The sequence below is a fragment of the Solanum dulcamara genome, chromosome 9 (genome assembly GCF_947179165.1).
Source record: "Solanum dulcamara chromosome 9, daSolDulc1.2, whole genome shotgun sequence".
NCBI classification, from domain to species: Eukaryota; Viridiplantae; Streptophyta; class Magnoliopsida; order Solanales; family Solanaceae; genus Solanum; species Solanum dulcamara.
Genome location: NC_077245.1, coordinates 3,628,436 through 3,746,239, shown reverse-complemented (window position 1 = coordinate 3,746,239; position 117,804 = coordinate 3,628,436). Strand labels below are relative to the sequence as shown.

The window sequence follows — 117,804 nt, the reverse complement described above, 5'->3', positions numbered from 1 at the left end:
GGTAATTTATGACAAAAGTATTATGATGATATACCTTTTAAGGGCTTCCTCATTGGTGCCTCCTTTAAGAATTGGTTCTGTCAAACCTGTTTCCAAATTTACCCTTGAAAGTGGTTTTTTCAATAAATTTTCTCCTATTTCCACTAGCCTCTCCAAATTTTCCTTTGTAGCCACATCCACTGATGCTTCTGTTCCACTCAGTTCATCCTCCTATTAATTAGGTTCAACAACCAAAAAACAATTATTAATCAAAATCCTTTTAATTCCATCTACCTTACTCGTATTACCAAGGTCTTCTAAATAAATATGTAATATGTTTATAAGAAGGATATCACGCTAGATGTTTTTTTTTTAACTTAATTCCCTAACGGAAAAATAAAGATGATGATACTTACTTGAATTCGAAGATAACTATCTTCACTACGAAGAGCTTGAAAATCAACAGAATTATGGTAATCAACCATATCAGCACTTGATTGTGTGAATACTTCCACTAATGGTGTAGAACCTTTGTGAAATAACCACTCGACAATACCCCATTTGGCTGCCATGGATGAATTATATTTTTGTTCACATTTTGCAGCTCCTGTCCCTAATGATATTACAAGGAAACGACGATAGTCCATCGGTTTTATTGGGTAGAAATCTGGGTTGTTCTTCAAAATTTCTTTGCTTACTTCCGATATTGCAATCAAACCCTGAAATATAATATATACTAACAATATGAATTTTATTGTATCGTCAGTGAATATAAGTTAAAGTACTAATAAAGTGTTTTATTACGTACCGGATTATTAGCAGCAACACCACCATCAATTAGATGATGTTCTTTAACATTGCCTTTGCCATCTTCAACTTTGAATGAATGAGCAGGAAGATAAGTAGGAGCTGCTGAAGTACTAATACAAACATCCGACAATTTTGCATCGTAACATGCTGATCGTTTCGTCTGCAGCCAAAAATCAAGATTCAACAACAATAACATACTCTGTATAGTATGGAGTCTCGAAATAGACGTTCGTCAAAATATACTTTGAATGGGAAATCTATACCTCATAAGTGGAGAATATTGTTGGTTGCAACTTCTTGATATCAAAAGTCGGAATAACAACATTAGTAATAGTATTACTAAGACGAGTATCTTTCAATTTTTCCTTGATGACTTCATGTAGGTATTTGCCATCATATTTTGGTCCTATTAGAGTTTGCACAATATTCCCAATTGGAGCAAATAAACCGCTGCATGTTTGTAAATTCAACAAAATTGTAATATTTGTTTGACCTTAATTAGAATAAATAAAAGGAAACACTAGAGAAAGAATTATATAAATAAATAAAATATACCATTTCTTTTGTGGAAAAATCTTTGGACAGTGCTCCAAGTAGAATGGTGTAATATCTTTGGCGGCATAAAGTGGACGATTATTCCGACTTTTATATACCATGATTGCAAATATGAAAGTCGTGAAAGAGGAATATGTATCATTGCAAATATAATATATATACGTATATATAAAAAAGAAAATTGACCTGAAGTTGCGATTCAAGAAAACTAAGGATGGTAGCTGGAATAATTCCTCGAATACCACCTCCATCGATGCTAAGAACAGTGATCAAATCTCCGTAAGTTGGAGGTTGGATTTGAGATGTTTTTCTCTCCATCTCTGATGATTTAATCTTCTAAACAGATATTAATTATAATCAAATGAGGGTAATAGAACTGATCAAATGAAGGAGTTATGAATTGTGTGTATTATGAGAATATTGTTGAACAAGAGGAAACATATTTAATTTATAGGCCTCACCCTTGAGAGACTTGGTCATCATGACTTAATAGGTAAAAGATTTGACTTATCAAAAGAAGGAATTTTCAATTAAATTTTTGAAGAAAATTCTGGGAGATATGTAAGGAATAAGACTAGAAAGTAGGTTTCAATTAAATTGGACTCAGAACAACAAGAAACATTTGAATTTTCTTGTACTCGTAAAGTTTGTGTGGTCATTAATTATATGGACCACTTCCAAAGATTTGAATTTTTCTACCTCGCGTGAGATCTTTTTTTTTCCTTCTCTGTTCAACCAGTTGATATCTAAAACTTACTGATCATCCAATCAATTTAAATTTGGTCATATAGGGCCAATTAAGATAACTATTCCGTTTAATTATACAAAATTTAATAGCGATAATAAAAAAAAAATCAAAAGGTAAGTGTCAAAAACATACCTAAATTATCACTTATTAGTTTGAGAAACACACCTAGAGGTGTGTGTAATACACTTTCTCTAGTCTCTCTATTTTTCATACTTCACCCCCTCCCCACTTCTTCCTAAAAAAATATTATTATTTTTACTTTTTTTTTATAAAAAAATTATACTCGTCTCATCTAACCCTCTGCTCCTAATTTCTTTTTATTTTTTTAAACATTTTTCTTGTTTGAAGTTAGATATTTATAAATATTTTTAGGAAATATAACAGAAATAAAAATTGTATTTTAAGAAAAGTCTTGCGGCAAGTAAAAAATACTTTCCTAAAATCATATGTAAATATCTAACACAAAGTGAGAGGATGCATATTTCAATGAGTTTGATGAAATTGAACATAGAATTGGATTGGATTGGATGGTATGTGATTGAATTGGATCGAATTGTATATGATTGGATTGGATCGGATTGGATTGTATATGATTGGATTGGATCAAATTGTATATGATTGGATTGAATTGGATAGTACATGATTGGATTGGATTGTATATGATTGGTCTCTGTCTAAACTACATTCTTACTTTAGACTTATGACACCTTGATTGAGTCTCTCTTATCTTTTTGATTTGAGATATTTGGACTTATATTATTCTATCTTGATGTATGTTTCATTCTGTCATATTACATACTCGTACGTTCCACGTACTAACGTCCATTTGGACCTGCATCATTTCATGATACAGAGACAGGTTTAAGAGATCATCAATAGGTGCACCGTTGAGGATTTGTTCATACTCAGCTTATTGGTGAGTCCTCCACTACATTCGGAGGATACCACTTATGTTATTCTTGAGTTGAGTTTAGTCTTTTCATTCTGATTTGAGGTAGCCATGAACCTGTCATTGACACCAATTAGATAGTAGTGATAGAGGCTTCATAGGCTAGATAGTGATGGGTCGATTGAGTATTTTATTTCCTTGAATTATTCTTGTCAGACTATTTAACGACATAGATTGGATTTCGATTTTTTGTCCCATGGCCTTTTTTCCTTAAGCTAGATTGTTGATTGAAATTGTTCACTTAATTACCTCTTTATTTTAAGTCTTCCACTGATTGAATGAATGAACGGATGTGTGATCAGGCCAAGTGGTTCGCTTGGGAGCCAATAATAATTTTTGAGTGTCGGCCATGTCTAGGGTACTCTCCCGGGGCGTGACAGATGCTCTTGTGGATAACAACACTTGGGATGTAGTTGGCTTGCCAGCTGGTAAGCTATCCATAGGATGTAAGTAGGTATATAAGATCAAATATAATGTTGATGGCTCCATAGAAAGGTTTAAATCTAGGCTTGTAGCTAAAGGATACACTCAACAGGAAGGGGTGGATTATCATGATACATTTTCTCCTGCTGCTAAAATGGTTACTGTTAGATGTGCTATATCTTTGGCTGCTATGAACAACTGGCATGTATTTCAAATGGATGTCTTCAATGCTTTTTTCAAGGTGATCTTCATGAAGAAGTGTAGATGGTACTACCTCAGGATTTTGGCAGTAAGGGGGAGACCTCAAAGGTATGTAGGCTAAAGAAGTCCTTGTATGGACTTAAGCTTACTATTGCATTGATCAAATCTAGCTTCCAACAAAGCAAACATGATATTCTTTATTCACCAAGAAAGTTGATCAAAAATTTGTGATGATACTCATTTATGTTGATAACTTGTTGATTACTGGGAATGATCTAAGACTTATCAAAGATTCACAAAACATTCTGTAACAGAACTTCAAAATCAAGAATTTAAGTGAGTTAAGATATTTTTTAGGCATAGAATTCCTAAGGTCTAGCAAAGGGATCATAATGACTCAGAGGAAATACATACTAGAATTGATATCAGAACGGGGCTTGGCAGGAGAAAAGCATGTTATGACACCTCCAGAACAACATCGGAAATTTGCTATCACTGAATATGACAAATATTTGAAGAAGGAAGATAATGATCCACAACTGGTGGACAAAAGTGCTTATCAGAGATTGGTAGGAAAATTACTTTATTTAGCAATGACAAGACCAGCCATCTCTTATGCAGTACAAACCTTGAGTCAATACATGTATGATACAAAGCAATCTCATCTAGAAGGAGCACTTCATGTAGTAAGGTACATCAAAGGAAGAACTGATTTAGGCATTTTGCTGAGTAGTGACAAGAATAATACACTGAAGACCTTTTGTGACTCTGACTGGGCATTTTGTGCAGCAATAAAGAAATCAGTGACAGGCTATTATGTAAAGTTCGGCAGGTCTTTGATCTCCTGAAAATCAAAGAAACAGGAAACTATATTAAGAAGCATAGCTAAAGAAGAATATAAAAGTATGGCTTCTGCAGTTCCAGAAATCATTTGGCTAGTAGGATTGTTGGAAGAAATGAGCATGAAAGTAAAGATACCAGTAGAACTATTATGTGACAACAAGGCTGCCATACAAATTGCTGGGAATCCCATATTTCATGAGAGGACTAAACATATAGAGATTAATTGTCATTTTGTGAGGGAAAAAATACAAAAGAAAATAATCAAGACAATGCACATTCGTGGAACTGATCAAGAAGCTGACATCCTGACTAAGGCTATGGGAGGTCAACAACATCACTACATATTAAGTCTGAAGGGAACCACGTGGGTCCTGAATACGTGGAGTCAAGGAAAGGTAACAAGTGAAGAATGTTTAGAAAGGATTGTAAAAAGCTAAATGACTAAAGTGCCCTTTTCGTCTTCCAAAAGATTCACACTTATGTTATATATAAGGAGGATGTCTGTGGAGACCCGAAATCATGTGGGGAAACAAAAAAAAACTTTACATGCACGCTTGATCCGAAAGTATAACAAATGTGATTTTAATTAGATGTGCCGAATGAATGAATTTAGTTGAATTTGAGCGGGTTAAAATAAATTGAGTTAAAATAACAGTTACTTGTACTGAAATGAACTAAAATACGAGTCATAATTAACTCAACCTGCTTAGTTTTTACTAAATTTTAATTTTTTAAATTTGTTTTTTTGTAATTTTTTTAGTACCTTATAAAAATTTTATTTCTTTTTTATGGTCATATACAATGTATCAACTAAAATAAAATTAAAATATTTTGATAAAATTCCTCAATAGTCAATTTGAATTACATATCAGTTCAATTTTTGATGGACTGAAATGGATTGATTAAGCTAATAAATGGACAAATCATTAGCCCATTCAAACGTAAGCACATTATATTTTTATGACTAATTTTACCCCCTCTAATTTTAACATAATTTTTTATTACTGAAGTTTTAATCAAGACAGGATCACTATAATAAAAATAGTTTTTAGCGGTAATAACTATGCACATTAACAAAGAAAGTTAAAATTTTTATTGATATTAGTTAATTGTCATTAAATCCAATGTCGCTATAGGCTTTAGAAATATGTGAATGAATACATGAATCTATACTCTCAACAAAACTCAACTCAAGAACATCATTAATATAAGTAGTACGTAGTGTGTCATGTGGGTATGCCCACAAATATCTTGTAAGTGCTGTCATTTTATCACTATCCTCCAAAAGAGAAAAAAACTGTTGAAGCACGCGTTTGTGTCAGTCAAAAAGATAAAATGCTTTCACTGAAAAGTGTAAATTAAAATGCTTTCAATGAAAAGTGGTTTAGTTTAAAAAATGAGTTTAATTGTTCTTTGTTTAAATAAGATGTAAATCCTACTCAATACTCCCCCTCTTGTTAATTAGTTTCATTATGCTTGTCTACTATGTAAATCCCGAATTTTTCCATTTTTACTCTTACATATATATTACCCTGTTCATCTCTCATTCTGAACCTATGGTCTTAACAACTTCTTCTTTAACCACACCCTGGATATATTTCTGGCAACCAATACGTCCTTTGTTTATGGCGGACTTTCAAGGTCAAGATTCCTAGGAATTTACAGGTTAATCCATTGTTGTTATTAAGAAGTGCTAAAGTTAACCATATACTAGGGGTAAACAGTTATAACTGTACAATAGTTACATATGAAAACCATAAGGGCTTCTTAATTTAATTAATGACATAAATGAGCATTTTCTCAAAATTTAATAGCATATTTGAGCATTTTCCCTTATTATTATTTATGTACGAATTATAATTAAAGACTCCATAATTTTTAAGAACTAGAATCCTGAATTCATAAAAAATTTAATCTTAAATCCACGGTGGACCACATCTAACTATGGAACACTTTTTTTAAGAACTAGAATCCTGAATTCATAAATTTCAACCTTGTGAGATTATTTGAGAGTTAATTAATACCATTTCTTATCGTGAAAGAAATGAGTTAAATTGAGAGAAACGGTCAAATTCAAAAAAAGAATATATATATATATATATATATATATATATATATATATATATATATATATATATATATATATATATATATATATATATTGCAGCGGAATTTTTTAAAATTCATTTTAAGGTAGGATGATCCCACCTTTTATGTTTCGAATATAAAACAAAGTGAGTTGATCAACTATAAAATATTTAGAAAGACTTTATGTCATTTTACATAACTAAAATAAGAAAATAATTAATACACAATATTTAGTTCGTTTTGAAGTCCTAAATATTAGGGAATAATTAAATTATTATTTTATATTTTTAAAAATAGGTGTACTTTTATCTTTTAATTTTAAAAATAATCGTACTAATTTTAAATTATTTGTTTTGAAAAGAAAGTTAATAAAATAACTATAAATCACAATAATTAACAATTTAAAATACAACAATATGTATTTTAATTATAGCAAGAATTTTTTTTCTCCGTCCTATAAAAAAGTTAACGATAATTTTACTTATTTTAAAAAAATAATAATTTTAATTTTAATTGCTGACTTTTTTCGTTGACTTATTCAATATGTCAATAATGTCTGTCATTTTTGTCTAGACCAGAAATGTGAGGGGAAACAAAAACACTTTACATGCAGGCTTGAGTCTTGAGTCTTGACCCAAAAGTATTACAAATGTGATTTTAATTAGACATGTCAGATGAATGGATTTAGATGAATTTGAGCGGATGAAAATATATTGAGTTAAAATAAAAGTTTGTTGTGCTGAAATTAATTAAAATACGGGTCATAATTAACTCAACCTCCTTAATTTTTACTAAATTTTAATTATTTTATTTATTTTTTTATAATTTTTTTAGTAACTTATAAAAATTTTATTTCTTTTTTATGGTTATGTACAACATATCAACTAAAACAAAATTAAAATATTTTGACAAAAATTCTCAATAGTCAATTTAAACTACATATCCATTAAATTTTTGATGGACTAAAATGGATGGACTAAGCTAATAAATGGACAAATCATAAACTTATCCAAACTTGAGCACATTAAACTTTTATGACTAATTTTACCCCCTCTAATTTTAACATAATTTTTTATTACTGAAGTTTTAACCAAGACAGGATCACTACAGTAAAAATAGTTTTTAGCGATAATAAATAAGCATATTAATAAATAATACTAAAGTCTTTATCGGTATTAGTTAATTTTTATTGGATCCAATAGCGCTATACAAGCATTAATTAATTATCATTGAATCCAATATCGCTATACCGGCATTAGTTAACTGTCATTGAGTCCAATTTCGCTATAGGCTTTAGGAACATTTATAAAAAATATTAATTGCCTCTAGAAAAACATATTTAGTAACAATTAATATATTAATATTAATTTTCATTTTTAATTGGGGGGGGGGCGGGGAATTATGAACTTTATAAACGTGTTTCAAACAAACTTTTAGCAGGAAATAAACAATGCTATAAGACATATTAGTTTGTACTAAGAATTACGTCAATATCAAAGAACAGACAAATTACATATATTGTATTATATTGAATGATGATGATACACTTTTACATTGGTACGTACTACTACTACAATTAAATACAACGAATTTCATAAAATACTACCCTATACCTAATATTCCCTCCAAAATTGAAAATTTCATCGGAAATATAGATAAGAAATTTATACTGAGAATATATATTACTTAAACTCGATTTTTATATGTAGGGCATTTTTGACGATTGCATTACTTCGAGGCTTTCTTGATAACAAGTGGCGATCTTGACTCACGAAGTCTTCTTTCGTTGACCAATAATGTTGCAAACCTATCACAAAATGAAAGATTTTCATGAGTTAACTTATGAGTTATGACATGCAAATTTAATGTTAGCTCATGAGTAAAAGAAAAAGACGACAGATAATTTGTGAAAGTACGATCATATACCTCTTAAGGGCTTCTTCATTAGTGCCTCCTTTAGGAATTGATTCTGTCAAACCTGTTTCCAAATTTATCCTTGAAAGTGGCTTTTTCAATAAATTTTTCCCAATTTCCACTAGTCTCTCCAAATTTCCCTTTGTAGCCACATCTACTGAGGCTTCTGTTCCACTCAGTCCATCCTCCTGTTAGGGACGATGTCACATCAGACGTCTTGCTTGAAAGTAACTTTTCTAGTTCCAAAAAAAAAATACTTACTTGAATTCGAAGGTAACTATTTTCACTACGAAGAGCTTGAAAAACAACAGAATTATGGTAATCAACCATATCGGCACTTGATTGAGTGAATATGTCGACTAATGGTGTAGAACCTTTCTGAAATAACCAATGCACAATCCCCCATTTGGCTGCCATGGATGAATTATATTTTTCTTCAAATTTTGCAGCTCCTGTCCCTATTGATATTACAAGAAAACAACCATAGTCCATCGGTTTTATTGGGAAGAAATCCGGGTTATTCTTGAAAATTTCTTTGCTTACTTCTGCTATTGCAATCAAACCCTGAAAAAAAACATGCAAAAATATTGCATTTTATTTATTAATGAATCATCACTACATATAAGTTAAATTCTTAGTACTAATAAAGTGTTTTAGTGTAGGTACCGGATTATTCGCAGCAACGCCACCATCAATGAGATTATGTTCTCTAACATTGCCTTTACCATCTTCAACTTTGAAATAATGAGCAGGAAGATAAGTTGGAGCTGCTGAAGTACTAATACAAATATCGGACAATTTTGCATCAGAACATGTTGATCGTTTCGTCTGCAACCAAGATTCAATAATAACAATATATTCAGTATATTGTTCCGCAAATGGAGTCTGGAAATGATAGGATGTACGATAAAATATAGTTTGCATGGGAAATATATATGTACCTCATAAGTGGAGAAAATGGTTGGTTGCAACTTCTTGATATCAAAAGTTGGAATAACAACGTTAGTAATAGTATTACTAAGGCGAATATTTTTCAATTTTTCCTTGACAACTTTATGTAGGTATTTTCCATCATATTTTGATCCTATTAGAGCTTGTACCATCTTCCTAATTGGAGCAAACAAACCACTGCATATTTGTGAATTCAACAAAAAAAAAATGAAATTTGGTTAGCCATAGTACAATTGAAACTATAGACTATATAGAGTGAACAAAATTAATGAAATTATGTATGTATACCAGTTCTTTTGTGGAAAAATCTTTGGACAGTGCTCCAAATAGAACGGGGTAATATCTTTGGCCGCATAAAGTGGACGATTATTTTCATCTGGAGCCGTTAGCATGGCCGTCACAAGGCCACCAGTGCTAGTTCCAGCAATTACGTCAAAGTAATCTGCAAGTCTTGCATCCTTTCCATCCAACTCCTGCAAATTTTAATATATACCACCAATTTTAATTGTCATGCATGCAAAAATTGGTCATAAGAGAGCGCATGCATGAATAAGCGTGCTAGTAAACAGGTGGTAGCATAGTAATTGTTACACCGATCACACCAAGTCGTGATGGTTTCTATTAACTGGCGAATTATTATATGTATTTATGAAAAAGAAAATTGACCTGAAGTTGTGATTCAAGAAAACTGAGGATGGTAGCTGGAATAATTCCTCGAATGCCACCTCCATCAATACTAAGAACAGTGATGAAATCTCCATAAGTTGGAGGTTGGATTTGAGATGTTTTTCTCTCCATTTGTAATGATTTAATCTTTTAAACTGATATTAATTCTAATCAAAAGAAGGTAACAAAACTGATTCTAAATGAATAATGAAGTGTGTGTATTATGAGAATATACTATTGATGAACTAGTTTATGATATCCTTTGCAATGTACAAGGAGACCTATTTATAGGCCTTGGTAACTTAATGAGTCAAAGATTTGACTCATCAAATGAATGATAGGTTTCTTCGAAACATAAAATAAGGAAAGAGTATCATCAAGTAAAACATTTAACACACTAGAATATAGGTCTTTATACAATTAAAAAAAATATTTGATCTGTCTTGTAGTTAAAATATATCATGTTCATCACGCAAAGTTGAAGCAGCCAGCGAAAAGTAATTTATCAGTACTATAATACTCGTAAAGTTCGGCAGAACTAACACAACTTTGTATTTGTCTTTTAAAAATTATTTAATCTGTACGAGTTGTTGTTTTGCCATGAGTTTTTTTTACTTCGACTATCGACTATAGTAAAGAAGTTCTCTTATTATTTATTATATTTCAATTATAGTATTATTTTATTATAATTAATATTATTTCTTTTTCAGAATGTTTTGTCATGTTTATCCTAGTATTTTGTCATGGCTTCTTTACTTTCATTAATTCTTTTTTTGGACTGCTTTAAATTAATTGTTGTGTTAAAGTGTAGTGTGAATGGGAAATAAGAATTGGAAATGTGGGGGAACTAAGTGAAGAGAAAATGAAAAGTCATTTCTCCCTCATATTCCTTTCGACGGATTCGGAAAAGGACCTGTTTCTTCTAAACTGATATTTCCTTTTCCAAAAGACACCATGCTTGTTCTGAACAAATGGGACTGTTTTGAACATGTGAGTTCGCACCCCTTGTTGGCTATAAATAGAGAGGCTTCCTCTCAGTTTTCGACATCAAAATTTCTCCCTCTTCTGCATATATTTTCTTACAAACAAAGCTGTGTCTTTGTGTAATTTCGTTGCTACTTTCTGAGTTCGTTGAAATTATCGAAGTTTGCGGTACCACTACTTATTTAATATTCTATCCGTTTTATCCTGACAGGAAATAATCTATAACCTCAGGTACAGTGAGGGGATTAAAATAACTTAAGTTAAAATAACAATTACTTGTACTAAAATGGACTAAAATACAGGTCATAATTAACTCAATCTGTTTAGTTTTTACTAAATTTTAATTTTTTTATTTCTTTTTTTGTAATTTTTTTAGTACCTTATAAAATTTTTATTTCTTTATTATGATCATATATATACAACATGTCAACTAAAATAAAATTAAAATATTTTGACAAAATTCCTCAATAGTAAATTTGAATTACATATCAATTCAAATTTTTTTTGAAAACTGTAATTTGTATTATCAGATATTGCAATTTGAACAAAGTGGAACTCAGGATATGGAAAACTCCCAATCTCTGAGCCCAATTTCTTACGTATCGATTACGACTATATTATGGGTAAAAGTTTAGTCTACGCATAGCATCTGCCAACTTAGGAAACAAACCATTCCTACTATGTATATCTTGGATAATTAACTTGATGGTCACCTCCACATTCCTCTCTTTTTGCTGAAAGATTCTGCAGTTCCTTTCTTGCCAAATGTAGTACAATGTTGTTGCCAATGCCACTCTGTAAAATTCTGCATAAGTTGTTTTGTTTGAAGCATGCACTAACGCCCATTCTACCTCTTCATGTCACGCCCCGAGATGGTACCCTAGACGTGGACGGCACTCGAAGACCATTGTTGGTCCCCAAGCGAACCACTTATTCCAATCACACATTCATTAAATCATATTCTATCATCAAAACATAATAGTCAAGAGTAAAGACTCGAATCATACCCGTCACAACGTTTTGGGAGTTCTCTTGATCTTGGAGACTCTCATGGCATAGAGACGGTTTGTACCTATGCTCGTACCTGAAGTAGTGCCCCGTTGATTACCTTTAGCCGGTGGTGCGGTGGTAGAAGATTGGGCTCTGTTGCCTCATGTCGGACACTCCCTCTGAAAATGGCCCACTTGACCACATTTATAACCATTCCTTCCCTCTCTTCACTCTCCCAGATGGAACTTACCGCACTTGCCACAGGGTGGATTTCCCCTCGAACCTTGAGCCACACTAGCCTGGAATTGAGAACCCTGGGCTCTGAAATTCTGGTGACTCTATGTGACACCCCGGAAATTTTTTCGCAAAGACTCAAACATTTCTTTACGTGTGGGTAGACTCGGACCGGAGGACTTGTAATTCTACACATGAGTTAGGATTAATTCGTAAGTATTTGAAGTGTGTTAGATGTGTTTAGGGGTCATAAGGGATCTCTAACACCAAGTCGAGTCCAAAGAACTCCAATCGATTAAGTTTTCGGACGAATTAGTATAAGGGTCAACTTCAAACGACCATATCTACTAGGATATAAAGAACTGAGTGGCCTACGACCTATCAAATTAAAGATCTTTGAGTCTTCTTTCCAACTCCACCAAAATTGTAATTTTTGGAGTTCGAAATCAAAAGTTATGGCCATTCTACTATAGACTAGTACTGCAGGAATTTCAGGCCTGGGCGAGATTTAGGCTTGGCGCTCCAGTGGCGCCCTACGCCACTATAGCGCCAGAAAACAGCCTCAGTAGTTTGGGGCTTGGTGCGACGCACCACTATTAGATGTGCAGGGTTTTAAGCCTATTTTGGCTTGGCGCTGCAGTGGCGCGACGCGCCACTATAGCGCCAGTAAGGTTTTTGCCCAATTTTTTAGTTTTTTGAAGAGGGGCAACTTGGACTTTTCCCTAATTATATATACCCTATCCTTGAACATTTTGGGACTATTTTTCAGTCCTCCCTCTCTCTAAAAAGCCCTAAAATTTTCCCTCTCTTCTTCTTCTTCTTCTTCTTCTCCAAATCCTTCTCCAACAAAGATTGCCTTCAAGAGCTTCAAGAATCCAAGCCTTCCATTGAAGACCTAACATCAAGGTTTCTTCAAATTCTTCAAATAAGGTATGTAAGGATAACCTAAAATATGGATTGAGTTCTTCCATATGCCCATAGATATGTTGGTTAGGAGTTGTGAAAGAGTTGCACCTTCTAGAAAGGTTTTCTTGAAAGATTTTCCTAAACTATGGAATGTTTTTAGATACAAATGGTTGATTGATGATTTTAATGACTTGAGTTACTAAATAGTTATTTTTCATATTATTAACTACAAATGTATCTTTGTAAATAGATTTATAGATATTGACGATATTTTTGAGTTGAGTTTTGTTGAGAGTATGAGTTCATGTTTCATTCACATGAACCCAAGATGAGATTTCTTGTCATAAATATATTGAGGTTGAGATGGATAGTTGTGTGTATATATGAGTTGATTGGAATGAAAAGAATGAATTGGTTAGTTAAGAATGTCCCTTTGCTTCTATAAAATGAACATAGGACAAAAATAAAGATTTTGGAGTAGATGTTTGATGATTGATGTGATGATGATACTTGACAATGATGTGATGATAATGTTTGATGATGATGTAAATGATAATATATGATGATGTGACGATGATGTTTTGATGACGATGTGAGTGATGACGTGAATGGTGCTTATTTAATATGTGTAGAATGATTGATAAAGAGGTATATTGAGGAGGATGTTGTGTGATGAAGTGGATTGGAGTCTAATGTGATTTTGTGGTATGTGATGTGTATAATTTGAGTTGATTGGAGTCTTAGGAATATTTTGAGAATAAATGATCTTTTGAGGAGGAGCTTTAAATAAATTATTTGTGAACCTTTTTGCATAAACTATTTACACGCTATTTTGAGTCTAAGGAATTATTAGTTTCATCTTTGATTTAGAAAGGAGTTTAAGTATGAGTTGAGTATGAGGAGCCTTTAAATGAGTTGAGTATTTTTACATTAAAGTATCTATTTTGAGTTTGAGTTGAGGGGTTGAAATTATGTTTTAATGTACATAATATTTTCTGCATTCTTCGAGTTGAGATTTTACGAGTTTTAAAGAGAAGAGTTTGATGATTTGAGTTGAGTTTTGAAAAGAGTCCAATGAGACTTTCTATTATGACTCGATTGAGTTGAATTGAGGATAGATTTGATGAGTTGGCAAGGTTCTAAATGAAACTAGCCATGAGGGCTTATTTGAGATGATTGGATGGAGTCTTATGAGCATGGAGTCATAGGAGGAGTATCGAGCACCGAAGCGGGTGAGAGTATAGTCCATACTCGAACACCAGGAACTACGTCGCCAACGTAGGTAGGGATGGAACCGTTAAAGTTGGATGCTTCCCGAGGGATAGAATCGTTAAAGTCGGATGCTTCCCGTGGGATCGAACCGTTAAAGTTGGATGTTTCCCATTTTTATTGTCCTGAAATGATAGGACTTGACTAATCGATGGTATCCATGATTAGGGAGACGTTCATGCCCTAGAAAGGTATGGAAGGACGTGGCAACAACGTCTGATTGTTGTACTACCACTGGCTCATAAGTGATGGTTGTCGGATAAGAGAAACTCCTATTTAGGTCTTAAAAGTGCTCTGAGTCAGTTGAGTTAAGTGGCTTATGAGTTAGTCCCATCTAAACTATTTCTTGTTAGACTTAGGACACTTGAGTGAGTTGTTACATATTTATTGAGTTGAGTCCTTTGAGTTGAATTGTAAAACGTTGCATAACTTAATTTGCATATTTACTAAGTTGAGTCCTTTGAGCTGATTATTGAGTTGAATATTGAGTTGATTGTATATGGTCGGATTGGATTAGATGAATTGTGATTGAATTGAATAGAATGGTATGTTACTAGATTGGATTTGATTATTGAGTTGATTATTAAGTTGAGTGTATATAATTGGATTGTACATGATTGAAAGGGATCGAATTGTAAATGATTTGATTGAACTGTATTATACATAATTGGATTGGATTGTATGGTATATTATTGGTCTCTGTCTAAACTGTATCTTTACTTTAGATTTACGATGCCTTATTTGAGTCTCTCTTATCTTTCTGATTTGAGATATGTGGACCGATATTATTCTTCCTTAAGGTATGTTTCATTCTGCCATATTACATACTCGTACATTTCATGTACTAACATCCATTTGGACCTGCATCGTTTCATAATGCAGAGACAGGTTTAAGAGATCATCACTAGGAGCATCATTGGGGATCTATTCGCACTCAGTATATTGGTGAGTCCTCCCCTACTTTCGGAGGACACCGCTTATGAAATCCTGCATTGAGTTAGCCCTTTTCATTTTTATTTGAGGTAGCCATTAACATGTCATTGGCACCAATTAGATAGTAGTGATAGAGGCTTCATAGACTAGATAGTGATGAGTCAATCGAGTATTTCTATCCTTGAGTTATTCTTGTCAAACTATTTTTAAATGACAAATATTTTAGTTGATCTGTCGGCCCATGGCCTTTATTCTTTGAGTTGGATGGGTGATTTGAGTTGCCCGCTAAATTATTCTTTATTTTTAAACTTTCCGCTGAATGAATGAATGAACGGATGTGTGATCAGGCTATATGGTTCGCTTGGGAGCCAGAAATGGTTTCTGAGTGCCAGTTACGTCTAGGGTACCCTCCCGGGGCGTGACACTCTGTCCCTGGTGATCATACCTGTTATGCAGTGAAGGTGCACTTGCCGTAGATGGGGCATAGTTGGAAGACCTCTTCTGATAGAAGGACCTATTGCCCTTGCTCTACCTCTGTTCACTCTCATGTCCAACTGATTTTTCCTTCTTGCTCAAATGCTCCTCCTTGTCTTTCCTCTTCTCATCCTCTACCTGTTGAGCATACACCATAAATCTAGAAATATCCATGTCAAAGATCAACAATGATGTTTTGCACTCCTTCTCCATATTTCTTATCAATCTGGCGACAAATTTCCTCATCTTTGATCTTATATATGAGATCATCTCCAGAGCATATCTGGACAGCTGGATGAACTTCAAACCATACTCCTTAACTGTCACACCCTCTTATTTCAAATTCACAAACTCTTATACTTTCGCTTTCCTCAATTCTTTAGGAAAGAAGTGATCAAGGAATGCTCCCTCAAATTCATCCCAAATAGCAGGCTCCACACCCTTACCTCTACTTTCTCCCCACTAGTTATATCAGACATTTCTGATATCCTTGAGCTAATAAGACACCAAATCAACCCCCTCGATCTTCGTAGTCTGCATCACTTTCAGGATCTTTCACATCTCATCAATAAAATTCTAGGGGTCCTCATTAACCTTAGAACCCGTAAAGACCGGCGAATTCATTCTCAGAAAATCTCTAATCCTCATGGCAGCATACGGCTATTGATAACTAGAGTTAGGAGTTGGTGAACTCTAGTTACCATTTCGGGCAGCCACCAACTGAGTGAGCATAACAATCGCCCTTCGGAAATCAGCCTTTGAATTTGGTGTAGGCTGAGTAATAGGCACTTGAGGTGCCTCTGTATACCTTGCAGGTTGGCCCCTAATCCTCGGTGGGGGAATCTCCGACTGTGGAATCTCTGTACTGTCAGCATTCCTCTGGCTGGCGGTACATTTAGGAGGCATTGTCTGCAATGTGTAAATGTAGGAATTAGAAAAGAGCTTTCATAGAGTTAAACTCTATCGCACGAACTCAAAATATAAAAAGTGAAATAATTCCTAATGTCCTATAGCCTCTTGATTATAAGTGTGGTGCACAACACACCCATAAGCAAAACTCTACTACACATGGCTTCATAGACTCATCAGGACTCTTGAACTTTGTGCTCTAATATCAAGTTTATCACGCCCCGGGAGAATACCCTAGACGTGACCGGCACTTAAAGACCATTGTTGGTCCCCAAATGAACCACTTAGTCCAATCACACATTCATTAAATCATATTCTATCAGCAAACGAAAACTTAGCTGATAGAAATTCCTTGGACTTGGCATCATGTTAGAGATCCTTTATGACCCTAAACCACACCTAATACTCTTAAAATACTTAGGAATTGATACTAACTCATGTATAAAATTAGAAGTGATTTAGTTCGATTTTATACGCCTATGAAGAATGGTTCGAGTCTTGGCGAAAAAAGAAAAAAGAATTGGGGTGTTACATGAAATTTGAAGTGATTTCGTGAAAAAATTGAATAAGTTGAAAATTTTGTGTTGGTGGTGTTCTTCATGTGTTCTTGGTGTTTTTGAAGAAGAAGGAACAAAAAGAGTATATTTGATTCAAAACTCCAATTGAAAAGCGTTAAAAGTTATTTGGGTGATTTTCCAAAATAGGAGTTTAAAAATAATGAAATAGATGAACATTTTCTCAAACGACAATAGAACAGATGAGCTAAACTTTTAACTGGTGGCATAAATGAGCATTTTTCTCAAAATTCGATGCAATATTTGAGCATTTTCCCTTATTATTATTTATGTACGAAATATGATTAGTGAAGTTTTAACCAAGACAGGATCACAACAATAAAAATAGTTTTTAGCGGTAAAAAATATGTACATTAATATAGAATGCTAAAGTCTTTATCGGTATTAGTTAATTTTCATTGGATCCAATGTTGCTATACCGGCATTAGTTAACTGTCATTGGATCCAATATCGCTAAAGGCTTTAGGAACATTTACAAAAAATGTTAATTGCCTCTGAAAAAACATATTTAGTAATAATTAATATATTCATTAAAGATCATTTTTGATTTTGGGGGGTGGGGGGATTATGAACTTTATAAACGTGTTTCAAACAAACTTTTAGCAGGAAATAAACAATGCTATAAGACATATTAGTTTTGTACTAAGAATTACGTCAATATCAAAGAACAGACAAATTACATATATTGTATATATTGAATGATGATGATACACTTTTACATTGGTACGTACTACTACTACAATTAAATACAACGAATTTCATAAAATACTACCCTATACCTAATATTCCTTCCAAAATTGAAAATTTCATCGGAAATATAGATAAGAAATTTATATTGAGAATATATATTACTTAAACTCGATTTTTATATGTAGGATATTTTTTATGACTACATTACTTCGAGGCTTTCTTGATAACAAGTAGCGATCTTGACTCACAAAGTCTTCTTTCGATGACCAATAATGTTGCAAATCTATCACAAAATGAAAGATTTTCATGAGTTAACTTATGAGTTATGACATACAAATTTAATGTTAGCTCATAAGTAAAAGAAAAAGACGACAGATAATTTGTGAAGTACAATCATATACCTCTTAATGGCTTCTTAATTTAATTAATGACATAAATGAGCATTTTCTCAAAATTTAATGGCATATTTGAGCATTTTCCCTTATTATTATTATTTCTTTTTTATGGTTATGTACAACATATCAACTAAAACAAAATTAAAATATTTTGACAAAAATTCTCAATAGTCAATTTAAACTACATATAAATTAAATTTTTGATGGACTAAAATGGATGGACTAAGCTAATAAATGGACAAATCATAAACTTATCCAAACTTGAGCACATTAAACTTTTATGACTAATTTTACCCCCTCTAATTTTAACATAATTTTTTATTACTGAAGTTTTAACCAAGACAGGATCACTACAGTAAAAATAGTTTTTAGCGATAATAAATAATACTAAAGTCTTTATCGGTATTAGTTAATTTTCATTGGATCCAATAGCGCTATACAAACATTAATTAATTATCATTGGATCCAATATCGCTATACCGGCATTAGTTAACTGTCATTGGATCCAATGTCGCTATAGGCTTTAGAAACATTTACAAAAAATATTAATTGCCTCTAGAAAAACATATTTAGTAACAATTAATATATTAATATTAATTTTCATTTTTAATTGGGGGGGGGCGGGGAATTATGAACTTTATAAACGTGTTTCAAACAAACTTTTAGCAGGAAATAAACAATGCTATAAGACATATTAGTTTGTACTAAGAATTACGTCAATATCAAAGAACAGACAAATTACATATATTGTATTATATTGAATGATGATGATACACTTTTACATTGGTACGTACTACTACTACAATTAAATACAACGAATTTCATAAAATACTACCCTATACCTAATATTCCCTCCAAAATTGAAAATTTCATCGGAAATATAGATAAGAAATTTATACTGAGAATATATATTACTTAAACTCGATTTTTATATGTAGGGCATTTTTGACGATTGCATTACTTCGAGGCTTTCTTGATAACAAGTGGCGATCTTGACTCACGAAGTCTTCTTTCGTTGACCAATAATGTTGCAAACCTATCACAAAATGAAAGATTTTCATGAGTTAACTTATGAGTTATGACATGCAAATTTAATGTTAGCTCATGAGTAAAAGAAAAAGACGACAGATAATTTGTGAAAGTACGATCATATACCTCTTAAGGGCTTCTTCATTAGTGCCTCCTTTAGGAATTGATTCTGTCAAACCTGTTTCCAAATTTATCCTTGAAAGTGGCTTTTTCAATAAATTTTTCCCAATTTCCACTAGTCTCTCCAAATTTCCCTTTGTAGCCACATCTACTGAGGCTTCTGTTCCACTCAGTCCATCCTCCTGTTAGGGACGATGTCACATCAGACGTCTTGCTTGAAAGTAACTTTTCTAGTTCCAAAAAAAAAATACTTACTTGAATTCGAAGGTAACTATTTTCACTACGAAGAGCTTGAAAAACAACAGAATTATGGTAATCAACCATATCGGCACTTGATTGAGTGAATATGTCGACTAATGGTGTAGAACCTTTCTGAAATAACCAATGCACAATCCCCCATTTGGCTGCCATGGATGAATTATATTTTTCTTCAAATTTTGCAGCTCCTGTCCCTATTGATATTACAAGAAAACAACCATAGTCCATCGGTTTTATTGGGAAGAAATCCGGGTTATTCTTGAAAATTTCTTTGCTTACTTCTGCTATTGCAATCAAACCCTGAAAAAAAACATGCAAAAATATTGCATTTTATTTATTAATGAATCATCACTACATATAAGTTAAATTCTTAGTACTAATAAAGTGTTTTAGTGTAGGTACCGGATTATTCGCAGCAACGCCACCATCAATGAGATTATGTTCTCTAACATTGCCTTTACCATCTTCAACTTTGAAATAATGAGCAGGAAGATAAGTTGGAGCTGCTGAAGTACTAATACAAATATCGGACAATTTTGCATCAGAACATGTTGATCGTTTCGTCTGCAACCAAGATTCAATAATAACAATATATTCAGTATATTGTTCCGCAAATGGAGTCTGGAAATGATAGGATGTACGATAAAATATAGTTTGCATGGGAAATATATATGTACCTCATAAGTGGAGAAAATGGTTGGTTGCAACTTCTTGATATCAAAAGTTGGAATAACAACGTTAGTAATAGTATTACTAAGGCGAATATTTTTCAATTTTTCCTTGACAACTTTATGTAGGTATTTTCCATCATATTTTGATCCTATTAGAGCTTGTACCATCTTCCTAATTGGAGCAAACAAACCACTGCATATTTGTGAATTCAACAAAAAAAAAATGAAATTTGGTTAGCCATAGTACAATTGAAACTATAGACTATATAGAGTGAACAAAATTAATGAAATTATGTATGTATACCAGTTCTTTTGTGGAAAAATCTTTGGACAGTGCTCCAAATAGAACGGGGTAATATCTTTGGCCGCATAAAGTGGACGATTATTTTCATCTGGAGCCGTTAGCATGGCCGTCACAAGGCCACCAGTGCTAGTTCCAGCAATTACGTCAAAGTAATCTGCAAGTCTTGCATCCTTTCCATCCAACTCCTGCAAATTTTAATATATACCACCAATTTTAATTGTCATGCATGCAAAAATTGGTCATAAGAGAGCGCATGCATGAATAAGCGTGCTAGTAAACAGGTGGTAGCATAGTAATTGTTACACCGATCACACCAAGTCGTGATGGTTTCTATTAACTGGCGAATTATTATATGTATTTATGAAAAAGAAAATTGACCTGAAGTTGTGATTCAAGAAAACTGAGGATGGTAGCTGGAATAATTCCTCGAATGCCACCTCCATCAATACTAAGAACAGTGATGAAATCTCCATAAGTTGGAGGTTGGATTTGAGATGTTTTTCTCTCCATTTGTAATGATTTAATCTTTTAAACTGATATTAATTCTAATCAAAAGAAGGTAACAAAACTGATTCTAAATGAATAATGAAGTGTGTGTATTATGAGAATATACTATTGATGAACTAGTTTATGATATCCTTTGCAATGTACAAGGAGACCTATTTATAGGCCTTGGTAACTTAATGAGTCAAAGATTTGACTCATCAAATGAATGATAGGTTTCTTCGAAACATAAAATAAGGAAAGAGTATCATCAAGTAAAACATTTAACACACTAGAATATAGGTCTTTATACAATTAAAAAAAATATTTGATCTGTCTTGTAGTTAAAATATATCATGTTCATCACGCAAAGTTGAAGCAGCCAGCGAAAAGTAATTTATCAGTACTATAATACTCGTAAAGTTCGGCAGAACTAACACAACTTTGTATTTGTCTTTTAAAAATTATTTAATCTGTACGAGTTGTTGTTTTGCCATGAGTTTTTTTTACTTCGACTATCGACTATAGTAAAGAAGTTCTCTTATTATTTATTATATTTCAATTATAGTATTATTTTATTATAATTAATATTATTTCTTTTTCAGAATGTTTTGTCATGTTTATCCTAGTATTTTGTCATGGCTTCTTTACTTTCATTAATTCTTTTTTTGGACTGCTTTAAATTAATTGTTGTGTTAAAGTGTAGTGTGAATGGGAAATAAGAATTGGAAATGTGGGGGAACTAAGTGAAGAGAAAATGAAAAGTCATTTCTCCCTCATATTCCTTTCGACGGATTCGGAAAAGGACCTGTTTCTTCTAAACTGATATTTCCTTTTCCAAAAGACACCATGCTTGTTCTGAACAAATGGGACTGTTTTGAACATGTGAGTTCGCACCCCTTGTTGGCTATAAATAGAGAGGCTTCCTCTCAGTTTTCGACATCAAAATTTCTCCCTCTTCTGCATATATTTTCTTACAAACAAAGCTGTGTCTTTGTGTAATTTCGTTGCTACTTTCTGAGTTCGTTGAAATTATCGAAGTTTGCGGTACCACTACTTATTTAATATTCTATCCGTTTTATCCTGACAGGAAATAATCTATAACCTCAGGTACAGTGAGGGGATTAAAATAACTTAAGTTAAAATAACAATTACTTGTACTAAAATGGACTAAAATACAGGTCATAATTAACTCAATCTGTTTAGTTTTTACTAAATTTTAATTTTTTTATTTCTTTTTTTGTAATTTTTTTAGTACCTTATAAAATTTTTATTTCTTTATTATGATCATATATATACAACATGTCAACTAAAATAAAATTAAAATATTTTGACAAAATTCCTCAATAGTAAATTTGAATTACATAGCAATTCAAATTTTTTTTGAAAACTGTAATTTGTATTATCAGATATTGCAATTTGAACAAAGTGGAACTCAGGATATGGAAAACTCCCAATCTCTGAGCCCAATTTCTTACGTATCGATTACGACTATATTATGGGTAAAAGTTTAGTCTACGCATAGCATCTGCCAACTTAGGAAACAAACCATTCCTACTATGTATATCTTGGATAATTAACTTGATGGTCACCTCCACATTCCTCTCTTTTTGCTGAAAGATTCTGCAGTTCCTTTCTTGCCAAATGTAGTACAATGTTGTTGCCAATGCCACTCTGTAAAATTCTGCATAAGTTGTTTTGTTTGAAGCATGCACTAACGCCCATTCTACCTCTTCATGTCACGCCCCGAGATGGTACCCTAGACGTGGACGGCACTCGAAGACCATTGTTGGTCCCCAAGCGAACCACTTATTCCAATCACACATTCATTAAATCATATTCTATCATCAAAACATAATAGTCAAGAGTAAAGACTCGAATCATACCCGTCACAACGTTTTGGGAGTTCTCTTGATCTTGGAGACTCTCATGGCATAGAGACGGTTTGTACCTATGCTCGTACCTGAAGTAGTGCCCCGTTGATTACCTTTAGCCGGTGGTGCGGTGGTAGAAGATTGGGCTCTGTTGCCTCATGTCGGACACTCCCTCTGAAAATGGCCCACTTGACCACATTTATAACCATTCCTTCCCTCTCTTCACTCTCCCAGATGGAACTTACCGCACTTGCCATAGGGTGGATTTCCCCTCGAACCTTGAGCCACACTAGCTTGGAATTGAGAACCCTGGGCTCTGAAATTCTGGTGACTCTGTGTGACACCCCGGAAATTTTTTCGCAAAGACTCGAACATTTCTTTACGTGTGGGTAGACTCGGACCGGAGGACTTGTAATTCTACACATGAGTTAGGATTAATTCGTAAGTATTTGAAGTGTGTTAGATGTGTTTAGGGGTCATAAGGGATCTCTAACACCAAGTCGAGTCCAAAGAACTCCAATCGATTAAGTTTTCGGACGAATTAGTATAAGGGTCAACTCCAAACGACCATATCTACTAGGATATAAAGAACTGGGTGGCCTATATTGAGAATATATATTACTTAAACTCGATTTTTATATGTAGGATATTTTTTATGACTACATTACTTCGAGGCTTTCTTGATAACAAGTAGCGATCTTGACTCACAAAGTCTTCTTTCGATGACCAATAATGTTGCAAATCTATCACAAAATGAAAGATTTTCATGAGTTAACTTATGAGTTATGACATACAAATTTAATGTTAGCTCATAAGTAAAAGAAAAAGACGATAGATAATTTGTGAAGTACAATCATATACCTCTTAATGGCTTCTTAATTTAATTAATGACATAAATGAGCATTTTCTCAAAATTTAATGGCATATTTGAGCATTTTCCCTTATTATTATTATTTCTTTTTTATGGTTATGTACAACATATCAACTAAAACAAAATTAAAATATTTTGACAAAAATTCTCAATAGTCAATTTAAACTACATATAAATTAAATTTTTGATGGACTAAAATGGATGGACTAAGCTAATAAATGGACAAATCATAAACTTATCCAAACTTGAGCACATTAAACTTTTATGACTAATTTTACCCCCTCTAATTTTAACATAATTTTTTATTACTGAAGTTTTAACCAAGACAGGATCACTACAGTAAAAATAGTTTTTAGCGATAATAAATAATACTAAAGTCTTTATCGGTATTAGTTAATTTTCATTGGATCCAATAGCGCTATACAAGCATTAATTAATTATCATTGGATCCAATGTTGCTATACCAGCATTAGTTAACTGTCATTGGATCCAATGTCGCTATAGGCTTTAGAAACATTTACAAAAAATATTAATTGCCTCTAGAAAAACATATTTAGTAACAATTAATATATTAATATTAATTTTCATTTTTAATTGGGGGGGGGGGGCGGGGAATTATGAACTTTATAAACGTGTTTCAAACAAACTTTTAGCAGGAAATAAACAATGCTATAAGACATATTAGTTTGTACTAAGAATTACGTCAATATCAAAGAACAGACAAATTACATATATTGTATATATTGAATGATGATGATACACTTTTACATTGGTACGTACTACTACTACAATTAAATACAACGAATTTCATAAAATACTACCCTATACCTAATATTCCCTCCAAAATTGAAAATTTCATCGGAAATATAGATAAGAAATTTATACTGAGAATATATATTACTTAAACTCGATTTTTACATGTAGGGCATTTTTGACGATTGCATTACTTTGAGGCTTTCTTGATAACAAGTGGCGATCTTGACTCACGAAGTCTTCTTTCGTTGACCAATAATGTTGCAAACCTATCACAAAATGAAAGATTTTCATGAGTTAACTTATGAGTTTTGACATGCAAATTTAATGTTAGCTCATGAGTAAAAGAAAAAGACGACAGATAATTTGTGAAAGTACGATTATATACCTCTTAAGGGCTTCTTCATTAGTGCCTCCTTTAGGAATTGGTTCTGTCAAACCTGTTTCCAAATTTATCCTTGAAAGTGGCTTTTTCAATAAATTTTTCCCAATTTCCACTAGTCTCTCCAAATTTCCCTTTGTAGCCACATCTACTGAGGCTTCTGTTCCACTCAGTCCATCCTCCTGTTAGGGACGATGTCACATCAGACGTCTTGCTTGAAAGTAACTTTTCTAGTTCCAAAAAAAAAATACTTACTTGAATTCGAAGGTAACTATTTTCACTACGAAGAGCTTGAAAAACAACAGAATTATGGTAATCAACCATGAAATAATGAGCAGGAAGATAAGTTGGAGCTGCTGAAGTACTAATACAAACATCCGACAATTTTACATCAGAACATGTTGATCGTTTCGTCTGCAACCAAAAGTCAAGAGTCAATAATAACAACACATTCAGTATATTATTCCACAAATAAACTCTGAAAAAGATGGGATGTACGTAAAATATAATAATCGTCATCAAAATATAGTTTGCATGGGAAATATATATGTACCTCATAAGTGGAGAAAATGGTTGGTTGCAACTTCTTGATATCAAAAGTTGGAATAACAACGTTAGTAATAGTATTACTAAGGCGAATATTTTTCAATTTTTCCTTGACAACTTTATGTAGGTATTTTCCATCATATTTTGATCCTATTAGAGCTTGTACCATCTTCCTAATTGGAGCAAACAAACCACTGCATATTTGTGAATTCAACAAAAAAAAAATGAAATTTGGTTAGCCATAGCACAATTGAAACTATAGACTATATAGAGTGAACAAAATTAATGAAATTATGTAATCTTTGGACAATGCTCCAAATAGAACGGGGCAAAATCTTTGGCCGCATAAAGTGGACGATTAATTTCATCTGGAGCCGTTAGCATGGACGTCATGAGGCCATCACAGTGCTAGTTCCAGCAATCACGTCAAAGTAATCTACAAGTCTTGCATCAACTTCTGCAAAAATGGTCATAAGAGAGGGCATGTATTAATAAGCGCACTATGATAAACTTAGAAAACAGGTGGTAGCATATTAATTGTTACACCTACCACACCAGGTTGTGATGGTTTCTATTAACTGACGAATTATTATATGTATATATATAAAAAGAAAAGAAAATTAACCTAAAGTTGCGATTCAAGAAAACTGAGGATGGTAGCTGGAATAATTCCTCGAATGCTACCTCCATCAATACTAAGAACAGTGATGAATTCTAGGTAAGTTGGAGGTTGGATTTGAGATGTTTTGCTCTCCATTTGTAATGATTTAATCTTTTAAACTGATATTAATTCTAATCAAAAGAAGGTAACAAAACTGAATCTAAATGAATAATGAAGTGTGTGTATTATGAGATATATTAGTGATGAACTATTTTATGATACCCTTTGCAATGTACAAGGAGATATATTTAACAAGGAGATATATTTATAGGCCTTGGTGACTTAAAGGAGTCAAAGATTTGACTCATCAAATGAAGGAAAGACTAATAAATGCACAATTTTTGGCCTTTTTGAGCTAGATTTTTTAGGTGTGAATTAGGTCCAAAATTTAATTTAATATGTGAAATTTTCATAAATAGCTTAGTCCTAAAATTTAATAGGCCGAAATAGCTACAGTTTAAGTAATTACATTCTATAACTATATTTCTAGCAGTTATTTGAATAATTTGCATATCCGTTTGTATAATTCGCTGCGAATATACAAATCCGTTTGTATAATTCGCTAGCAATATACAAACAGGGTAAGTATATACAAATTCTGTATTTATACATTTTAGGAATTTTTCAAAACTTATACAAATAAAATGTATCAATATTATAATTATATACATGCTAGGGTAAACATATACAAATTCTGAATTTATTCAATTAGAAAATTTAGAATTTATACAATTGGGTGCTTAATTATACAAATTTTGGATAACTATAGCTATGTATATTAATTACTGGAAAAGGTTAGTGGCGAGTAGGAATTAAATTAAACTATAGCTATGTATATTAATTAACTAATATATATTTGCCAATCCGTGTCATTTTTCCATTTAACATGGTATTTAGAGTCGAATCTGATTAGGCTCCCAGAAAATGGGACAATCGCAGGGGGTGAAAGTACCTTGGTCTATGAATGTCATGAACCTGACCAAGCACTGGAACCCAGAATAAAAATATGTAACGACCCATCAGGTCGTTTTGAGTATTAGGGCTTATTATTTCATAAAAGACTCATTTCATAAATTTTTAATGGGTATTTTGGACTATTCGATAACTACGATTATTTAGTTGAGGGGTAATTTTAGATAACTAATTTAATTGGTAGGACTAAATTGATAATTTATTTAATATCCTATGCCACTTGTCCTATATTTATTAAAATGAAAGAGTGAAATTTATTATTTGTGGTACATAATTATAATTTAATTAGAAAAGAAAAGAGAAAGAGAAGGATTTGAGAAAGAACTTACATGTGCAGCGTCGAACACCAAACGAAGCCACCAATTGCTTCAAGTAAATCATCCAATGCATAAGTCACGCCCCAAAAAGGTACCCTAGACGTGGACAACACTCAGAAACTAATTTTGGCCTCCGAGAGAACCACTTGGTCTCATCACTCATTCGTTCATCAGCGGAAGACTTAAGTGAAAATAAGAATACTTATGTGGGCTCGACATCATCAACATCAAATGAAAGAAATAATCCTTAGAAGAAGTAGTTTCAAAGGAAAACTACTCCAATTACATCATCAAACTCTATCTATGAAGCCTCAAACACTATCAAACGGTGTCATTGTCATGTCCATGGCTATCTCAAAGGAAATATAATACTCAACAATAATAAAAAGATAAAGAGTTCCTCCGAATACAAGAAGAACTAACCAAATAGCTAGAAAGTAATGAACTTTAATAATGCGTCTGTTGAAGATATCTAACACCTGTATCTACATCATAAAATGATACAGGTCGAATGACGCCAGTACATGGAATGTACGAGTATGTAAAATGGAAGGAAAGTAAGGACAGATATCAAGAAACTCCTCTCAGGAAGACTCGGCTCAGAACTCAACATCATCTCAACATCAATATGTAATGCAAGTTTAAAAATAATAATAATAAGCAATACTTACTCAGTTGGGAGTTTCTCTAACGGACAACCATCATTTATGAGTTAGTTATGATACAACGAAGCGATGTTGTTGCCACAGTCATCTAATACCTTGTCAGGGTAAAGGACATCACCATCTTGGATCCAATCATCAAAGTCCTATTTTTGGTACTTAAGATGCATAGCCTCCATCCTACGCTGGCTACGTAGTTCTGGGGTTTGAGACAATTAAACTCCTAGCCAACTCGGTGCTCAATACTACTCCCAAAATATGTGCTCATATTAACCTCATCATATAGTCTTATTGGACTTTTATTTAAAATATCAAACTCATCTCATCACCTCTTCATCAATCATTATACTTCAAAACTTCATTTACATCTCATCAAAACATCTTGCTCAAAACATCATTTAATCCAAAAAATCAAATTCATTTAAACTCAATTCTTTTGCCCTTTCAAACTTAATAAAATACATATATAGTATTAATTCAAATTACTCTCTTTGTCAATGAATATTAAATGTCAACATCTTTACTCAAAACACGCGTAAAAAATATTTATGAACATTAAATCAATTTGGGTTCATGGAAAAGTAGCCACAAACAATAATTCCAATAATTTGATAGATAAAAATAATACAAATCTCAATGCATAAATATATCTAACTCAATAGAAGAAAAATTAATTCATTTAGAATTCAAAATTTAGGTAAAACTCAACTATAACTCAATTACGATGAATTTAAATATTGGCGCATGGACGAACTCAATCCAATGCTATGAATAGCCTTACATACTTGGAATTCAAAGCTTTACTCCGAATTGAAGAACTCAATGACCACTCTTGAACCCCTATCTTTTTCTCCTCGCCGGAACGTATTGTGTACTACCGGGAGTATAAGAATCACCGAAATAGTATTTGTACGCTACTAAAAACTAAAACTATATTTGAGAATGAGTAAAGAAGTGTATAGAGAGAAGAGTTTCTTGAGAAAGCTTGATGATTCAAATGAGGAAATAAGGTTGGTATTTATAGGTGTGGAGGAGAAACCTAACAATAAATAAAAATAATTACAAAGGATGATCTTGAAAATTCAATGGAGGATTGTGATCTCATGGATGATGTCAAATGGAGTACTATTGATGTCATTGGTGATGTAAAATGGATATAGATCTTTCCATGGTTGGTGAGATGAACCTTGTTTTAACGGAATACCTTTTTTTGGAGCTGTGTTTGAACAAGATAACTTCCTAATTAGGATTTGGTGTCTTCATATGAATTGTATATCTAGAAGTATACTTTTATTTCATTCAAGAATCAATTGATTTGGAGAATCCTACCTTGAGATATGATTTTTCTTCTAAAAATACTTAATTTCATCATAGCACCATGTCTTGCAAAAATTAATTTATTTGACCTACGTATCCTCCGAATCTTAAGATATAGTCTTCATGAAAGTTGTATATAATGTCATTGGGGTTATTCAAAAATTTGAATCACCTAATGTAGATTATTCTATGAAAAATTATATCCAAAATACAAAAGTAGTATCATTTTCGTCTAGTATTGAAACACTACATACAATATTTTAGGGGGTGTAACAGCATAAGTCTTTTATTATGAATGTAGATAGTTATATTATTATTATTATTATAGTAACTTGTGAAAGAGGGAGAGAAATTGAATGTGCATATTGATATACACAGTGGCGTCTTGGATTTGGACAAAAAAAAGTGCTTTAGTGGCCAATGATTGGCATGGTGATTAAGTAAAGATTACTTCGCATTAGTTATTAGGAATATAGAGCATTCCACAAATTGCGATCTTCCGTGAACCAACATATAAGTCCATAATTTGATTTTAAAATTTTGCCAGAGTTTTCTTATTATAATTACATTATGATTCAAGTTTTGATATATTGAGATAGGTAATTAACTAATAGGGTATTATATTATAAGAATATTATTAGATTTATGTTATTGAAAGAAATTGAGGCTTAATCCTTGCTTAAGATTTAGGAATATGAGACTTGAGATATTAGTTGGTATCAAAATTTAGGAATTTGATTATAGATGTGGATGAGTTGTTGGGTTTAGATTAAACATATATATAATATTAGTGTTTACGAACTCATTTGCAAAAATAACATAAGTGATATCCTCCGAATGTAGGGAAAGACTCACCAATAAGCTGAGTATGAACAGATCATCAATGGTGCGCCTATTGATGATCTCTTAAACCTATTTCTGCATCATGAAATGATGCAAGTTCAAATGGACGTCAGTACGTGGAATGTATGAGTATGTAATATGGATGAATGAAACATATATCAAGGTAGAATAATATAAGTCCAAATATCTCAAATCAGAAAGATAAGAGAGACTCAATCAAGGTCTCATAAGTCTAAAGTAAGATGTGATTTAGACAGAGACTAATCATATACAATCCAATCTAATCATTTACAATCCAATCATATACAATATGATCCAATTCAATCATATACAATCCGTTCCAATCCAATCATATATAATCTGACTCAATCCAATCAAATACCATCTAATCCAATCCAATCATATACAATTCGATTCAATCCAATCACATACCATCTAATCCAATCCAATCATCAACTCAACGAATAAGGTCAAAGGACTCAACTCAATATACATGTGAATTAGAATTTAAAAATGTTATACCAATCAACTCAATCATCTACAATACCAATCAAACCAATCAACCAAGTATTCAATAATAAACTCAAAGGACTCGACTCAATAGATATGCAAATTAGAATTTACCAATCTTTTACAATCCAACTCAATCATCTACAATCTCAATCAAACCAATCATATCATGCACAATCCACTCAATTTGGGAGTATCTCTAACTGACAACCATCACATATGAGCAAATGATGTGCAAAAAGTCGATGTTATTGCCACGTCCGTCCATACTTTGCCAGGGTATGAACGAATCAACCAATGATGGATTCATCAATCAATCAAGTCCTATCATGACAGGATGAAGAAATAGGAAAACATCCGACTTTAACGTCCAATCCCTTTCTACGTTGGCTACGTAGTTCATGGGATTCGAGTATGGACTATACTCTAACCCAATTTGGTGTTCAATACTCCTCTCAAGACTCAATATGCTCATATCTATCAGGTGAGTAAAATACTCAAAATACTAATTTAGTCTCTTTTGGACTTAGTTCAAATCAACTCATTTAGTCTCATTGTATTCCTTTTGAAACTCAATCAATCTGGTCTCATTGGACCTTCTTTCAAAACTCAATCAATGTAGTAAATATTAAATGCATTTAAAACATAATTTTAACCCCTCAACTCATTCTCAAAATAGATATTTTAATGTAAAAATGCTCAACTCATTTATACTCAAAATACTCATGCTCAAAATAATAATTAAGAGACTTTTCAAACTCAACTCATGCTTAAACTCTTTCTAAATCAAAGATGAAAATAATTATTCTTTAAACTCAAAATAGTGCATAAATAATTTATGCAAAAACGTTCGCAAAACATTTTTTAAAACTCCTTATCAAACAATCATTTATACTCAAAATCCTCATAAGACTCCAATCAAATTGAATTATGCAAATTATATCACGTAGTCACATTAGACTCCAATTCACTCCATCTCAAGACATCATCATCAACATTACCTCTTCATCAATCATTTTACCTTTATAAAGATAGACATCATTTACATCATCATCAAACGTCTTGCTCCAAAATACTCATTTAACTCTATGTTTAATTTCATCAAACTCATTAAAATATGCATCATCTCACTTTGAAAGCAATATTTTTATTTATACATGAAAACCATCAATCTCAACCTCAAGATAAATTATGAAAAAATGAAATCTCATCTTGGGTTCATATGAATGAATACACGAATCCATACTCTCAACAAAATTCAACTCAAGAACATCATTAATACATATGAATTTATATACAAAACTCAATTGAAATTATAGATAACTCAAAAACTCAACTCATGAAATCTCAAAACTCAACTCAACTTGAATCAATGAAGATGTAGGGCACGAGGATGAAATCAATCTAATATTGAGAGTAGCCTACATAACTGAATCTTAGGAGTTATTGGATAAAAGTGTTGGGTTTGGAACCTTGTAGCTTGAAGTTGAGAAACCCATCTATGAACTTGTGAAGGAGATCTTGAACTTGCAGTCTTTAGATCTCCTAATATTTGAGAAATTCCTTTCTTGAAGTTCTTTGATCTTTGGGAGAAGGATAATTTGGAATTTTGAGAGTATCTCTACGTATAAGAATATTATTAGGTTGAAAGATTGAGAAAAATCACCTTTTAATAAATTTCGTCGGCAATTTCGGCGAGCTAAAGGTCTCTTCGCCGACCTATTCGACGAATCGTCAAATGGTGATTTAGCTTGCCCAATCCAACAGTTTCTGAAGGATTTTGGGCACTATTCGATGAGCTAGGTCGTGGTTCGCCGAATTATTCGGCGAGTTGCCAAATTGGCTGGTGAGCTCGCCGAATTATCCTATTCGGATATTCTTCAGTAAAACGATCATAACTTTTTACTCCAAACTCCAAAAATTATAATCTTGGTGGATTTGGAAAGAAGACTCAAAGACTTGTAATTTGATAGGCATAGGACACCCAATTCGTTATATTCTAGGAGATATGATCGTTCGAAGTTGACCCTTATACGAATACATTCGAAAACTTAGCCAATAGAAATTCTTTGGACTTGGCATGGTGTTAGAGATCTCTTATGACCCTAAACCATATCTAATACTCTTAAAATACTTAGGAATTGATCCTAACTCATGTATACAATTAGAAGTCCTTCTGTTTGAATTTATACGCCTATGAATAATGGTTCGAGTCTTGGCGAAAATAGAAAAAAGAATTAGGGTGTTACATTAAATTTGAGGTGATTTCGTGAAAAATTGAATAAGTTGAAAATTTAGTGGTGGTGGTGTTCTTCATGTGTTCTTGGTGTTTTTGAAGAAGAAGGAACAAAAAACGTATATTTGATTCAAAACTCCAATTGAAAAGCATTAAAAGTTGTTTGGGTGGTTTTCCAAAATTGGAGTTTAAAAATAATTACATAGATGAACATTATCTCAAACGACAATGGCATAGATGTCACGCCCTGGGAGAGTACCCTAGACGTGACCGGCACTCGAAGACCATTTTTGGTCCCCAAGCGAACCACTTGGTCCAATCACACATCTATTCAATATCAATCAATCAGTGGAAAGTTTAAAATAAAGAAATAATTTGGCGGGCAATCCAAATCAATGATCTAACTCAAGAAAGAAAGGTCATGAGCCAACAAATCAAACTCCGATCTTTGTCATTAAATTAGTTTGACAAGAATAATTCAAGGAAAAAAAATACTCAATCAACCCATCACTATCTAGTCTATGAAGCCTCTATCACTACTATCTAATTGGTGCCAATGACATATTCATGGCTACCTCAAATCAAAATGAAAAGGGCTAACTCGACGCAAGAATAACATAAGCGGTGTCCTCCGAATGTAAGGGAGGACTCACCAATATGCTGAGTTTGTATAGATCCTCGATGGTGCTCCTACTGACGATCTCTTAAACTTGTCTCTGCATCATGAAATGATGCAGGTCCAAATGAACGTCAGTACATGGAATGTACGAGTATATAATATGGCAGAATGAAAACATACCTCAAGGAAGAGTAACGTTGATTCAAATATCTCAACTCAGAAAGATAAGAGAGACTCAATCAAAGTGTGATAAGTCTAAAGTAAGAATGCATTTTTAGACAAAGACCAATCACATTCCATACAATCTAATCCAATCGTACACTATCCGATCACATATCATTTAATCCAATCCACCACATATCACCTACTCCAATCCTATCATACACAATCCAATCATATATCATCCAATCCAATTCAATCATATACAATCAACTCAACAAACAACTCAACAATTAAGTCAAGGGACTTAACTCAATAAATATGCAAATTAGAACTTAGTAATGTGATATAATCCAACTCAACTATCAACAAGCTCAATCAAACCAATCAAATCAATGTATAATCCACTCAATTTGGGAGTTTTTCTAACCGACAACAATCCCACCACCTATATATAGGTGATGCACAACGAGTCACGTCGTTTCTCCTTCCGTTCATACTTGCCAGAGTATGAACGACTCAAACCAATCATGGATCCGTCAATCAATCAAATCCTATCATTTCAGGACAATGAAATAGGGAAACATCCGACACGGTACAATCCCTTCCTACGTTGGCGGCGTAGTTTATGGGATTTGAGTATGGACTATACTCTTACCCAATTCGGTGCTCAATACTCCTCCCAAGACTCAATACGCACATAGATATTAAGTGAGTAAAATATTTAAAATACTCATTTAGTCTCTTAGGACTTAATTTCAAATCAACTCATTTAGTCTCATTGGACTCTTTTCAAAACTCAATCAGTCTGGTCTCATTGGACCCTCTTTCAAATCGACTCATCTCAATCATCAAACTCTTCTCTTAAAATTTGATACCATCTCAACTCAATGGATGTAGAGAATATTATGCATTTAAATATAATTCCAACTCCTCAACTCAAACTCAAAATAAATATTTTAATGTAAAAAAAAATACTCAACTCATTTATACTCAAAATGTTCATGTTCAAAAGAAATTAAAGGACTTCTCAAACCCAACTCATACTTAAACTCTTTTAAATCATAGATGAAAATAATCATTCTTTAAACTCAAAAATAGTGTATAAATAGTTTATGCAAAAATGCTCACAATCATTTATTTAAAACTCCTTCTCAAAAGATTATTTATTTTCAAAATGCTCATAAGACTCCAATCAAATCAAATTGTGCAAATCACATGTCACATAATCATATTAGACTCCAATCTACTTCATCACCCAACATCCACATCAACATAACCTCTTCATTCACATCATCGTCAAACATCATCATTCATAAACTATTCCAATTCATTCTTTTCATTCCAATCAATACATATACACAAACCATCCATCTCCAACTCAAGACAAATTATGACCAAAAAAAAAGAAATCTCATCTTTGGATCATGTGAATGAATACATGAATCCATACTCTCAACAAAACTCAATTCAAGAACACCATCAATACCTATGAATTTATATACAACAATTCATTTGTAGTCAATAATATGAAATATAACTATTTAGTCATTCAGGTCATGAAAATCATCATTCAATTAATAATATATAAAAAAAAATATTCTATAGTTTAGGAAAATTCAAGAAAATCTTCATAGAAGTTTCAAACCTTTCACAATCTTCATCCAACACATCTATGGAGCATATGGAAGAACTCAATCCATATTTTAGGTTAGACTTACATACCTTAGAGTAGATTTTCAAGAAACCTTGTTGTTGGGTCTTCAATAGAAAGCTTGAATCCTTGAATTTTTGAGGGCAAATCTTGTTGGAGATGATTTGAGAGAAGAGGGTGAAGGTTAGGGTTTCTTTGGAGGTGAGGAGGCTGAAAAAATGAGCCTAAAACGTTCTATGTTACGATATATATGTTTAGGGAAAATGTCCAAGTTGCCCCTCTTCAAAATCTGGAAAACTGGGCAAAAATCTTGTTGGCGCGTTGCGCCACTGCAGCGCCAAGCCAAGATAGGCTTAAAACCCTGCACATCTAATAGTGGCGCATCGCGCCAAGGACCAAACTACTGAGGCTGTTTTCTGGCGCTATAGTGGCGCGTCGCGGCACTGGAGTGCCAAGCCTAAATTTCCTACAGTGGTCGCCCAGGCCTGAAATTCCTGCAGTACTAGTTTATAGTAAAATGTTCATAACTTTTGACTCCGAACTCCAAAAATTACAATCTTAGTGGCGTTGGAAAGAAGACTCAAAGACCTTTAATTTGGTAGGTCGAGGTCCACTCAGTTCATTATATTCTAGGAGATATGGTCGTTTGAAATTGACCCTCATATTAACTCCTCCGAAAACTTAATCGATTGGAATTCTTTAGACTCGATTTGGTGCTAGAGATCCCTTATGACCCCTAAACACATCTAACACACTCCAAATACTTAGAAATTAATCTTAACTCATATATATAATTACAATTCCTTCGGTTCGAGGCTACACACACGTGAAGAAATGTTCGAGTCTTTGCGAAAAAAATTCTGGGGTGTTACAATAGATGAGTCAAACTTTTAACTGGTGGCATAAATGAGCATTTTCTCAAAATTCGATGGCATATTTGAGCATTTTCCCTTATTATTATTTATGTACAAATTATAATTAAAGACTCCATAACTTCTAAGATCTAGAATCCTGAATTCATAATTTTTTTAATCTTAAATCCACGGTGGACCACATCTAACTATGGAACACTTTTTTTATACTTGATTTCAACATTGTGAGATTATTTGAGAGTTAATTAATACCATTTCTTATCGTGAAAGAAATGAGTTAAATTGAGAGATACGGTCAAATTCAAAAAAAGAATATATATATATATATATATTGCAATGGAATTTTTTTAAATTCATTTTAAGGTAGGATGATCCCACCTTTTATGTTTCGAATATAAAACAAAATGAGTTGATCAACTATAAAATATTGTCCTTTATTGTATATTTGCTATTATGTTTTTAATAACTGCTTCCATTACTTTATCAAAAGAGGGCATTGCAAAATGCTTCTAAATCAATAATCTTATGAAGTAGTTTATTAAATTATTTTAGATATGATAACTTTTGCAATGTATTAAGGCAATATATTTATAGGCCACGCTCTCGATCGAGAGACTATTGGTGACTTGGAGAGTCAATGATTGACTTATCAAATGAAGAAAATTTCAATTAAAAAATTTAAACAAAATTCTGGGAAACATGTAGCAAAAACATTTTTTAAGAAAAACAATAAATTTTGGGTTAGGGGAGGGGACATGGGATATATAAGGTGGGAGGATCTAATCCTCACCAACAAAATGAAAAGTCACATCGTACTAAAAAATTAAACAGTTCTTTTTAGTTCAACTAAAAAACTGGAACCATAACACAACTAAAAACATTTCAATCTTCTTGCACTGTAAGTTTTTCATGTTCAGCACGTAAATACTAGTAAAATTAATGCTCAATGGATGTGCAGTTAACTGTAGTGATTCGACAAAATTAGATAACTTTAATTCAAAATTTATATTTACTTAAAAATAATAATTCAATATGTATGAATTATAATTTAAGGACTCAGTAACTTCAGAGGCTATAATCCAAAACTCGTAAACATCAAATCTTGAATCCGACTAATGACTATGATGGACCGCATCCATCTAACTATGGAGCACTTTGTTAGATATGATTTCTACCTTTTGCGATTATTTCAAAGTTAATTAAAGGAGTATTTCTTATCGTGAAAGAAATGAGTAAATTGAGAGAAATGGTCAAATTCAAAAAAAGAAAAATTATTTAATATGTATGAATCACTCCCTTGTTTTAGTTTGTTGATCTTACTTTCTTTTTAGTCTGTTTCAAAATTCTTTAATTTTAACTTTATATGACATGTTTAAAATTATAAAATTAATTAAAAGTCTTCTTTAAATTCTTGATTTTTTGTCAAGTAGAAACCTGATAAACAAAATAAAAAAAAGAATATATATATATATATATATATATATATATATATATATTTATATATATATATAAATTTAAAACTCGATAACTTCAAAGGACTAGATTTAAAATTCATAAACGTCAAATGTTGGATCTTCTTTAAGGAGTGGACCACATTTATCTAACTATGGAGCACTTTGTTAGATTTGATTTCAACCTTGTGATATTATTTGAGGGTTAATTAATATATTTCTTATCGTGAAAGAAATATGTTAAATTGAGAGAAACGTTCAAATTACAAAAAGAAAGTCAAATAATATTTCTTCTTGCATACAACAAGAGAACTAGTCTACTCTATGGTACTCCTAGCTATGCTGTTCAAAATCGAACCGTAGATAAATCGAATCGAAAAAATGTTATTAGTTTATTGGTAATGAGTTATTGATTTAGCAGTTTTGATAATAGTTTAAATTTTATTTTATTATCGAATTATCGGTTCTTAACGGTTTAAAGTTTTTTCTTAACAGGTTAACTGATAATCTGAAAGTAACTTAATAATTTATATTTATTACTATTCGGTATATAAAGTCCTTCACTTATGGTTTAGTTTTCATACTGTTATTTCTTGCTGTCTCAAGTTCTTGGTTATTATACAATGTTTACATTTGCTTTTGAGCAAGACACAATTTATCAACTCATGTGCATGGTTCATTTGGTTTTTCACCATGTTTCTAAGTGATTTTTAATTTTTTTTAAAATTAAATCTTCACGATTAAATCGATAACCGAATAAAAAATGATCAATAACCGATAAGCCAATATCTTAATGGTTCTATAATAATTTGACGTTTATTAACCAATAACAAATAAGACAAATCGATAAACTTCGGTCGATAACGCTGCCCTAGAGATGAATTTTTCAAGATTATTAAATTTTGGGTTAAACAGGAAGTTTGGCATAATTTTACTATTCAACATAGAAAAAAATTGTTGTTGATGTCACGCCTACGCAGCACATTTGACTGTGCTGATGTCAACAAGCAGTCCGTTATATGGACGCCAACTCCAAGTTCCTTCTCTTCTTTCTTTTTTCAAGTAAAGATCAGAATGATGACATCAGGAAGAATATAAATAATACAAGATTTCGACCAGGCACGAATCGATGGAGCAAAGGAGGACGTAGCAATAGCATTAGCAGGAGCAACAGGAAAATTTTTCACGAGTCAATTTAGGCTATGGATATAAATAAGTTAATTAATTATTATGGCTATATATGACATCAAATAAGAAATATATATATATTTTTTAAACATATTTTATCAAGATTTTTCAAGAGTCAATTTAGGCTATGGATATAAATAAGTTAAGCTAATAAATAGACGGGTTATATTTTTAGGGGTACGTTAATTAATTTGTCACCTCTAGTTTTACCATGATTTTTATTTAGGGTATCATTCGACTATTTAGTTTACCAAACATGGACAAAGTATATACTACGTATACACTGAGTTTAACGCATATTCGATTGTACCGGCATGGCCCCACTGATTTGTTTTCGATCGGTGTGTATATGTTTGGTATACGTATGTAGATTATATATATAGATATGTATATTATAGTATATGTACGTATATTATGTGTATATTAATATAAATATATACTACTTATGCATTATGTACATATTTTATAATTAAAATGGCCGAAAATTATTGAACTGTAATTTTCTCTTTTTATTACTGACTTTTTAACCAAGACAAGATCCTTAACTTTATAAACGTGTTTCAAACAAACTTTTAGCAGAAAATAAATAATATTGTGAGTAAGACATATTAGTTTTTGTATTAAAAATTAGTAGATATCAAGGAACAGTTAATATGTATATATTTCTTGAATGATAATGAATAGACTTTTACACTAGTACTACAAACAAATAAATTGAATTTTGTGAATTACTACCCTATATCTAATATTCCCTCCAAAATAGGAAATCTCATCGGGAATATAGGTTAGGAAATTTACACTGACAATATATATTACTTAACCTCAATTTTTATAGATAGGATTTTCTATTTTTCTTGATGATTCATTAATTAGTTCGAGGCTTTCTTGATAATAAGTGGCGACCTCAACTCACGAAGTCTTCTTTCATTGACCAATAATGTTGCAAACCTATCACAGAAAAAAATAATTTTATTAACTTACCACATAACAATGTATATATTACTTCTAACAACTAATTAGACAATATAATAGCAGAGATTAGCTTAAGTATATTGATAATACAAAAATATTTTAAATTGTTATTGTATGTATGTTAAAATCGATTTATGTTACAAACCTCCTAATTAATGTTTATTTGCGTGTAAAAGAAAAATAAGACAGATAATTTATGACGAAAGTATTATGATGATATACCTTTTAAGGGCTTTCTCATTGGTGCCTCCTTTAGGAATTGGTTCTGTCAAACCTGTTTCCAAATTTACCCTTGAAAGTGGTTTTTTCAATAAATTTTCTCCTATTTCCACTAGCCTCTCCAAATTTTCCTTTGTAGCCACATCCACTGATGCTTCTGTTCCACTCAGTTCATCCTCCTATTAATTAGGTTCAACAACCAAAAAATAATTATTAATCAAAATCCTTTTAATGCCATCTACCTTACTCGTATTATCTACGGTCTTCTGAATAAATATGTAATATGTTTATAAGGAGGATGTCACGCTAGATGTTCTGTTTTAACTTAATTCCCTAACGGAAAAATAAAGATGATGATACTTACTTGAATTCGAAGATAACTATCTTCACTGCGAAGAGCTTGAAAAACAACAGAATTATGGTAATCAACCATATCAGCACTTGATTGTGTGAATACTTCCACTAATGGTGTAGAACCTTTGTGAAATAACCACTCGACAATACCCCATTTGGCTGCCATGGATGAATTATATTTTTGTTCACATTTTGCAGCTCCTGTCCCTAATGATATTACAAGGAAACGACGATAGTCCATCGGTTTTATTGGGTAGAAATCTGGGTTGTTCTTCAAAATTTCTTTGCTTACTTCCGATATTGCAATCAAACCCTGAAATGTAATATATACTAACAATATGAATTTTATTGTATCGTCAGTGCATATAAGTTAAAGTACTAATAAAGTTTTTTATTACGTACCGGATTATTAGCAGCAACACCACCATCAATTAGATGATGTTCTTTAACATTGCCTTTGCCATCTTCAACTTTGAATGAATGAGCAGGAAGATAAGTAGGAGCTGCTGAAGTACTAATACAAACATCCGACAATTTTGCATCGTAACATGCTGATCGTTTCGTCTGCAGCCAAAAATCAAGATTCAACAACAATAACATACTCTGTATAGTATGGAGTCTCGAAATAGACGTTCGTCAAAATATACTTTGAATGGGAAATCTATACCTCATAAGTGGAGAATATTGTTGGTTGCAACTTCTTGATATCAAAAGTCGGAATAACAACATTAGTAATAGTATTACTAAGACGAGTATCTTTCAATTTTTCCTTGATGACTTCATGTAGGTATTTGCCATCATATTTTGGTCCTATTAGAGTTTGCACAATATTCCCAATTGGAGCAAATAAACCGCTGCATGTTTGTAAATTCAACAAAATTGTAATATTTGTTTGACCTTAATTAGAATAAATAAAAGGAAACACTAGAGAAAGAATTATATAAATAAATAAAATATACCATTTCTTTTGTGGAAAAATCTTTGGACAGTGCTCCAAGTAGAATGGTGTGATATCTTTGGCGGCATAAAGTGGACGATTATTTTCGTCTGGAGTCGTTAGCATGGCCGTCACAAGGCCACCAGTGCTCGTTCCAGCAATTATGTCAAAGTAATCTGCAAGTCTTGCATCTTTTCCATCCAATTCCTGATAATTTAACAAAAAATATTTTCTAGCTAGTTTTATATACCATGATTGCAAATATGAAAGTCGTGAAAGAGGAATATGTATCAATGCAAATATAATATATATACGTATATATAAAAAAGAAAATTGACCTGAAGTTGCGATTCAAGAAAACTAAGGATGGTAGCTGGAATAATTCCTCGAATACCACCTCCATCGATGCTAAGAACAGTGATCAAATCTCCGTAAGTTGGAGGTTGGATTTGAGATGTTTTTCTCTCCATCTCTGATGATTTAATCTTCTAAACAGATATTAATTATAATCAAATGAGGGTAATAGAACTGATCAAATGAAGGAGTTATGAATTGTGTGTATTATGAGAATATTGTTGAACAAGAGGAAACATATTTAATTTATAGGCCTCACCCTTGAGAGACTTGGTCATCATGACTTAATAGGTAAAAGATTTGACTTATCAAAAGAAGGAATTTTCAATTAAATTTTTGAAGAAAATTCTGGGAGATATGTAAGGAATAAGACTAGAAAGTAGGTTTCAATTAAATTGGACTCAGAACAACAAGAAACATTTGAATTTTCTTGTACTCGTAAAGTTTGTGTGGTCATTAATTATATGGACCACTTCCAAAGATTTGAATTTTTCTACCTCGCGTGAGATCTTTTTTTTTCCTTCTCTGTTCAACCAGTTGATATCTAAAACTTACTGATCATCCAATCAATTTAAATTTGGTCGTATAGGGCCAATTAAGATAACTATTCCGTTTAATTATACAAAATTTAATAGCGATAATAAAAAAAAAATCAAAAGGTAAGTGTCAAAAACATACCTAAATTATCACTTATTAGTTTGAGAAACACACCTAGAGGTGTGTGTAATACACTTTCTCTAGTCTCTCTATTTTTCATACTTCACCCCCTCCCCACTTCTTCCTAAAAAAATATTATTATTTTTACTTTTTTTTTATAAAAAAATTATACTCGTCTCATCTAACCCTCTGCTCCTAATTTCTTTTTATTTTTTTAAACATTTTTCTTGTTTGAAGTTAGATATTTATAAATATTTTTAGGAAATATAACAGAAATAAAAATTGTATTTTAAGAAAAGTCTTGCGGCAAGTAAAAAATACTTTCCTAAAATCATATGTAAATATCTAACACAAAGTGAGAGGATGCATATTTCAATGAGTTTGATGAAATTGAACATAGAATTGGATTGGATTGGATGGTATGTGATTGAATTGGATCGAATTGTATATGATTGGATTGGATCGGATTGGATTGTATATGATTGGATTGGATCAAATTGTATATGATTGGATTGAATTGGATAGTACATGATTGGATTGGATTGTATATGATTGGTCTCTGTCTAAACTACATTCTTACTTTAGACTTATGACACCTTGATTGAGTCTCTCTTATCTTTCTGATTTGAGATATTTGGACTTATATTATTCTATCTTGATGTATGTTTCATTCTGCCATATTACATACTCGTACGTTCCACGTACTAACGTCCATTTGGACCTGCATCATTTCATGATGCAGAGACAGGTTTAAGAGATCATCAATAGGTGCACCATTGAGGATTTGTTCATACTCAGCTTATTGGTGAGTCCTCCACTACATTCGGAGGATACCACTTATGTTATTCTTGAGTTGAGTTTAGTCTTTTCATTCTGATTTGAGGTAGCCATGAACCTGTCATTGGCACCAATTAGATAGTAGTGATAGAGGCTCCATAGGCTAGATAGTAATGGGTCGATTGAGTATTTTATTTCCTTGAATTATTCTTGTCATGCTATTTAATGACATAGATTGGATTTCGATTTGTTGGCCCATGGCCTTTCTTCCTTAAGCTAGATTGTTGATTGAAATTGCTCACTTAATTACCTCTTTCTTTTAAGTCTTCCACTGATTGAATGAATGAACGGATGTGTGTGTCACGCCCCGGGAGGGTACCCTAGACGTGGCCGGCACTCGAAAGCCATTTCTAGCCTTCAAGCGAACCACTTGGTCCAGTCACACTTTCATTCATTCACATTCAATTGGCGGAAGACTATTATAAGAATACTAACCATAATATAGGGCCAAAGGCCAAACAACTATCAAATCAATAATAAGCTAGAATAAAACTAGTCAAACGAACGACTCATCATTCCCACACTCTAGTCTATGAAGTCTCTATCAACAATTCAGGGGGTGCCAATGACAATTCCATGGCTACCAACAATCAAAATAAAGGAAACAAAACAAAGCTATAAAGATAATCTCGGTATTCTCTGGAAATTGGGAGGACTCACCAACTAGCTAGAAGTGGGAAGATCTTTAACGGTGCGTCGGTTGATGATCTCTGGTACCTGTCTCTGCATCATGAAACGATGCAGGCCAAATGGCGTCAATACATGGAATGTACGAGTATGTAAAATGGCCGAATGAAACAACATCAAAAAGAATCAAACCAACTCGGAATCTCAACTCAAAAAGAAGAACAGCTCAATCAAGTGTCCTGAGTCTAAACAAGAATATGATTTAGACGGGATCAATCACATACAATTCAACCCAATTCAACCCAATTCAACTCAGAGTACTATCAAGACCTCTATGGGAGTTTCTCTTATCCGACAACCATCACTTATGAGCCATTGATAGTACAACAAACCGACGTTGTTGCCGCGTCCGTTCATACTTTGCCAGGGTATGAACGAATCAACCAATCATGGATCCAATCCAACCAAGTCCTATAATTTTAGGACAATAATTTTGGGGAAGCATCTGACTTTAACAGTTCCATCCCTTCCTACGTTTGGCGACGTAGTTATTAGATTTGAGTTATTACTTACTCTTACCCAATTCAGTGCTCGATACTCCTCCCAAGACTCAATGCTCATAAGACTCCATCCAATCAATTCAGTCAAATCATATAGACAAGTCTCATTTAGAACCTTGTCAACTCATCAACTCTATCACAATCAAACCTCTCCCAATCATACTATCCGATCATTCCCAATCATATCTTTCAAGAGTAAATTAAATATGCATTTATAACAACATACAAACCTATCCAATAGTGCCTCTATTCATTTAACAAATCTTTTGGGACTCATCACAACTCCAAGGTTTTAAATCAACAATGCAAGATAAGCAACATATTTAAGAAAATTAGCATTCTTTATCATAATCAACATAGTTAAGAAAATTAACAATATATGTTCGACCTCTCATCTCAATCAACTCATACCAACATGTAGTATATCCCTTTCTTGACTCCACAACATCAACATAATAAAAATTAGGTTAATAGATGAAAAGGGCCTATTTGGACCTAACTCTATCAATAAACCTCATTCTTATGAACAATCAATCTCAAAGAATATGTAGGGCACATGGGTGGACTCAACCCATACTTTGAGTAGCCTTACATACCTTGGTGAAGACTTTGAAGAAATCTTGATGTTGGGTCTTCAATGGAAAGCTTGAATCTTTGAAGTTCTTGAAGACAATCTTTATTAGAGATGGATTTGAAGGAGAAGAGAGGGGATTTATAGGGCTTTTAGAGAGAGAGTCGAACTGAAAAATGTTCCAAAAACGTCCAAGGCTAGTATGTATATATAATTTGGGAAATGCCCAATTTGCCCTTTCTTTGAAAATTTGGAAAAAGGGCTAAAACACTCCTGGCGCGATAGTGGTGCGCCGTTCCACTGCGGCGCCAAGTCGAATATAGGCTTAAAACCTGCACATCTGATAGTGGCGCGTCGCGCCAAGGGCCAAACTACTGAGGCTGTTTTATGGCGCTATAGTGGCGCGTCGCGCCCTTACAGCGCCAAGCCTATATTTTCTGGGTTCTGGAAAATAGGCTTAAAAACCCTGCATATCTCATAGTGGCGCACCGCGCCAGGGACCAAACTACAGAAGCTTGTTCCTTGCGCGATAGTGGCGCATCGCGCCACTGCGGCGCCAAGCCCAGGTTTCCAGCAGTTACCACCCAGGCCTGAAATTCCTGCAGTACTAGTCCGTCTTAGAATAGTTATAACTTTTGACTCCAAACTCCAAAAATTATAATCTTGGTGGCGGTGGAAGAAAGACTCGAAGACCTTTAATTTAATAGGTCATGGGCCACCCAGATCATCATATTTCAAAAGATATGGTCGTTAGAAGTCGACCCCTTATACGGACTCATTCTAAAACTTAGCCAAGACAAATTCTTTGGACTTAGCTTGGTCATAGGGACCCTTTGTGACCCCACATTACCTCTAACACTCTTCAATTACTTAGGAACTCATCCTAACTCATGCATAAACTACACAATAGTGTGATCAGGCCAAGTGGTTCGCTTGGAAGCCAATAATAATTTCTGAGTGTCGGACACGTCTAGGGTACTCTCTCGTGGCATGACAGATGCTCTTATGGATAACAACACTTGGGATGTAGTTGGCTTGCCAGCTGGTAAGCTATCCATAGGATGTACGTGGGTATATAAGATCAAATATAATGTTGATGGCTCCATAGAAAGGTTTAAAGTTAGGCTTGTAGCTAAAGGATACACTCAACAGGAAGGGGTGGATTATCATGATACATTTTCTCCTGCTGCTAAAATGGTTACTGTTAGATGTGCTATATTTTTGGCTGCTATGAACAACTGGCATGTGTTTCAAATGAATGTCTTCAATGCTTTTCTTCAAGGTGATCTTCATGAAGAAGTGTATATGGTACTACCTCAGGATTTTGGCAGTAAGGGGGAGACCTCAAAGGTATATAGGCTAAAGAAGTCCTTGTATGGACTTAAGCTTACTATTGCATTGATCAAATCTAGCTTCCAACAAAGCAAACATGATATTCTTTATTCACCAAGAAAGTTGATCAAAAGTTTGTGATGATACTCATTTATGTTGATGACTTGTTGATTACTGGGAATGATCTAAGACTTATCAAGGATTCACAAAACATTCTGTAACAGAACTTCAAAATCAAGGATTTAGGTGAGTTAAGATATTTTCTAGGCATAGAATTCCTAAGATCTAGCAAAGGGATCATAATGACTCAGAGGAAATACGTACTAGAATTGATATCAGAACGGGGCTTGGCAGGAGAAAAGCCTGTTATGACACCTCTAGAACAACACATGAAATTTACTATCACTGAATATGACAAATATTTGAAGAAGGAAGATGATGATCCATAACTGGTGGACAAAAGTGCTTATCAGAGATTGGTAGGAAAATTGCTTTATTTAGACATGACAAGACCAGCTATCTCTTATACAGTACAAACCTTGAGTCAATACATGCATGATACAATGCAATCTCATCTAGAAGGAGCACTTCATGTAGTAAGGTACATCAAAGGAAGAACTGGTTTAGGCATTTTGCTGAGTAGTGACAAGGATGATACACTGAAGGCCTTTTGTGACTCTAACTGGGCATTTTGTGCAGCAATAAAGAAATCAGTGACAGGCTATTATGTAAAGTTTGGCAGGTCTTTGATCTCCTGAAAATCAAAGAAACAGGAAACTATATCAAGAAGCACAGCTGAAGCAGAATATAAAAGTATGGCTTCTGCAGTTGCAGAAATCATTTGGCTAGTAGGATTGTAGGAAGAAATGAGCATGAAAGTAAAGATACCAATAGAACTATTATGTGACAACAAGGCTGCCATACAAATTGCTGGGAATCCCGTATTTCATGAGAGGACTAAACATGTAGAGATTAATTGTCATTTTGTGAGGGAGAAAATACAAAAGAAAATAATCAAGACAATGCACATTCGTGGAACTGATCAAGAAGCTAACATCCTGACTAAGGCTATGGGAGGTCAACAACATCACTACATATTAAGTCTGAAGGGAACCACGTGGGTCTTGAATACGTGGAGTCGAGGAAAGGTAACAAGTGAAGAATGTTTAGAAAGGATTGTAAAAAGCTAAATGACTAAAGTGCCCTTTTCGTCTTCCAAAAGATCCACACTTATGTTATATATAAGGAGGATGTCTGTGGAGACCCGAAATCATGTGGGGAAACAAAAAAAAACTTTACATGCACGCTTGACCCGAAAGTATAACAAATGTGATTTTAATTAAATGTGCCGAATGAATGAATTTAGTTGAATTTGAGCGGGTTAAAATAAATTGAGTTAAAATAACGATTACTTGTACTGAAATGAACTAAAATACGAGTCATAATTAACTCAACCTGCTTAGTTTTTACTAAATTTTAATTTTTTTAATTTGTTTTTTTGTAATTTTTTTAGTACCTTATAAAAATTTTATTTCTTTATTATGGTTATATACAACGTATCAACTAAAATAAAATTAAAATATTTTGACAAAATTCCTCAATAGTCAATTTGAATTACATATCAATTCAATTTTTGATGGACTGAAATGGATTGATTAAGATAATAAATGGACAAATCATTAGCCCATTCAAACTTGAGCACATTATATTTTTATGACTAATTTTACCCCCTCTAATTTTAACATAAATTTTTATTACTGACTTTTTAATCAAGACAGGATCACTACAATAAAAATAGTTTTTAGCGGTAATAACTATGCACATTAACAAAGAAAGTTAAAGTTTTTATCGGTATTAGTTAATTGTCATTAGATTCAATGTGGTTATAGGCTTTACAAACATGTGAATGAATACATGAATCCATACTCTCAACAAAACTCAAGAACATCATTAATATAAGTAGTACATAGTGTGCCATGTGGGTATGCCCACAAATATCTTGTAAGTGTTGTCATTTTATCACTTTCCTCCAAAAGAGGAAAAAACTGTTGAAGCACGCGTTTGTGTCAGTCAGTCCGTGTCAATCAAAAAGATAAAATGCTTTCGATGAAAAGTGTAAATTAAAATGCTTTCAATGAAAAGTGGTTTAGTTTTAAAAATGAGTTTAATTGTTCTTTGTTTAAATAAGATTTAAATTCTACTTAGTACTCCCCCTCTCGTTAATTAGTTTCATTATGCTTGTCTACTATGTAAATCCCGAATTTCTCCATTTTTACTCTTTTATATATATATATATATATTACCCTGTTCATCTCTCCTTCTGAACCTATGGTCTTAACAACTTCTTCTTTAAACACACCCTGGATATATTTCTGGCAACCAATACGTCCTTTGTTTATGGCGGACTTTCAAGGCCAAGATTTCTAGGAATTTACAGGTTAATCCATTGTTGTTATTAAGAAGTGCTAAAGTTAACCATATACTAGGGGTAAACAGTTATAACTGTACAATAGTTACATATGAAAACCATAAAGTAACAACATACTAAACATATTTTTGGGGGGGGGGGAGGGGGGGGATTTTAGGAATAAAACATTGTAAAACTTACATGAATCGACAGACAGAGGTTTCCCTTTCGAGAACCCCGAAGGACTTTAAAAGAAGAACCTTGAGATTATTCAAACACACTTAGTATTATACAAAGCTTTATTACACAACAGAGATGCTTGGGTGTAAGAAAGGAGTGGTATACATTAAATAGGGGAATATGTTAATAGAGGTGGAGTGGTTTTTTCTTGTTTTCTCATTCTGTCTTTCTAAGGAATATAATGCCTAATGGACGATATGTTTGGAGACTACAAAAATTTTGTATTAGTTTATGTAGATAAATATATATATATATATATATATTGCAACTGATTTTTTCAAGATTATTTTATTGGTTGAATAGAAAGTTTGGCCTAATTTTACTGTTCAACGTCGAACAAATACGTTTACAATTCAACGTCGAAAACGAAATATTGTCCTTCCAAGTAGTAACATTAAAGATGTGTCATCTTATATAGTACTTTATAGTGGTAATATTGCAAACACGATGATTTTCCAACTAATAGAGTAAAAATGCCTTTTAGTTTACCTCTCTTGAACCACATTAGAATTTAGAACTTTTGCTATTCCGTTTTACTTTTTAATCGTTGTCAAATATAAATGTCACCACAAACCACATACATCATGAGACGAGTCTCTAGTATCAAAAAAGAGGTACATAAGAGAAAGTAGGAGGAAAAATTAAGAAAATAGATTTTTTTTAATGAGGAAAATGACTTTCTTAATGAACGACATTCCAAGTTCTTTATCTCCTCCCTACCCATCCGCCACTCCCCAGCCCCCACTCCCATAAAATTATGCTAGATTACATATAAATGCTTTTGAGGTATTATTTTCTTGCTTAATTACCAAACACTTAAAAAAAAAAAAAAAAAAAAAAAACTCTTCGACAAAACATTTTCCCTTCATACCAGACGCAACTCTAAATTCAAAGGGTTCGAGTAGATAATCATCATTTCCAAAATCTTCAGAAACAAACTTTGGAAGAACATGCAGAAGGAGCAAAGCTCTATAAGGAGTCCTACAAATAAATCGTAAGCTTGCCCGTTAAGGAAATTGTAATGGTCCTCCGTATTGAGTGAGTCTCTTGATACAAGGGTATAGCACATCAAAAACATCAATTTGAAAGCTGAATTCCTAGAATAAGTGAATCAGCAATAACAAACACGGCAGCGGATTGAAAATCAACGTATCTCATGTATACTAATACTTGCCGCCAATTATTTGCCTGCAACAGTGGATTGAAAAATTGTCCAGAATTTGAAACTGAAGTGCACTTCATGGGGTCGGCTAAATTCGCATCTCAGACAAAACAGAGAAACGGGGGATAAAACTATGTTAATTTTACCAGACGTAAATCATGCCATAAATCAATTCACTGGGAACAGAACCACTGCAATGTTGAGCTTCTAGAAAGACGAGGAGAAGCTGAACTGGACACCAGTCTTCCCTCGGTCATGCTCTTGCTGCCTCAGTATATAGCAGTAATTAACCTGATGATGGAATCAAATAGTTAAAAATGCCCGGGAATCTAGAATGCACTTTCCAAGAAAAAATTACGTCCACTATCATCCTGTATTTCGACTCCTATCAAACTACAGTTACGTGTCTGGACATCTGACACCAATTTCAGATTTTGAAAATCATTGAGCCATAAGTGAACAAATAAAGAGTGTATATGTGAATGTGATGCCAGGAAAAAAACTATTACTACATGGTAAAAAGACAATTAAGAAGCATATATCGCGAAGAAGAAATTTTTGCACCTGAGAATAAATTTTATAGCGAAGAAGAAAAAACCACAAGCAGATTTTTGTCATGGATTACTTACCTCCATTCGGAAGAGCTTGGTCGGTACAATGACACCAAATCCAGCTGAAGCTCGGAATGATTCTTTGAATTTCTGTAAAGATAGATCTTTATATGCATTTTCCGTTAATTTATTCAGGCTTCCGGTACAAGCAAAAGCATGGCCATGAATCCCAGCTTCTCTCAATACCCGCAATGGTAGATCAAAAGAAAGGTCTGCAAAAGCAGTAACTGCAAGGTCTCCTCCCACAAAATCTATTGCAGAAGATGCATCAGAGCTCTCATCAGTGGAATTTTCTGTAACTTGCCTTCTAGGTTCAGCAGGGCCCAATCCCCTGGTCTTGAAGCCCAACAAAGATGATGGGCCCCCAAGTGCACAAACTGGAGAAGAATTACCACCCAGAAAAAATTTCTCAGGTAAATAGGTGGGACGACTTAAGAACCCACATCCCCATGGAACAGTTACACCAGCGGAAATTCCAATGTTGAAAGCAGCATTATAAAATCCCAGAGGTAAAGCATAGCGGAAGTCCAACTCCTGTTCAGAAATCCACAAGTTCTGTTATACTGTGATTTTGATATATCAGAAGCATATAAGGGCAGTCCGGTGCACTAAAGCTCCCGCTATGCGCAGGGTCCGGGGAAGGGCCCGACCACAAGGGTCTATTGTACGCAGCCTTACCTTGCATTTCTGCCAGAGGCTGTTTCCAAGGCTTGAACCCATGACCTCCTGGTCACATGGCAGCAACTTTACCGGTTACTCCAAGGCTCCCCTTCAATATATCAGAAGCATATATAGGTTCAAAATCAGACTGTCATAACGGCGATATATGACTATGGTATGAATAGATACCAGGCAAGATAGCCAGAATGAGTGAGATATAGATTACATCTAAAACAATAAAATAGAACAGGTAGAAGGAAAATTGTAGTTAAATCTAAATGCTCAACATCAATATAAACCTGGATATTACACTACTGACAGAAGTTCAAAAAACAACCTAAAGCGATTTCAGCAACATAGACAGCAAAATCTACTTTTGGTAGAAAAAGAGAGAAAGGGATGAAAGACATAAAATAACAGATGGTGAACTGTAAGAACCTGACGGAGAAAGCGTAACCCCCGATGATCTGGTAGGAGGCCACCAATTTGAGAAGACGAAAGTAAGGCATATCCTCGGGTTGGTCTCAAAGGAGAATTTCTCCTATCAATTTTGAATGTATACTTCAGAGCCGAAATTAAGCTATGTCCAAGCTGTCTCCTCACTGCTCTCGATGACATTTGTGATGGGTCAGCCAAGGTTCGCCAAGCGAGATTGTATGCCAAATCATGGCTTCTGGATGACAGTAGGCCAAGAGAAAGTCCCAAAACTCGTTCTTTATATGAGGAGAACTTCAGCCAATCTTGGGAAAGAAGAGATAATCGAGCTGTCACAGGGGTGATCAATTTTTTGAATCTGGGCAGAGACACACCAGCACTAACCTCTGAAGTCAGGCCCAAGCCATAGGCAAAAGTCCCATCCCATATATCCCCATAACCAAACAAGTTTTTCAGCTTCAATGAACCTTCAAGTGACCAAGCTCTAGCCTACGGAAGCAAATTGAAGTTTTAATCAAAATCCAAGGAAAACAGCAAATAATGTAAGCATGTTGCTTCTATAAACTGAAGCACGTTTACAGCACCACGTGACAGAACCCAATATATTGTTCACCAATAGCAGGGTCACAAAACATGGTCTATGCTAGTTATTATTTACACATGCAAACTGAAGTGAAAAAGACATGACAGCTTAAGAACTTGCAGTTGTCTCTCTGTATAATATTTGACTCCAAGGTGGGGTTGGACACCCTGTTTCACTACACAGTAGAAGGGAAAACCTTTTTTTTTATGAAGTGAGATCTCATTAAGGCATCCAGTAGATGCAAAGATACAAAAGGGAGGGATCTGTCAGCTCAGTAAGAACAAAAAACTTATAGAGCTAAGGAGCTGACAAAATCTTCATAGGAAAAGATTGATTTATCAAAAGAACAGTTAGTCATCTTCATCTATCCTTTTAAGTTCAATGAACATCTTTTCCCCTTTTTCTGAATCACAACAAGCCATGTGGTTAGGACGGTGGGAGGTGATTCAGAGCATTTTCCTGTTGAGGTGGGACTACATTAGGGATCGGTGCTGAGCCCTTTTCTTTTTGCCTTGGTTATGGATGAGCTGGCACGGTCTATTCAGGAGGAGATTACATGGTGTATGCTATTTGCGGACGATATAGTTTTGATTGATGAGACTCGGGACAGAGTTAATGATAGGTTGGAGGTTTGGAGACAAACGTTGGATTCCAAAGGGTTCAGATTGAGCAAGACCAAAACAAAATACTTGGTGTGCAAATTTAGTGTTGCGATGGATGAAGAGGGCAGGGAAGTAAGGCTTTCCACCCAACCTATCCCCAAGACAGAAAGCTTTAAATATCTTGGATCCATCGTCTAAAGTAGTGGGGACATCGATGATGATGTCACACACCACATTGGGACAGCATGGTTGAAATGGAGGCTAGTCTCTGGAGTCCTGTGTGATAAGAAGGTACCGCCGAAACTTAAAGGTAAGTTTTACAGAATGGTTGTTAGACCAGTGTTGTTATATGGAGTGGAGTGTTGGCCAGTAAAGAAGTCTCATGTTCAGAAAATGCATGTTGCAGAGATGAGGATGCTGAGATGGATGTGTAGACACACTAACAGTGATAAGATCAGGAATGAGGTTATTCGGGAGAAGGTGGGAGTGGCATCCGTGGTCGACAAGATGAGATAAGCGAGACTGAGATGGTTTGGGCATGTGCAGAGGAGTGGTGTCGACGCCCCAGTTACGGGGTGCGAGCAGTTGGATTTGGAGGCTATACGGAGGGGTAGGGGTAGACCGAAAAAAAAATTGAGAGAAGTGATTAGACAAGATATGGTGGTACTCCATATCACCGAGGACATGACCTTAGATAGAAAAGAGTGGAGGTCGCGGATTAGGGTAGAAGGCTAGTAGGGGTAGAATGGTGTCTTACTGTGTGTCGGTTTAGGGAGGTCGTAGTTCTAAGCGTGCCTTTATAGTTGTGTTGCTATTGCCTTTGATTATTGCAGTACTTTGCTATAGTTATTGTTCTTGCCTTGTAAATTTTGCATTGCATTTTATTTTTATTTTTATTTTTATTTTTACTTTTTACTTTTTACTTTTTATTTATTTATTTATTTATTTATTTATTTTTTATTTTTTATTTTTTTATTTTTTTTCTTTATGCTATATATATTATTTTTTTCTCTCGTACTTGGAGCTGTGACTTTTGAGCCGAGGTCTTTCAAAAATAGTCTCTCTATCTCCATGAGGTAGTGTTAAGGTCTACGTACATCCTACCCTCCTCAGACCCTACTTGTGGGATTCCACTAGGTATGTTGTTGTTGTTATTGTTTTGTCACACCCAACTATGTCTACACATCCTCAACAGTCGTTGCAATTAGCTAGTCATCTTTACAGCCCCAATGACAATATTGCCAATCTTCTCTTCTTTTCCTAATTTATCTTTAAACACAAGCTCAAGACAAGCTTAAGTGTTCCAGGCGTATTTTCTTTTTCCAACTTAAAGCAGTAACTTTTACTTCTATTTAGATGAAAATTCACATCAAATATCAATATTTTTACCCAATGCTCATGTGTTTTTTCCTGATGTAGCCAGTGCAAGGTGAACTTCAGTACAAGCTTTGCGTTTACTTCACCCCTTTGGAGTCTGTGCTCCTTTCTAACTGTAAATGGATAGTAATCCACATAATTTAACTGTGGACTTAACTATTTTCCATAGCAAACTCTTCTAGATATTTTAGCAATATTTTTTCCAGTGTAATACCACTACACCAGGTGAATGAAATATCTTTAATACACCCCAATTCTTATGAGACTCTCGCTCTTTTTTATTCCTTTTTTTTTGCATGACATACTTCCCATTTTGGATATCCTAAAATAGCTGACTAAACATTTAAATATTGAACTTTTGATGTGATGCTTTGTCTATCATATTAACTCTTCAACTATTACTTGCATTTTTCTTTTCGCTACCACAACTACAAATTATATAAATCAAGTTGTTTATAAAAATATACTAGTCAAGTTATCATCTTACACTCCTTGACCAGTCAAATAGTCATAAAAAAAGGCTTTGGGGGGAATTAAAAAATCAAGAGAGAAAAATATGCAATTACGCACTTCATTTGCTTAGTTAGCGTTTCACTATATGGATCAAGGCTCTAGGTCATGTGCCTAACCGACCATTCGCACTAGCACTGTTTAAATAGGTTGCATCAACCAACCAAAATAACTACCAAGCAATATGTCAATTGTCAAGAAATGGTATAGATGAGTATGTAGTGATTAGGAATAGCTGAATAGAAACTCGGAACTCTAGTTGTTACTCTGAATAAGAACATTAAAATTGTACACTTACTTTTCAATCTGAAATTTTTAATGGTTTTTCAACTAAATAGACATGTTTTTTGTTTCATATATTTCGCTTATTACAATTCCCTGGTTCATATAAATTTTGGCTGTGTCATTTATCAAAATAAGTAAATAAAATTTTGGTTGCATTTACTGTTTGCTGTAATTATTTTGCTTTGTGTGCCTTTCTTCAATAAAGTGTGTGTCTTAATTGCATTTTGGAATTAGTCTTAACAAACACTTGGCATATATGATGTTTTTCGCCTTCGACAACATCAATGGACAGGTGTAAGCAAAGTATTTTGTTCCACTACATCAGCACCCAATTTTGGCGCTAAATAGGGGAAGGATCTATCATCTTACCGGACAAATAAGGTAAAAAGACAAGTCCAAATACACAAACTTGGATCAGTAGTTGAAGTATAATTTCGTTGATGGGAAAATCAATAAAATTAGTAGATATCTTAAAGAGGGGGAGAGAAAATATTGCACATCATAAGGGGTAAGGTTAGAGATAAGCAATACAAAATATAAATCAGAGCTAAAAAAATTTACATTTACATTTATATTTTGCCCTGATTTATATTTTGTAGATTCAGGCTTAAGAAGAAAGTAGTAAATGTAAAACGTATTGGTGATAGGACTAGTTGTTAAAACCCAAATTTTTTCTTGGCCTTTTCTTTCTCAAGAAAATATAGGTGATAGGACTATCTCTAGTGGAAGTAAAGAAAATTAATTGTCTTTACAAGCTAGAGTGCTCTTAATTCATTTTATGTGTTTAAGTTATTAGTATAGAATATTCTTCATGATCCTATCATGTTTTCAGTTTCAAAAATCCTATCATGTTTTCAGTTTCAAAAATCTTATCATGTTAGGATCTCAGTATTTAGGGTGCTGAATAAGAAAGAAGGCAATAAAAAGGAGGAAGCAAAACATGGGAGAAGAAAGTTACAAGACACAATTCAGGTCAAGATCTCTCTTCCTCTTTTTTTACATAATCAGGACCTTTACAATCTAGGTAGACTTTAGTAATTCTTGTGCACACAGGGGGGGGCCTTATGCTGCCAAGATTGAAGTTTTTCTTCAATTCACAAGGACCATTTTTTCGTGACTGTTACAGAAAACATTTTTCAAAATTTCTTTCTATATGTAATCAAAGTTAGTATTGAGTTTTTTGTTTTATCTTTCTCCATTGTATCAAAGTTTGGTTATTGACTCTCTTCTTTAACTATTAGGACTTTGGCAAATCCTGAGAAACTCTTCTTCTATTCTTTGCCATTCATAATATCAGTGTTTGCTATTGAGGCCCTTATCTCAATTTTAATTTCCAATCACAGGCACACAGCTTGCCTCTAAAATATCTTTCCTTATTTTGCTTCACGAAATTACAATTTGTGCAATGAGTCACTCCTCTAAGTGTTTTATTCCTGCTATTTGTTTCAACAACTTCTCTGATTAGTCTTTAACCTCATATTCCAGCAATAATAATGAAGCCCTTGAGATGAATAATAGATACTTCTATCTAGAAATTGGAAAATAGACTTTTTCTCATATGGGGCAAGAAGCACATTCTTCTGTTCTGCATTTACCACCAAATTTCTGAAAGAAAGAATTCCAACACCATTTTTCTTGTTGCTGTTTGTAAAGTATTTCAGAGACACTATTTCAATGGTATTATGCAGATTGCAGATGTTATTCCTTTAACCATCCTTATCAAAAAAATGATGGTTTCTTCAATCAATAACCTTTTCTGACATACTAGACTTATATTTTTTATTTACATACTAAAGTTGCTCACTATCTTGACTTGAATTGAGGAGATGCGATGAAAATCAAGAGATTTAAAGTAGTTATAAGCTAGACTGCTCTAGATTCATCCTAGTTTAGGTCCTTTTTTTTATGAAGTGAGATTTCATTAAGACATCCAGTAGATGCAAAGATACAAAAGGGGGGATCTGTCAGCTTAGTAAGAACAAAAATCTTTTAGAGCTAAGGAGCTGACAAAATCCAGGGAGTGATCTAAGTTATTTACAGGGGATCCTAGTTTAGGCCGTTTTTTGTAAGTGAAATAATCCTAGTTTAGGTTAGTAGTGGAATATTTATTCAATTCTGCCATAGTTCGGAATCGCGGTATTTAGGGTGCCAAAGGAGATGAAAAGACTACAAAAGAAGAGAAAACCCGAGATGAAAGCTTCAACAACCAACTCAAGACAAGTTCCATTCTTTTTCTATTTTCAGAATCCCGTTAAGACTATGGGAAAATTAATATCATTAGTGTCTATGGTCTGCAAATACAATTAGATGATGAGATTTAACTATGGGAACATATGTATACCTACGTTCAGGGAATTCAAATGACCAACAGAATTCTACTGGAAGAGATCTGCGAGGACATATAACTAAATGTAATAACAGCATTGACTAAACACAAGGAGATATAGTTGTGGTACCAGAAATGCAAATGTGACCAACAGAACATTATCAGGAGAGATCTGTGAGGACATATATTATGTAATATAGTAACGGCTTTGACCAAACACATGGAAATATAGTTGTGTTACTAGAAATGAAAAAGTAGAAGGCTATTTCAGAGGATGCTCTAACTAATGATTTTAATTTAACTTGCACTTATTTAGAAGAAAGAAGCACAATTGATAATATTTGAAAATAAAGGTGTGCATAGTCTTAGACTACATCCTTACCAAAACAAGGGATTAGACACACATGGACTACAAAATCATACTAGGCCACGCCCTAGCCACGTGAGGGTCGTAGATGTGAAGCGAAAGAGTTAGAAGAGCTACAAGGAGCCAAAAATTTGGTGGGAGAAGCAAAAATTTAGAAACCAAAAAGAATTCATGACAAGATTGAATACAGGAGGATGAGACTTAGAAGCCAACTTAGGCATCCTAAGGAATGAAATGACAAGTTGCATTAGAAAAAGTGGGGTAAATAAAGTTCTAGGTATTCTAAATGCCTATGATTTCAACCATAAGAATCATGATAATGTAATAAGGAGGTGCAAAGAGTTAAGAGTAAAGTAAGTCACTAACAGCAGAATAGGAAGTCTTCAAGAGTATAAGCTGGCAAAGAGAGAAGCTGAGGGGGTCATTAGTGCAGACAGGAAACACCTTGGACTACATGTACCAAAAGTTAGGCATGTAGAAAATGGAGAAAGAAATGTATTAAAGTCAGTTTTCTGATAGAGAAAAGGGGTAATGATCTGAACCTAGTAAATTTGTTATCACAAAACAATTTTGCAACAAGTTCTGATTGAACATAGGGAGATCAGAGATAGAATTGAGACACTAATCATGAGGATAATTTTGCAAATCTTCATACATCCATGACCGACAAAACCTTTGCAAATTGTTGGTTTGGCAATTCGAATTTGCAAACATTGAATTGGAAATACTGCTAAAAACTTGTAACCTCAAATGCAGAATCTTTTCCTGAATTATTCATAGTAGTGCAGCCAATTAAATGTTCTCAGTTTCAAGAGTTCCTCATTCACACATCAATCAACTGGACGGAGTCTGAGTTAATTTAAATATATAATCAAACATAACGCATCAAACTCATAAAGGCAAGAGTAACTGATAGAATACCTCAGGCTTGGAGAAAACTCCAACACTTCCGGTAAGTGGATTTTCACTCTCGACAATCTCAACAACCACATTACTAGTCCCAGGAAGTTCCGATGGACCAGAATCCAAAGTGATTTTAACGGAATCGAAAATATCAAGCTGTTGCAGTCTCGCATTAGCAATACTTGCAGCCTTTAGCAACTCCTGAAGAGTTGTTGCACTTTTTAGGGCTTCCATCTCAGCCTCGATAAGTGATTCCTTAGTCTTAGTATTCCCTTGGATAATCACATCATGGACTCTTATAGGCACTCTCTCTGACGACAGCCGCCGGAATAAATTCTCCATTTTAGCCCTATCGGAACGCACTCGAGATTCTTCAGTTACTGGCCTTCGCTCTCGCTCTTCTTCTTCTTCTTCTTCATCATCTTCCTCGATTTCTTCGTAATCGTCTTCCTCGTCGTCTTCGTCTTCGGGAATGGGGGGATTGGAGATCGGCTCTTTGCTTGAGGAAGCCATAGGTGTGAGTCGAGTTTAATACAGGGTTGCTAAGGGGAAGCGGTTTTTATATAAAAGAATAGAAGACTTGACGAAAAAGGGGAAATAAATTTAGATGGGTTTTGCAGAATTCTTTGGGTTTTACCCCATAGTTTAAAAAATAATTATTTAATCTTCGAAAATACCATAATAAAATGCTTAATATACCGATAATCATTTAAACCTAGTAATGAATTTATTTAGATAATTAAATTTTAACGTATTGTCTTTCAGAAACAATCTCTCGATCTACCTTTACAGGGTAATAATATATGTAATAAAATATGGGAAATTTACATAAATGTATTACATTAAGAAAATATTTACCATTTATAGCAATAATATTTTTTTCACTGAATACTTATAATACAATTTTAATACATATTAGCGAGAATAATTTATAAAACTCGTATAATACAAGTTTTATTCATGGATAATATATTTACCACATACTTTAATACACTTATAATACATTGTGCCAATTTCTTACCAAACAAGTATAATATATTTTAAAACGCTTATAATACATTTATATTGCATGCATAATTCACTTGTAATACATAGTAGATATATCATAATATTGCTATATATTGCTATAAATGGTAATAAATAAAAAGTATCGCGAAAATCAATAATTATTTTTTAAAATGTGTTTTTCCGAGTAATTTTTCCATTAAATATTTCGTGTTATGTTAGTTGCCCACTAGTATTTTTGTATGGATGTTAGTTGCCCACTAGTATTTTTGTTCACTTGTTTTTAGCTCTCTTTTCACTTATAAATTGTCAATGCTCGGCAATTTTGAAGATATACATAGAAGAAAATTCCTACTACTCTCTCGATATTCCCTTACTCTTCCTCATTTATAAAATTATAAATTTAGTTAATTTATAACACGTTATCAGCACGAGACTTTAGCTATTTTTAGAATGTAACAAAAAGGGTAAGAATTTTCAGAATTTTATTTTCTTAAAAATGTCTAGAATCTCAAAACTTGAATTTGCGGCTTTGGATATTTCTGGAAAAGGCTACTTCTCATGGGCACTAGATGCCGAAATAATCTAGAATTGATGGTCTGGTAGACACCATCAAAGATGACAACACGACATCTAGTCAAGACCATGCCAAAACCATGATATTTCTCCACCACCATCTTGACGAGGGGCTAAAATTACAGTATCTCACATTAAAAGACCCCCTTAAATTGTAAAAAAAATTAAAAGAAAGATATGACCACCTAAAGTTGGTCATGCTTCCACAAGCACGTCATGATTGGCTAAACTTGCGATTAATGGATTTTAAAATTATAACTGAATATAATTTTGTCTTGTTTAAAATTACAGTTCAGTTAAATTTATGCGGAAACGAAATAACTGAGCAAGATAAACTCAAAAAAACATACTCCACATTTTCACCCGCGAATATGCTCCTGCAGCAATATCGCGAAAAGAATTTTAAAAAATATTCTGAATTACTGTCTCACCTTCTTATTACTGAACGTCAAAATGAACTATTAATGAAAAATTATGATAGTTGACTCGTTGATTCTTTACCACTCTCTGAAGTGAATCAGGCAAATTATAATCATGATAGAAATTATCAGCAATATAAAAGGCAGAGTAAAAGGCTAGAAGATTTAGCGAAGAAAAATTCAGAGAGTGTATGTCATAGATGTGGAGGTATGGGGCACTGATCGCGGACTTGCCGGTCATCAATGCTTGATTCAGCTATATTAGGCGTCCTTAAAAAGAGCAGAAAATAATCCAAAGATAAATTTTATCTCTGAGGATAATATTGAGTCTATGCATCTGGATGTAGCTGATTTTTTTAATTTTCCACAAGAAAATATGAATATTGATAAGACTAATAATATTTAAATCATTTTTTTATTTTATCTGTACTAAATATTATGTTTGTATTTTCTTAGTCCATGTAAATAAATAAAATTTATGTAATAAACCATGTATTAATTATAATATTTACTTTATTTCCTTTTTGAAGAAAAATATGGATATGCCTCAAATTTTGTTCGAATCAATGATCAATCACGAGGATATTTGTATAATTGATAGTGGAACAACTCATGCTATTTTTAAACACGAGAAATATTTTTCCAACTTGCTCAGAAGAAAAGCAATGTTACTACAATTTCTGGTAATTCAAAAATGATTGAAGGCTCCCGAAAAGCTACTATAATTCTGCCAAAGGGGACAAAAATTATCATAGAAGATGCACTATTCTCTTCTAAATCCCCAAGAAACTTGTTAAGTTTTAAAGATATCCGCAGAATTGAATATTATGTTGAGACACTAAAGGGCAGCCCGGTGCACTAAAGCTCCCGCTATGCGCGGGATCCGGGGAAGGGCCTGACCACAAGGGTCTATTGTACGCAGCCTTGCCTTGCATTTCTGCCAGAGGCTGTTTCCAAGGCTTGAACCCGTGACCTCCTGGTCACATGGCAGCAACTTTACCAGTTACTCCAAGGCTCCCCTTCAAGACACTAAATGAAATGAATATTGAATATCTTGATATAACCAAGAGTGTTTCAGGCCAGAAATACATTTTGAAAAAATTATCAACTTTGTCGTCTGGTGTATATTGTGCAAAAATTAATGCAATTAAAGCACATTTGATCGTAAATCAGAAATTTACCGATCTAAATACATTTGTGTTATGACATAATCGAATAGGTCATCCTGAATCAATAATGATGAGATGAATCCTTGAAAATTCAACTGGTCATCCGTTAAAGAACCAGAAGATTCTTATGAATGATGAATTTTCTTGTGCTGCTTGTTATCAAGGCAAATTAATTGCCAGACCATCGATCCTGAAGGTTGGCATCAAATCTCCTGGCTTTTTAGAACGTATACATGGAGATATATATGGACTTATTGATCCATCTAGTGGATTATTTAGATATTTTATGGTCCTAATAGATGCATCATATAGATGGTCTCATGTGTGTCTCTTATCATCTCGCAACCTGGCGTTTGCGAAGCTGTTGGCACAAATAATGAGATTAAGGGCGCAATTCCCAAATTATCCAATTAAGGCCATTTACCTTGATAATGCTGGAGAATTTACATCTCAAACTTTTGATGATTATTTCTTATCAATTAAGATAAAAATTGAACATCATGTTGCTCATGTTCATACTCAAAGTAGTCTTGCAGAGTCATTTATTAAGCGCCTACAATTGATAGCAAGACCTCTACTAATGAAAACAAAATTGACAATTTCTGTTTGGGGCCATGCTATCTTACATGCGGCAGCACTTGCACGTCTCAGACCGACACATTATAATAAATATTCTCCTTCATAATTAGTATTTGGACATGAATCAAATATAGCTCATCTACAAATTTTTGGTTGTGCAGTATATGTGCCTGTAGCACCACCACAACTTACAAAAATGGGCCATCAATGAAGGTTGAGCATATATGTTGGGTTTGACTCACCCTCCATAATTCAATACCTTGAACCGTTGACTGGAGACTTATTCACTGCTCGATTTGTAGATTGTCGGTTTGATGAAACAACTTTTCCGTAATTAAGGGGAGAGAAAAAGGAATCCGAAAGAGAAATTGCATGAAAATTTTCATTACTATCTCATTTTGATCCACGTACCCGCACATGTAAGCAGGAGGTCCAAAAGATCATCCAGAAAATAGCAAATCAAATGCCAGATGTATTTACTGATTTGAAACGGATAACTAAGTCACATATTCCTGCAATGAATGTGTCTATACGGATTGATGTCTCAAAAGGACCATCTACCAGTATCATAACTTCTGAATTCCAAACACGCCTGAAGCGTGGTAGACCATTGGGTTCAAAGGATAAAAATCCTAGAAAGAGAAGCGTGAGAAATAATAAAGATGATACTACAAAAAGAACCTCCTAAAGAAGGTCAAGATTTGAGTAATCCTAATATTCCCGAAGAAATCAGTGAACTCGAGACTCAAGTAAATGAAAAACTTTCAATAAATTTTACCGATTATGAGATAAATTTAGATCGATCCAAAATTACGATTGATAATATTTTTGCAATAATATTGCACTTAACCTCATGCAAGATAGTGAATGTCTTGAGCCTAAATCTGTCGAAAAATATCAACGTAGATGTGATTGGCCAGAATGGCAAAAGACAATTCAATCAGAATTAGACTCACTTGCTAAACGTGAGGCTTTTGGACCTGTAGTCCAAATACCTGAAGGTGTAAAACCAATTGGCTATAAATGGATTTTTATGCGAAAACAAAATGAGAGAAATAAAATTGTAAGATACAAGGCACGCCTTGTTGCACAAGGATTCTCTTAAAAACCCGGGGTCAACTATAAAGAAATATATTCACCTATTATGGATGAAATAACTTTTCGGTATCTTATCAGTTTAGCTGTACATAAAAAATTCGAAATACATCTAATAGATGTAGTTACAACTTACCTTTATGGTTTACTTGATAATGAAATTTACATGAAAATCCTAGAATGATTAAAATTGCTTGAAGCATGTACTAAATCTCGGAAGATGTACTCAATCAAATTGCAAAAATCATTATATGGTCTGAAACAATCAGTATAATCGCCTTAATGAATACTTAATAAATGAAGGTTATATAAATGATGTCATTTGTCCATGTGTTTTTATTAAAAAAAATGGGATCAGAGTTTGTTATACTCGCCAATTATGTTGATATAAATCTCATTGGAACCCCTAAAGAGGTCCAAAAGGCGATTGAATATCTAAAGAAAGAATTTGAGATGAAAGACAGAGTTTTTTTCACCAATCTGCCTATACTGAAAAAATCTTAAAACGATTTTACATGGACAAAGCACACCCATTAAGTACTCCAATGATTGTTCGATCATTTGAAGTGGACAAAGATCTATTTCAACCTCTAAAATAAAATGAAGAACTTCTTAGTCCTGAAGTACCATATCTCAGTGTTGTTGGTGCATGTATCTTGCTAATGCAACCAGACCTGATATAACATTTTCTGTTAATTTGCTGGCAAGGTATAGTTCATCTCCAACGCGAAGACATTAAAATGGTATCAAACATATTTTGCGATACTTAAAAGGTACCATTGATATGGGTTTGTTTTATACTAACAAAGGTTATGCAGACCTTATTGATTATGTAGATGCAAGTTATTTATCAGACCCACATAAAACTCGATCTCAAACATGCTATCTATTTACATATGGATGAACTGCTATATGTTGGCGATCTACAAAACAGTCTATTGTTGCTACTTCTTCAAATCATACTGAAATAATAGCAATTTATGAAGCAAATAGAGAATGTGTGTGGTTGAGATCGATGATACAGTTCATCAAAAAAAGATGTGGCCTGAAAAATGATGTTAAAGTACCTACAGTTATATTCGAAGACAATGTCGTGCGCATAGCACAATTGAAAGGTAGCTTCATAAAAGGAGACAGAACGAAATATATTTCACTAAAATTATTCTTCACACATGATCTCCAGAATAATGGTGATATTGATGCACAACAACTTCGTTCGAGTAGCAATCTTACAGATTTATTCACAATTGCTTTACCAACACCAACTTTTGAGAAGCTAAGGTATAAGATTGAAATGCGTCGTCTCCAAAATATCAAATGAAGTTTTCATTAGGGAGAGTAAAATACGTGTTGTACTCTTTTTTTCTTAACCAAGGTTTTGTCCCACTAGGTTTTCTTGGTAAGGTTTTTAATGAGTTAGCACTCAAGACGTATTATTAGATGTGTGTACTCTTTTTCCTTCAGTAGGCTTTTCCCACTGGATTTTTTCTAGTAAGGTCTTAACCAGGCACATTATCTTTTGATGGACTCCAATCAAGAAGTCAACTTGCAAGTAACTCAAATAGAGATGATGAAATTATGGTCTTCATCATGAAAATAATGAGGGAGCAAACAATTTGTGTTTTACAAATAATTATGTACATATTTTTCTTTTGTACATGAACATCCAAGAGGGAGTATTGTAAAAGTATTTTCACTGTAGACTCACGCGTTTTGCACTGTACCTCGCCGTTTTTTTCTTCAAAAATTTGCCTATAAAAAGGCACTGAATTTATAAAATGAAGTACTCACTCAATTCTTTCAACTCTCTCTCTTTCTTTTATTGTCTCTTCTTCTTATTAATTTGCTAAGTTAATTTATTTTATAACAACTGAAGCTTTATTTGGGAAATTAGTTTATAGCTATCCGTGTTTTTTATATTGATTTGGCAAGTAAATCTAAGAAAGTAATTTGTTCTAGATTTCACTAAGAAGTACCTATAAATTATTACTATAACTCCAATCTCTTAAAAATTTTAGTTGTAGTATAAAAGATAACTGAAGTTACTGTTTCATTCACTAAATTCTTTATCAATGGAAAATTTTAATGCAACTTTTCGATATTCCATTTCCTCATTGCTTACATTTGTGGTATGTATGCAATTATAATTGTTGTTTATACTTTTCATATGTATATATTTTTTCCCTTTTAAGCATTTCTTTTTAATTTTTTGGTTTTATTTGTTATGATACTTGTGGTAAACAAATCGTATTTTTTGCATTTTGATTTTTTATAATATTTGAATTATAATTAACACTTTTTTGTATTACTTTATTTGTAGCCATGTTAGTAATGACTCAGGTTCTCTCAACAAATGCTCAAACATGTCAAAAACTATTTCCTGGTCCTTGTGATCTGAATGCTCCATTTTGTGAAGCTAATTGTTTGATTGAATTTGGACCGAAATTAATTAATACAACATGCGTGGATAATAAAGTACATACAGGTTTTTGTGCGTGTATCTTCACGACTAAGCAGCCATGTCCACCGTAAAACAAGTAGTACCTTCCATCACTAATTTAAGGTTGTAGGTTCGAATCATCGAGGGAGTAAAATGAGGAGCTCAAGTTATTTTCATCATTAAAGATTAGATTAAGTGGAGTTTGCATTATTTTCTTTTGTCACTAAACATATTTTACTTGAAAAGTTTTTTTTTTATTACTCAAAAATCACTTAGCTGTTGATATTTCACTCACAAAGTCACTAAACCAATTAGGTGATTTTTTAAGTTTAATTTTGCCTGTATAATTTTTTAATTTTAAGCCAAATTTATAAAATAAAATAAATTAAAATCATGCCCATTTTGATCATTTTATTGACCCACTCCACTTGATCTGACCCGCTAAAATTATATGGGTCAAAATTATTGTACATCCATCACTCTTTTTGAGTTTTCATTATTTACTTCTTACCTTACTAATTCAAGAAGAAGAAAAAAAAAGTCCAAATTTTTGGCCTCGAAGAATAAACTATTTCATTGTTTTGCCAAAAATAGAGAAGAAGAGAAAAAGATAATAAACTAAGGGGCAAACTATAATGCATAAGAAGAATATAGTGAAAATTACAAGAATAATGTATACGCTAGATCGCAGGATGCAAATTAAGAGCTCTAATGGAAAATGAATAACCATTCAATGAGCATGATGAAATTATATTCTAAACCATTTTGCACCAAACTATATTGGCTTAGCCTATTATTCTTTATTATTGTCTACATGTTATTAACACTGCAAGAAAAAAAAAAGTTTTTTGACGAGGAGAAATTCACTCGTTTAAAAGTCAAATTCGATCGCTATAAATTAGTAATGATCGGAAAAATATAAATTATTATGTGTAGCTAAAATATTTGATAGTAAAATCTGAATAATATATGTGGCACCTCAAGAAAATGAACTTAATCCTCCTCGCAAATTTTAAGTTGTGTAGCTTATGTAAGGTATTAATTGTTTTCTTTTAGTTTTTTTTTAATATACCGTAATTAACAGTATCATACAAAAGATAGAAAACTATCAAAAATTATAGTGAAATAATAAATACTTTGTTTATTCTTAACTAGATCTTAAGTATGAATTTTGGGTATAGAATCCCAGAATTTTATCCTTAAAAGTAACTTATCTGTATAAATTCAAAGCAGTAGGATTCTTTAGCGGGCATCAAAAACGGAAAAACAAAAGTCAAACAAAATAAACAAGAGTATGCTTAATAATTTAGGGATTATTTGGTAGCTGATTAGAATTATGCAAATGTATGGAGTAGTTATGAGTGAATTTATATATTATTTTATGTAGGAAATAGTTATACATGTATTAGTTATTACACCTTATTTCTTGCATAAAATATATATAAATTTTCTTATAACTTATACATGTATTTATTATGCATGTGTCAGAATTATCAATCAAATATCATATTAATTTTATTTATAAATAACTTATTTTCTATCTACATATCAAATATCTTATAAATTATATAAAAATTAATAAGTAAATAACTTATTTTTTTCATGTGAGTAGCAAATGAAGGGTTTTTTACACGTTCACTATTTTAAGTGTCCATTTGAAGTCATGTGATTAAGACTATGAGCCCGTTTGGATTGGTTTAAAAAAAATAACTTTTATGTATGAAGTGCTTTTAGAATTTTGAAGTGCTGAAAGTTATTTTTATAAATAAGCAGTTGAGTGTTTGGATAAAAGTGCTTATGATTTGAATTTTAGGGTTAAAAGAATAAAAAAAAGTAGTTTGAGAATTTAGTTAAAATACAAGGGATATAAAAGTAATTTTCATGGTAAAAAAAAATGACTTTAAGCACTTTGAAAAAAAAAAGTTAGGAATCCTAACTTTTCATTTTTGACTGACTTTAAGAACTTTATGGCTTAAAGTCAGCATTAGACAAACACGTCCAAAAGCTAAAAAGGGGCTTTAAGTTGATTTTCCAAACGGGCTCTATGACAAATTAACATAAATGTACCTCTCATCCAACTAGTTCAAGATTCCGCATATTACCTCTTAAATTCCCTTCTTTTATCGTCTATTCATCCTTCCCGCAAGTCCAAATTCATAATCCACCGCTTTCTTTCCACCATTTTCGCTTTTGCTTACTAACCCTTTATCCATAATCCATAATATTATATCTTCTTAATTCTTCTTCTATACGAACAATACGAGCAATTAACACATTAATTTTTGGTTTTGTTGGAGTAAGTCACCCGAATTATGCTTCGACTTCTTTGCAGAACAAGCCGCCGGTGTTGTATGCGCTCACCTCGCCGTCGTTCCCTCTCTTCTTCTTCTTCTCGTAATCCCGAGGATTCCGTCGATATCCTTAACAATATCAAGAAACCCCATCTTGTCCCTTCCCTTATATACCCCCCAATTCGGCAACCCCACCACCCAACTTCTCTATCACGTTACTCTGTATTTGCTCTATCGGCGACCCTTTTAACCGCTATTGTTTCTTCTTGTGCTGTAATTTTGACACGAGATGATGAAGAAGAGAAAGGGGAGGGAAGGGGCGAAGGTATTAGAATATATGATGAAATTGAGAATGTGGTGGGGAAATCGAATGAGTCGTTGATGAGAATTGTGCATAGGATGAAGAAGACAGGGGCAGCAGCTTCTGTATTATGGAAGTCGTTGAGGTCAGTTATGTCTTCGGCGAATCATGAGGTTCGGGTCGGGTTTGAGCTTAGGGTTGCGGCTTTGCTAGCCGACATTGCTGCCGCAAGCGAGAGTCGGAGGGCGGCGCTTGTTGCTGCTGGCGGTGGGGCTGTGGTAGATTGGCTTCTGGAGACGGTGGCGATGTCAGGGGAGAATTGTTGGACCCAGGCTGAGGCTGCTAGGGGTTTGGCCTATTTGATTGCTGATCCTAATGTGTGTGAGGATGTTTTAGGAAGGCCTCATGCTGTGCCATATCTTCTTAGGTTTATCTTCTCTGCTCAGCCTCGGCAATCCAAAAAGGTGAGGCCTTTTTCATGATCTTTTTCAAAATTTGTTTCTTTATGAATGAAATGAAATGAATCCAAATAGAGCAGAATGGACATTGATGATTCATAAAGCCGATAGTAGTTGTTTTAATCAGTATTTAAATGCAAAGCTCGATGGAAGTGTGGAATTGAATGAAAATGATACAAATGAAGAAAAAAAGAAAATCTATACTAATCATATGGAAGTAACTAAAGAAAGTTAAATTCAATGGAATATGTTATCTATTTTAGTGCCTAACTTCAGGACTTAATGGCACCTCAAGCAAGCCCTTGTAGATACTCCAAAATTGTTAATGACACGGCATATATTAAGTTCTTTGTGACGAGGCATTTGAAATTTATTGAACTGTTGTTATCTCATTTTATAATTTTGGAGTTTGACATGGAGATGTTTAATTTTTTCTTGGAAGCAGCATACAAGACGTAGTTCATTCGATCTTTCTGATTCTTTGAAAGGTAGGAGCATGCTGGTTGCAGCAATTATGGATATTGTCACTTCCCACTGTGAAAGTGCAGACAAGCTTTCATTCAAGCCTACACTACCCAAAGATGCTGAGATGAGAGATATTGCTGCAGCTATTGAAGTAATTGAGGAAGGTGGTATGCACTGGGATGAGCCACATGGGGAGGACGATGATGGTGGAGAAGGGATGAAGGGTATTGGGATGAAAATTCTTGAAGGCACGACTGCTGTAGGACTTTCAAGAAATAATGGGCTTGTAGAGATGGGGCCTCCTAACACTAGCCAGACAGTCAAATATACGCCTAGTAATCTCTTGTTTAACAAAATAAATGATAGTTCGTCAGCCCGATCAAATTTGTCTTCTGCTGTTGTTCCTGGCCTTTGGGATGATTTGCATTCTGAACAAGTCGCTGTTCCTTTTGCTGCGTGGGCATTAGCAAATTGGGCAATGGCTTCGGAAGTAAATAGGTATCATATTCAAGAATTGGATCAAGAGGGGCATGTGGTCATGGCTGCTTTGGTAGCACCTGAGAGATCTGTGAAATGGCATGGAAGTCTGATGGTTAAATTGCTTCTAGAAGACCACAATCTGCCGCTAAGTACTACTGTTTCTGATTGGACTTCTAGTCTTTTGTCTACTGTTTCACATGCAAGTAAAACTCAGGACATTCCCCTAGCTCAGATAGCATTGTCTGCATTTTTGATTTCTCTTGAGCGAAGCCCTTCGGCACAGGAGGTAGCTGTGGAAAAGGGTCTTCATTTGATGAGAGAGGCTGCTAAACAGACCACAAAGCATTCTTCGGTGCAAGAAGCATTGGCTAAGGCTTTGGAGTTGCTCTGTGCTAGGGAATGGCATATGTCCCTGGAAGAAAGCCAGCATTGGTCTGGTGTTCTGCTCCCTTGGGTCTTTGGACAGCTGTCCTCTGATGCAATACGATCTTCAGCAATAAATATTCTAACACGCATTCTTGAAGATTATGGACCATCCTCCATACCAATTTCTCAGGGATGGTTAACTATTATGCTAAGTGATGTTCTGGAATCAAAGAAAACAGCATTAAGCAAAGGAAATAACCAACCAAATAGTGATAAAGTGAAGGTTTGTCACACTAATCTAATTTGTTTTTGTTTTGGGACGGTGTGAAAGTAGTCTTTTTTACTTGTAAGGAGAAACATTTCGTGTCTCCTTGGTTTCTCTGTTGTTAATGAAGATACTTAATTTTGCAGACCCAAGTTGATCAAGCAAATGTAGTTTTGGCCACACAAACTGCTAATCAGTTGGCAGGAGCAGTGGTCAATCTAGTAGGAATGCAACTAGGAAGAGTTGCCAATGCTGATGATACACATCCCTTGACAGATATTCTCTCCCTTGAACCTTTTGCTGGGCCACTAAAAAATCTTAAGAAAGACAAACTGCCTAAGATCAATGCTGCAGATTCTGCAGCGGCCACACTGAAAGGGATTAAAGCTCTGACAGAAATATGTGCTGAAGATACTCCTTGTCAGAACAAAATAGCTGATTTTGGAGGCCTCTGTTTGCTTAGGCGCTTTTTACTGGAAGATGATTATGAACAACTGGCTGCTATAGAAGCATATGATGCGTCGCGAGCATCGGAGGGACAGGATCGTGTGTCGACTGTTCCTGGTGAAGCTTCTAGTACTGCAAATCAGAATGATGCATCCAGTCTACGTGTTCCACCTACCGGTCATATTCGGAAGCATGCAGCACGGTTGCTAACTGTACTTTCAGTTCTTCCAAAAGTCAAGAAAGGACTAGTTGGAGATAAAGAGTGGTGCGAATGGCTTGAAGAATGTGCTAACGGAAGGATTCCTGGTTGCAATGACCCTAAAATTCGAAGTTATGCTAGGGCAACACTTTTGAACATATTCTGTGATGACGAAGCTGGTGAAGATTCTGTAAATGGTGATTTTCTTCATGGAAATCTTTCTAACAAAGAACATACTTGCCCTCGTTACGCTGATATGATACACCTGATAAATCCTGAATTACCGCACTGGAAATGTATGGATAAGATAATGCTAAAATCAGTGGATGGGTCATCTCTAGGTGCCAATGATTCTGCTGGGAGTGAGTGTACAACAAATGAAAATATGAATATTGATATAACATCAACATCTGCAAACGAATCAAAGAATATCTCACAATTTGAATCACCTTTAGTTGATGTTGTCTTTATTCACGGTTTGCGTGGGGGACCCTTCAAAACTTGGCGGTTGTCGGATGACAAGTCATCCACCAAATCTGGCCTGGTTGAGAAAATTGATGAAGAGGCTGGAAGGGAAGGAACATTTTGGCCTGGTGAATGGCTTCCATCTGATTTTCCTCATGCCCGTCTATTTAGTGTCAAGTACAAGGTTGGTGCATACTCTGTCTGTCCTTTTAAAGTTTATCAAAAGAAAAGGTTTGCCTTGATTTTCTAACTTAAAACATGGAGTTGTATGCAGAGCAATCTAACTCAGTGGTCCGGAGCAAGCCTACCTCTTCAGGTTTGTATACTTCTTAAATTTTCTCAAGTTATCTTGTGTGTTGAGGTTGTAGTCATTGCATCGTGCAAAACATTGGAATGCTTCATCAATTGTTAGAGGCTAGTTTATCTATCCCAAAGCGTTGAAGAAATATAGATCTATTGCCACGTATACTTCATCCACCGGAGAAAGGAAAATGAGATTATTTCAACTTCTTTGCACCATTCTGTGCCAAAAAACTTAGGAAAAAAAATACAAAGGGGTGTTGCATCTGGGGGTGTAAGCGTTTGATTTAGCTGTAATGGACCATGGGAGACCGGAATTCAAATCACACTAGAGGGGAAAATGCTAGGTACTTTTTCCATTTGTCTAAATTTTGGTGGTGAAAGTAACTTGGTACCTGCATTGGTGGAAGGTAGCAGATTAGCAGGTACACTGTTATTTAGTCGAGGTGTACGCAATTTGGCCTGGATATCACCCTTACAAAAAAGGTCACCCTTATCCAAAAAAGGGGGCAAAGGAATGAGTGACCACGTCGCAATAGCGGAAGGAAACAAATAGGCGGAAGTATAATTAAAATGAAACTAGATAAAGAATATAAGTAGTCAATTCCCAAATATGCAAGAATCCACTAATTGATATTCCAATCAAGGTCAACAGAAAGGAGGACTTATAAAATCAATTTAGAGAAAGAAATGAAACATGATGGAGAAGAGATGAACTCATACAAGAACTCATGCACTATAGATTCAAGTTGATGTTCATGAAGAACATGAGATCAATTTCAATACTTAGGAGCATTAAAATTAGGCCAAGGCTCTCAAAACTAAACTTAAACTTGAGATCTATTCTAACACTTAGAAGCATTAAAATTAGCTAAAACTAACTCAGATCCTAATTACTGGGATGATTGCAAGTATTAATTGTAATGAGGGAGTGTCAGAGAAAAACCAAAACATCTTTAAAATAAAAGCTCCAGCTTGGATGGGTGGAACTATCTGTGTTGCACTTTTGTGTTGCAGCACAAATCTTTGATGCAAGGTTTGTGTTGTCGCTTAAATAAGCGCTGAACTTGGCAACAAGTAACCAAAAGTTGGCAATATCTATAGTTCTGCACTGCAGCATAAAATTTGGGCTGCAGTATAAAGTTTTGTTGCATTCAACCTTAAATTAAATCAGTTGTCCATTTTTGGTTCCTTGCCAGCTACATATTTTTAAACATCATTGTGACACCCGTAACCAACAGTGCTGTAATAACATAATAAAGGGAATCTGGTGTCTGAAAATGTAAAAAAGAAGGTAGGAAATGATAATACTACAAACTTTCCAGTGTACGGTGAATACTAGGACAGTTTGGGAAAATATCTTAAAAGTTTTATTGTTAGAATGGGTTTCTTAATTTTGAAGAGTTTTGTTGGTGCAGAACCCCTTGCATGTTTTGTTGTTCAATTGTTCTTTAATCTGTTGTGCCAGCAATTCAGTGACATCAGATGTATTATGCATTTCATTGTTTTAAACCCACAGGAAGTAAGTGCCATGCTGTTGGAGAAGCTTGTTGCTGCAGGCATTGGCAATCGACCAGTTGTATTTATTTCACATAGGTTGGTCCTAATCAAACTGTGCACTCTAAGCTGTTAGATTGCTTGTGATTATTTGTATGCTCTTAATTGGAACTCTCTTCATTATACCTTCTGTTTTTGGCTGCTTTAAAATTTATCACCTCCCATTGGGGGAAGTTTTAGTTCATGTTACATAGCACCTCTGCTGCTCTTTTCAAGAAACTTTCATATCCTACACCTACGATTGCAAAAAATGTTTTTTCTGGCCCTACTCATGTTCGGTCTGGCTCATAGTACACATTGTTAACTCTTATCTTAATTATGGTACCATAACTATTTTATCTTCCTCATAGTGCAAATTCGAACTAAATCAGTCATTTTTCACACTTAGTAATGGCACCTAAACCCTTTTGCATCATTTTCTTAAATTGATCTTAATCATCTAGTCAAGCTGATATTCCATAACTATATATGTGTATTGACATAAACACACTTTTTGTTGCAATTGGCAGCATGGGCGGCCTAGTTGTCAAGCAGATGTTGTATCAAGCAAAAGCAGAAAAGAAGGATGACTTTGTCAAGAATACAATTGGAGTCGTATGTGCTGCTTACTAACAGAGATGAATTACAAGACATTCTGCCAATTTTATATACTTGTTAAATTTTGCTTATTCATTGATTTTTTTAAACAAATAATTGGGTCAGGTATTCTACAGCTGTCCTCATTTTGGCAGCAAACTTGCAGACATGCCCTGGAGAATGGGTCTTGTTTTCCGCCCTGCACCCACTGTTAGTAAAATTTACCTGCTCCCTCCATTTACCTTGTTATCTTATTTCTCTTCTGAGTTTGTGTATCTTTTCAAGAGTACTTCAGTTTCTTATTTAAAAATATGCACATGAGATTTGAGATTCTTGTTGCGGGTGCACGTGGGTGTGAAATTTGATAAATATTTCTTCTTGGCATTGCTAGATTGGGGAGCTGAGAAGTGGGTCTCCAAGATTGGTTGAGCTAAATGATTTCCTGGGACAGCTTCATAAGAAAGAGAAGCTTGAGGTCCTCAGTTTCTGTGAGGTACTAATATTTTTCCTGACCTTGAGTTCCCCCTTAGAAAAAATTCACTTCTGTTGTTGCCATTCTAAAAGTTGACTGATGATCCTTTTGTAGACAAAGGTAACTCCAATTGTTGAAGGCTATGGAGGCTGGGCTTTTCGATTGGAAATTGTACCGTTAGAGTCGGCATATCCCGGATTTGGAGAACTAGTCGTAAGTTGCTCAAATTGATTACGACTACCAGACACCTAAATTTGTTACAATAGTCTGCAATTATCATTTTGATTGCTTGCACTGTGTGGTTGAACAGTGCAGACCCTATTAGTGCGTGTTTTCGTCTATATAAAACTTTCTTTTATAAGGCAGATCATATTAGTAAAAAGAAATATGTTGAAAGGGAACATGGAGTTAATTATCATCTTTAATAGGAGAATATTTGGAGTGCAAATTTAGTGTTGCAATGGATGAAGAGGGCAGGGAAGTGAGGCTTGCCACCCAACCTATTCCCAAGACAGAAAGCTTTAAATATCTTGGATCCATCATCCAGAGTAGTGGGGACATCGAAGATGATGTCACGCACCGCATTGGGGCAGCATGGTTGAAATGGAGGCTAGCCTCTGGAGTCCTGTGTGATAAGAAAGTACCATCTAAACTTAAAGGTAAGTTCTACAAAATAGTGGTTAGACCAGCGTTGTTATATGGAGTGGAGTGCTGGCCCGTAGAGAACTCTCATGTTCAGAAGATGCATGTTGCGGAGATAAAGATGCTGAGATGGATGTGTGGACACACTAGGAGTGATAAGATCAGGAATGAGGTTATTCGGGAGAAGGTGGGAGTGGCATCTGTGGTCGACAAGATGAGAGAAGTGAGATTGAGATGGTTTGGGCATGTGCAGAGGAGGGGTGTCGATGCCCCAGTTAGGAGGTGCGAGCGGTTGGATTTGGGGGCTATGCGGAGGGATAGGGGTAGATCGAAAAAGTATTAGAGTGAGGTGATTAGACAAGATATGACGCTATTCCATATCACCGAGGACATGACCTTAGATAGAAAAGAGTGGAGGTCGCGGATTAGGATAGAAGGCTAGTAGGGATAGAATTGTATTTTGCCGTGTGTCGGTTTAGGCTGGTCATAGGTCTAGGCGTGCCTTTATAGTTGTGTTCCTATTGCCTTTGATTATCGCAGTACTTCGCTATAATTATAGCTATAGTTATTGTTCATGTCTTGTAAATTTTGCATTGCATTTTATTTTTATTTTATTTTATTTTTTTGCATTATGCAATATAGATTGTTTTTCTCTCGTACTTGGAACTGTGACTTTTGAATCGAGGGTCTGCGTACATCCTACCCTCCCCAGACCCCACTTGTGGGATTTCACTGGGTATGTTGTTCTTGTTCTTGTTAATAGGAGATAATCTGACCAACTTTTGAAGTGGTTGTCACTTTATGTTATTTCTCAAGTTACTAAAATATAATTGGGTGAATGGAATTGAAGTTTTTCGAAAAGGCTTTCATTTTAGGCAGCAAACAAAACCTGAAAGGGCTTGATCCCAATGTCTAACGCCGTCTTACTCGTCTTTAACTGTGAAAATGGATGGCAAGATTGTTTAGCTGGAGTTATGTAGACAATATGATGTTTTGATTAATCTATGACTGATCTTTATCTTCTGTGCCACATTTTGGTGCAGGTTTTGGAGTCAACTGATCATATTAATTCCTGCAAGCCTTTGAGCCGCAGCGATCCTTCTTATAAAGAGACACTAGAGTTCTTGCATAAATTGAAAGCTCTTAGTAGACGATGATACTGTACATAAACAAGAACAAAGGATTATGGAGTGTTGACATTCCTTTTTCCTCCATGATTCACATGCAAATAGTGTAAGTAGTTGATATACTTGAGTAGGGACTGGAAGCTCCTTGTGGCCTAGATTAGTTAGACAAGGCTTAACTGGAGGTACCAAATTCATAGGCTGTGTTTACAGATTTATTTGTATAGTGTTAGTTTCTACGAGGCTGTACAGTAGGAAAGAGTTAACTACATTATACTAACCATTGATTGATTTCCTCTAGCACATGACTGTTATAGGTCATTCTTGAGAGTGTTGTATAATACTTTGTTCTGTAATAAAAGTTTGTATCATCCACTGTTATAGCATATTTTTTTCAAATTATGGCTTCCCTTCCTTTGAGGATACTTGCTGTAAAGTTTATTTTCCTTTATTCGGAATGGAGTGTTCATTATTTATTAGTGGAATTCATCGGTAGCTTTTTAAAGTTGACACTAATTGAAGTTGAAGTTGCACCATGGCTTGCCTAATCATATCTCTTCAAATATGTTTTGTTTATTATAAACACCCGAAGGTCTTGCTGTGTTATTTTGTCCAAGTGAAAGTTGCCAAGTTGGTGCCTCATACATGGATGTAACTTTTTTTAGTTTTTGATTGAATATAAAATTTTATTTGTGGGTTCGATTTTTCGTATTGATTTTAGCTTTTAGGTAAAAAGGTTTGAAAAGTGAACATGCAACTAATTCATAATATCATTATTATTAGTTATTTTGAGTTCTCTTATGTTTTTTTAATTAAAGGATGAGAGAAAAGCAATTGCTTGAACATGACAACAATTTGAATATAAAAAAAGTGACCTAGAAAAATATATTTTAGATATCTTACGACTTACAGAAAGGACATAATTTAAAATAAATTTGTAAAACGTACAAAACTAATTATCTCGAAGTTAAGGGCTAAGGGTTCGTTTGGTGTAAATGATAACATAAATAGTCCTGGAATCAGTGTTTTAAAAGATTTTGTTGGGACTCATCTTGGGGCGTGGCTCTAGCAAAACGCCCTAAGACTTTAGTATAGGACTTAGTTCTGTAAGACTTACGCCCTAAGCGTCCGACTGTACACCTTAAGCATGCTCAATGCCCAACGCTCGAGGCTCGCTTAATAAATCTTACACAAATTATGTGTTAAAATCTTTAGTTAACATTGTTGACCCTCATAATTCTTGAATAAATGAATGATACTTAATAATTTTTAATTTATAGAGATAAAGAAGATTGAGAGTAATTTAAATAATACGTTGTAGTATCACATCTTTATTATTTGGTAACACTATGAAGGTGATTATATATTACGTAACATTTTTTTTTAAAATACGTAGCGAAATTTTACTTTTTAACTTATCATTGGTTTTCATGATTTTGTCATATGTCTCAAAATTATCGTATTTAAAGTAATTTTATTTTTATTCATGATGGAGTGATGTTTTTATTATAATACTAGTAAGTTTTATTGATTATTTTCTTTAAGGGAGTAAATTAAATATTTTGAGAAATAATGATTCTTTTATTATTAGAAAGTTAAGATATTAGACTATTTATACTTGTATAGTTATGCTAGAAGTTCTATTTTTTTATGAATTTTCTTAATTATATTTGTAATTATTTCAAACTATTGGTGTATTTTTATAATTTTGTGTTATTATATATTATGATATCATATTGTAAATTAAAAAAAATTAAAGATTCATAGGGCTTACGCCTCGCTCTATACTAAGTAAAACGTCTCGCCTCAGCCCCTACCTTTTAAAACACCGCCTGAGATTAAAAAAATAGTCCAAGAATAAAATTTCGGTGTCTTATTTGATTGACAAGTTTATGATAACTTATTCAACCATTTTTATCATAGTGATGGAATAAGTTATCACATATACATGGTGCATAAGTATATCCACGATACCTAATTCCAGGATAATTAATTCCAGAATAGCTAATTTTAAAATAATTAATTTTGAAATAACTTGTCCCACTCAAACCACCTCCAATAGTTTTTGATTTCTCAAATTATTAATAAATTCTAATTTTAATCGCTATGACATTGATTAAACATATTAAATTTTTTAGTTAATCGAAACGTGTATTTTTTATTTTCTCTTTTAAATATTCACAATTTGATTTAATTAACTTGGTGTAATCAGTCTCTGTGGCGTCATTTTTTTGAACAGAATAGAACAGAACAACAATGGCAGCAAGCCAACAGAGCTAAATCCTTGACTCTTTGAGAGATAACTGTGAAGAGAAATGGCAACATTGACATGCTATTGCTCATCTCCTTCACTGCAAATACCAAAACCCACCTCAAAATCTTCACTTTCCTTGCTCCATAAAATCCCAAATCCACAATTTTTAACTAAATATTCTTCTTTTCTATCAATTTCTTCAAAGTACCAAAAGTGGAGACACAGAGTTTCCATTGTTCTTCAATGTTCAAACTTCAACACAGCCTCCTCACTTACAACCGAACCCGAACCCGAACCTGAAACCGAAGAAGAAGAAGATGGAGTTGATGAAGAAGAAGATGGAGATGGGGTTACGTCTATTGAAAAGCCTCCAGTGAAGAGAAAGAGGAAGAGAAGGAGGTACAGGAAGCAATACCCAGGTGAGAAAAAGGGTATTACTGAAGAGATGAGGTTTGTTGCTATGAAATTTCGTAACTCCATAGGCAAAAAGAAATCGGAGAGTGATGATAAAATGAAAGATAATGGGTATGAGTCAGTTTCGTCGGACGAGGATGATGGTGGTGGTGGTGAGGAGACATGGAAGCCAAGTATGGAAGGATTTCTCAAATATCTTGTTGATAGCAAGCTTGTTTTTAGTACAATTGAGCGCATTGTTGATGAGTCCAGTGATGTTTCTTGTAAGTTCTTATGCACATTCAAATTCTCTATGATTTCTCTGTTAATTATGTTACATTCAGCAAAAAAGTCTTCAACTTTCAGCTTGTTTCGTCCCCTGTCCAAAAAGAAAAAAAAAAGACTAAGAAAGATAAACTAATGGTTTAGTTTGTGCTATTTTGTTCTTTAGATTCTTTCATTATGTAAAAACTTGTTGGGAGTTCTTGGTCTTTGAGTCTCATTTTCATGACAGGGGAAAACAACAACAGGTTAGAGTGTATGCAGACCTTATCCAGCCATAATAACAGGCACTAGCAACAATAAGATACTAAGATAAACAAAATGGAAGAAACAAACATAATAGTACTAGAGATTTAAGAATAAGCAAACATAAAAATGAAACAAATACCTCTGCACGAAAAAAGAAAAATGCTCGGCAACCTACTATCCCTCTACCCTGACACTCAACCTCCACACCCACCTCAGTAAGTTGAAGTTGCGCCATGGCCTACCTAATCACCTCTCCCCAAGACATCTTAGGTCTACCTCTCCCTCTCCTCAGGCCACCACGGCCAACCTCTCATGGGTGCATTTGCGCATCTCCTTTGCACATGTACATACCATATCAACCTCCCTTCTTGCATCTTGTCCACCATGGGTCTACTCCCACCTTGTCCCGAATCTCTTTATTCCTAATCTTATCGCTCTTGGTTTGCCCACACATCCATTTCAGCATCCCATTTATGCTACTTTTATCTTCTTGACATGAGCTTTCTTAATTGGCTAACACTCTACCCATACATCATAATCGTTCTAACCACCACTTTGTCGAACTTACGTTCAAGTCTTAACGGCACAGTGTTATATGGTTGTGAGGGTTGAATATAATCTATTTGCGGTAATTGAAAAAATAAATAGTTTTATATGTAGGTGTGGGTTGAATTTAATTTGTTTTGGTAATTGGGAAAAAAAAGAAACACTGTAAAACCTAATTCTTTTTGGTAATTGGGAAAAAAACTGAAATACTGTAAAACTTTTAGAACATGTTGTTTGTTGAATTTCAAATGATGTCAAAATGTTTTCCCGTTTGTTTACGTAGATGCCTACTTCAGAAGGACTGGATTGGAGCGAGCAGAATGTATATCAAAAGACCTAGAATGGTTTAGCCAACAGGGTCATGTGATTCCTGAACCGGGCAATCCTGGAGTCACTTACGCCAATTATCTGGAGGAACTGGCAGAAAAGACTCCTCGTTTATTTCTCAGTCACTTCTACAACATATATTTCTCACACATAGCAGGAGGTCAAGTTATAGCCAAAAAGGTACAACTTCCTTCTCTGTTTGTCATTATCCTCTGAATGTTTTTGTGGAGTTTTTATTTGTCGAAGTATTAAAGTAAGCATGGTCATCAAATGTCTTTCTTCAAATATTATCTTTGTGAAATCTCCAGTGAGATTATTATATATTAGACAGAGCTCTATGGTAGACTCATTTGTGAGCTGAAAATATTTGGCCATTGTGATTTGTGAGATTTATTTAGTGTCATATCATGTTGCCTCGTATTGAGATTCTTTACATAACATATGTTCCCATTGATACGTAGAAAATGAAGACATCTCTCAGAAAATTACAATTGAAACAAACAATTTATGAGCTAAGAAAATTTGGGAAGGAGCACAACTCAATGCATCCTTTTCCATCATTAGATTCCTAGAGTTTTAATTGATTGAATTCCAGCTTGATCCTAAATTTTTCTTCATAAAAACCATTTCTTTTGAAGCACACATGGTATCTTTGACATGTTTGAAGATTACTCAGGGATATATACGCCTTATTGAATGAACAAGACTATTTCTTTTTTCTTTCGGGAGGGGTGAAGTGATTTGTTATTGTTAGTTACGTTTTGTTAATTATTATGTGGCTCTAATTTTTTTATCTTGTCTAGACAATTATGAAGCTCAAATAATACTAGTTTATGACTTAGGTAGGACTCTATAAATATAAGGATGCAAATTGAAATTTAGAATAATCTAGACTGGAAAATGCAAATTTGTTGTTTGTTCTCCTCTGCTTCCATTAGCTCTGATCTAGAAATGACTCAATGTAAGGTGGAACTTGGTCCAGATCGTCTCTTAAGGTAGGTTTTGAAAAATCAATCAAATAACTCATTCTAAAGTTGAATGAACCAATTTGCAACTGTACATCAGTATGATGTAGAGTTTGGAGTAGCTGCTTGTTTTCTGTGCAAATGCAAAATAGCATCTGATTTTGATTTAGTTTTCTAGATTTTGTATTTCATACTTGGTCAAAATATATGCAATAGCATCTTTGTTGTATTCTGATTTTTCTAGTTTAGGTGAATTTCTTATTTTGTGTACCATCTCGAATCTTTGGTTTCTCACATGACTTGTCCAAAATATAATAGTAATCATAAATATTAATGAAATAAAACGAAACTTTGGCTTGTTCTATAAATTTTCATTTTAATAAGTTTTGGCTTGTTATAGAATGATTGACCACTTCCCATGGAAGATAAAGTTATCCAGGAAGAAATGCTTGAAATTGAAGGGGTTGGTACTTTGAATTACTGTTTTGCCAATTTATGTCGTCATATAGTGGCTCTGACTTTCAATATGCAAGTTAACTCCTTTAATGCAGTACTTATATGTTTGGTTATCTATATTTACTGTTACTAATGTTATTAGGCCTTTGAGAGACTCTTAGAGGAAAAAGAGTTGGAATTCTACAAGTGGGAGGGGGATGAAGAAAAGTTGTTGCGAGATGTGCGTGAAAGTTTTAACATGCTGGCAAAGGTAAATGTCTAAGATTTTTGCATCATGGACTTTGTTTCAATGTTTCAAAAGCACTACTAACTGCTTCTCCTACTCTATCAATTGTATTTTTCTTGCAGCATTGGTCTAGAGATGACAAGAATAAGTGCCTGAGAGAAGTAACCAAGGCATTCCGGTTTATGGGTCAGATTGTTCGGCTAATCATCCTGTAAAAGCCATTCCAATCCAAAGGCCAAACTTGGTTTCTCAATGGTAAGACCACTTCAATTCTTAACTAACCGGTTTTCTTATACGATGTCTATTTCATTCCACATGTCATGTCATGTGAATCTGTTCTATCAATAAGAGTTGATTGGTGTGCCTAGAAAGTAACTTAGTACTCATTATTTCTTCATCTTGTTCAATTCTACTGGGCTTTATGTTTTGGTTCGATTATCTTGTAATAGTACTTGTAAGCCCTTATTGTCTTCTCTTGTGGAATGAACATGTTATTTTTGCAAATCATTTTCTCTTTTGTTGTAGTCATTTTTAACTCTTATTGCTGTACTTACTATTGCCAAATTAGAAGGAGCAGTGATTTCACTTTGAACTTGTGATACAATTCCCTCCTGCTACTCAATTCTCATGCACTCTAACATGTTTTGTCCTGTGAATCATTGTCCATGTCTTGATTGCTTCTGGAAAGCATGTGCTTTAGTTGGCTGATCCTGTTACTAAGCTACCATAGCCATTTATCAACTCAAGTCTGTTCCTAATGGGCATCTCCTTTAATGGCAAGGCAGCTGGCTCACAGGTGTCATGGTCGCGAACAACTTTGTGCATATTTTGCACTAAACGGGATTGATCGACAACTGAGAGGATTGTCATCGGTCACTTTCATCAAGATGCAGATGGGTGAATATGGTCGCATCTAGAGGCAGGTGGCTTTACTCTTTTCTTTCCCCAGTCTTCTGGTTTTAACTTGCAAAGTCCCTGGGAGCATTCTAAACTTGAAGGATAGGTGTACTTCTCTAGAATCTATTTATTTTCCTTTAGAAGAGGTCCCTATAGGAACTTGATGGAATGAATTTTATGGTATATGTATATTGAAAAAGGTGTGCAGAATGCAGCCATGGAAGCATTTCAATGCATAAACAGAAGAGCACCAAGAGTTGATATGTGTTTCAAAGAGGTGGAAATCAAGTTCCAAGACAGAAGCATTTCAGAGCCATTTATTTGACAACTGCAATATTTTTGGGATTTGATATGGAGGAAAGTAATGATAATTGTGTTTCCTTTTACACAGCTTAGTGTTTTACATCGTCCTTAAGAAGTCTATTACAAGGTCTTGGAATACTTGTCGTTTGGTATGCAGAATGACATAGACACAACTCTCAGGATATGCCACCATGGGAGTAGTTATCCCACTTTCTATATGAGATAATTAATTCCGTCATTTTAGTATAAAAGGTGAGATAAAATAATTTTGGCATTAGCTAATACCTCAAATCAATATGAAAGAAATTTAATTTCAAATTTACAGGATTATTGTCTTTATCTTTATCCCATGTACCAAATGACCTCTTTGGTATAAATAATTGCTAGGATTAGGCATATTCCTTTCAAATTGTTGATATCGATACGACGATACGTCATTTTAGGGATTTGCATGCTTCTTTTGAAGACCAAAAAGATATCTTTTAATTACTGAAAACAGAAAATACTATTACTGATAAATATTTTTAAAAAAAATTCTGTTCCAAATGTCTTGCTTGTCACCTGTCACTTTGATACATTTAGTAATGTAGAAGAGTTGATAATATTAGTTGATTTTCAAATCTAATCACTTTAAACACCCTCATTTTGAAAATATATTATTCAATCTGCACCTAAAAGTATAACCTAGTGTTCAATGAAATGAATTGAAAGTCATGACGTTTTAGATTCAAATGCCAACAAAGACAAAAACACTAGGTGATTTCTTCCCACTTGTTCGGACAACCTTAGTGGACAGAATTACCTGATACTTAGGTTCTTGATTTCACCAGCCACAAGTTACTAGTAATATCTCATAATGTGAAATTACAAGACAGTAGGCAAATTTGCCTAAAAGAGAATAGTGGTACATTTAAAAGAAAAGTACGACTGACCAGGACTTTCCTCTGTTTTCTTAATTATGATCCAAATGGATCTTTGATTTGCCTACTACAAATTCTGTTTCCATCCCAGAAAACTTCCTGTATATCAACTACAATCTAAGTAACTTTAACCTGCAACATCTGTACAGGATGACACCAGATGAGTTAGCAATCAAACAACTCATTGATTAAGTGACCCGTTCGATAATTCTGAATCAGATTTTTCTTTCTGTTCAATGACAAAATGATCAATTATTCGCACGGTATTTACAGGGTCCTGCTGAAGGACCTTAGCTCTCCATTTGCTAGGGAACTTCTGGAGATAACTTGGTTCTTGTGGCTGTTTCGACTCCCCGTCCCAATTTGGATCCAATTTCCACTCTTTTGGAACCTGCAAAATCATACATCAAGTGTAAATATATCATATTCAATTCTTGTAAAAGTAGTTCTCTTCCAGAAAACTTCAAAAATCGATCAACAGTGAACTACGCCTCAATCCCAACTAGCTGGGATCGGCTATGAAATGTTTGTCCAGAAACTTGATTGGACAAGTTTTTTTCTGGAAGTCAGAGCCGAATTGACAATGGCTTGATTGCATTGATGCAACCTGGCCAAAACTATTCCTTGTAAAAGTCCGCTCGCTCTTATTATAATTAGGAAAATAAATCAGGAAATATTGGTAATTGTCTAAATGTTCAACATCCACAGATTCTTTCAGCAGAGTGAGATAGTGACAGTAAGTTTTTGTTCCTTCTTATTATCTTTTTAGGGATACAGCAATATCTCACCTTATCGACTGCAAGGGTAAAAACTTCAAGATCGCCTTTGGTATTGATATGGAACCGTGTAAATGCCTTGTAATTTGCAATGCGGAGTGATGAAAATGCTTCATCGAAATGTATGTGAAGCCAATTAATGGAAATGTAGAGGTAGCTTCCAAGTATCAAAGAAACCACCGGAGTTGATAAGACCCAAAAATAAAGGAAGACCGATGCATAATATATTACAGCACCCCCTCGGGAGAGAGAATCAATCCCTTTTTTGCAAATATTACTCCTGGTAACAGCCATTACCTGAAAATTGCGTGCATGAGATTAGAGGAAGACAGAATATCACAGACCAACTGAATCATCATGGAGCAACATCGCCTATCATATGATTTCTTACCTCAGGAACGTCAAAACCGGACATGAGATACTTGATACATGCTGGATAAAGGCCAAATGTCCATTGTTCTATACGTTCCCTAAGGCCAGTTGGATCGGGAAAATGCTCACTCTCCACAAACCGGTACCATTGATATAAAGTGTGATAACCTGGATTACAAAATTTAGTTGTTTAACAAAAAGCATGAATCAAAAAACAAGAGATCAGGGCTGAGTTCAGTAATTCCATTTAACTAGTTGCCCAAGGAAGCTATCTATCAAAGAAAAATCAAAGAATTAAAACGCATACTATCATTCTGAAGTCAAAAAGAAACTATTTGCTCACATGTTGTACTATAGTCTATAAATGCATTGGTATCCAACAGATGGAACATGCCAGAGAGAGGACATATCTATCAGGTTCTAGTTAGTTCAGAGCATTAGCTGAGAATTTTTAGCACACTACTGTTACATATGTGCAGATCCATGTGATAATGAACATATATGAAGAATCAGAACGGCGACAATACCTGATAACACTGAAGTTAAGAAAAACAAAAAACAAATGAACTACACGGACCAAAGAGTAGACAAAATCAACCGAATCACACAGTGAAGACCATATACAAAATCTCACCTGAAGTTGCAAGTAACTTATGCCGAATACAAATCTCAACACCTAGTTCCATCAAGAGCATGAGAATCAAGGCAGCAGCCAAGTGTGCGGACACATGAAGAATCCCAATTAGTAGTCTCTTTTTCCAAGACACCTTAGAAGGCACAAAGACTATTGCAATTGTTAAAAGTAATACAGCACCAGCTGTTGATACATATGAGCATCCCAGCATATACATAAAAGAATCCCACACTGTGCCAAAGAAGGTTCCCAAACGACCCGAGAAGGTGTCATCCTTTAAAATGTGATCTAGCTGACACTAGAAGCAGATGGGAAATGATTAGTCATTCTTGCCGGGTAGCAATACATCTTAGGTTCATTAGAAAAATGAAATACTATATGATGCTCACAAAGACATCAAATTAACATGCTACAGCCTAAGGAGGCATGAGGCAGCGAAGGAACTGATGCTTACAACAAATCTAAAAGAACAGGTCAAAAATCTAAAAAACAAATTACCTGTGGAAACATAGAAAAGACCAACATGAAATATATAATGCCACCAATAACATCAAACTGCCAGTTTTTCTTCCTAAATTTCAATATATTGCCCAATGCAATCTGCAAATGTTAATAAGCATGTAACCACCTGAATAATATATCCGACCAGAAAAAAAAAATTGGTAGGTATCTGATTGAAAACCTTCAAAATGAAAATTTTAAACTCCATACCCTGCTTGAATCTTCAAAAGTTGGGTAAGAAGCTTTGGTCTCGTATGATGTTCCATATATTTCGTTGAAATTCTTGAAGACATGCGTAGGGTGCAAAAAAGCACCTCCACAACCATTGACAAGTAAATGTTGGACATAAACAGGCTTATTTGATGGAACATATGAATGCCGCATATAGTGATGCACATCTCCAGCAATCCGTAGTCTACACCTATCTTTCAAATGGTCGCGTATCAAGTAGGTAACATTATTTCCCGTCACGTGGTTAAAGTACCAATCAAGAAGCCAGTTAGGCTCATGCGTCATAATGATCACAGAATCATTCACCCCGACCTGAACAGAGCATCCATAATGAAAGGACTAAAACCTTCTGTAAACAAATCCTTCGCTTATTTAAAAAGAGAATAAGACATGAAAAGAACCAATAAGGAGCGATATAAGTAACATTTTGAAATTATATAAAGCCTACACAAAGGAATGATATGCAATGCATTGGCTCCCATAATCAACTACGTCTAGAATTCCCACATAGTAAACCAACTCTGTGGGCTTCAAAGAGCTATGGGTCACTAATTGAGCTATAAGCTCGATAATCTTATGTTCATATCGAATCATTAGCTTGAAGTTGACTTAGTAACAAATATTTAGAAACCTTCCTCATGAAATTACAGATTACAAGCATTCTCACATCAATTCTCATGCAAAAGTTCACGTCTTTTTCCTTTATATATGATTGATAAAAAGTTTTGAGGGAAACAAAGCAATTCTAGATACTCATCATAAGAGAAGTGTATAAATCACTAAGGACAACTGAAACACATCCCATGATTATGAAGTCCACTAGAGAACAAGTATCTTGATTAAACTATACAACATACTTTCGTACTTTCATCAACTAAAATTGCTTCAGTCTTTTGGATTTAACCCATTGGTGAACTATACCTCTTTCAATACGCCATTACCTCAACACAATCAAACTAAGACCTGTTTGTTTTTAGTAAGATTAAGATGTCTGAATCTGAAAAAATATTTGATTACCAAGATGTTGTCTCTAAATCTAATCTAAGACGGTTTGTTATCTCAACACGCATAAGTTGTCTATCTAAAAACTAAAATAAAAAAAGTTTATATCAACAAAATATTAGAGAAAACCATAGTTTATTTGGTTGGGGGAGGGGGGGGGGAGGGGGTTTAAAAAACTGTTAGTGTGATGAAGAACGTTCTAAAAGCTAGTGGTGATGGCAGCTGGAGGTGTTGGTCATTGGTTGTGACATTTGTGAGGTGGTTGTTGGTGGAGGTGCCGGTGATTAAGCAGTGTGGCTGGTGGTTGTGTGGAGGCGGGCCAAAGTGATGGTTGTGCGGTGATGGCTGGTAGTAGAGGTGGAGGTGGTTTTAATTAGCGGTCTGTGGTGAAAACTGGAGGTGGAGGTTGTTGACAGTGGTGGATAGTGGTGAGGCTGGCAGTAAAGTTGGTTAGGGTGGTAGAGATGGACAGTCATGGCAGTGAATGGTGGTGGAGGTAGCTAGTCGTGGTGGCTAGCAATGAAGGTAGCTGGTGATGTCGCTTAACAAGATTCTTTTTTATCATATCTTCTCGCTTAACAGGATTAGACTATCCCTATCAATTGAGAACTCTATTGGGAAAAGTTTGCAGAAGTCTGGACCAGTGTCAAGCTCAGTTGTACACGTGTAAAAGATCACCAACAGTCATTACTAATCCTACTAATGTGACAATCATTTTTTACCATAGAAAATAAAGATTATAGTTTCTTTATTAGGAACTTTGGAAACAGTTAACACCGATCTGCATAAAACATCCACTTTATTTAATTAATGATAGTAATATATTTGAACTAAGACAATGTTCCAAGATTCAGTAATATAGATAACAAGGGAAAAGCAACATGACGACTATGCTCATAGCAGAGAGGAGATATACCTTATCCCTCACTAATTCTGAGAAGAACTTGAATTGGTATACGTCAATATCACAATGGAGAGCAAGATCAAGACCAAATACCCACCACTTATTGGGGAGCTGCAGTGCAAAATAGCTTTTCTTTTGAGGCATAAACCAACCACCCAACCAGCTCTTGTGACAAATGTACCTCATATACGTCTGAAGCCCATCAAACCAGTCTGCAATTCACGAATGGACTTCGATTATGATAAAAACATCAAAGATTAAACAGGCCATACTGCTTTACTGAAACTAAAGGAAATAAAAAAAGTTCAGGAGGTACAAGATAAGAGAAATTATACTCACCATGGTTTCCAGGGATGACAAAACACTGAGGTCCATCATACTGCCTGAGTTCATCCACCTCAGGAGGCAATTCAGGCTTACTTACAGCAATATGCTCTTCTTTATACCACATAGGAGGCTGAAGAGCATATTCAAAGGGACGAAAAAGGCGCTTCTCATATGTAAATGATGATGGATTAGGATATCTATACAACACGAGAAAAATGAAATAATTATTAGTTAAACAAATTCAACAGCATACTGTCAAGCTGTTGTTAGTTCTAAATGAAGTAAAGAAGACAAAACTTTCTTTTTTATGAATAAAGAGACAAAACATATAGAGTTCTCTAGCACAATAACAAAGAAAAAAAGTATATGTATAGGCACCACAGATAGCTTGCTTCGTAATACGCCCAAAACTGAGTGGATTGGACATTTATGCCTTTAAATGCAGTAGAAATGAAATTGCTTCCACACCAATTTCCTTGATATAATGGCCAGTACTAGAGTATCTACATTGAAGATGCCCATCCAATTTTCAAAAAGTTTTTCAAATAGATTCTTATCCATCACTGAGCCGAAGGTCTCTCGAAAACAGCCGTCCTATCTTGGTAAGAGTAAGGTCTGCGTACACTTTACCCTCCCCAGACCCCACGTCGTGGGATTTCACTGGGTTGTTGTTGTTGTTGTTGTTGTTGTATTCTTATCCATCAAGTGTTTACATGCCCTTACATTGCCCTCCCATTATAAGTAAATGTGTGTAGCATGCACAAGAAGTGTTCTCTGATGTGCTAGGTTTGAAATTTAAATTAGCTGATTCGAATGACTTTGAGTAGCACTTTCTCTTAACACCTCTGATAGAGCCTAAGTTTCTGAATAGTCAGTATTTAAGTACTGCAATCCCATCTAATCTCACCTTAACTTCACTCTTCTTATGCTGGCTAAACTTGCAGCACATATATTATTACTTCTACTTATATCTTAAAATTAGGCCTTTCATCATTATTTATTTCTTTATTTATTTTATAAGTATTTATTACCACAGATGATAATCAAATCCGACTAGACAAACCACACAAAAATAACATATCCTGTAAAGATCTCCTCAGCCTGCACTTGATGCAAGGATAAAAGAAAAACATGTATTATGTAGTCACTACTCCCTCCGTTTCAATTTGTTTATCTTATTTTCCTTTTTAGTTCGTGTAAGAAAGAATGTCTCTTTCCTTTTCTGGCAACTATTTAATTCTAATTTTCCGCGTGATATGTTTATGAGCACAAGATTAAAGGTCATTTTGGTACATTCTACATATCCCTAATTGAAGATCACAATATATAAAAGTTTTCTTTACTTTCTTAAACTCCGGGCCAAGTCAAAATCAGACAAACAAATTGAAACGCAGAAACGTAGGGAGTTTATGTTATCATTAGATGGACCAAAAGCTGCATGAAATACATAGAAAAGTGAGCTTTGGTCGCTACCTAATATTATCATCACGAGTCTATAGCTTTATCTAAAATGAGAAACTTTTTCGAGTAACTTGGCAAATTGATAGAAAATAACAAAAGGTGCTCCAGGAAGCATTAGTATGAGGAATACTACGTAGAAGGCATGAGCAGAACCAAACAGATTGTACAGATCTTAAGGCTAGAAGAAAATACATAGTGCCACACACATTATTACTCCAGGTAAATGACATGGGTGCAAACGTGGTCAATGTAATTAATTCGACTATCTTAATTTTTAAGACATAAGATGAGGCTACCAGAATGTCAGGATAATGCAAAGACAAACTAATGGTATACAGAGAACTAGGATCTTACGCAAGGTCACCCCCAATAAGAAGCATGTCTCCACGTGGCAGAGTACGAATTGAACCATTGACTTGGAGGCGGAGAGAAGGTTGAGCAAGAAGCTGAGCCACAGTGTAGGAAGAATTTCCACCATCTCCTGTATCGGCCATGAAGTCAAACCACATACCATCCTTCTCACTAAACTGATCATACAAAAGATCCTCCTGCTTAGCCCCATCTTCAACCCTGCTCATAGCCGCCTAACCATCGAAGAATTTTAGGACAATGTAAGGTCAACCCAACTATATCCATTATAAGCACAAGAATAATTAGCCAGATCAATTAAATTCATGAAATAGTTAATCTACTTATCAAGCATGTTGACTTTTATTTATCATGAAAAATACAAATCCATTATACACTTGTCATTTCATTAACATGTGCAGACTTTATCAAAAGGGGGAATATTTTGAGCCTTGATCTTTCTAAAATCTTATAAAAATAATGATTGCAGCATCTCGTAAGTTGTCGCAATAGGAAATTCACTCTAGCTGAATATATTTTGAAGGAATTTAGAACATCATATATGTTACCTGCATCATTCGCATATCAAAGCGTCCAACAAACAAAGTTACAGAGACCAGCAGGTCAAACATTGTCTTGAATAAATCAGCAGATGTCCTGCAACTCCAGTAACCAGTGTTCTATTAAGAAGATTGATAAAGCTTTTTTCACTAAAGAATACTGGCTTCACAGATGAAAGGGGAGACGTTAGAGGTATAACAAAAGAACATACCCTGAATACCAAGGAACCATATCCAAGAACTCAGGTTTCGTTTGCTTTTTCTTCAATTTTTCGAACTCTTTGAGTGACAAAGGACGTGAGAGAGCCCATCTGTTAATCATTATAGTTTGAACTGTTAGCAGACAAGAAACTCTAGCAGAATGGTGCTTACAATTCACTCCAAGTCGGATCAGAATAATGTCGGGTAATAAAACTATGCTCATAATTTACTCAAGGGTTTGCTTTATATTAAATGCTTTCTAATTTTGAATAGGCTGTTGTGCCAAATCGAACCAACCAGGTACCATTTAAAGCATTATTCATAATAACAACCAGAATATGGGTGACTTGCTTTTCTATAATGTCACTATAATAAATTTGCCATCATAAGAAAAGCATAGAAGCTCTTCATCTTCAATGATATTCCCCTAAAGACGAATAAGGGGCAAGCAGCTAATGACATGGTGATGGCAAGCTTAACCCCTTGATCCATTCTGGAATCTGCAGGGTCTCAGCTAAGTAACGAAATAAACAGGTTTCCTAATATCGTATAATCCAGTAAGAGTTCTTTTTGTTGTTGTTGTTGTTTTATATGTTAATCTAAGAAATTGTTCACTCAAAATTTCTCGCACAGAGACCACATTTTTCACAATTGGACCCTGTACAGCAAACATCAAAATGATGGCAGCAGTTTCACTGACAAAGACACCACCGAGAAAGGACTTTGTTATGTGAACAAATATTCAAGCTGCTCACCCTGATGACCTTTCCACAACGTAATTTGCAATGTAGAGGCCTATAAAAGTGGCCCACAATGAATATAGCGGAGAAATTTCATTTGACGATTGTGCACATGACCCGTTGCAAGTTAACTGAAAGGTAAAAATTTCAGAAAGAAAAAAGAGGCAACAGCAACATAAGATCCTCCATTATATCAAGTTGGAAATATGAGAAACACAAACTTGCGATACAATACCTCTCCATAGATGACCCATTTGGACAAAAAGGGGTAATCACTGGCTGACCCAACTGGAGCAAACCAAGATTTGCAGACTTGGTCTTTCAACTTAGTCATGCCTACGAGTTTTGTAAGCCAAGTGTTCCGCTCTTCCTTGTTCCACAATGAAAACCAACCAGAATTCTTCTGGCCAAATGTCTTTTCCCTTACTACAGCAAGGTTGCCACAGTGACTATAAAACACACAGCAGGCTATGCTTAAAACCTACAGATATGATGAAGAAATAAGTCAAAGGCCTCAATTACTTTATATCATCTTACAAAGTGAATTCCAAAAACTTACAGCACAATTTTGCACAATTGTCAGGATCTCAGGCCTCTTTCCCGCCACGCGAGCAACAAGACCAAGATACCAAAGCCCAAGAAAAATAACGTGGAAAACGAGAAGAAACAAAATGGATGAGACAAATAAGGTCAGAAACAAAGACAGGTTCATCCTAAGATCTACTCCCATAGATAGAAAACTGGGAAGATGATAGAGAGCAGCCAAAAGTAACCAGGATATATACCTGCAAAACGCAATCCGCTCATTACCAGTGTCATCAATTTATTTAACTAAAAGGATTAGTTATTACGCTAGATATAGAAAGAAAATACTTACCAACGACTAAAATTTGAGTAACTTGGTTTAATTGTCTTCCCTATAAATGGAGATGAAAAGAAGTAAAAGAATCCAAGCAGACAGGCATACATTGACCACCACTTGACATTGCTATCTAACTTCTGAATAAGTGTATGCATGTTATCTGATGATATAAAAAATAAGCATCCTACAAACACTGCAATGACCAAATGCCGTGAATGTTCATGTGGATAAGGATATGAGTGAGTTAAGATCGTCCTAACTGTCTCCATTTTTAAAGTATCAAGCAGACCACTGGACTGCTTATCGGACCCCATTCAGCAAGCAGTATTAAATCCCCACCACTTTGCTGGATAAAAGTTCTTCCCAATGAATAATTCTACTTCACATGAACCAACTGCAAAGAACAGAAAACACAATACATCTTAAATTTTAGCCCCAATAATCATGACTGAGAAATGTATCCAACCCCTAATTCATAATCAACTTGACACTGAAAACTATATCAAAAGTACAAGCTTTGCAGGTGCACAATCTTCTAATAGAACCAAATTTAACTAAGAAGTAAATTACTCAATAAAGCACTCCCCGTTTTAATTTATTTATCTGATTTTGACTTGACACGAAATTTAAGAAACTAAATATGACTTTTGAATCTTGTGGTCTTAAACTAAAAATATAATATATAAATATACCAAAATGCTCTTTAATATTGTGATCTTAAACATGCCACGCGGAATTTCACTGGATATGTTGTTGTTGTTGACTAATAACAAAAGTTTTGACAAAACAAAGTGAAACGGAGGAGTATTGATTTTGAAGTAGTCTCATAGTAGCAGCAACCTATGTTGCTTGGGACTCTCAAAAAATACTGGTGCACCTCCTCATTTGCACTTTGGAGGATCCAACACACACCCCTTCACAGGTAGCCACTAATAAAGATATAAAATTTAGCAAAAATGGACCATAATTCAATGAAAAATTCCAATTTTCAACACCAAATCTAGGACATACTGGGGAAAAAAAAGAATTTTCTTTAAACCAAAGATGGGCTATATAACTTTTTCACATCAAAGTTCAAAGTCGTGATACAGAAAGAACAATCACACAATAAGATCACCAAAACTGTCAACAATAACTTCATTATTACCTTCAAGAACTAAAAACAAAAACAAGAAAAAGGTTACCTGATTGATGAAAGAGAGCATATGGGTCTGTTTTATATTTAAGGAACAGACATCAGCATATTTAAGCAACCATTTTCTTGTAAGGAATCACAGCATATTCCTTAATCAAGAAACCAAAAAAACAAAAACCCCACAACCCCTGTCCCTCAAAGGTCCGTTCTTTAACACTTTTAGGTACAGAGACACAGCCAAAATGGAATAATTCTGGAAACTGTGAAAATTTTAACGACTATCGTGTGTTGTGATGTGACCCAAAAAAAAAGTTTGTTTTGTGATTGGCAACTTATGCAGCCAAACATCCAACAGCGATTTTGATTTTTTTTTTGGTTTTTTTTTTTTTGCTTTTTTGAGGTTTTTTTTTTCTTTTCGTGCTTTTTCAGACCTCGTTGGATTCTAACGCGCCACGTAGCTCAACGCACGGTTCAAAGACCAGTAGAATATAAGACACGTGTTCCCTTGGCTGTATTTTGTTGACTTTTTTTTTATTACATTTTTATTTATTCATATTTAATTTCACTCGTTAAAAAATAATATTATTATATTAGTGTTATGGATTATAAGTCATCTAAATGATCGAAAATGAATAATACTCCTTTGTTTTCTTTTACTTATTATATTTAAATTAGACAGACTCATTAAGAAGATAATAATTGATATAATTATTTTATCATATTATTTTTATTAATTGAGGTATAATATTAGATTTTTAAAAAATGATTTGTATAAAAAACAATTAATACTTGGATAAAAAATATTTTTAAAACAGTGAATAAATAAAAATAAACTAAAAAATATTTAATAATAATAAAAAATATACATAAAATAATAATTCTTTAAACTGAAGAAGTAAAATTAAATAGCTACTTTTAATATAGGAAAGTAAAAAGTAAAGATGAATGGTAGAAGTATATTTTAGCACAGCTATCAATTATATATTAATTGGCCAATATTTTAACAGACGCAAGGCACTTTAGCTCACCAGAATGTGGTATCATGAAACAGCACCCAACATGGATGGATGGGGTTACGTTTTTCAATTTTGTATTTGTGTTTGATTAAATTTGAATTGCCTAAATTTTTGTATTTGTTCAATTGATTGAATTGGTGATAAAGAAGAACAATATAAGAAAACCTTTTTGAATTCAATCAACAATCAACTGATTTCAAAATAAGAAAACTTCTTTCAATTCAATCAATCGATTTATGCCACGATAAAATTAGAATTATTATTCAGCTCAATAAAATCGTCACGTGATTAAAAGTATTTGTATGCAAATATGTTGATTCAATTTACTTTGTTTAGTACCAAGCAAGTGAAATATTATTTTTAAGTTAAAAATTAAAAACACGTAAATGTATGTCATCTTCATTTATATTCAACGAAATACTAAAACGATCCAAAAATAAGTTTTAATATAAAAAGCTCAGAAGAAAAACTTTGTCCATTCAAACTCAACATATATTTATCAATATGAGTTGTGATGGGATGACTGAAATTTTTCCACCTTTAACTAGAAATCTTGAGTTCAACTTATGAGAATGAAAAAATTCTGTTGGGAGTACCGTTCACAAAAATGACCTTGTAATGCGCAAATTCAAATTTAGTCAAATTCCAATACAAATATATATTTGAACACCAAGTGAGGAAAAAATCATATATTTTAGGTGTCAACTTAATATTTTGAATGGCCAAAGACAAATTCAAAATTTTAATAAACTCCTTTGACTTAAATCTACTAACGTTTGTTATTTATGTACGTCAACGTATATATTGCATTTAAATGTTAGTGTATGCTATTAATGCAGCTGCCACATTGTAGCGAATAAAATCTACTACGTGAGTATATGTCTAACTACTTGTACGTACTCCCTCCGTCCGTCCAACAATACTTGTTAACTTTTGATTTTGCACAATTCTTAAGAAATTATAAATAGAAGGATAATTTTACTATATCACCATTTGAATATAAAAAATATAATATTTTGAAAAATTTAATAGGGAAATGACTAGAATTAATGATGAGGGTAAATTAGAAACTAAGTGTAAAATTATCTCTTAATTTCATAAAATGAACAATTATTGTGAGACATCTATTTTTAATATAGTGAACAAGTAAATATGAACAAATGGAGTACCAAACATAATAAATTCTTAAACCTAAAATAGCCATGCATTAAATAATATAGCTAGCTTAACTAATACGATAGTAAGGAAGATTTGCAAATTGGATTTAAGTTGACATAACTTTTGAAAGTCAAATTAAAGTTCATAAATAGGGCTCAATATATAGCCTCTCGCCCTTTTTCGTCTCTATCCACTGTGTGATACTCATATTAGGACCTCGACTAATTCAAATTGTGTTACGTAAGACTTATTTAAAGAAAAAACTTTATATTCAAAGCTCGAATTCAGAACCTCTAACTAAAAATGGAGGAATCCTATTCATCCAACTGCAAACCTTATTCGTATCATTAGCTTCCCTCCCCCCATCCCCATCCCTATTGGGGATAGATCTAGATGCTACTATAGCTCGAAATTGGTTAAACGATTCCATTTGGAAAACAGAAGGAAGAAAAATGTTTGTTGTCTTTTTTTTTCTTTCTTTCTAACTATGTTGGTGGCAAATCAACTACATATTAATTATAACGCATTCCGTGTAACCTACAAGCTACACCTAAATAGTTTTAATGACAAATTAAAATTGACTACATCATCTGGAAAGTAACTCATCATGTATTTTTACACGTGACAAGAACGTCGAAGTGATTTGAGAATCTTTAATCTTATAAAATCACTTAATTGTTTAATTTTTGCTAACAAGGTATATTCAATTTCATAACATAACATATTAATGAAAATTTCAAGTTAATGTGTTAGCAAAGCAACTACAACTTGGTTGGAATTGGTTTCGATATAAAATAAGAAAACTTCAAAATTCAAATAGGAGAGAATTTTCAACAATTGATCCCGTTTTTTCGCGTTTTGATATCTATTATTTGGTAAAAAAAACTAATTCCATATTTTTGAAATTTAAAATCGTGATTAATTTAATCTGATCCTATTTTATAAAAATACTTGAAGTTGATTTAGTTCAAGTTAATTTGTATTATCTTTTCTGGTTAACCAAACATTCTGCAAAACTGAAATTTTAGGCCTGTCTGTAAAGAAGAAATATTGGGCCTAGTCCGAAAGATGTACACAACAAACCCATTGGTCCTTTCAGTCATTGGGCTTATGATATGAGTCCACTATATCAATCGATTGTTGATTCGCTAAACATTTGACCCGGTCCATATTTGTCTCGACCCGGGTTACCAGAAATCCTTTTGTTTTCTTTTCTGTTTTTTTCTCACCAAAAATTAAACAATCTCACCCTTGTAGGAGCACGAGTTTAGTCGAGTAGAATGAAATTGTGCTACTTGATGCTCCGATTGAAAACAAATCAATAGGGACATGCCAAAACGATAAAATATATGTTAGGAAGCAGGGAAGCCAATACCCGAAGGAAGAAAACTTTTAGTTTGCTTGCCATTACAATATCAAAAACCTTAAGAAAAAAAGTTTCGGCCTGATGTTTTATTTTGAGGTGCAAAAGTTGAATTCAAAACCAATAAGTGCTTTTATGGCTTTATGGGGATTTATTTAATGTTAAAACTAATAAAATATATATAAATAATAAATTTCAAACCTAATAAATTAGTTCTCATATGATAAAATTTCAAATTCAAACTCATAAAGTTCAACATATGTATATTCATCGCCTCTAATTGCTAGATCGAAAGAGGAGAAAGAGCATCAAATGAACAATTCTTTCACTTGTCTATTAGATATATCTAAAAGGGAATATTATAAATTATGTTTAACAAAACTATTAAACTCAAACTGGCATTACCAACAAAAAAAATCTTCAAACTAAAAGGTAATGATTACACTAGTAGTAAAGCAGCCATCCAAAGTGCTTCTGCATTGGACTATTTGCCAAAAAATTCAACTTAACCTAATTTCCCAATCTTCAATTCAACAAAATCCACCCCCTTCCAAGGAAATTTTTTTAAAAAAAATGCCACTTGGGACAGGAAATTTTTTAAAAAAATGCTACTTTGGAATATGTAATCTTAGAAACATTTGACTAAGTACGTATTGTTGAGATGAATGAGATCCCTTCATCATTAATAAAAAATTTTAAATTTGAGTCTTGATAATGAAAAAACACATACAACAACAAAGTTATCTTTGTGTGATCAATAGCAATGAAAACACACACTACATCAGAATAGGTTATCTATACTCAATGTACACATGAAATAATTAGTGCACCAGACTATTTATTTTGGCCTGCTGGGAGTATTAATAATGCTACTTAGGAAAGTGCTTATCTTTATCAACAAAATTCATGATCGAATTAAAAAAGATCTGAATGAATTAATGCCCGATACCTAAAGGAAAAATAGAGAAAAAGTGTCCATTGTTATGGGATTCAACAGTTGTAATTGGATTTTGTTGTTAGTGTGTTGGATCAACTTCCCCAACTTTGGGAGCCAACTAGGCAAGATCCATTTCTCTCTTGAAGAATCTTCCTTTAAGTGGAATTAAATTAATATTAAAATTATAAATATTCAAAGTAATAGAGAATCTTTGAATTTATTCCACTATAAGCAAGTACAACTTGATGCACCCACTTAAATTTGTTTACAGTACTTTAATATAATATACAGTGGAATCAAAATCTAAATTTTTAAGTCCATGATAATTATCTAAGATAATTTTTTGTTGTTACATAATAACCTTAGGTAAGTAAACCTGCTCTTGTGCATAGCTCACAAATCACATAAAAAATATAAATTACGATAGATAAGTTCAATACGACAAACTCAAATGAGAACTTTTCTTATGGAATAACACTTGCCACACATATTCACCCACTCTTACGGATTTGTTTGTATTTCTACCTAGTATGTTACTAGGGACTATAGTATCTTCCAAAAGGGCAAATTTTAACACTAAAAATAACACATTTTAAATTAAGGACCTTTGACTTGTGGGGTTCATGAACCAAAAGTTGACTATATGAGCATGCACATGGAAATATTTTAGTACAAAGCATGGTGGACGTACTATTTGTGGAGGCAAATATTTTTATATATTGAACTTGTACCAGAAATGTCTCTATCAATACTAGTTAGTGGGTGTGGTTTCTAGTATTAGTAAACTCCACAGTAACGTGGAGTCTAAAACTTGCACAACTTGATCAAAACACACCAACACTCGGATATTTATACAAATAGCCGATCAGATATTTTTATATCTGGTATACATATATTATATATTAGTTATCATAAATTATATATATTCTTCACTCCCACGTAAATTTAACTGGTTGAAAATATGTCTATTTAATTAATCATATTGTTCTATATGAAACCTCTTTTCCATCGTACGTGCCAAATGCCTAAATATTATTCACTCCCACAACTTTGGCATTATTGAAAGTTTCTTTAAGAAAGGCAATATGATCTCAATTATTGAACATAGTTACTAATAATGGAAAACTTCTTTAAAATGATCAACATATATGCCCAACATTGTTTCTCTTTAATAAGAGTGTTTATTTGAGAAGGAAGAGGGGGGGGGGGGGGTATTATTGGCTCAAGTTGGACGGTGTGCATGCATAAGGTCAAATAACCTCAATTAAGGTAGCTTGCACATGTAAAATTAGTACATGGGATAACCAACGGTGGAGCTACACTAGTTTAAGTGTAATTTGTCGACATCTTTTCGCCTTTAAAAAACCTTTTATTTTATGTATAAATGTATAATATATGTTGAGTTCCCATGTTTTTCTTCTGTGTTTACTTTTTATTATTATTATTTTAATCGATTCATTTATTAATTTGACCCATTTTGATCATGTTAATTAAACCAGCCAACTTATTTTTTTGACTTATAAGTTATTTTCAATTTATAAGCTGCTTAAAATAAGTCCATTCAAACAAATCCAATTATTTGTTGGGGCTTATTTTAAGCACAAAGTTACTTTAAGTTGGTCAGCCAAACACTAAAAAAACTGAAAACAACTTATGAATAACTTATAAGCCAATCCAAACGGGCTCTAAGTTTGACTCAACCCATTAATTAGCCCCCTCTATTCATAGGTTGTCTTTTGGCTCTTCAACTATAGCCTCTTGCCTCTATATATACCTCAAAGGAGTATCACCTTCAAGAATATTCATACATACCACCAACCTAAGTACAAAGAGAGAATTATCACTATTCTTTGGTTTTCCTTAGAAAATGGCTCAATCAAAACTTGTGTGCACTTGTGCTTTTTTCCTAGCATTAATCTTCTTCTCTTATGGGATTTTGTTGAGTGATGGAAGGGTACTCTTAAAAAGAGTGAAGAAGAACAATAACACAATATTTAGCCATCATGGAGAAAATAGCCAAAGAAAAGTAGTGGAGAATAACTACTTAAACAATATTGGTCATGTTGATCATAACAATATGCATGGCAGTATTGATATTTCAGAAGAAGGAGGTCCTGGCCACAGCCCTGGTGTTGGTCATGCAGGTGGACCCCCATGATGGAATGCAGTGTTTGTTGTATCAGTTTTGATCCAAACCTTATATATATATATATATATATATATATATATATATATATATATATAAAAGTGTGTCTCATAATATTCACAAACATATATAAATATTAAATTTCAAATTTCATTATTCGCACTTAATATCGTTTGTCTTAAAAAAAATTAAATCCATAAAGTTTTTATTCTAGATCTATCCCTCGTGAAAGAATATATAAGTCCCGGCCCGTGAATTGATTAATTGTGACTGTTATTGTACTTAAAATTTATTGAATTGGGAAGTTGGATATAGTAGTAGTATAGATAAATTTAGCTTTATCTATCTTTTATTCAAAACATACAGGTTCTAAGCCGTATAGTAGGGTCCTAAAGGAAAAACACTTTCTACTAAGATATGTTTTCCATTTCACCACACTCTCTTTGGTGATAGTACTAGTATTATTTCCTTTTTTGTGACCTAATTTAACATGTTGTATATGAAATAGGTCACATATTTCTATTGTGATGTAAATCTATCATTATGGAAACCGTGTAATATATTGTTTGTATCTTAATTTATTGGTTTGTGAAGTGTAATTTGTTATGTATGTATTTAATTTTTCGTTTTAATTATCTAAACTTCAATGAATACATAAAGCAAATGGGATGAAGAATTATGTATATACCATGTTTAATTAATGTACATGAATTAAGGAAATTAATTACACGATTTGGCAGATTGATTTCAAATGTTAGTTGGGAATTAAATTAGACAACGTCTAATTAAGTTTTAAATCTAAGATTTTGGATCATCCTGATTTAGAAATCAAAATTGGAAATTTCCACCACACTCTTAAAAGGAAAAAAAATCCTAGAATTTTATTCGTAATATTGTTAAGCATTGTTTACACAAGATATGTCTTTAAGGAAAATATCTTGTTAACATTGATTCTTTTAACTATTTTATTATTTACATAATTGTAAATGACTGGAAAATAAAAAACTGAAAATTAAACTAGTTTTTAAAAATGTCACTACAATTAAAGTGGAGAAGTATATACATTATTTATTAGTAAAATTCTTATTTTATATTTATTTTACAATTACAGCTTCATTTTTATATTCGGAATTTATCGCGAACCATAGTTTTTTAAAAAAAAATAATTGAGTATCTATCTAACTAATATTGGAAAACGATAACAATTAATGCTTGCACAAGACATGGCCTGAAATTCAATAATCAATTTATTACATCGTGCTCATTTCTGTTGGCTCCTCCACTAGTTCGAAGTTCCATACTATACGAGGTAACTTTACGATTTTTTTACGTATTAATGTCTATTTTATCTTTGCTATTAAATATTTTTTCCGTCTTATTTTAGTTGTCATGTTGTGTTTTTCGAAAGTCAATTTGATTAATTTTTAAAGTTAAATTATATTACTTTCACTCAATATTATAAAGTAAAAAATTAGATATTCAAAAACTATATGAAAAGTACTATAAGTTACAATTTTTTTCATATCAATATGGTAAAAATATATATTTTAAAATGTTAGTCAAAGTTCATGTAGTTTGACTCCCAAAAAGAAAATCATGACAATTAAAATGGGACGGAAGGAGCACTATTTTATATCTAATATATTTTTCAAAGTATTAAATTTTAATAGATTCAGAGGGTAATATAGGAATATTATCCTTATTATTTATTATTTCTTAAGGCGTGTGCTAAATCAATACTCCCTCTATTCCATATTAATTGAATTTTTTTTCATTGTTCAAAACAATTGAATTGTTCAAAGTTCAAGAGAAATATTTTTAAAAAATCCTTGTTTACCCTTTCCATTAATGAAGTTTTCTAATTTTCTAGGAGTTAAACTATATTACTTATAAAATTATACTCCAATAAAAGGCTATTTGTATTTATGGTTTCACATTTAATCATCTTTATGAGGTTGATTAAACAAAAGAGTAATAGAGGAAAATATGGTTCAAATTTTTTCCTTAAATGTTTTTCTTAATATGTGTGCATTACCTTGAAAATTCAATTAATATGGAATAGAAGGAGTAGTGAATAACTATTATTGAACGGAAAAAATATTTATTTATTCGCATTGAATATTTAAATAAATTAATTCGATCAATTATAAATAAAGTAATTTCATAAAGTGAATGTATGAAGCAATTAATTATAATTTAAGTGTTGAATGTTTATATGTGAATTAAACATATAAAATGTATCTATTAATTTTATAAACGCACCATTAATTTTGATCCATGCGTGAAAGCTTTTGCATCTTTAATTTCCCTTTCTTTAGCGATTGTCTAGTTTGGTTCCGACAATACGATATACGATGGAGCCAATATTGGAAAATAGCGTATAGCGGAATCATTTCAGAATTATATTATTTACATGAATTATAGATAATAATTATAAATATATATCACATACAAAGTATGCTGAAAAATAACTCAAAAACCTCTCCTTGAAGCATGAACAAATATTTTAAAATAATTCAGATTCCAACTCTCCATTTTTCTATAGTGATCCCAAATTAACAATTGAACTTTATACTTGGGTCGGAAAGTATCATATAAAAATATGATTAATTTTCTAAGTTAGGAGAATTCATATTTATAGGGAGAGGCCTTTTCCCAATCCAAAAGAGAGAGGAAAACACATGGTGTTGTTCCTTCTAGAAAAAAACTCACGGTACTTTTCTCTTTTCCCCTAAAAATATGATTCTCAGTTCTAGTTTAATATGGGCACAGTAGGGACTATAGAATTTATTATTGAAGCTTCCTATTATGAAAATAATTTTAAAACATTAATTTGAATTATTCTTACCATAATAAATTACAAATCATTTCACTAGAAATTCGTAATTACACTACTCCATTTATATTTCAAATTCTCCATTAAATACTTATGTAATTCGCTATGTTAATATTACAGATACTAATCAATAAATTAAATTACTGATGAATTTAATTTAATGATTAATTTTTTTTAGAGCAATACTTAACTTATTTCATGAGCTAGATTCATAAACTACCTGTCAGGTTTGCACATGAAAAATTTTAAGCTTCTTATAAAAAGGTGTAGCATCAATCTCTGTATTGACATGGATTCCATCAACTAACTAATTATTTTATCAATATATATTATTATCATTCAATTTACCAGGCATATTGATTCATCTCAGAATCTCACGTTTTAATAAATCAAAACGACAATTAATATAAAAAAACTCATACTCGTTATATCAAGATTAAAAATATTAGTACATTTAATAGTTTAGAGAAGATGTTTTTATCAGTCGGTCTAAAATATCTATCTCTATTCGATTGTGTTTCGTACATACAAAATGCACTAGCACGAAAAGTTAGAACTATGGTATTCTCATAATCAAGATAAATTACATTAAATCTCGTACTACAATCTTTCTGATGGTTTGTCCAAATTTCCATCTACGGCTGTGAACTATTACTTTTAACTTATAAGAACCGATAATTTAATCTTCTATGTATAAGATAAAACTCTATATACCAAATCATTTATTATATAAATTGTGGACGCATATATGACAATTGATCTATTTAATGTAACAATTTATTGAATTAAATAAATAAACAAATAATTATTCAATAAATATTATTATATTAAAATACATGATTAATAGTATATTCTAACAGCCATGTAAACCCCTAAAAAAAATCATAGAAAAGGCTTCAAATATACTCCTATAAAACTTTCACCATGTCTTGTAGGTTAATCAAAATATGCTTTTAATCAGTAATAAAAAATATTCAAATCTACTCTCGATTAATTGAAAAGGCTTCAAATATATCAACCAAAATCAAATTTATTTATTCACTGAAAAACCATTAGTGGAATGGATGTGTTTTAAACGAAGAATAATATTCCCTTTGTTTTAATTTATTTATCTAATTTTATTTTTAAAAAATACCTTTTTTTATTTTATATAATTTTTTAATTTTAACTTTTCATACGATATATTTAAGATCACAATATTAGAAAATATTTTGATACATTCTACATATCTTTAGGGACCGTTTGGCCATGCGATATGAAATCATGATATGAAATTATGATATGAAGTTGAAGTTTTATTTGGACATATGATTTGAATTCTTTATGTTGTATGTTTTCTAGTAAACATAAAAAGTCCATAAATTGTAAAGAAATCAAAATTGTCCCAATTGTTTATACAATCTTACTAAATAAATAAAAAATTTATAAAATCGGATTATACATTATCACAAAGTTATCTAAAAAAAATACAATATTTATTGACCAAATCTTAATTAATTCAATAAAAAAATAAAATTGAGCATAAGTTGTAATGTTCAAGTTGTTAGAATCTAAGAAAATTATTTTTGCAATTAATGTCATAGACCATAGTGATTAGTCTTCTCTACTCAATATAATGATGATTTTTTTTTTAATTATTAAATATTGTTTTGAATGAAGTAGTGATAAATTTGATCAAAAATAATGAATTTGGTGAATATAAATGCTAAACTAAGAATTGATTTGAAGTAAAAATAAATTTTATATATTGGAGAGAATAATCGTTATATGAGATATAAACGTTTTAAAAGTAATGATATGAATTATAAATTTTATTTACATATGAAACAAATGACTAGTATATATATATAAATTAAATATGAGTTATTTTTACAAAATATAAATTTGAGGGTCAATTTTTATATTTGAAAAGTTTGAATCATGATTTTTGGTGAATTTGAGATTTTATCTCATTACATGAAATCATAAGATGAAATTAACGTAAAATTACACATCCAAGCGCTGATTTCATCTCGTGCAATTAAAAATTACATGGCCAAACACCTACTTAATTTAATATCATAAAATTTTTAAAAAATATTTACTTTCTTATTTTCGTATTAAGTTAAAATTAAATAAATAAATTAAATTGTAATTAAAATATAAGACAAAATGTAAACAAGAAGTAAAATCAGAAGTAGAAATTTTAACGTCAGTTGTACTACCTGTTAACGAATTACCAAATCAAACAATTCGCGTTTTTCATTAATGTTGGATAATCATATTAAATTTTAATTAAATTTAAATTTGTATTAAAATTTTTTATATTAAAGATAAAATATATTCTAATAAAAGCGACTTTACACTTAAAATTAGAAAAAGTCAAACTCAATATCTTGATTAAAAATAAAAGAATACTCTCTCCCTCCATCTTTATTTATTCACTATTTTAAAATAGAAGTTCAACAATATTTGTCCAATTTATAAAATTAAGAGATAATTTACGTTTAATTTTAATTTGCCCTTATTATTAATTAATAGTCATTTCTCTATTATATTTTTTAAGATATTGTATTTATTATATTCAAAGACTGATATGGTAAAATTTCTCTTCTATTTATAATTTCTTAAAAATTGTGCAAAATCAAATATTATTACTCCATCACAATCCTTATTAGTAAAAATAAATAAATTAAAAGGTGCAAAAAGACAAATAAAAGAAGTTACTCCAAAAACAGCCGACCAAATTTATACGAACTTGGTAGAATTTATTAATCAGTATAAGAAGAGACTTGAAGTAATTGGTAAAATTGTTGTTATGTGATCGAGAGGTAATACAATACAAGATAAGGTTGCGTACGGCTGCATACAATAGATCGTTGTGGTCGGATACTTCTCTGAATCCTGCGCATAGCGGACACTTTAGTGCACCGGACTGCCTTTTTATATATCCAAAAACATTCTTGAAATCAACGGTTGATATTGATAGACCACCGTTTGATCTAACGGCTGATATTTCATACAGGGCTTCACTGAATCCGTCATCCTCCCCCATAAATCCTCTTTCTTTTTGCTATCAGATTCACCTATACTTACACCCATATCTATCTCTATATATTTTCCTTTTTTTTAATTATTTATTTATATTTATTTATAGTAAGTATAAATAAAAGTTTTTTTGCGTGAGAATTTACTCTAGGGTTTGAGGTAAAGATGCAGAGGAACAATGGTACTGAATCTCAAGACAATAAGCCGCCGCCGCCGCCGCCAGCAGCGGTGTCTCCGACGGCGCAACAAGGAGTGACTGGGGCGGCGGTTGTACCCGTTGCACCGGCAGCGGTGGTTTCGCAGCAGCAGCAGCCGTGGGTGGCGATGCAGTATCCGGCAGCGGCGATGGTAATGCAGCATCCAATGATGCCGGCCCCACATTATCCACCTCACTATATGCCGTATCATCCACACCACCATCACCACCTTATCCACCACCCGCCGCTCTCGCCGTCGCTGCATCAACAACAGCAGCAGCAAGGTGGAGGATCTAATAATAATAATAATAATAATGAGAATCGTACGATCTGGGTGGGTGACCTTCATAATTGGATGGACGAGGATTATCTACGTAGCTGCTTTGCCTCCACAAACGAGGTATAAGTCCGAACCAATTTGCGCGCATCTCAGTTAATTTCATGCATACATACATATATATATATATGGTACTCTGTTTTTTCAAACACGTGATTTATGTTTTTCCATAAATGTTTTTCATGTGATTAACTACAATAGTCCGAGTGTAAACCTTGCTTATATAGATTGTTTTGGATGATGGTAGGTAGCTACTAGCTAGCCCCGTCACTTTGTTTTTTAAGCGAAGTTTTTATATTTTTTCCATAAATATTCTTTGTACTTGGTGACAGGCCTAAAATGGAATGTTGATAATTTGGAGTAGATAGTTTGCATGATTAGTACTCCATGCCTTAATTAGGAAATAAATTGAAGATTGTTCAAAGTTTATATCGTCTTCATTGCATGTTTTCTAGAGAAAAATAGTTTGTAAAAGGTAAGTTATTATTTCCATTGTCAAATTGGGCAAGGCAATGATTCTACTAGTTTAACTAGTATTTTTAATTCTAGCATATTATTGCCAATTAAGGAGACAATTTTGCTGCATTATTTCTGTATTCGAGTCAAGAGTTCAAGTTGGCAAATTTTATGCCTGCAGTTGAGTAGCTTTGGGATTTTATCAAAAATTTATGTTCAAGATTGAAAATTTTGCTACTGAATCCGATTTTTAAGATGTTGAAAGCTCATCTCATCTTAAGATTTTTCCACGTTGAATATGGTAACATACTTTGAGAGTTACTATAAAGGTATAATCTTGACGTTTTGGTTAATATGGAATCCATCACGTAATGTACTTGTAACCTCTCTGAAATGGTTATCATTGTTGTTTGAGATGGCTAGACAATAATGGAGATGACAAGAGAGTTGTTAGCATAATATGGTACTGTCTAATGTTTCAAGGTAGTTGGAAGAGTTCATGTTATAAATTCTTTAAGTACATCATCTGTAGTTCTCAAATTTTGGTATCAACTTCTCTGAACTCTCCAATTATGTAATCAGGATTTTTCTTAAAAGATCTCGGAGTTGAGAGAAGATTAGAATATATACATAGAATAACTTCTTCGATAGTCAGTTGGATTGTTTGGGTCTTGCTAGTGTATAATAATCTTAATATTAAATTTCCAAGTTCAGATGTTGATCTCTTTGCAGTAGGCAAGTTTAATGAGGAGATAAAAAAAGAACAAGTTTTTGTTGGACAATGTATTTTCTCTTCATTGTTGCCTTTCTGATGTTCAGCAGAGTGGATGACAACCATTAAAATTGCTAATATGATGTATAACTACGATGTTATTGAGAACCTTCAGAGAAAGCACCTGCTTGTCATTCTTTTGGCGCACAAGGCTACTCTGTACTAAGAGCACAGTACACGTGAATTGTTTTGCCCATGTCAATGAGCATGATAAGTCATGCCACACCCAAATTGGTGAACATTGAGTCTCTCTAGTGTTCAAATTAGATGGCAAGAAAATACTAAGTAATAAGGACATCATATAGACTCAGTAGCTGTTTAACATATATTTATATCGGACACAGAATGGGCAATTCATGCATGATGATGCAAGCCATTTAAAATTCTCGAATGTGCTTGGAGGTTAAATATTGACCCCCTGCCCACCCAAAATTGATTTCTTCGTATGGGAAAAATGGAAAGTGAAGTCTTTGACCTCATGATTTTCTTGTCAGCTTATATGCCTCTTGTTTGTGCAGGTTGCCTCCATCAAGGTGATTCGCAATAAACAGACTGGTTTCTCTGAAGGATATGGTTTTGTGGAATTCTTCACACATGCATCTGCAGAGAAAGTTCTGCAGACATATTCATGCATGACAATGCCTAATGTGGAACAACCTTTCCGTCTGAATTGGGCTACATTCAGCATGGGTGACAAGCGAGCTAACAACGGTTCTGATCTTTCTATCTTTGTAGGAGATTTAGCTGCAGATGTTACTGATACCTTACTGCATGAAACTTTTGCCAAAAAATACCCTTCTGTTAAAGCTGCTAAAGTTGTCATTGATGCCAACACTGGTCGTTCAAAAGGATATGGTTTTGTAAGGTTTGGAGATGATAATGAAAGGTCTTCAGCTATGAATGAAATGAATGGTGTGTATTGTTCAAGCAGGCCTATGCGAATTGGTGCCGCTACACCACGGAAATCATCAGGATACCCACAGCAGTATTCTTCTCAAGGTAATGAGCAATGCAATTTAGATATTTTTGCTGGCATTAATTGTTGATATCTTTCTCAAGTTTCTTTTATTTCTGCACAAGAAAACAATCTGACCCCTTTGGAATAAGGTACTTTATTCTTACAGATTTTCATTTCATGAATGCTATGAAGTTGGTGAGAAGTAGCAGAGACCGGAAGAAATGGATCTAATTCCAAAAACATTTTTGAGTATATAAAGTAAAAAAAAATTAGTTCTTTGTTCTTTCTCTAATTTAGTAACTTCAAAAGAGTGTCACATTTTGGTTCCACTATCATTTCTGCTATTAAGACACATGTGCATACACCCCGACCCTGTATTAGCGATCTTGTAGAGGAAAATTTATCACTTGTGGACTTGCTGATTAATATGCAGTATCATGGTATTCCTATTTCTCCTGTTTCCTCTTGTTACAGGGTGTTTAGAATTTTGTTTTTCCTAATTAGGATTTTTCTTTTGTCAAATTGTTTCTCTGACAACTTGCCTTACTTTTATGGCCTTACTTTAATATCTTCATGCCTTGCTTTTGATATTTGTATATTCTTTCTAGTGACTTTTGGACTTAAAAGTAGCAATTTCATTCTTCGAGTCAACTTTGAAGCATGCATGTTTTCTTACATTCTACATGGTTTAGCTAACAAAATTTAATTCTTGAAGAAGAGGAGGGAAAAGAGAATGAACCCCAATTCTCAAAAAAAAAAGAAGAAGAGAGAATGAACCCCTTTCCTTTAACTAGTGAGAAATGGATATATTCAAGTACCTTACCTGGTTGTTGTGTAGCTGCCTTCTTGAAGTTGTGTTTCTAACTATCATCTTTGCTTGTAACTGTTTATTTTAGCTGATATCTTCACAACAAACGTGATTTTAGTTGCAATCGGTACGTATCAGGTTTGATTAGGCACCTAAAAGTGCAAGCATGAATGAGATTTGTGGTAACTTGATAAATCATTAAATTTGTCTCAATCTGTTAAGTAAATTAATGTGCTTCTTTCATTATTAACCATTAGGTTTTGTTTCCAATTTCACTCCATTTGCAGTTCTCCATAAGGTGCTGCAGGTAGTTAGTTGTTTTTCTTTTGCGGTTTAACAATATTTATAGTGCAAACATCTAAATGATGGTCCATTAATTTCAAACAATTACTGTGGATGTTGTGGCTGTTGAGTTGACTGTTTTGTGTTTTTTAATACTTGCTTCTGTACTGCATTTGTTAGGTGGATACTCCAATGGTGGACCAGCTCAAGGATCACAACCTGATGCAGATTCTACAAATACCACAGTTTGTTAACTACTCTATTCTTTTCTCTTTCTCTTTTTCTAATTTTCGAGTCCCTTTGGCTAATCGATATCATCATAGATATTTGTTGGAGGTCTTGACCCCAATGTCAGTGATGAAGATCTTAGACAGCCTTTTGCACAGTATGGTGAAATAGTTTCTGTAAAAATACCAGTTGGGAAAGGGTGTGGGTTTGTGCAATTCGCAAACAGGTAGCTTGTCCATTGTGATTTTTCAAGTCGTTAGGTATCTTATTAGAAAGTAAATGTTCAGTAACAAATCTATATAATTTGTTATGGCAGAAATGATGCAGAGGAAGCCTTACAGAAGTTGAACGGAACTGCTATTGGCAAGCAAACAGTGCGCCTTTCTTGGGGACGAAACCCAGCAAATAAACAGGTATTATCTCTTTCTTTCTCCCATCACGTCTTTTTCTCGTTGCTGTTGCTTCTTCGAAGTTTGTCTTGGAAAAAAATAATTCCGAACAGGTGAGCGAATGCTTAGGACAAGTCATAAATCTAGTGGCTGGCATATGTCTTGTCTCATAGTTATTCTATTCTCCAACATTTGCTCAACTTACGGAAACTCCTTGTTATCCTTGTTGGTGGAATTGGGAATATCTATTATCAAGCTGCATATGCTATTGAGGAAGCGTTAGTTTTACAATAACATACTTCTGGTTTATGCTGTAAGGTCATCAAAATATTTGCTCCTCATCCCCCCTCTTCCAAGTCTATTGATATGTTATCTCTGATAAATCGCAACTTGATCCAATTAAGCAGTTAGACACCAGGTTCTTAACATGCTCTCTATTTATGATTGTGTTGCTTCAACACTCTGTCTTCTTTCTGTTGCTTCTTTGAAGTTTTATGCTTTAGAAAAACACGGATCTCCACGACAGGGGGGACTAATGCTTAGAACAGTTATGACCACCGGCTAGCATCTGTCATGTCTCAATAGTTTTTCTAGTGTCCAGCATTTGCTTGGCTTATAGAAACTCTAAAGTTATTCTTGTTGGTAGAAGTAGGAGTATCTATTATCATTGCTCATAAGATATTGAGAAGCCATTTTTTTTGAAATAACTATTGGTGGTTGGGATGGTATTGATATGTAATATCAGATAAATTGCATCTGGCACCAACTAAGCTGTTACATGCCATATTCTTTTAACATATCTCTATCTATGCTTGTATTACTCAATCTCTTCCTGTGGAATATTGCAGTCAAGATCTGATTTTGGGAACCAGTGGACTGGGCCATACTATGGAGGACATTTCTATGATGGGTATGGGTATGCATTCCCACCACCACACGACCCAGGGATGTATGCTGCCGCCTATGGGGCTTATCCAGTGTATGGTACTCACCAGCAACAAGTAAGCTGAAAGTCTGCCACCGAGTTCCTCTGCTTGAATGGTGAATGTGCTTAATCTATTTGTTTCAAGCTCGGAATGTAGAATTTAATCAAATCCCTCCAAATGAGGAGTGGAACTGAATTTTGACTGGATGTGTTAGTCTCCTAGGGATTCTATTAAACATTTATTTGGAAGTTTGGACTTTAGACATGAAACTTCTTGGATGGAATAAATCATAATCATCCACTGTGGTACATGTTGTGTACTTCAGAAAGCAAAATGGTGCTTGCAAATTATTCAGGTCTGCTGGATGCAAATTAATTCTTTTGATCTGTTTTCTTGGGCTATTTGTAATGGCTGGCCTAAAATACGTGACATCCAATGCAGAGGTGCGACGTTATCTGCAACTCTGAAGAGCTATGAGAAAAGATCCCTGCTTGGATTGGCAATTTTTCTGAATCTTGGTTTTGTTTCATGAATTCTTCTGTATGAGCCGGAGCTCTCGGGCTTTGGTCTAGGGGTAAGAGTGCATTTGAGTCTTTTATCGCTCTCAGGATCGGTTGCTCAAATTTTTGGCATATGAAACCAGTAATGACTGTGGTCTGTCACCAACTCTAAGAAACAGAGTTGGTTTACGAATTCAGGATTTGGATTATATTACTATCTTGCTTTTATTATGGCAAGTATATCAATTATTTTCTTCAATCAACTTCACACGAACGAGCTCTTCTTCTTTCATTTTTCCAGTGACCTACTTTCGACAAAAAGGAGTAGACAGAAACAAAAAAAACTCACAATAAAGTAGAGAATAAGCACCAGTATTGCAGGAATGGACCATGATCAAAATTCGCGTGAGAGTGGTAAATATTTCTCTCTCCTTAATTAATTAAAGTTTTCAGGTTTTTCTGAAAATGAAGCCGTAGTTGCTAGAGTGTATTTTACCCTAAAATAAAACTTTTTTAATGCAAATTCAAACTATTTAGTCGAGCTTCAAAACGAATATAAGACAAAAAGTCGAAAGTAAAAACCTTTTATTATCACAAAAAAGGAAAATAAATCAAATCGATACCGGAGTGTTTACTTAAAATAAATATTGTTCAAATTAATACCAACCGATTAGGTAGATATCAATTGGTCAATATTTTAGCTCATGCAACGCACTATTAGTCACCACAATGTAGTATCATGAAATTGCACCCTACATGGGTGTGTTGGCCTTAAATTTGGATATCTGCACACCCACTACGGGTGCGTTAGCATTTCAATTTAGAATTGGAGAATTCATGGCGGCACACTTAAGTGCCCATCCACCATTGGTGGGCTTAGTTTAGATTAAATTTGAATTTCGAAAAGATCTCTCCTTAGGATCAATCGTTGATGAAGAAGATATGATTGATTTGAAATAATTTAAAAGAGGTGAATAATATAATTCCTTGCTTTTATCATGGCAAGTATATCAATTATTTTCTTAAACCAATTAACTTCACATGATATCATAACTCAAATTTCACGAATGAGCTCTTCTTCTTTCATCTTTCCAATGACCTACTTTAGAAAAAAGAAGAAGTAAATAGAAACCAAAAAAAAAAAAGAACTCATAACAAAGTAGAATAGGCACAAATATAACATCAGGATGGACCATCGATCAAAATTTGTGTAAAGTATCAAGTACTCTTTCTATTCTTAATTGACTTAAGTTTTCGAGTTTTCTTTAAAATGAAATCACTTTCAGTAGGAAGCATTTTACTCTAAACTAAAACTCTTTGATGTGAATTCAAACTAGCTAGTCGAGCCTCAAAATGGATACGGAATGAAAAATCAAGAGAGATATGATGCGGTTGAAGGAATTGGTGCAATGCAATGAACTTCATCCGACAAAAAAAAATCCTTCGCATTTCAATTTGTAAGATCATTGAACATTTCGCGGCGGCATATTCGGAGTGCCTATCCACCATGGGTGGGTGGGCGGGCTCATTTTTTTGAATCAAGACTGACTTAATCTAGATTCATATTGGAAAGATCCTTTTGGGAGTCAGGAAGATCTCCCCTTTAAGATCGACTACAATAACCTAGCTAGGCTAAAAAACATTATAAAGAGGATGCTTGTATGCTATTTTTATTATTTGAGTGTTCGCTTATTGTATTGAATCTCGATTAAATTTGAATTTGCGTAAAAAAAAATCTCCCCTTGTTATCTTGCTTTTATTATGGCAAGTACATCAATAATTTTCTTCAACCAACACATACTATTAGAACTCAAAATTCACGAATGAGCTCTTCTTTCATCTTTTCATAGTGACCTACATACATTTTTTTATTATTTATAAATCTTACCTATATCTGGACAATGTTGTATTATTTATCACCAGAATGTGGTATTATGAAACAATACCCAACATGGGTGTGTTGGCCATGAATTTGGATATTTGCACACCCCTATATGAGATAGGAATAGGAGCGACTCAAACATATTAATAGCCTAAAGCAAAAATCAAATAAAAGCCTTAAATTGTAAAAAAATAAATTAATATATATTTTTTACGAAGTTTTAAAAAATAAATTAAGAATTGTTCAAAACAATTATAATTGATTTCTTTTGATAATTTTTTTTTCAATTGACAACACAATCAATCAATTTAATCTTTACTCTAAATGTGCTAAACTTCTTCTAATAATTCTCTCATTTTATATATAAAAAAATAATCTTTTTTATAAATAATACTTACTCAATATCTTATATATATAATGAGGCCCCCTCAAATTAGGAGATTTAAAGCATTTACCTTTTTTCTAACCCTATCGAGTCACCCCTACTGGATGCGTTAGCATTTCAATTTGTTATTCAACAATGGAAGAATTCATGGTGGCACACCCAAAGTGCCCATCCACCATGGGTGGGCCAATTTTTTTATTATATTGGAATCCGACTAAATTTTAATTCACGTGGAAAAGATCTCTACTTTAACATTGACTACAACAAGCTAGGTAAAAAAAAATTCAAAGAGGATGCTCTTGTATGCTATTTTTTTTTTTAATTTCGTATTCAGGGTCCAATAATAATATTGGAGTTCAACAAAGTTTGAGTATTTAATTTATGTATTGAAGTTCGACTAAATTTGAATTTACGACGAAAGGATATCCCTTCACGAAGAGCAAATGAAAATAAGAGAAACATAGAGAAAAGGGAATCGGGAATAATCGAGCTAACAAGAAAGATAAATGGGCATGGGGAGGTTTTGTAAACTTGGTGGGTCGAATTCTTTTTTTTTTTTAATTTTTGATTTATTATCTGGTACTCATATTAAGGTCCCTCAATTAATTTGAATTTGCATTGCGTAAGATCTCGTATAAGGGAATAACACTTTTTTAATATAGTATAATATGTTTCATATCCAAAGCCAAATTAAAAACCTTTAGTTACGAGTGAAATGATTCTATGTGATTAACGGAATCGTTTACGACAGTAAAGTGCGTAAAGTTTCAATACTAATTGACACCATTATGAGTCGGGCAAAGAAGAAATAAAAAGCCTATAACTTCGTATTGCTTACATCACTTGTGTCGAATTCCATTTCATCGAAGACTAGTATTGATTTATGTCATATATGATATATAGTTTTTTATTCTGTAACCAATTCTAAATTTTTTATATCATAATTGTGATATTATTTTTTACACCACATTCTACATGAGTTAAGAATTTTAGTTCATTAATTCCGGAATAAGATAAGGCATTTGTGATTCTGTAAAACTTTTCCCCCAAAGTTATTTCAATGTTAAAACTAAAAATAAAAGTTTATTCTAATATGCTTAGGTAAGTAAATGACAAATAATAACGAATGAGCTCTTCTTCTTTCATCTTTCCAATGACTTACTTTTATAAGTAGAAAGAAATATGATGCAGATGAAGGAATTGGCACAATGAGATGAACTTCATCCAACGAAAAATAGTTTCATTATCATGGAAAAAGATGGAATTAAATTAAATCAATACTGAACGAGTGTTTTACTAAAATGAAAATAATAATACCGAGTGAGTGTTAGCTAAAAAGAAATACCGCTGATACAATACCACATTGATCAATTATATATATCACTTGCCCAATATTTCGAGTGCTTTGTTATCGTATATGGCCTGATAAATTTTGTAGGAGGAAGGTTACTGTATTGGAGCATGATTAAATTTGAACTGATTACCGTATTGAAGCTTGACTAAATTTGAGTTTGCTCTTAGAACCGACTATAACAAGCTCGTGATTCTATATTGTTGGTTAGATGAGATTAGTATATATTACGTCTGTTTCTCAAACTTCTCCTGTTATGGTATAATCCTATGCCTTGAAACTATCCGATTATACAATTTCAAATTTAACTAGTAGTGAATTCAAGATTTAAATGATTTATTAGTTGCGAGTTCAAGATTTTTATCACCACACTTCAAATTTTGAGGGTCAAATATGTAATTTGCCTGTGAAGTGCAAACATACATTTCAAAACTTTTCGTACAAGAAAAAGAAAAAGGCTAAATTACCCTTTTACACATATTCCCCTAATATATTTACTTTTATTCCCATATACACCAAAAAATTTCCAAATTTCCTCTTTTTCCTTTCTCTCTCTATACCTCACTGATACATCCGCCTCTTCCTTCATCCTTGCCCTAATTTGCTCTAGCTAATTTGTTACTCTTCAACTGTTAATCAATTTCAAGGTTCCAAATAAGGTATATTTCAATCTTTCCTTATATGGAATTTTACTTCATCCTCATTCAATCTGATTTCTCCTAAAATTTGTATATTTTGATTTCTTCTGAAAATCTTTGAAAAATCTTCTAAATTTTTATCATTTGCTTTCTTCTGTAAATCTTTCTATTTTTGTTTCTCATACCTTCAATGATACATATGGAATCCGTTCATGGTCTCAAACAGTCCAATAAAAATCAACGAATTCTTGTTTCTCCTGGTTCTGATTCGTCTTGGGAAGGTTACGACGAAGTTAGATCCAAACATCGTAACGATCCAGTAGTGATGAATAAGCTACGTGAGAAATTGAAGTCGAAAGCTACAGTTAAACATGCACCCAAAGAAATAGACAACAAGATTGAAGGGGGTTACAACACGCCCTAATCTCCCAAAGGTATGTGTTCAATTAAGTTTTTTGTTTTAGAATGAAAATTTTGTGAAGGTTTTAATGATTCTGATACATATCATTTATGTATCAGATAC

General features: G+C 33.5%; 9 protein-coding genes and 2 pseudogenes across 13 annotated transcripts; 4 read left to right on the top strand and 7 right to left on the bottom strand.

Annotated features, from left to right (window-relative positions):
- Nucleotides 1-1,807, bottom strand: part of LOC129902672 (patatin-like protein 2) — a 2,325-nt pseudogene extending 518 nt beyond the window's left edge.
- A 2,250-nt stretch (nt 1,808-4,057) lies between these two features.
- On the top strand, nt 4,058-4,513 carry LOC129902406 (uncharacterized mitochondrial protein AtMg00240-like). The gene has a single exon (XM_055977633.1). The coding sequence runs from the start codon at nt 4,058-4,060 to the stop codon at nt 4,511-4,513; it is 456 nt and encodes a 151-aa protein (XP_055833608.1).
- A 3,602-nt stretch (nt 4,514-8,115) lies between these two features.
- Nucleotides 8,116-10,366, bottom strand: LOC129903423 (patatin-like protein 2). The gene is made up of 7 exons (XM_055978978.1): nt 10,128-10,366; nt 9,750-9,934; nt 9,452-9,638; nt 9,177-9,338; nt 8,772-9,074; nt 8,523-8,698; nt 8,116-8,403 (listed from the first exon to the last, which is right to left on the bottom strand). Exons 1-7 carry the CDS (start codon nt 10,257-10,259, stop codon nt 8,325-8,327), a joined length of 1,224 nt encoding a protein of 407 aa, XP_055834953.1. The 5' UTR covers nt 10,260-10,366; the 3' UTR covers nt 8,116-8,324.
- Nucleotides 10,367-19,234: 8,868 nt separating this feature from the next.
- On the bottom strand, nt 19,235-21,485 carry LOC129903444 (patatin-like protein 2). The gene is made up of 7 exons (XM_055979000.1): nt 21,247-21,485; nt 20,869-21,053; nt 20,571-20,757; nt 20,296-20,457; nt 19,891-20,193; nt 19,642-19,817; nt 19,235-19,522 (listed from the first exon to the last, which is right to left on the bottom strand). The coding sequence occupies exons 1-7, from the start codon at nt 21,376-21,378 to the stop codon at nt 19,444-19,446; spliced, it is 1,224 nt and encodes a 407-aa protein (XP_055834975.1). The 5' UTR covers nt 21,379-21,485; the 3' UTR covers nt 19,235-19,443.
- Nucleotides 21,486-24,865: 3,380 nt separating this feature from the next.
- LOC129903996 (patatin-like protein 2) lies at nt 24,866-26,543 on the bottom strand (annotated as a pseudogene).
- Nucleotides 26,544-39,881: 13,338 nt separating this feature from the next.
- LOC129902949 (patatin-like protein 2) lies at nt 39,882-42,343 on the bottom strand. Of its 2 annotated transcripts, XM_055978402.1 has the most exons (7): nt 42,059-42,333; nt 41,743-41,927; nt 41,451-41,637; nt 41,186-41,347; nt 40,794-41,096; nt 40,433-40,608; nt 39,882-40,186 (listed from the first exon to the last, which is right to left on the bottom strand). In XM_055978402.1, the coding sequence occupies exons 1-7, from the start codon at nt 42,188-42,190 to the stop codon at nt 40,108-40,110; spliced, it is 1,224 nt and encodes a 407-aa protein (XP_055834377.1). In that variant the 5' UTR covers nt 42,191-42,333; the 3' UTR covers nt 39,882-40,107. The 2 variants fall into 2 exon arrangements, with proteins under 2 accessions (XP_055834377.1, XP_055834378.1); XM_055978403.1 differs by lacking the exon at nt 41,186-41,347 and having other exon boundaries at nt 42,059-42,343.
- A 7,950-nt stretch (nt 42,344-50,293) lies between these two features.
- LOC129902255 (uncharacterized) lies at nt 50,294-59,723 on the bottom strand. Its single transcript, XM_055977403.1, has 4 exons — nt 59,145-59,723; nt 52,177-52,662; nt 51,097-51,612; nt 50,294-50,758 (listed from the first exon to the last, which is right to left on the bottom strand). Exons 1-4 carry the CDS (start codon nt 59,637-59,639, stop codon nt 50,675-50,677), a joined length of 1,581 nt encoding a protein of 526 aa, XP_055833378.1. The 5' UTR covers nt 59,640-59,723; the 3' UTR covers nt 50,294-50,674.
- Nucleotides 59,724-68,462: 8,739 nt separating this feature from the next.
- LOC129902574 (uncharacterized) lies at nt 68,463-77,192 on the top strand. 2 transcript variants are annotated; one of them, XM_055977896.1, is made up of 10 exons: nt 68,463-69,465; nt 69,905-71,053; nt 71,182-72,330; nt 72,421-72,462; nt 73,966-74,042; nt 74,513-74,597; nt 74,706-74,789; nt 74,971-75,072; nt 75,166-75,264; nt 76,737-77,192. In XM_055977896.1, exons 1-10 carry the CDS (start codon nt 68,722-68,724, stop codon nt 76,848-76,850), a joined length of 3,645 nt encoding a protein of 1,214 aa, XP_055833871.1. In that variant the 5' UTR covers nt 68,463-68,721; the 3' UTR covers nt 76,851-77,192. The 2 variants fall into 2 exon arrangements, with proteins under 2 accessions (XP_055833871.1, XP_055833870.1); XM_055977895.1 differs by having other exon boundaries at nt 69,902-71,053.
- Nucleotides 77,193-79,031: 1,839 nt separating this feature from the next.
- On the top strand, nt 79,032-83,992 carry LOC129904491 (probable inactive heme oxygenase 2, chloroplastic). Of its 2 annotated transcripts, none has more exons than XM_055980058.1 (5): nt 79,032-79,748; nt 80,825-81,048; nt 82,432-82,539; nt 82,638-82,770; nt 83,301-83,992. In XM_055980058.1, the coding sequence occupies exons 1-4, from the start codon at nt 79,133-79,135 to the stop codon at nt 82,728-82,730; spliced, it is 1,041 nt and encodes a 346-aa protein (XP_055836033.1). In that variant the 5' UTR covers nt 79,032-79,132; the 3' UTR covers nt 82,731-82,770; nt 83,301-83,992. The 2 variants fall into 2 exon arrangements, with proteins under 2 accessions (XP_055836033.1, XP_055836034.1); XM_055980059.1 differs by having other exon boundaries at nt 83,297-83,992.
- A 512-nt stretch (nt 83,993-84,504) lies between these two features.
- Nucleotides 84,505-94,966, bottom strand: LOC129902165 (uncharacterized). 2 transcript variants are annotated; one of them, XM_055977232.1, is made up of 16 exons: nt 94,739-94,966; nt 93,570-93,948; nt 93,252-93,477; nt 92,928-93,173; nt 92,708-92,823; nt 91,964-92,062; nt 91,761-91,848; nt 91,198-91,427; nt 89,395-89,579; nt 89,068-89,267; nt 87,129-87,461; nt 86,916-87,017; nt 86,418-86,715; nt 85,803-85,951; nt 85,424-85,708; nt 84,505-85,026 (listed from the first exon to the last, which is right to left on the bottom strand). In XM_055977232.1, exons 2-16 carry the CDS (start codon nt 93,866-93,868, stop codon nt 84,817-84,819), a joined length of 3,066 nt encoding a protein of 1,021 aa, XP_055833207.1. In that variant the 5' UTR covers nt 93,869-93,948; nt 94,739-94,966; the 3' UTR covers nt 84,505-84,816. The 2 variants fall into 2 exon arrangements, with proteins under 2 accessions (XP_055833207.1, XP_055833208.1); XM_055977233.1 differs by lacking the exon at nt 94,739-94,966 and adding an exon at nt 94,702-94,725.
- A 12,241-nt stretch (nt 94,967-107,207) lies between these two features.
- LOC129902584 (polyadenylate-binding protein RBP47-like) lies at nt 107,208-112,881 on the top strand. The gene is made up of 6 exons (XM_055977910.1): nt 107,208-107,769; nt 109,453-109,933; nt 111,163-111,227; nt 111,306-111,436; nt 111,527-111,623; nt 112,448-112,881. The coding sequence occupies exons 1-6, from the start codon at nt 107,338-107,340 to the stop codon at nt 112,607-112,609; spliced, it is 1,368 nt and encodes a 455-aa protein (XP_055833885.1). The 5' UTR covers nt 107,208-107,337; the 3' UTR covers nt 112,610-112,881.
- The last annotated feature ends 4,923 nt before the right edge of the window (nt 112,882-117,804 follow it).

What these genes read in the sequence shown, in the direction of transcription:
- LOC129902406 (XM_055977633.1), top strand. Translation starts at nt 4,058, where the DNA reads ATGACTCAGAGGAAATACATACTAGAATTGATATCAGAACGGGGCTTG.
- LOC129903423 (XM_055978978.1), bottom strand. Translation starts at nt 10,259, where the DNA reads ATGGAGAGAAAAACATCTCAAATCCAACCTCCAACTTATGGAGATTTC. An exon ending in ATTTTTCCACAAAAGAACTG is followed by an intron (nt 9,639 to 9,749) that starts GTATACATACAT and finishes ACAAATATGCAG; the next exon opens with TGGTTTGTTTGCTCCAATTA. An exon ending in AATGAAGAAGCCCTTAAGAG is followed by an intron (nt 8,404 to 8,522) that starts GTATATGATCGT and finishes ATTTTGTGATAG; the next exon opens with GTTTGCAACATTATTGGTCA.
- LOC129903444 (XM_055979000.1), bottom strand. Translation starts at nt 21,378, where the DNA reads ATGGAGAGAAAAACATCTCAAATCCAACCTCCAACTTATGGAGATTTC. An exon ending in GCGTTGCTGCGAATAATCCG is followed by an intron (nt 20,194 to 20,295) that starts GTACCTACACTA and finishes GTTTTTTTTCAG; the next exon opens with GGTTTGATTGCAATAGCAGA. An exon ending in ATAGTTACCTTCGAATTCAA is followed by an intron (nt 19,818 to 19,890) that starts GTAAGTATTTTT and finishes CGTCCCTAACAG; the next exon opens with GAGGATGGACTGAGTGGAAC.
- LOC129902949 (XM_055978402.1), bottom strand. Translation starts at nt 42,190, where the DNA reads ATGGAGAGAAAAACATCTCAAATCCAACCTCCAACTTACGGAGATTTG. An exon ending in TTCTTGAATCGCAACTTCAG is followed by an intron (nt 41,928 to 42,058) that starts GTCAATTTTCTT and finishes TTAAATTATCAG; the next exon opens with GAATTGGATGGAAAAGATGC. An exon ending in ATAGTTATCTTCGAATTCAA is followed by an intron (nt 40,609 to 40,793) that starts GTAAGTATCATC and finishes CCTAATTAATAG; the next exon opens with GAGGATGAACTGAGTGGAAC.
- LOC129902255 (XM_055977403.1), bottom strand. Translation starts at nt 59,639, where the DNA reads ATGGCTTCCTCAAGCAAAGAGCCGATCTCCAATCCCCCCATTCCCGAA. An exon ending in GAGTTTTCTCCAAGCCTGAG is followed by an intron (nt 52,663 to 59,144) that starts GTATTCTATCAG and finishes TTGCTTCCGTAG; the next exon opens with GCTAGAGCTTGGTCACTTGA. An exon ending in GGTTACGCTTTCTCCGTCAG is followed by an intron (nt 51,613 to 52,176) that starts GTTCTTACAGTT and finishes ATTTCTGAACAG; the next exon opens with GAGTTGGACTTCCGCTATGC.
- LOC129902574 (XM_055977895.1), top strand. Translation starts at nt 68,722, where the DNA reads ATGCTTCGACTTCTTTGCAGAACAAGCCGCCGGTGTTGTATGCGCTCA. An exon ending in TTTTCCGCCCTGCACCCACT is followed by an intron (nt 74,790 to 74,970) that starts GTTAGTAAAATT and finishes TGGCATTGCTAG; the next exon opens with ATTGGGGAGCTGAGAAGTGG. An exon ending in CCGGATTTGGAGAACTAGTC is followed by an intron (nt 75,265 to 76,736) that starts GTAAGTTGCTCA and finishes ATTTTGGTGCAG; the next exon opens with GTTTTGGAGTCAACTGATCA.
- LOC129904491 (XM_055980058.1), top strand. Translation starts at nt 79,133, where the DNA reads ATGGCAACATTGACATGCTATTGCTCATCTCCTTCACTGCAAATACCA. An exon ending in TGAGTCCAGTGATGTTTCTT is followed by an intron (nt 79,749 to 80,824) that starts GTAAGTTCTTAT and finishes TTGTTTACGTAG; the next exon opens with ATGCCTACTTCAGAAGGACT. An exon ending in GTTTTAACATGCTGGCAAAG is followed by an intron (nt 82,540 to 82,637) that starts GTAAATGTCTAA and finishes TTTTTCTTGCAG; the next exon opens with CATTGGTCTAGAGATGACAA.
- LOC129902165 (XM_055977232.1), bottom strand. Translation starts at nt 93,868, where the DNA reads ATGGGGTCCGATAAGCAGTCCAGTGGTCTGCTTGATACTTTAAAAATG. An exon ending in ATGGTTCCTTGGTATTCAGG is followed by an intron (nt 91,849 to 91,963) that starts GTATGTTCTTTT and finishes CTGGAGTTGCAG; the next exon opens with GACATCTGCTGATTTATTCA. An exon ending in TCTTTTCTATGTTTCCACAG is followed by an intron (nt 86,716 to 86,915) that starts GTAATTTGTTTT and finishes ATCTGCTTCTAG; the next exon opens with TGTCAGCTAGATCACATTTT.
- LOC129902584 (XM_055977910.1), top strand. Translation starts at nt 107,338, where the DNA reads ATGCAGAGGAACAATGGTACTGAATCTCAAGACAATAAGCCGCCGCCG. An exon ending in ACAGCAGTATTCTTCTCAAG is followed by an intron (nt 109,934 to 111,162) that starts GTAATGAGCAAT and finishes TGCATTTGTTAG; the next exon opens with GTGGATACTCCAATGGTGGA. An exon ending in TTTGTGCAATTCGCAAACAG is followed by an intron (nt 111,437 to 111,526) that starts GTAGCTTGTCCA and finishes TTGTTATGGCAG; the next exon opens with AAATGATGCAGAGGAAGCCT.